This window comes from Camellia sinensis, chromosome 9 (assembly GCF_055761805.1).
Source record: "Camellia sinensis isolate YWXY chromosome 9, ASM5576180v1, whole genome shotgun sequence".
NCBI lineage: Eukaryota > Viridiplantae > Streptophyta > Magnoliopsida > Ericales > Theaceae > Camellia > Camellia sinensis.
In genome coordinates this window covers 151,185,371-151,329,549 of record NC_138969.1, presented here as the reverse complement: position 1 = coordinate 151,329,549, position 144,179 = coordinate 151,185,371, and the positions used below count along the sequence as shown (strand labels likewise).

The window sequence follows — 144,179 nt, the reverse complement described above, 5'->3', positions numbered from 1 at the left end:
ACTGACTGAAGTTGAAACTGAATTGACTGAGTATATGTTAGTTAATTGCATTCTATCTGTTTGATTGTCTGATTATCTGTTCATGTTTATATGTTTAAACTGCTATTTGAAGGCCTTATCGGCGGCCGAATCTGAAACCGATTGATGTTACGTGACCCTCATATTTAATGTGATTTTATGGTATAAGTATCTGAAAACTGATTAGGTGTGATTAAATTAGATTAAAATAAGCCAATTGAAGAGTTGGACTTAATTACCGTTTTGCCATTGAGTGGGCCACTATCTCACACACATACTTGAGCCAAGAACAACATTTCCTCAGCCATTTTCCTTCTCATTGCCGACCAAGAGGGAAGAGAGGAGAGAGAGTGAGAGGAATTGAATTCTACCTTGGGTTTTGCTTGGAGAATTGAAGGAATTGAAGTATAGATTGCATATTTGAGCTCCTAGTCTTCTAATTCAAGCTCTAGGTAAGGATCTTATCTTCTTATTGATGCTATTGAACTAGTTCTTGCATGGTTCATGCTTCATTGTAGAACTAAGTCATGATTTGGGTCATTAATGGTGAATTGAAGCTCATTTCTTGCATGCATGGTTGAATTAATGAGTTTTGAGTTGAATTCATGGTAAATGGTTACATGCATGTCCATGTTGTAAGAGTAGACCATGTTTTCATCTTGTTTTGAAAAGAATGAGCTCATTTGAACAAGCTTTGAAGCTTTGATTTGGTTTAAATCCTTGCATGTTTGCATGTTCTTCATATTCTTGAAAATGGGTTTGAATATGGTTCTAATTGACTCACCTTTGGGGCTTGAATTCATAAATTGAGCTTTGAAACTTGTTATACATTGAATTTAATGATGTTTTCCAGAATTTGGGCCCAAGAGGTCGAGTTTGGAGTGGTTGAATGCTTGGTTTGAGCTTGAGAGGCAAATCTGGAAATTCCAGATTTGGCTTCCTCGCTCGAGCGAAGGATTCCCCGCTCGAGCGAGCACCTTTGTCCAGGGCTCCGCTCGAGCGACCATCGAGCGACCATCGCGCGTAAAATTTCAGCATCCAGTACTTTTACTGTTTTGCAGACCGCTCGAGCGAAGGATTCCTCGCTCGAGCGAAGCCTTTGATTTTGGACTTACGCTCGAGCGTAGAAAGTCTCGCTCGAGCGAGGCTCCTATTTTCAGCAAACTTTGCGAAATGTTTTCTAAGTGTATTTTTGCATCCTCATCCCATCCTAGGCATTCTTAGGCCTAGTTTAAGGCACCTTGATGAGGATATCATTGTAGGACACACCAAGGCAAATTAGGGATTAAGTTATGAGATTTCCCAACTGTGTAGCTTAGTGTGTTCAACCTGTGAACTGTGTAGGGTTGGCGACTGGGGAGACACGCTCTAGCACACTGTAGCCCAGAACTCTGTGAGTAACAATTGTGTAAAGATATGTTCAACTGATTATCTTCTGAATACTGAACTGAACTGTTTACTGAACTGGTATTATTTACTGAATGAATGTATGTCCTTTATTTCTGAACTGTACTGTGGCATCCTTAGTATCTACGGTTTACTGTTACTGTTACTGTCACAGAGATCTCTGTCGGTTTCCTTGTGGAACCACTACTGTTTACTGACTGATGGCCATCATTACTGTTCGGTCTTTTAAGACCTACTGTTACTGTTATGCTAATGGATGTACCACATATGACTGTTTACTGTACTGAGCAACTGAATTACTGATTGAAATGAACTGTTTTCATTACTGTAAGGACATTCATTCTAAACCCCTTTACGCTTTATGTTATTCACTGGGCTTTAGCTCACTGCTCATATATATATGTAGGTGTACAGGCACCAGACCGCAGCTAGAGGCGTCAGGGTTACTCCAGTTTTGTCAAGCCAGCCCTTGTGCCTCACTGCGAGGTTCCGAGCCTACTGTTAAGGCTTAGGGGTGTTTTAGAATTTCCCCCTTTTTGTACTGTTTCACTGTTTTGTATAGACTGACTGTTTACTGTACTGTTATACAGGGATTAGGTCCCTGTACTGTGTGACTGTAAACTTTGTACAGACGGAATGTTTTCTGTACTGTTATGTAGGGTTGAGTCCCTAGTTTGAATGGATGTAAGTATTGTACATACTGTTCTGTACTGTTTATGTATGAATGCATGGAAAATCTTTTGCACACAGACTGTCACAGCTCATTGGACATTGTTTAATTACTGTATTGGCTTCCGCCAGGCCCTGTACTCTGTTTTACTGTATTACTGTTAAGCAGGCCTTCGGTAATCTTGGATTACTGGCCGGTTACGGTGCTAAACCCATAGGGCCGGGTTTGGGTCGTGACAGAGTGGTATCAGAGCGATACTTACCACGAGTTATACCGCACACACGTGTCCAAATGAGCTATAGGGGGTCCTAGAAAAAGTAATTAGGACATCTCATGAACTTGAAAAGTGTGTGGCTATGTTATGACTGAATATCTGTTAATGTGTTAAACTATGAAACAAATGATTGCTTATGTTTAAAACTGTTATAACTGCTTATAGTGAAATGGACAATGCAAATGAACCTGAGTCCTCATCTACTGAGGCAAGAATGGAAAGAATGGAAAGAATGATAGAACTGATAACTGCTAGACTGGAACAACAACAGAACCAACAGCCCCCACCTCCTCCTCCTCCGGTACAGCCGGAACCTAATGCGAATGCGGATGATGGGGATATTATTGCTCTTACCCAGAAGTTCAGCAAAATGAAACCGCCATCCTTTCAGGGAGGCCTTGAACCGTTAAAAGCTGAAGCTTGGGTTCTGGAAACAGAGAAATTATTTGAAGTGTTTCCGTGCTCTGAAGCGAATAAAGTACTGTTAGCTACCTTCACCTTACAAGAAGAAGCTAGAAGGTGGTGGATGTTAATCCGTGAAACAAACACTGTTATGACTTGGGCTCAGTTCAAGGAGTCCTTCTTTGAAAAGTACTTCCCTCAGTGTGTCAGGGATAGGAAAGTAACTGAGTTTGAACAGCTGAAGCAGGGCACAATGTCCGTTGCAGAATACGAGACGAAATTTACTGAACTTGCCCGTTATGCACCGCACATGGTGGATACTGAATATAAGAAGGCCAAAAAATTTGAAGGTGGCCTTAATGTGGCAATACTTGACCGGATAAATGTTTTGAAGTTACCGACTTTTGTGGGTGTTCTCGACCGGGCATTGATGGCCGAGTCGAACATTGCAGCGGTGAAACAATCTGAAACACCAACAACTGAATGGCATGGAAAAAGGCAGAGTTTCAAATTTAAGAAAGGCAAGCACAACCCAGCCAACAAGAAACAGAATACGGGGTTGACAACTAGCCCCAGCCAAGGGAGTGGTTTCATACCACCCTGTTCTGAATGTGGCAAGAAGCACAAAGGGGTTTGCTACAGAATATCTGGAGCCTGTTACAGGTGTGGCAAGGTGGGCCACATGGTTAAAGACTGCCCCTCTGCTCCACAAGCCAGTGGTAAAGCTGCACCAAGCGCAGCAGTATCAAATGCTCCACCAAAGCCTAACCCTAAAGCTACCGGGAAAGAGCCTATGAGGCAAGGCCGAGTGTTCGCACTAGTACCGGGAGATGTGCAGAATACCGAGACCGTTGTGTCAGGTATTCTCTCTATCTGTACTCAAAATGCATATGTACTGATTGATTCGGGGTCTACGCATTCTTATGTATCATATGCTTTTTCACGGAAATTGGATAGACCCTTAGAACCCATGAACTATCTGCTAGCCGTATCATCACCCGTAGGGGGATCCATGACATGTGCTTATATGTACCCCGCATGTGAAATTATTGTTGGGGATATGCATCTGTTTATTGATTTACTGCCATTGAACATTGATCATTTTGACGTAATATTGGGGATGGATTGGTTACAAAAATATCATGCCACTATTGACTGTGTGACCAAGCAAGTTGTTTTCCGTCCACCTGGTTTGCCTGAATTTGTGTTTAATGGGAGTGGAGTAGTACCTCCTCCGTATTTGATTTCGTCAGTGAAAGCTGTTAAATTAATTAGAAAGGGGTGTAAAGGATATCTGTGTTCTGTACTGACTGTGTCTACTGATGATAGTGTTAAAACTGATGTGAATTGTATTCCTATAGTCAGGGAATTTCCAGATGTTTTTCCAGATAATCTTCCAGGAGATTTGACTGATAGGGAGATTGAATTTACCGTTGATGTGATTCCCGGAACACAACCAGTTTCTAAAGCTCCTTACAGAATGGCTCCAACTGAACTGAAGGAACTGAAAGTGCAATTGCAAGAACTGTTAGATAAAAAGTTCATCAGACCTAGCACTTCGCCATGGGGTGCTCCTGTTTTGTTTGTCAAGAAGAAAGATGGCTCACTGAGACTGTGCATTGACTACCGTGAACTGAATAAGGTAACTGTAAAGAACAAATACCCTTTGCCACGCATTGATGATTTATTTGATCAGTTACAGGGTGCACAAGTGTTTTCTAAGATTGATCTCAGATCGGGGTATCATCAACTGAAGGTTAAACCGGAAGACATCGATAAAACTGCTTTTAGAACGAGGTATGGACATTATGAATTTTTGGTTATGCCTTTTGGAGTCACGAATGCACCAGCTGCTTTTATGGACCTCATGAACAGAGTTTTTAAACCGTACCTTGATGACTTTATTGTTGTATTTATCGATGACATATTGATTTACTCCAAAAGTATAGAACAGCATGAACATCATCTGAGACTTGCCCTACAAACCTTAAGGGAACAGAAACTGTATGCTAAACTGTCTAAATGTGAATTTTGGCTTGACCATGTTATGTTTTTGGGGCATGTTGTTAGCAAAGATGGAATTTCTGTTGATCCGCAGAAAATTGAAGCTGTGGTGAACTGGCCTAGACCAACAAATGTGACTGAAGTCCGAAGCTTTTTGGGATTGGCTGGATATTACAGAAGATTTGTCAAAGATTTCTCCAAAATTGCCCTACCATTGACTCAGTTAACTCAAAAGGGGACATCATTTGACTGGACTGACCAAAGAGAATCTGCTTTCCAGGAGTTGAAAACTCGACTTGTGACTGCACCAGTTTTGACTTTACCCTCAGGTACGGATGGTTATACTGTATTTAGTGATGCTTCTCATAAGGGTTTGGGATGTGTTTTAATGCAGAATGGGAAGGTTATAGCTTATGCTTCCCGACAACTGAGACCACATGAAAAGAATTACCCGACCCATGATCTGGAACTTGCTGCAGTAGTATTTGCACTGAAAATTTGGCGTCACTACCTGTACGGGGTAACATGTGAAGTATATACCGACCACAAGAGCTTGAAGTATTTCTTCACACAGAAAGAACTGAATATGAGACAGCGGAGATGGCTGGAACTGATTAAAGACTATGACCTACAGATATTGTACCATCCGGGAAAAGCCAATACCGTTGCCGATGCATTGAGCCGGAAATCGATTGGAAACTTAGCCTGTTTGCTTACAGGGCAGAAAGAGTTGCTTTGTGACCTGGAAAAATCTGAAATAGAAATTGTTTTGAGAGGACAAGGTAGAATCTTAGCTGCTATTTCTGCTCAACCGGCACTGATCGAGGAGATTAAAGAGAAACAGCAACTGGATGACTTCTTGAAAAAGATCATCGAAGAAAGAGAATCTAAACCGAGACCGGGATTCAAATGTGAGAATAATGTACTGAAATTTCAAGAAAGACTGTGTGTACCGAATGATACTGAACTGAAAAGAAGAGTCCTGCAAGAAGGCCACAATTCGAAATTGTCTATCCACCCGGGGAATACGAAAATGTACCAAGATCTGAAACAGAATTTCTGGTGGCCGGGAATGAAGAAAGAAATTGCTGATTTTGTATCCAAATGTCTTCATTGCCAACAGGTCAAAGCTGAACATCAACGACCTGTCGGATTACTGCAACCCTTACCCATACCGGAATGGAAATGGGAGCACATCACGATGGATTTTATCGTTGGGTTACCTCGCTCCAGAAAAGGTATGGATTCAATTTGGGTTATTGTTGATAGACTAACCAAATCTGCTCACTTCTTACCTGTCAAGACGATTTATAATGCGGACAAATTGGCTGTTATCTATATTGATGAAATCGTTAGACTGCATGGAGTGCCTGTGTCTATTGTTTCTGACAGGGATTCGAAGTTTACATCGAGGTTTTGGCAAAGCCTACAGACTGCATTGGGTACTGAATTGAGGCTGAGTAGTGCCTATCATCCTCAGACAGATGGCCAATCTGAAAGGACCATCCAAACTCTGGAGGATCTACTGAGAATGTGTGTCCTTGATTTTCAGGGAGACTGGGAAAGCCATTTGCCCTTAGCTGAATTCGCCTACAACAACAGCTACCATTCGAGTATTGGTATAGCGCCTTTTGAGGCATTGTATGGCAGAAAATGTAGATCTCCAATTTGCTGGGCAGAAGTTGGAGATGGGCCTTTGCTTGGGCCCGAGATTGTATATGAAACAACTGAAAAAGTGAAACTGATACAGCAAAGATTGAAAACTGCACAGAGTAGACAGAAAAGTTATGCAGATGTCAGAAGACGGGACAGAGAGTATGAAGTGGGTGATCACGTTTTTGTGAAAGTGACACCAATGAAAGGCCAGACTCGTTTTGGAGTCAAAGGCAAGTTAGCACCGAGATACGTCGGACCTTACGAGATTATTGAGAAAATTAATCCGGTGGCGTATCAAGTTGCGCTCCCTCCTGAAATGGAACACATGCATAACGTCTTCCACATTTCTATGTTGAGAGACTATCTCCGGGATCCCTTCCATGTAATAGAGCCTACCCACGTAGTGTTGAGTGATGACTACACTTACGAGGAACGGCCTATACAGATTGTAAACCGACGGATCAAGAAACTGAGGAACAAAGAGATCCCGTTAGTGAAAGTTGACTGGCAGAACCATGGTGGCGTGTATGCCACTTGGGAAAGGGAAGATGACATGGCTAAACGATATCCTGAACTGTTTCCACTGAATCCTGTTTTCTTCCAGAATGAAGGTAACTCGAGTTTAGAGGACTAAACTCTTTATAAGGAGGGGAGACTGTAACAACCCTCGTACTGTTTACTGATTTATGACCGATTGATTACCGTTAATCACCGATTACTGTTAAACGAAGCTGATAATGACTGATAACTAACTGATAATCGAACTGAATGAAATACTGAACCGACTGACTGAAGTTGAAACTGAATTGACTGAGTATATGTTAGTTAATTGCATTCTATCTGTTTGATTGTCTGATTATCTGTTCATGTTTATATGTTTAAACTGCTATTTGAAGGCCTTATCGGCGGCCGAATCTGAAACCGATTGATGTTACGTGACCCTCATATTTAATGTGATTTTATGGTATAAGTATCTGAAAACTGATTAGGTGTGATTAAATTAGATTAAAATAAGCCAATTGAAGAGTTGGACTTAATTACCGTTTTGCCATTGAGTGGGCCACTATCTCACACACATACTTGAGCCAAGAACAACATTTCCTCAGCCATTTTCCTTCTCATTGCCGACCAAGAGGGAAGAGAGGAGAGAGAGTGAGAGGAATTGAATTCTACCTTGGGTTTTGCTTGGAGAATTGAAGGAATTGAAGTATAGATTGCATATTTGAGCTCCTAGTCTTCTAATTCAAGCTCTAGGTAAGGATCTTATCTTCTTATTGATGCTATTGAACTAGTTCTTGCATGGTTCATGCTTCATTGTAGAACTAAGTCATGATTTGGGTCATTAATGGTGAATTGAAGCTCATTTCTTGCATGCATGGTTGAATTAATGAGTTTTGAGTTGAATTCATGGTAAATGGTTACATGCATGTCCATGTTGTAAGAGTAGACCATGTTTTCATCTTGTTTTGAAAAGAATGAGCTCATTTGAACAAGCTTTGAAGCTTTGATTTGGTTTAAATCCTTGCATGTTTGCATGTTCTTCATATTCTTGAAAATGGGTTTGAATATGGTTCTAATTGACTCACCTTTGGGGCTTGAATTCATAAATTGAGCTTTGAAACTTGTTATACATTGAATTTAATGATGTTTTCCAGAATTTGGGCCCAAGAGGTCGAGTTTGGAGTGGTTGAATGCTTGGTTTGAGCTTGAGAGGCAAATCTGGAAATTCCAGATTTGGCTTCCTCGCTCGAGCGAAGGATTCCCCGCTCGAGCGAGCACCTTTGTCCAGGGCTCCGCTCGAGCGACCATCGAGCGACCATCGCGCGTAAAATTTCAGCATCCAGTACTTTTACTGTTTTGCAGACCGCTCGAGCGAAGGATTCCTCGCTCGAGCGAAGCCTTTGATTTTGGACTTACGCTCGAGCGTAGAAAGTCTCGCTCGAGCGAGGCTCCTATTTTCAGCAAACTTTGCGAAATGTTTTCTAAGTGTATTTTTGCATCCTCATCCCATCCTAGGCATTCTTAGGCCTAGTTTAAGGCACCTTGATGAGGATATCATTGTAGGACACACCAAGGCAAATTAGGGATTAAGTTATGAGATTTCCCAACTGTGTAGCTTAGTGTGTTCAACCTGTGAACTGTGTAGGGTTGGCGACTGGGGAGACACGCTCTAGCACACTGTAGCCCAGAACTCTGTGAGTAACAATTGTGTAAAGATATGTTCAACTGATTATCTTCTGAATACTGAACTGAACTGTTTACTGAACTGGTATTATTTACTGAATGAATGTATGTCCTTTATTTCTGAACTGTACTGTGGCATCCTTAGTATCTACGGTTTACTGTTACTGTTACTGTCACAGAGATCTCTGTCGGTTTCCTTGTGGAACCACTACTGTTTACTGACTGATGGCCATCATTACTGTTCGGTCTTTTAAGACCTACTGTTACTGTTATGCTAATGGATGTACCACATATGACTGTTTACTGTACTGAGCAACTGAATTACTGATTGAAATGAACTGTTTTCATTACTGTAAGGACATTCATTCTAAACCCCTTTACGCTTTATGTTATTCACTGGGCTTTAGCTCACTGCTCATATATATATGTAGGTGTACAGGCACCAGACCGCAGCTAGAGGCGTCAGGGTTACTCCAGTTTTGTCAAGCCAGCCTTTGTGCCTCACTGCGAGGTTCCGAGCCTACTGTTAAGGCTTAGGGGTGTTTTAGAATTTCCCCCTTTTTGTACTGTTTCACTGTTTTGTATAGACTGACTGTTTACTGTACTGTTATACAGGGATTAGGTCCCTGTACTGTGTGACTGTAAACTTTGTACAGACGGAATGTTTTCTGTACTGTTATGTAGGGTTGAGTCCCTAGTTTGAATGGATGTAAGTATTGTACATACTGTTCTGTACTGTTTATGTATGAATGCATGGAAAATCTTTTGCACACAGACTGTCACAGCTCATTGGACATTGTTTAATTACTGTATTGGCTTCCGCCAGGCCCTGTACTCTGTTTTACTGTATTACTGTTAAGCAGGCCTTCGGTAATCTTGGATTACTGGCCGGTTACGGTGCTAAACCCATAGGGCCGGGTTTGGGTCGTGACAGCAACACCACCTCTAGGCCTCAACTTAGAGCCCTTGTTCATAGGGCGCTTCTTTCTTATCTCAGAAGATTTACCATGCTCAATGACATTGGCTTTTACTGAGAAGGTACTCCCTTCTTTCTTTCTATTATCCTCTTCAATTCGGAGTCGGACAACCAGCTCTTCAACTGACATTTCCTTGCGCATGTGCTTTAAATAGTTCTTGAAATCCTTCTAACCATTGGAAAGTTTCTCAATGATCACAGCAACTTGGAATGACTCGTTCAAAGGCATCCCCTCAGCATGAATTTCATGCAAGATCACTTGAAACTCCTAGACTTGGCTCATCACAGTTTTTGAATCTATCATTTTAAAATCAAGGAACTGGCCAACCACAAATTTCTTTGCCCCGGCATCCTCAGTCTTGTACTTTTTGTCCAGAGATTCTCGTAACTCTTTTGCTGAGCTCTTGGAACAAAACACACTATAGAGTGAGTCTGCCAAGCTATTAAACACATAGTTGCAGCAAAGATAGTCTGTCTGTTTCCATGTGTCAAGCGCCATGACTTTCTGCCTGTCAGGCTCATTCTCTGCCACGGCTGGAGGATCCTTGCTCAGAACATTTGCAAGGTTTAGCGTGGTCAAGTAAAACAGCATCTTCTGCTGCCATCTCTTAAAGTTTTCCCCAGTAAACTTTTCTGGGCGCTCATGGTGACTAAGCGGTCCTCCCGGAACAGCCGGAGTAACGCCAGGGTTGACCACAGAGGTCACAATAGTAGGGGTTGGCAACCTAGTTGCCCCGGGGTTTAGATCCTCACCAACATTAGCAGTAGCAGCAGCATCAGTGATAGTTGCCATTTCGAAAATTACACCAGAATATCACTTCTGTGTTCCAGAAATTAAACTTAATCCTTAGAAAATCCCTTGGATGAAAAGTTTATTCAAAATTAGTTTCACCACAAAAACCTAGAATCGAACATGGTCAAGAAAGTTCCCAGGAAGACTGGATGGGTCACATCGGTCTCACTTAAAACCCAGTTAACCTTGTGACAAAACTTTTAAGTGCATGTTGACTCCTAGTCCGTGATAAACAATTTTAAGAATTAAATTTTCTTAGGGATGAACTAGGTTAAAACAAACCAAGTTCCAAAACTCTTATAAGCAATGTAAAATAATTGCTACAACAATATAAGCAAATAAAACTTGATACTACAAATTGGTAAACAAACTAATTACATCTCAAGCAAACATGCTTCAAACATTTAAATAAAATAGCCAATCCATAAGGATTCTATTTAGTCCAAAAGCCTTTCCACGCTTAGGTATGCCTACAAAGAGAGTTAGTAGCAAACGACAACATAATATAAAGCAACTAATCTAAAGCAATTGTACATACAATCAAATATTATTTAACCTTCTAGCAAATCATAGAATAGCAAAATAACTAAGGAATTAAGATACTATACAAGTTACAAAACCTTATAACTTCTACATTAAATTAAAAATTAATTGCCATAAATTATATAAGAATTTAATTCACAATAACCAAGTAAATAAATATAGGCAAGTTACACAAATTTTATAACTTCAAAGAACTACATTTAATTCAAACTTTAATTCATCCAATTAAATCACACACTATTCATGGAAATAAAACCACACATTACAAATCTTAAAAATTATATAAGAATCATTAAATAATAAACATGGAAATAACTTATGTGTATAACTCTAGAAAACTAGAAACAATTTCACATGCAAATTAGATAGTAAAGCTAGAAGCATGCAAAACCAAAATATACATATGCAACATTAGTCAAATAGGATGAAACCAAATAAGTTGCATGCAGTTTATGTAAATAATTTGAATTGTTTATATGTAATAAACTAATAACCAAGCACTTCAAGTATATAACCATTTAATAATTAATATGCAAAAAATTCTAAAGATTAAATCATGTAATCTAGTCTAGAAAATAATAAGCATGTAACAAATTAAAACCTAAAATAGAATTAGCATGTCAAAATTGTAAAATCCATAAATTATATTTTATAACCTTAAAATTCATGCAAATCATAGAAGGGGAATGATGAACCATACGTATAAAATAAGATCAGATTAATACAATTAAGTATACAAATTATGATAGAGCATTCTAATTAAACTAAGCAATTAGAGAATCACATTTCATAATTTACAATCATTGAAATAGTGAGCAATTCTGCAACAGTTCCTAGTAACATTATACAAGTGTATATAAATCTATTCGATCAATTTCATAGAAACTATATAGAAATCTGTTTTAAGCTTGTTGTTAAAATTGTGAAATTAATTAAATAGATTTATGAAGAAATCAAAATTATATACCAAAAACATATACTGATAATTACAACTAAATTTCAACAGAAATACACAAACAATAAAATGATAAAGAAACCAAACCGAAGCTTGCACGGTAGCAGTTTCCTTAAAACAGATTTCGCCGCCTCATGGGTCGAGTGCTTGAGGAATCCTGGCGTCTGTCTCCCAGGATACGACAGTCAAAAACTAGCTACAGCAGAAGCACTCTCTGTCTAGCTTAGCGAACAAAAACGGTGGCAGCACTCTCTCACAGTAGGAACTTTCTGGCAAACTGACTAAAGAATGGAAGAAACAATTTCTGCGTTGGAGACTTGACAGGAGGGTCTCAATTCATACATGTATAGGGGAGAGAGGAGAAGCCTCTAGCCTTTATGGCTGGTCACTAATGCACCATTAACCTCTGCAATAAAGGCAGGAGTTACAAACCCCATTACTGCACTATTAAACTCTGCAATAAAGGCAGAAGTTACAAACCCCATTAACTCTTTCATGAAGCTAACTTCATGGGGCAATTTCTCATTCAATTTTCAATGGTTTTGGCTATACTATTTGTGGTGTAAAGATCTTATTGCAAAGTATTTAGACCCACTTGGACCCAACACAATAGATGGTTGGGACCTACTTTAATATTTAATTAAAATCACCAAAAAACCATTTTTTCCAACAAATTTCACATGTCAAACGAGGGCAAATTGAGGTTTTCATGAACAGTTTGAGTTGAGCTCTATGAAAGTTTATTTGAGCTTGATTGGCTTGTAAATTAGCTCGAGACAAAATGTAAGCTCATTTTGTAATTAAGCCAAATGTAGGTAGATCCAAACTCAGTTTGAATAAGCCTGTGAACATGATATATAAATTAATATTTACTTTTAATAACATATCAAATATATATTTTTTAAATTTATTTTATTTATGTCTAGTATTTGTACAAATTTACATATTTGTTTAGTAATAAAATTTATTAATAATATGAGCATTCTTTTCCATTTTTGTCATTTTTTTTTCTCCAAAAGTGCATATTTTTTGTTTTTATTTTTTACGTTCGAACGTGACTTATTACGTAATTAAATTGGCTCAAACTAAGCTCAAACTCCATTTTTTAAGCTTGATTTGAGCCTAGCTTGAGCCTAAGCTCGACTATTAACAATACAAGCTTAAGCACTCCAAAGCTCGGCTCGGCTTGGTTTGACTTGTTTGTAGACCTTAATTTGTTACATGACTGATAATTTTAAGGTAAATTAAGTGATGTGTAACTATTATTTATGATTATGGTATTTTGGAAAGATGGTTAAAACTTGACTTTTTGACTTTTTTTTTTTTTTGTGTAACTTTTTGACTTTTTTTGTATAAAAAAGTGAAGAGGTAATATAACCTAAAAATGTCAAAAAATCAAAAAGTTAACTTTTTACTGATTTGCCAAAACACCCCAAATGGACTTTACATTTCATATTTTGGGTGTGTTTAAAGTTATTAAAAAAGTCAAAAAGAAATTAAAAAGTCAAATATTTATTTCAATTCTCTGTACTTTTTTTTTTGTGTTATATATATATACACTAGTGTATGTTTGTGTCGGATGATGCGGTGTAAATAAAATAAGTGAATAAAGGAGGAAAAATTTTAAAAAAAATTAAAATTTAAAAAAGGAAAGACAGAGAAAAGTGGGCACTAGAGAGAGAGAGAGAGAGGGGGAGAGGGTAATTAAAATAAGTGAACAGAAGAGGAAAAATTAAAAAAAAATTAAAATTTAAAAAGGAAAGACGGAGAAAAGTGGACAGGAGAGAGAGAGAGAGAGAGAGAGAGAGAGAGAATAAAAAGGGGGAAAATGTAGGTAAGTGGATAGAAGAGAGAGAATGTATGAGTGAACAAAAATTAGAGAAACAGTACCGATTCGTAGCTCGAAATTCGGAGGCTCGAATTTGGCTCGACACCAAAACGACGTCGTTTTGGTGTCTTTTTAAAAAAAAAAAAAATTCCGTGTTTTTTCTGAAGAAGAAGAAGAAGAAGAAGAATGAGAAGGGGCTGGGTCTGGCTGGGTTCATCAACAAAATTTTTTTTCCTTCATCTTTAATCCAGATCAACATCAAAAAAAAAAAAAAAAAAAAAAAAATCTGGCTCGGTTCAACATTTTTTTTTTACACACAAACACACAAGATTTTGAACATTTTTTTTTACACACAAGATCTGGTTTTGCAACATCAACAACTAGTCTAATAAGTATTTTTATTTTGGTTCTGCAACATTAACAACATGAACAAGAAGAAGATTGGCTGTTGGGTTCATCAACATCAACAAAAAGGAAAAAAATTTGGTTTTGCAGATCAACAACAATATCTGGTTCTGCAGATCTAGATCACCATCATCAACATCTTCATCCACAATTTTTTTTTTCCTTTATCTTCAATCCAGATCAACATAAAAAATAAAAAAAAAAAAAAATCTGACTGCTGGGTTGACAAATAAGATGATGATGAAGTTGTAGAGAGAGAAATTGAAGGACCTGATCTATAGAGAGAGAAGTAAAATGAAGTTGTTGATAAGATGATGAAGTTGTTGATGTTGATGAAGTACCTGATCTGGATTGAAGGACCTGATCGCCGCTTCTCTCTTTCTCTTCTCTTCTCTCTTTCTCTCTCCTCTTCCATTCCCTTCCTTTCCCTCTGTGTTCGAAAAAAAAAAAAAAACCCAAAACAATGTTGTCGTTTTGGGTATTCGAGCCACTATTCGAGCCATCTATTTCGAGCTACGAGTCATTTTTGTTAGAGAAAAGAGGGTGGATGAATGAGAATTAAAAAAAAAATATTGATCCTATGATGAATTTGAGAATTAATCTCAACCTTTGAGACAAAATATATCTCTAAAGCATTTTGACATATTTTTAAAAACTCTCCTGTTTTATTATATAAATATATATTGTAAAAAATCAAAGAAAAAAAAAAACCATTCTTAAACACTTTGAGTTTTCTTTTTAACCTTATCTTTTAGTCAAAAAAAAATAAAAAATAAAAACTACTTTGCAAACCAACCCTATAACTATCACATAATAACAAAATTTGATATTTAAATTTAATCATCATAAAATTATTGTTGAATTAAAGAATCTATTCCATAAACAAATGATGTCGATGTATTCATTTCAAATCAATAAATTTAGATACTTACATTGACAGTGAGTAATTCTAGTGACTTGTAAAATAGAACAATACTAGATATGTATAACTCATTCATAAAAATATATCAAAAAATTATTGTGTGACTTAAATTCATTTTATATGTGAGCCCTACAATAAGCAAGTAAAATCTATACTATATAATATTTGATTTTGGATATTTTTCTATCTACATATTCTTATGTAAAATAGTCGTTCGGCATTGGGTTAGGGGTTGGTTGGTGTGGGGATATATTTTCTGAGTACCAACACGTGGCCAAGGTGACACCGACGTGTCAGCCGAGGTGCCACGTGTCCTTGTTGTTATGCTGAGGTCATCTCGGATAGGCCGAGGTTACCTCCGAAGATATCGGAATCCGAGATAAGCGGATGAAGAGCAAGATTCCTAAAATGAGAAAAGACTTCAGTTTGTATTAAGATAAGGCTCTTAGAGAGTTTATCCTAATCTTACTGGGAGTCCAAGATGAGCAGTAATCCTGAGTCCATAGAAGTTAGGCTTCTATTGGGACTAGGTTTATGTTGGCTATAAAAGAAAGGCACCCCCATGGGTCTAAGGTATGCTTTTGATTGATTTATCTTTGAGAGATATACTGACTTGATTGTCGGAGTGCCCCTGGGTGGACGAACTACCGCCAGAATCTTCTCTTTCTGTTGCAGGTCAGCCAGGTGCCATTTATTCTGCCGGTGCTCTCCAGCTGGTTACTAAGCGGGCAGTGTGGTCAGAAAATCACTCACACAATTTGGCGCCATCTGTGGGAAAGAAAGGAGAATAGATGGCCATCATCGTACAAGATCAATGTAGCGGAAACGACGAGTTTAGCAAAGATGGAGAATGTGTCGACATAAACAGAATGAAGACCCTTCTAGAAGGTACGCAAAGACAGGAGGCATGAGCGCTCCCAAGGAGATGACATTCGAGTATTGAAGAGCTCAGCCTAAATGAGCAAATTCCGGATTCCAGATCCCAGAAGACATGATCTCGGCCTAGATGAATAGGTCCGAGAAGAGAAGAGCTCAACCTGAGTGAGCAGATCTAAGATTCCAGAAGACAAGAGCTCGGCACTTAAATCCGAGAAGAGAAGAGTTCAGTGAGCAAAATCTCAGATCCTAGAAGATAAAAAAAAAAAATACACAATTAGGGGGCAGAGAGAAGACAAAGATGTTTAACACTTGTTGAAATTTGTGGACAATTTACAAGTTGAAGTTAAACCGAGATCATTGTTTAACACTTGTTGAAATTTATGGACAATTTACAAGTTGAAGTTAAACCGAGATCATTGTTTAACACTTGTTGAAATTTGTGGACAATTTACAAGTTGAAGTTAAACCGATGTGATATTTAACACTTGTTGAAATTCTGTGTAAATTTACAAGTTGAAGTTAAACTGAGGTCATATTTAACACTTGTTGAAATTCTGTGTGAATTTACAAGTTGAAATTAAACCGAGATGATGTTTAACACTTGTGGAAATTCTGTGTAAATTTATAAGTTGAAGTTAAACCGAGATGATATTTAACACTTGTTGAAATTCTGTGTGAATTTATAAGTTGAAGTTAAACCGAGATGATATTTAATACTTGTTCAAATTCTGTATGAATTTACAAGTTGAAGTTAAACCGATGTGATATTTAACACTTGTTGATATTTTGTGTGAATTTACAAGTTGAAGTTAAACCGAGGTCGTATTGGAAGAAGATGGTTTAACACTTGTTGAAATTTTGAGAAAAATTTACAAGCTGAAGTTAAGCCGATGTTATGATAAAGGATGATAGTTAAAACACTTGTTGAAAATTTTTGAGAAAAATTTACAAGTTAAAGTCAAGCTCAAGCAATATCTGCGTACTTACCGGGACTGCCAGGTTGTCAAAACTTGAAATATGGAAAACTGAAGTCTTGATAGAAGACATTGAGAAAGTGACAAGTCCTAAGCAACACTTGTGAAAATATTTGTTACAATATTTTCAAGTGTTAGGACAAAGCCGAGATGAGCAAGATTAGAAATTGTGACAGAAGTATTTTACCCGAAGAGATTGCACAGTCAAGGTGTACTTTGAAGACATGCAAATTATTCTAAGTATAGAATCATACAAGAGTAGAAAAAAGAAAACATTCATTCAAAGAAGAAATTAGATAAATGCATTTAAAGAAGAAAGAAGGCACTTCGGCCTGAATATTGAAAAATAAATTATTCAGACTACAAAAATGACACGTCGGCCGGATTAAAAGCTTACAAAGAAGGGCAAAGTACAAAGTACAAGGTACAAGGTACAAGGAGTAAAACATGGAAACAAACCTACTCGGCATCAATGGCAGGATATTGAAGACAGTTGGGAAGACTTCTCAGTAGCCTTCTCGGCCTTGAGCTCAGCATCGATCTCCCGAAAAATTTGATCAAAGCTCTTCTCGGCGATTGGCACCTCGGAGTTTGAAGGCAAGGATTGAAAGTAAGAATCTGGAAAAAGAAAGACACACAAAATATAAACAAGAATGTAATTCGTAATCAAGAATGGTGATGAAGCTATTAGGAAATCAAGACAAAAAGATTGCACAAGTGTGTCAAGCCAAGAACAATGGCAGAAATCAACAGATGTGTGAATAATGTGTATTCAAGAAGATGATTTGGAAACAATCGGTAAAACAGCAATGGTGATTAACAATGAAGCAGAGCTTCTTGGAAAGCAACAAGAAATAAAATCAGGAGGAACAGTGGCTTACCAGAAAGAGGGAAGCCAGAATGAGAATTGCTGAAGTCTGACGACAGATGCGAAAATGACAGAATGACATAAACTTCACCGGAGGAGAGGAACGAAAACAGTTACAGAGCTTGAAAGCTTGGAACAATGACGGATTTAAGCAAAAGAGCTAGAAAGAGAAAAAGCCAGAGGATTGAATGAAAAAAGAGAAAAATCAAAGTCAAGAAGACGACAAAGTTCAAGAATAAAGCCAAGTGCACAGGCACTAAGTAAGTATGTGAAGAACAAGAAAGTAATGACCCAGACACGATGCTAGCAACAAAAAGCGGATATGGCAAGAAGAGTGCTAGGCGTTCAAACAATTCAAAACTTGAAAACAGACGAAAATAAAAGACAATAGAGGGCAAGTAAACGGATTCAAAAGAGTTATGAAAGATTGAGCTTAATAAAAGAGTTTATGAACCTACCAAGAGAAATGAACGCCGATATGAAGATCGCCGGAGTCAAATAAATGGCTGGAAGTCGGGAACCCACCGAAGAATGTGAGTAGAGCAGTTGCAAAGCTCTTGGAGTTTACGAATTAATGAAACAAGAACCTCGGTTAGGAGGTGTGATCTCGAGCAGCTTGGAAAGCATGAAGCTTGATACTTGACAGAAATGGACAGTAAAAGTCCAGGGAACTTTGAGGTCGACGAGTTTGATCTCAGACAGAGGGGCACATATGAATGAACAGTGTAGGTTCCATCACCTCAGAATGCCGAGGTAATAGAACCTAGGGGGCAGTTGTGGGAATATATTTTATGAGTACCAACACGTGGCCAAGGTGATGCCGACGTGTCAGCCGAAGTGCCACGTGTCCTGGTTGTTATGCCGAGGTCATCTCGGATAGGCCGAGGTAACCTCTGAAGATATCGGAATTCGAGATAAACGGATGAAGGGTAAGAGTCCTAAAATGAGAAAAGACTTCAGTTTGTATTAAGATAAGACTCTTAGAGAGTTTATCCTAATCTTACTGGGAGTCCAAGATTAGCAGTAATCCTGAGTCCATAGAAGTTAGGCTTCTATTGGGACTAGGTTTATGTTGGCTATAAAAGAGAGGCACCCACATGGGTCTAAGGTATGCTTTTGATACTCAAGGTTGTGAGTTTAGCACTTGATTTATCTTTGAGAGATATACTGACTTGATCGTCGGAGTGCCCCCGGGTGGACGAACCACCGCCGGAATCTTCTCTTTCTGTTGCAGGTCAGCCAGGTCAGTCAAGTGCCATCTATTCTGCCGGTGCTCTCCAGCTAGTTACTAAGCGGGCAATGTGGTCAGAAAATCACTCACATAGTTGGGATAAATAGTCACAAAAAAATAAAATAGATTTTTTAGTCTCAGGTTAAAAGTTATCACATCCAAATCATAATTTTTTTTTCTCACAACAAATAGTCAAAAAGCTAAAATGTCAACACACATCCCAAATGAAACCAAAGTATTATTTTTAAATTTATCTATGTTGATGTGGTAGGAGGACAACAATCTATGTTATTACTAATAAAATTAAAAATAATGTTCCAATAAGTTTAATCATTTTGTTTGGCCCTGTTTGGTTTGTGATTTTTTGATTTAAAAAGTAAAAAAAAACTACCCAAAAAAAAAAAAAATCAAAAAGTTAAACAAGTTAAAATGTAACATTATACACATTAATTAATTACTTTTTCATTCGCAACTATTTATTCAACTAAAAAAATCATTCTAAATAATAATTTCTTTCACTTCAAAAAAATGTCAAAAAAAATAAAAAATAAAAACTACAAAATAAAATAAAATTACCAAACAGGCACTAAACTAGCTAACTTTTAAGCAAACATTGGTAAAATATTAGGAAAATTACAATTCAGTACAAATTTAGAAAAGTAAAATTACAAAATTTATAAATATTAATAATTAATATTATAAACATTTTATGCATTGTAAATATATTTTTTTAAAAGATTAGTGAATTGTAAATTCCCCTAATTAGCCAATAGGGTGTGCACGATCTGATTTGGACGTTTGAGAGTAAGATTATAAACCGAATGGCGGGTTAGTGGATTGACGAATTGACAAATTGTGGTTCGAGTGGTTTTGGACGGATTGACAGATTGAACAATATTTTAACCAATTGCCACGCTTTTGCATAATATATAACACTAATTTGCATAATATTTTTTTATATATAACATAAACTAATTTTATATAATAATTTTCATATATATAGCTATTAATTTATAATCAATTTCACATATTAAATCTCTTTCACACTTATTTTTATTTTGATATTATTATAAGTTAAAAAATATATATGTATTAATTATATCAGAACAAAATAATTTTGAAAATATATTATAAATTTTAAAATTTAAATTATGATTAATAGATAAGACAGTACAAATTAATTTAAATCGATGCGATTTTAACAAATTTAATGATATTTTGTGCAACTCCACTAGCCAAGATGCTCCAAAAATTCCGGCCTCATGTCCAAACAAACCCACCACCGGAGGAAACTAAGTTTGCTAACGTAAGCCGAGGAGGACAGGTTTTTTGGCCATCACACCATCAACAACATTCATTTGACTGCCTCGGTTGTACGATAATCACAACTCTTTGGCCCGACACGTGGCGAAGATAATGTTATGATACGTTAAAAGAGTCACGACCGTGTGGTCCCCACATACATAACCCTGTCACTGTCAGCCACGTGTAGAATGGATCAGCATACGATTACATTTCAAAAATTTTATAAATATTTTATTATATATGAATATGAAATTGAGATTCACATGAATTTCACATTTATATAAAATATTTTATTAAAAAAATTTATAAAACTTTTTAGGGTAAATTATAAAAGCTTTTTCGAAATTTAGTGAAAATACAGATTTTCCCTTAAAGTTTGAGAAATTACTTCCTGTCCTCTGAGGTTTATATTTTCATAATAAATTGCTTTTTAAAATTTTTATTTTCATAAAGATTCTCCCATAATTTTTTTTAATTTGTTATAAAAATTTGATCCTCAAAGAACAATTTATAGTTTCTCAAATTTCAGAAAAAAATTTATATTTTTACCAAATCTGGATGGGATGTTTGTAATTTGCCCAACTTTTTAGGGTATGTTTGGTAACGTTTACGTTTTCAGTTTATATTTACAAAAATTTTATAAACTATTTTTGTTTATTTTTTGTTTATTTTTAGAAAAATATAAACTATAAACACGTTTGGTAATTAACAAAATATTTAAAAAAATTTAAAAATATAAAAAAGAGTGAGAAATGGGAAGTGGTGGCAAGTGACGGCAGAAGACGGTGGTGGCAAGTGGTGACGGTGGGTGGTGGGTAGCTGGTGGTGGCGGGTAGCTGGTGGTGGCGGGTGGTGGCGGGTGGGTGGTGGTGGTGGTGGGTGGGTGACGGTGGCGAGTGGCGGGTGGTAGCGAGTGGGTGGTGGTGGTGGCGGATGGGTGAGTGACAGTGGCGGGTGGTGGGTGGTAGCGAGTGGGTGGTGGTGGTGGTAGTGGTGACGGGTGGTGGGTGGTGGTGGTGGGTGGCGGATGACGGGTGGTGGTGGGTGGTGGGTGGTGGCGGGTGGGTAGTGGGTGGTGGGTGGTGATGGTAGGTGGGTAGGTGACGGTGGCGGGTGGTGGGTGGTAGCGAGTGGATGGTGGTGGTGGTGGCGGGTGATGGGTGGTGGTGACAGGTGGGTGGCGGATGGCGGGTGGTAGCAGGTAGGTGGCGGGTGGTGGTGGTGGTGGTTGGTAGGTGGGTGGATGGTAGGTGGTAGCGAGTGGGTGGTGGTGGCGGTGGCAGGTGGGTGGCGGATGGCGGATGACGGGTGGTGGTGGGTGGTGGCGGGTAGATGGCGAGTGGTGGTGGTGGTGGATGGGTGAGTGACGGTAGTGGGTGGTAGATGGTAGCGAGTGGGTGGTGGTAGTGGTGGTGGTGGGTGGTGGTGGTAGGTGGGTGGTGGGTGATGATGGTGGTGGTGGTGGTGGTGGTAGTGGGTGGGTGGGTGACGATGGCGAGTGGTAGGTGGTAGCGAATGGGTGGTGGTGGTGGCGGCAGGTGGGTGGCGAGTAAGTGGTGGGTGATGATGGGTGGTGGGTGATGGGTAGTGGTGGCGGGTCGGTGGCAGGTGGCTGGTAGTGGATGGTGGTGGCTGGTGGGTGGTGAGTGGTGGTGGCAAGTAGATGGCAGGTGGTGGTGGCGGGCGATGGATGTTAGTGGCGGGTGGTGGCAGGTGGATGGCAGGTGGGTGGCGGGTGGTGGTGGCGGCGGCGGCGGCGAGGGGTGGGTGGTGGTGGCTAGTGGGTGGCAGGTGGGTAGTGTCTGGTGGGTGGCTGGTGGGTAGTGGTGGCAGGTGGTGGGAGGTAGGTGGTGAGTGGTGGTGGCAGGTGGTAGTGGGAGGTGGGTGGTGGCTAGTATTGGGTGGTAAAAAAAAAAAAACTGAAAACTCAAAATGAAAACACATTTTTTGTGTTTTCATTTTTTGGCCAAATTTATAAACTGAGACCACTGATTTATAAATCAAAAATTTTACCAAACAAGTTTTTATTTGAATTTTTTAAATTTTTGTAAATATAAACAGAAAACTGAAAACGTAAGGCTCCGTTTGGTAGAGTTTTGTAATTATGATTTGAGAATATGAGTTGTATTTTGAGTTTGTGTGTTTTAGAATTATGATTTGAGTGTAGAAAATTTGTTTGGTTATGGTTTTTAAATAAAGTGTTGAATTGAGTGTGGAATTGAGTGTAGAATTGAGTTTTGAAAGTTTGATTTGACATGTGAAGTAAGAAAATTTGTTTGGTTATGAGTTTTGAAAAGAGTTTTCAAAACTTAATTCAAATTGTTATAACTCATAACAAAACACATTACTTTCACATTATTGAAAATTTTGATCAACACTCATAACCAAACTCTTTTTAAAATTCAATTAAAAAAATTTATTATTAACAAAAAATAACATTAATCAATTTTTTAATTGAAAATACTACAAAGGAAATAATTTTTTTTCAAAATAAATATTCAAAAAATTTAAATCATAAATATTTAAATAATTTAAATAATCTAAAAAATTTAATAAGTAAAAAATTAAAATAAATATTCAAAAATTTTAAATCGTAAAAATTTAAATAATTTAAATATTTAAAAAATTAAAATAATTTAAAATTTTAAATTTAAAAACAACTCTACACTCAAATCGTAACCAAACACATAAAACAAAACTCAATTAAAAAATTATTTTTAAAACTCATAACCAAACACATAACTCGAAATTTCATAATACTTTCACAACTCTACACTCAAATCGTAACCAAATACATAACAAAAAAAATTAAAATATTTAAAAATATTTTTATAAAATAGAGTTTGAATTTATTTTTATAAAATATTTTAAAATTTAAAAAATTAAAATCGTAATATTTAAAAATATTCAAAAAATTAAAAAAATTAAAAAATTAAAAAAATCGTAACATATTTAAATATTAAAATATTTAAAATCTTAACAAAATTAAAATATTTTTAAAATATTGATTTGAATGAAGTTTTGAAAAAAGTTTTGAATTATGTGTTTGGTTATGAGTTTTGAAAAGTAATGATTATGTTTTGAATTGAGTTTTGAGAAATGAGTGTAGAATTATGATTTGAAAACCCTAAACAAACACCACACTCAAAAGTAAGTGTGGAACTAGATTTTGAAAACTCCACCAAACGGAGCCTAAGTGTTACCAAACAGAACCTTAGAGTCTCGTATTTTTCCACTGTAAAAACTGACACCAGACGACTCCTCTTTCACGCGCGTTGACGGCGCTACTTGTATACTACACATATTTATTTATTTGTCTTTTGGACAATTTAAGAAAAGTATATGTTTTAAAAAAAATTAATGAGTCGCACACTTATCACGTATACAATTTAAATACATAAAAATAAAATAAAAATAAATTATAAACATATTTTTTAAAATTTATTTAAAATATAAATTGTCTCATGTAATTTTAAAAATTATCTCATTCCTGAACTTTCTAATTTTATAATAAATGACTATTTTTATAATAAATAATCAAATTAATTAACAATTTTTAATAATGTTAAAATTTATTTCACTTAATAATTAAAATAATTTAATTATTATATGGAAGAGTAGTTAAAAATTTTATTTTTTCAGTTAATTGCGTCAAATAAAAAAGTCTGACAATGAAATATTTGTAATTTTTCAAATCAGAAGGAGCAATTCGTATTTTAAACAAATTTCAAAGAATGTATGTGTAATTGTTTCTAAAATAAAATATTAATTATATATTATATTATATATTACTTAAGTGATAAGAGTGTTCTTTATGACTCTAAGATCTAATATTCAAATCTCGCTCTCCCCTCTATCAAATTAAAATTTTATTTTGAATTGAGAAATCAATACTTGACATAAGGAGAGACAAATACTTCAAGACACTAATAAACCAGTTTACTTTATATTTAAAAAAATTACAAATAAGTGGTGAATTTTATACATATTAATAATTAAGATCATAAAACTTTACATGAATTTATGATAATTTTTTTTTATAGTACTACAGAGTGATAATTTTTTCTACAATTTATAACAATTTATTGGGTTGATATCATAAATGTTACAATTAAATTATTATTATTTTTTTTTGTCATAGTTAAAAAAAATACAATGAATCATAATCAAACATTATTCGAGATATAATTAAAAATTTCTTCTATTATAATTAAAATAATAATCCCAATAAATTATAACTAATACTACAATTAATCATAACCGAATCATAACAAAACACTACTAAAAATATAACCAAACACTTCTTTAGCCATAATGAAAAATAACCACTCAAATAGGTCATAGCTACCAACATGATGATGCTACAATTGGCCATTACCAAAGATAATAAAAGTCAAAACTAAGCACATAGTACACATTTTTTTAGTGTTATTATAGAATTTTCGATGTTGAGGGCTTTTATCTATAAGATTAATTAAAATGTTTTAATTTGTGGAAAAAAATTTAAGCAAAAAGGACGCAAATGTTGAAAATGGGCCAAAAATTTGGGATAGATAGAGGATGATTTTTTTTTTTTTGGGGGGGGGGGGGGTTAATTTACATGGTATTTTTTAAGTAAAAAATGTGGTTAGTTTTAACACGATAATACCATAATTAAGAAAATGATAAGGACACTTATAGTAATTATTATTTTTTCAATTGTTACAAAATTACAATGATATTTTTGATATGATAATATGGATAATTGTTATAAATGAAATATATAATTTTATAAAAAAACATATTAATATATTAAAAAGTTAGTTGTAGAATGATGTAATAAAAGGATATACATTGTGGAAATGGAAGCTTCCCCTACAATATAATGCTTGGGACCTCTTTTTGGGGTCACCCTCTCACCCCCCCTTTGTCACATGGCGGGTGATAATTGGAGGAGCAGGAAAAAAAAGAAAAAGAAAAAGAAAAAGAAAATGTAACCAATGAGAGAAAGAGAGGGTCAAAGAGGGTAGGGGAAAAGGGGATGAATCATTATTGTTATTTTAAAATGCGATTCGTGAAGCTTGTGGTTGAAAGAAATAAAAACGTGATTCACGAAAAGTTAGTAATGTGATCAATCTTGTGGGACCCAAAATCCCTTGACGTTGCAATGTAGGCCATCACTGAAAGGGGCTTGACACTAGAAATAACCTCAATGTTGTGTTTAATAATTATAAACTCATGTCATGTATTTTGTAATTTGGTGCTAATCATATTTCAAATTTTAAACTGAAATAGTCTTAAATTTAACTTAAATAGATCCATATTGCAAAGACCAATTAAGCAATTAAGACCAGTTTTTTTTTATTTTTTATTTTTATTTATTTATTTTTTTGTTAAAACCAAAATTGTCTTGAAGGGACACTCTTTTGAGTCAACCTAAGAGTTTAATAATTGCGAGAATCAAATGACATCTCCTAATAATCGTATGATCCGGACAAATTAAAATTTATTGAGTTGAATTGAATTAGATAAACTACAGGGTTTGTGGAATTTTTTTTGGACATATATAAGAATTTCTCCTAATTTAAGTAAATCATTTAGAATCACTATTCAATTTGACCAGAGAATGAATTTGTCTACACACTTTTTTAGTGTAAACAAAACACGAAATATAATTGGTTCAAATATGTGTACTCTATACCTAAAAAGTGAAATGATTCCATTGAAAATGGTACACCACATTATTTTAAACCAATCAATGTGTGTTATTCACACACTTAGAAAGTGTGTGAACAAAATCAAACTTATCTGATCACCGTTCAATCTGATCTTATTCATGTATATATACGTTTCGTTAATGAGTGTTATTAGAATATTTTTTAATACACTTAACTGGTTGTATATATTCTCCGTAAAAATATGTAGTTAAAAATTGTGCATAATCATTTAATACTTTGTTATTAGAGTATTTTTCATACTTACCCTATTTTAGTCTAAAAGAAATCTATTAATGTCCTGCAAAGTAATAATGCAGATCATTCAACAATGTGAATAACAAAGTCTTGCCTGGCCCTAAATAAGTTATGATTACCAGGGCTTTACTCTTTGCAATTTGCACACGTTGGTCTTATATGGCTGTGGTCATAAAGGTTTTGTCCTTTGGACTTCATCTTCAAATAGTAACTTTGGGATTTTGTTTTGATTTCTACAATTTGGTCTGTTTTAATTTCTTCAATTAAGTCGTGGATTGCAAATTAGTTTATAAAAAAATTATAGATCCATATAATTTAAGAAAGTTCTTGCTTATATAAGCTTATTAGCATATCAACCGTAGTATGCACGGGATAAAATAATATATTATTTATTAAAAATATGATAATTATATTTAATTTTTTTATATTTTGTCTCTCGTAAATAAAATTTTATATATAAATTTAAGGGTTTTATTTCAAATATTTCTTTACTATAATATATAGTATAGATAGATTAAAATTGTTGTATTGACAATTAATAATTAAAATTATGCTTTGTTATTAAAAAAAATGACATAGTTCTAATACTTCACTATTTTAGAATAAAAATATATGAATTTTAAAAAATTATCATTTTGGTTTTTGAAAGGGAAAAATAATTAAAGAAATTTTAAAACTTAATGAGTAAGAAAGAATCATCGTAACATGTAAAAGCACTAAAATCACGGTTAAACCAGCAAATCATTCAAACCAAAAATGGTTTAGCTTGATCAGTTAAGTCAAAAGACCAACCAACTTACACAAAAATTAATTAATTAAAATTTTTAAATTTTATTTTATTAAAATTTAAACTGTCATTAGATATGGGAAACAATCTATTAATTTAAACTTAAAATCGACACAATATAAATTTAAAATTATAATAATCTATCTCATAATTTATAAGTTTTAAATACAAATTTCAAATTATCATAATTACTTCATAATTTTTATATTAATGAGCAATAAGAGTGACATTGAAACATATTGAATTGAAAAAATGCAAAACACTACAATTATCATAATTATCTCATAATTAATTAATTAAAACTTTAGTAATTAATTATTTTAAAATTATCATAATTCATTAATTAAAAATTTTAAAATTTAAACTATATTGAATTCAAACATGTACAACACTACAATATTAAATAGGATAAGAGTATAAGATTCACTTTATATGAGTAAAAAACTCATTTTTTTCCTTATTCTTCTGATGTGGAATTATCAAATAAAAGTTAGCCTATGGAGATTTTCTTAATTGTTTAAAATTAAGAAAATCAAAAAAATTAATATGAGATATTGAAACTCTCACATGACTCCTCACTAAATGGGATGGGAATATAAGATTTAATTTATATGAATAAAACAACTCATTTTTTTCTTTCTTTTTCCGATGTAGGATTATTAAATAAAAATATAAAATCGCTAAAATTGCCGTTAAACCAACGAATCAATCAAATCAAAAATGATTTAGCTTAATCAGTTAGGTCATATTTAATTAATTAAAACTTTTAAAATTTAAACTATATTGAATTGAAACATGCACAATACTACAATATTAAATGGGATAGGTGTATAAGATTCACTTTATATCAGTAAAAAAACTCATTTTTCCCCTTATTTTCCCTATGTGGGATTATCAAATAAAACCTAGTCAATGGAGATTTTCTTAATTATTTAAAATTAAGAAAATCAAGAAAATTAATATGAGATATTGAAACTCTCACAAGCCTCTTTACTAAATGGGATGAGAGTACAAGATTTACTCATATAGATGTCAAATACTCAAAGTGGAACGGGAGTATAAGATTCACTTTATATGAGTAAACAGTTCATTTTTTTCCTGATGTGAGACTATCAAATAAAAGCTAACCAGTGGAGATTTTTTTAATTGTTTAAAATTAAGAAAATCTATATGAAATATTGAAACTCTCACAAGGTTCCCCACTAAACGGGACGAGAGTATAAGATTTACTTTATATGACTAAAACAACTCTTTTTTTTTTCTTTTTTTTTTCCCGACATGGGATTATCAAATAAAAGTTAGCAAATTGAGATTTTTTATATAATATATAGATGTTAAATACTAAAAAAAAAAAATTCAAAATTTCTACACAATAGTCATATGGTGTGTGAATCTCATATAGTATCAATTCTATTCATATGATTATTGCGTAAAATATTTGATAAATTTGTTTAGCCTTTTAAGAAGTTGTTTGAGAATTTTTTTTTGACTTTTTAATTACAATATGAGGTGAAAAAATTAATTAAAACTTTAGTAATTAATTATTTTAAAATTATCATTTTAATTAATGAATTAATTATAATTATCTCATAATTAATTACTTAAATTTTTTAAAATTTAAACTATATTAAATTGAAACATGCACAACACTAAAATATCAAATGAGATGGGAGTATACGATTCACTTTATACAAGTAAAGCAACTCATTTTTTTTTCTTATTTTCCCGATGTGGGATTATCAAATAAAAGCTAGCTAATGGAGATTTTCTTAATTGTTTTAAATTAAGAAAATCAAGAAAATTAATATGAGATATTGAAACTCTTACAAGATTCCTTACTAAATGAGATGAGAGTATAAGATTTAATTTATATGAGTAAAACAACTCATTTTTTTCCCCTTCTTTTTCCGATATGAGGTTATTAAATAAAAGTTAGCCAATGGAGATTTTCTTATATAATATATAAATGTTAAATATTCAAAGGAAAATGTTTGAGGGCCACAATTTTTGTGGCCACAATGGCTCAAAACTGTCAAAACGACGTCGTTTTGGCATGTTTTGCACCCAAAACGACATCGTTTTGGCAGTTTTGAGCCATTGTGGCCACAAAAATTGTGGCCCTCTAGCATTGTTGATATTCAAATTGGGATGGGAGTTTAAGATTCACTTTATAAGAGTAAAACAATTCATTTTTTCCCTTATTTTCTTGATGTGAGATTATCAAATAAAAGCTAACCAATGGAGATTTTCTTAATTGTTTAAAATTAAGAAAATCAAGAAAATTAATATGATATATTGAAACTCTTACAAGATTCCTCACTAAATAGGTTAGGAGTATAAGATTTACTTTACAAGAATAAAATAACTCATTTTTTTCCTTAATTTCTTGATGTGATATTATCAAATAAAAGTTAACCAATAGAGACTCTTTTATATAATATATAGATGTTAAATACTCAAAAAAAAAAAAAAAATCAAAATCAAAATCAAAATCAAAATTTCTACACAATAGTCATATGGCACGTGAATCTCATATAGTATTAATTCTATTCATATGATTATTGTGTAAAATATTTGATAAATTTGTTTAGACTTCCAAGATGTTATTTGAGAAGTAATTTTTTAATTTGATAAATTTGTTTTGACTTCCAAGAAGTTGTTTGAGAAGTAATTTTTTAATAATTTTTTGACTTTTTAATTACAATATGAGGTGAAAAAATTAATTAAAACTTTAGTAATTAATTATTTTTAAATTATCATTTTAATTAATTAATTAATTATAATTATCTCATAATTAATTAATTAAATTTTTTTAAAATTTAAACTATATTGAATTGAAACATGCACAACACTATAATATTAAATGAGATGAGAGTATAAGATTCACTTTATATGAGTAAAACAATTCATTTTTTCTTCTTGTTTTCCTGATGTGGGATTATCAAATAAAAGTTAGCCAATGAAGATTTTCTTAATTATTTAAAATTAAAAAAAATCAAGAAAATTAATATGAGATATTGAGTATAAGATTTACTTTATATGAATAAAATAACTCATTTTTTCCTTCTTTTTCCGATGTGAAATTATTAAATAAAAGTATAAAAATTCACTTTATATGAGTAAAACAACTCTTTTTTTTCTTTTTCTGGTGTGAGATTATCAAATAAAAGTAATTATTTAAAATTAAGAAGATCAAAAAAATTAGAATGAGAATTTAGAACTCCTAGAAGGCTTCTCACTAAAAAAATCATTTTCCTTATATATATAGACTAGTGGTAACCCGTACTCAGTACTTTATAAATTAAAAAACAAAATAATTATCTTGAAGTAATTTAATATTTTATCTTGTAGTGTACATGAAATTTATAAGTTAACTTTTATGTTTATAACTTCTTAAATTATTAGTTTAAAAAAATTAAATATATATATATATATATATAAATATATTTAGTGCAATTTTGATAATTTGTATTTAAAAAAAGTTAAACTTGATTAAATGAGATTAACTGAGTTATGACACCTCTTCTTGTTATGAAAATATAAAAATTTAAAAGTTATAATTAAAACAAATATATAATTTTATTATTAAATATGAAGTGAAGTGATATTTAATAATAATTAATATGATATTTCTATTATTAATTCAATAATTTAAATTACATTTCTTTTGATTTCAATTCATAACTAAAAATAAAATACGAATATAATACACACATGGATTTCTAGTCTTTATGAATAAGAAGGTTTCAAAATATTTTCAAACTTTCATAATTTTCTTTTAATTTTTTATCTAATTTGATTTTAAATTTGAATAAATTTTTTGATTTGATATGAATTACTTTAACTTTTTCATTACATTTTTATCAATTTTTAAAAGAACTTTCATTCTTATCCTAATTTTTTTTCTTTTCACCAATTTTGATTGAAAAAACAATATAATTTTCAACTTTTCATCTTTTTAAATTTTTATCAAATTATAATTTGATAAAAAAATATATTAAGGGTTGAAGATTCTCTTAATTGGAATTATAGTGAAGTAACATCTTCAAATTGTCAAAGTTTGAGTATGTGGTTGGTTAAAATGTATAATTTAATTAATTCTCTTATCATATTTGTATAAAAATTGACACTTATGACTACATCATTATAAGTTGGATTAAGGAAAAAAGTGTAGAGTGTCAAACATTTTCCATTTGTAAATATCCTACATATTAAAAAATGAAAAAAAAAAGAAAAAGAAAAAAAAATGTGTAGCTTTTTGATATGTGTTTATCAGTTTTGTTTTATGGATATAAACAAATGATGTTTCAATTTAAAAAATTAAAATATAAAAAAAATAGATTGAATTTTTCAGAGATAAAAAAAAACCATCTAACTCTTCTATATACTATTAAGATAAACTATTTCAATTTAAAAAATTAAAAAGTAAAAAAAAAATTAGATTTAAGTTTGTTAGAGATAAAAGAAATCATCTAACTCTTCTATATACTAATAAGATGAACTATTTTAATCACATAAAAAAATAAAAATTATATTTAGAGAATATCTCTATATATTATACTATTATATACAACTATAGTTGTAACAAATTAACTATAATATATATGAAAAGTTATATTAAGCTTTCATTTTCAATTAATTGAATCATAATTAACAAACTAACAAATAGCAATAATGTTCTAATATGATAAAAAGAGAATAAAAATAAAGAACACAATGATATTTAAAAGTTTTAAATTTACCTAGTTATACAAAAATCTTATGTTATAGTAAAATCTTGAATTCTCAATAAATTTTTACATTTTTTTATAAAATAAAATGACAAAAAACATTAAAAATTTGATACTCATTTTTTTTTTTTTACTTTAATTTTATGGTCTTTACTGAAAAAAACAAAATCCAATCAAAATCTTTGGCATGGAATGGATATAAATATTTCGATTGCAACCATAATCACCAATAATTTTTCTCTACCATGTAAACCTGTAAACAAATACATAAACCGCACTAAAACCGAAACCAAAACAAAACCAACAGTAGAGAAAGAGAATCATATAGGGAAAAATAAAATTAAAAAATAAATAAATTTATAGAGTGAAAAAATGTTACCTCCAACAACTTAAACCTCTCCTAACCCAATCCGTTAGCTCATTTTCCAGTGACCGCGAAGTTTAGGAGTTGGAATGACTAATCTGATTATTCTTTAAATAAGATTTGAAAATTGATTAATTTGTCTCATTAAGTGATTTAAAATTTTGATATATATACATCAGAAAAATGAATAATTATATTACTAAATCATAATTCAAATTTAGATATTGTTATATTTTTTTTAGATCCATATCTAAATTCTTATCTTTTTTATTTTTGTGCAGTTTTTATTCAGTTTTTTTTTTCAATTTATTTAAAATGGAGTTGTGGGTATCTATTTTTTTTTAAATTTAATTTATCTGTGATTTCTATTTATTTTTAATTATTATTATTTAAGTAAGTGATGATGTGAGTTAGATTTGTGATAGATATGTGAGTTTTATTGATTTAAAGTATAATGGTGGGAGATATTTTCAAATTAGATGTGAGTTAGATTTGTGATATACATGTGGGTTTTATTAATTTAAAGTATAATGGTGGGAGATATTTTTAAATTAGATTTATTTAGATAAACTGTAAAGATTTTTAAAATTTAAAATTAGATATTGAGATGCAAAAGAAAGATTTTAACTGAATAAATAAAAATCAAATTTATTAATTTTATTTGTTTGTATATCTATTTTTTTTAATTATGTTATAATATAATATATAAGATATAAATAAATATCTACAACTTTTATGAAAAATATTATCTAATTTTTTGAAAAAAAAGAAGGAAGACAAGTTTTAATATTTGTTTTTTTTTAGAAATAGGTGAGAGAGATTAGAATGGAGTGATTATGAAATATTTTTGTTATTAAATAAATAAATTTGTCAATAATTTTTTTAATCTATTTTATAAATTAAAAAAGCAATAATTTTAGAAAATTGATTAATTTGTCACATTAAGTTATTTAAAATTTTGATAGATATACATAAAAAAAAATAGATAATTATATTACTAAATCATAATTCAAATTTAGATGTTATATCTTTTTGAGATTCATAGCTAAATTCTTATCTTCTTTATTTTTGTGTGTAACCATAGTGTATGGGAGAAATTGAAAAGGGTACTGCAGTAATTATGAGAGAAGTCAAAAGGATTTGTGAGTTGAGAGAAGTCAATAAATATTGAATTTTTTTTTTAAATCAAAAAATTAAAAAATATTAGGACGAGGATATTAGAGCTCCTACAAAACTTGTAAATTAAAAATCCTTTTTCTCCTTATATAATACTAGCCTATTGTAGACGTCCTCGAATGCCCCGGGAGGACGAGTCCCGTTCTGTTCGTATTGGGCTCGCTACAATTCGGACTCTCAAATCGTCACGGTTCTAAATCTGAACCAAAGAGTCCAAATCCGGCAAATTGTTTTAAGAAAAACAGATTTTGAAAGAAGTGCAAAATATGGACTGCTTTGCCAGATACAGAGTCGCCACCTAAATATTTTTTATAGGGGAATTTAGGAAACCCTGACTCGGTACCAAAGGCCACGTGTCTGTCATCACCAAAGTTGCCTCGGCTTTGGAGCTTGGGTACGATTGGGAAAGGTCAGCTATGAGCACCCCCTCTCGCCCGATCCGAAGATCGGCCTCTACTAACCGTGATATCTATTTTTGAAAACGTTATGTGTTCTTATTCCGGTTATTAGCCTAGAATTACTATGTTATGTGCACAGCAAACAAGTATAGACCAAATCGCCTAAATTGGAACAAAGCACTGCATATCCGTTTGTTTGAAAAACAGGATGAAATTTGCTACTCGCAAGTAGGCTAAAGCACGGATTTCAACGAGTTGTTCCAACTCAAACAACCCAACCTTCACCCACAGGCATTCAAGCAGTTTATATCACATAAGCATCTAGCCACATGGTAAGCATGCTGTCATGTTGACATTCACACTCATGCGAGATGCCAAAGCATAAAAATACTTACAATGTACTCCGAGCCAAGACAAGAACATGTTAGCAATCAATGCATGATCCAAGTCCATGTTAAGTGGCTAATTCAACGCATACAGAATGCAATCTAGAATAGGCTCGGCTAATCTAAGGATGACATTTGAAAATGCACAGATAGCGTGTATTCAAGTTAGATTTGAAATACTTTATGCAGTTAGCATGATGCGCCGAGCCTGGTGCATGCAAGGCTAATGAATGATGCACGCATGCATAGCATAAGGTATGCTAAAGTAAACATGTCCTAATACTAACCATCAACAGCAAGTAAGTAAAAGGGAGAAAGAAGTGGGGGTTGGAAGACATGCACACACGCACCCACACTTATTACAAATTCGCCCTCGCTCGGAGGGACCAAAAGAATAATACAAGTTAATTAACCTACAAGCTAATTAAATATTACAGACCAATTAATTAATTAACGAATTAACTAATCTAATGAAAGCAGTAAACGGCCTCGGGAAGAGGGCCCAATACAATGCGCGCTCGGCTCCGCTCGGAAAGTCACTGCCATGCACAAGTTGCCTCTGCTTTGACTGTTCTGCTTCTCTGAAAATTGCACAACTTCCAAGATTGCTTCTCTGAGTGCTGTGGAGCACCACCGACCAAGTGGGAACACCACCGGCCATGTCCGGATGTTCATCGGCCATTTGTTGAGCTCTCGGCCATCAATAATTGGTCGATCGGCACTTAAGATGGCCGGCCGGCCAAATCTTCCTGCAAAAACTGGTTTGACAGCAGCAGATGACAGAACTTGGCATGGCAATGCATTTCAAGCAATGTATGCACTAACCACACTCTTTATCATATTTATGACTCAAAGGAGGATAGGCTTCGATTCTCGGGCCACCAATCACGCATTTCCATGCATGATGGCCCAAAGAATCAAGTGTGCATGTTGATATGGAATGCAATGCACATAATCAAGTAAATTGAACTCAACCTCTATCACAAGCAATTCAAGAGGCGAAGTATGCATGCCAATGCAATGTAATCCTAAGCATGTCGACTAGTATGCAACATGGACAATGCTAAGAAGCATACAAGGCATACAATGGTCATGCAAGACGTAGGGCATGAGACAATGCAACTAACAAGTATGCAAGGCACAATGTGGGTGTTCGAGCATGCAAGCAAGCATGTGGCTTCATTCAATTATGCAACAACACACAAGGTGAGCATGCAACAACATGCAAAGGGGTGGACTTAAACTAATTTAGGCAGCCCTCAAACAAGCCTAAAACAGTGGCCAAAATGATGCAACAAAGGCATGAAAACACACACACAAATATGCATCAACAAGGGCCTAAACATGGAGCATAAGCCATCAACTCTTCAAAGCATGAAAGGAATGGAAAATGCAAGCATATAAGCACATCACGAGGTTTGAAATAACATACCAAGTGATTCCAAACCACTGAAACAAAGCAAGGATGGCATGCTAGAGAGGCCAAAGCTTAAGGCATTCAAGAGGGATTGCATGGTAGCTATACAAAGCAAGACATGAATGACTCAAATGACCTAAAACAGTCCCTTAGCACATCAAAATATGCATATAAGTCTCACAAAGCTTAGCCAAAACACATGAGCATGGTAGTCTAAATGCTATGCATGTATTGAGGCAAATCATGGCATTACAAGGCATGTATGCTAAGCAAGCATGGTGTACCAAAACCAACTAAAAACAGAGCTATATCATGACATAATAAGCATAAATATCAGTCAAGGCATGGCCAACATGAACCTAAACATGATGCTCACTAAAGAGGCAAAAATGGCCCTTTTCAAGGACAACAATGAGAGGGGGTGGCCCTCTCCTTCTTAGGACCTCAAGGCACCATCCTCACCTCTGAAATACCTCAAGATTTCAGTGGTGAGGAGGCCCAAACGCAATGGTCCCGGAGCTCAACCAAAATGGCACAAAACAAAGGCCAAACAAGCCTTAAGAGGGGTCAAACAACCCCAAAGCTTGAAACACCCTTAAGAAACTATTTAAAGCAAGTAAAAACACAACTTTTATATGTTATACACTAAAAATGGTGGACCAGCTGGTTCTTTGAGCTCAAAACTAGTTCCAAGACTTCAAAACAACCCTCAAGGGCCTCAGCTCCAAGAGAAGGTGTGATGGTGAGTGTTTGTGTGTAAAACTAAGGCTAAATACACACACAAGACACAAAAGGAAGAGAGATATAGATATAGGATAGATACAAATCCTAACCTAAAACCAGAGCTCTCTAACAATGTTGTCTAAGTTGTCTAACCTCTAAAAGAGGGAGAGGAGGCCTCCTCTTATAGAGCTTCAATCTTGTAAGCTTACAAGACAAGCTAGCTAAGAGGGAAATCCCTCTATACACGTGTATGGAGGGGAGCCAAGTGCATGCCAGCTGCATGAAAATATCTGCAAAAGCAGATGCACAGTAGTCGGCCGGCCAAAAATGCAATTGACCAAAAAAAGATAGTCGGCCAGCCGGCCATCTATAGTGCCGACCGGCCAAGCATTTGGCCGGTGGCAACAAAACACAGCCGGTGGCCTCAAGCCATGGCCGGTGGAGTGTGGGGATGGCCCACAAGCCATTCCCTACCCCTCCAAGGCAAAGCATAAGTGTTTGGTGCAAAATCAGACGCAAAACAGTCGAGTCGAGAGATCTTGAGGCAAGGCGCGTAGCCAAGACCTCCGCGAACTCAAGACGAACACAAACATGGATGATTACCGAGTGTTCAAGCGGTGACGTCCAAGTCTTGAGGACGGTCAAAAATGGGATGTCTACACTTACCACCCGTGCTATGCACGGAATAATTATAAATATTTATATTTATTTTAGATTTTTTTTAATATATAAATTATGTTTTTTAAGATTTTTTATAAAAATAATTTAACAATCTTATCATTAACCATAGTGTATGAGAGAAATTGAAAAGGGTACTGCAGTAACTATACACGGATTGTATCTATAATTATTTGTATGAGGGGATTTTAAATGCTGATAAGGGGATTGTACCAATAAATGCAGGCATATGGAAAGACATGTGGATTGAAAAAAGTTAATAAATGCTGATCAGGGATTTTGACCAAATCAATAAATGCTGAGGTTTTTTTTTTTAATAAAAAATTTAAAAAATTCAATTTAGAATATTGAAACTAGGGGTGTGCGCGGTGCGGGTCGGTGCGGTTTGAGAGAAAAATATAAACGGTATGGCGAGTGGCGGATTGATAAAAGTGTCACTAGAATTTGCTATTTTCCTTATCAAAAATCGGCGGTTTGGTTGGCAAATAATGGCGGATTTTCCTTGGCGGTTCGGGCGGATTGGCGATTTATAAAAAATATAATTCAAATTACAAAACTTAAATCAAAGAGTAAAAAAATGACGAGAGATACCGTGATATTAAGCATCTTGCGAAAGTTTCTTCTGATGCAGCAAGTGTAGCAACAACATGATAATATCAACGACTATACCATCAGTTCATTACAAGCATCTGTGGAAGCTACAATGATCAAATACAATACATAAAATTAATATTATTCAGGGCTTACAATATATTGAAAATGTTTACTGTTGAAAAGTATTTAGATTGAAAAGTGAGCTGATGCAAGTTTGCAACATGACTAGAAAAAAAAAAAGATTGAAAAGTGAATTGGAATCCAACTTTATTTTGGATTACTAACATCTTGAATTCCCCTCGAATAGTAATGTAATACTATATTCTAAGGTATAGAACAACAAGCAAATTTAAGTGAAAAGGAATTTTTAGAATCTTACAAAACATGATTTAATAGCGGTGCGGGTCGGTGCGGTTTGGAAGAAAAATAGAAACCGGCGGATTGATAAAAGTGTCACTAGAATTTGTCATTTTTCTTACCAAAAACTGGCGGTTCGATTGGCAAATAATAACGAATTTGCCTTGGCAGTGCGGTTCGGTGCGATTTTGGCAGTTTCGGCGGTATTATGCACACCCCTAATTGAAACTGTCACAGGCCGTGGGGGTCAAAAATCTCATTTTGCTTAATATATATAGTAGATATATATATATATATATATATATATATATATATATATAATTTGTTTCTGCACTCTCATGCACAAGTCTTTATGATATTTTATTACATTTAATAGAGTATTGGAATTTGACTTTTTTGACTTTTTGATTTTTTCTGGCTATTTTAGCCTGGGCAGCCTCCGTTTGGAAAGTGGATTGACTTTTTGATTTTTTAACTTTTTTAGCTATTTTAGCTTGGGCTAAAAAGCTTTGTTTGGGAAGGGCTTTTTGGCTTTTTAGTTTTTTTGACTTTTTTTTTGTGAGAGAAGAGTGTAATGATTATGGATTGGATGCGATATTTTGTTTGTTGTAAATAAAATAACATATTTTATCTTTTGTAACTAAAATAGCTCCAAACCTCGTTGCCAAACAGAGTCTAATTATTTTTATACATGAAAATATAAAATATTAATTACAAAATAGTTGTATTCAAATTGAAACATGCGTAATAAATACATTTGGTCATATAACTTACAAGTAAACTTATCAATTTAATGAGGCATTAAAATTGGAAATTTATCAAAATGAAGTCAATTTAATACCACATTAAATGCAATTGAACTGTGCCATAGAGGCACATGTTCCATAGAATAATATTAAATGTACTAATTGATATATTAATTAGTATATTAATAAATGATATAACATAATTTTAGAGATTTTAAATATGTGTAATTTGTATAATAGGTGAAGTCAATAATAATATCATAATATATATTAGTACAATAATTAATATACCAATTGATACATGTAATACCACCGGTTACAATTAGCCAATTTAAAATGCATGCTGTGAATGTAGAAAGAAACTTAAGAGTAAATAGTGAGATATAAGGATTGTTATCGCTAAAAAAAATAGTAGGAAAAATTATAAAAAAAGCCTCCAGAGTTTGATTTTTATAACAGAATAAACTTAAAGTTCTAAATTTTGTATCTTAATCTTTTGACTTATTTTTAATCTAAACTATTAACATATTTCTGTTAAGTAAAATTGAAGAAAAATATGGTATTTTAATCACTAAACTTAATGTAAATGTATATAAAATGTCTAAAATATATTTTTTATTGAGTTTAATGACTAAAATACTATTTTTTTCGTCATTCAGTTAACGAAAATAGACAAATAGTTTAGATTGAACATAAATTAAAAGTTTTGAATTTAAATTGATAAAATTAAAAATTTAGAATTTATTTTATTATAAATGTCAAACTTTGAAGTATATTTTTTGTAATTTTCCCTAAATAGTATGAAGTTCATCTTTTTTTTTCTTTTTTCTTTTTTCTTTTTTCCACTCCAATGGGTAGCCAAGAGGCTTGCCCTATAGCTAAATTTTCCAATTCAACAACATTTGTCCTGAAACACTACTTATCTTCACAATTGTATTTCAGAAACGTTGTTTATCTCCTCTTAAAAATAGAAAAAATCAACAAAAACATTTTACCCACTTTAATAAAAAATTAAGTTTGATATTTTCCAAAATTAAAGGGATGATGTTGTGAAAGAATATGGTTTCAACCACACATTAAATAATAACAAGACGAACATGCACACACAAAAACACAAAATATACGTGGTTCAATGAAAAGTTTACGTCCATGGTGAAGAAACGATCAAAATCAATTAACGCAATAAAAATTACAAAGCACTCCACAACTCTCTCTTTGTTTTGCTCTCAACCTAGAACCTATAAATTAATTCAATATATAAGGTAAAGTCTGATGGGTCCAAACTAACATTACAGGCGGGGGCTTGTTCCCTGCCCTCTCGAGCTGAGAGTCTAGTATCTAAGACAGCCCCAACACATGAAAATCAAGCATAAAAATACAAACTTTAGAATTTCACGTATAGAGCATAGAAATCATTAAAAAAATGAACAATAGCAAAAAAATGTTGGCACGATCAACAACTTATAATGTTCCGCCTCCTCCTCCATAATTTTGTCTTTTGTTATTTTATTTCGTAGTACGTAATTTTAAATTAAATTAATAAAGTCTGATTATGAAATATGTACAATTTTTATTTGAAATGATAGTTGAAAATGGACAACAAATGGAGGAAAAGTTTACGCTTATAGCAATGTTACTCCACTAATCAATTAACTATTTTTTGGCTCGATCAACTTTCCCTCTATTTAATTTCAGCATTTCAACACTATTGTTCCAATTTAACAAAAGAGCCATTTCCTTTATTTATCAAGAGGGCATTGATACCAATATGGGGTTGATTCAGCGGTAAGACTTTTGAATTGCTTGTTCAAAGTCTGGGTTTGACTTTCCATAATCTATCGTTGGGTTAAACATACTCTTTAACACTCAAAGCACACGGGGCAAGGGGGTTCAACTTCGGCCCCGACATAGATACGGTGGGGTTCATTGCAGATATGTTGTGGGTGTTAAGAAATAATACTCTCTTACGAGTATGTGAAGTAGCCTATCTATATATCTATTTTTGTGAATCTAAAAAAATCAAGAGGGCATTGATGTTGAGCAGTCAATTGTATATGCAAATTTTTATTTTTTTTATTTTTTTTGTTGGAATTTTTATGTTTGGCTTTTTCTCATGAAATTTGTTGATTCGTTGAAATATTTTATTTCTAGAATTTTTTGTAACTTATGTTGATGGGAGGGAACCGAGATGAACAATGCGAACATTGGGTGCTTGGGAAGTTACTATTTTAGTTTTTAGCTATTTTAGTATGCTAAAATTTTTATATTTGGGAAGATAATTGAATTTTTTTGTAGTTAGATGTAATATTTATGAAAAAAAAAGTAAACTGATTATGGATTTGATGTGACATTTTATCTTATTAACTATTTTAGCCTATTATATTTTTTTATAAATTTTAACTAAAAAAAACTAAAATCCAACTTGCCTAACACCGCACAATATAGCTAAATTTTGTGCCAAATTTAGCATAATGTATAGATAGCAGAGCTGAAATTTAGCAACCCCGCTAGCACAATTGATCTCTAACATTATTCAATTGAAAATTGATTATATTTTGGAACTAGTCATTGTTTTCGTTTTACAGAATATTTAAAAAATAATAAGTTTGAAAATTAGACTTATAAGTTCAGATTTTTTTGGATGGAGAGTTTTATTGTAGAGATTAATTTTGTAATGTAGATTCGATATGTAGAATAAATTTAAATTATAAAATGATAATTCTAAATAATTTCTGAATAATTAAATTTGAATTTATAGTTGTTAACACCATAAATCTGTAATTTTTATTATTATTTATTATTTATATAATTGCAGGACACGTGGCATCCTCTTATTCATTTGGAAGTTAAAAGAAGTTATAGAGATAATGGAGAATATGAAGGACAAAGTGGATGAGTGGAAGGACACATGGCAAGACAAGAATAAAGATGGAAGAAATGGGTAGTTACTAAGTAGTTATTGCTGTATTTTTTCTTCTATAAATAGCCATTAATGGCTACATTGTAAAGGATCCAGAACTTAAATCAAAGACAATTGATTTCAATATTTCTTGTTATTTTCCTTATCTTAGGAGTAGTTTAACATAGATTTATATTTCGAAGCATTTATTTTCAGCATTTCCATTTCGAAGCATTTTATGCACTTTCTTTTCGAAGCATAGGAGTAGAGGTAAGTGATTATTACTTTGATTGTTCACTCAATCATCTTTCTCCGTCCCTTTTTCTTCTTTTACTTTTTTTTTCGCTACACTTGGCAAATTTGAAGTCCTCTTCGTTGAGGCAAAAGAACCGTCAACACAATCGCTTGATAATTGGCTTGAATTTAATCTGTAAGGATTTTTCAATCCTTGCTGGCGCGCTCGCATTTATGATATTTTCCTTCGTAGGAAAAATAAGCCAACATTTTTTGGCACGCCCAGTGGGACAGCCAAGTGTAAGAAATGACAAACTATTTGGATTTCGCCATTCGAACTTGTCAATATGAAATATATTGGCGTGAAAGAGAAATTTTGGATCTTCAAGAAGAGATCCATTTTCTTGATGAAATAAACTTTCATCCATTACAATATTATTTGGTGGAAGAAAAAAGACACCATTTAATTAGAGAAATTCATCAACTTGATATGGAAATTCGCCAATGGAATGATGAGTTGTCAACTCTCACTACCAAGTCTTTAACTGAGGCTTTAATGGCCGGAATTGATGAATTTTTTCAGAATTTTTCCATGGTTGAAAATAGTAAAAGTAAAGAGTTGATTTCATCAATGGCTCGGGGGGTTCAAGAGTTCGTTTTAAAAGAGCCAAATTATGAAATTAACACAACGAAAGAGCATGTTCTTGAGCCAAATTTGGCTAAGAATGATGTTCCATGTATGACTCGAGGGGTCCAAAAACCAAATTTTAGAGAGTCAAGTCATGAAAATAATATATCTATGGGTGATTTCATAAGCCATTAATGGCTAACATGGAAAAACAACCCACTTTGCCAAATAATTATGAAAACCTATTCGGCAAAAGTCATGTTTTTAAAACAAACATGGTCAAGAATAATGAACAAGCCACTGTTCATGAATTCAAAATTTTTGACATTTTTCAAAATGTCAAAAAGTATAAATTTTCATGGTCACACTATACCATGACTTTTGGTGTTCAAAATCCTTTTTGGATTTGTGGTTCACATCAAAATATAATTATGATGATGTGGCTAATAAAATTAACAAATTGTTCTTATGAGTTCGAAGCACTAAGAACAAGGGATGACCATTTAAAATGCATGAACTTGGCTAGAAAAAGCCTGTGCATTTAAATAAATGGCTGAGAATGGCTTATCTTTTCAAATTGATGGCCAATTGTTTGTATGTACACAATCAAAGCATCGAAGATAAATTCGAAGCATCAAGAGTTGTTTCGAAGGTTGATTACTTCACATTCGAAGCTGTATAAAGCTTTGAAGATACATTCGAAACATCAAGAGTTGTTTCGAAGGTTGATTACTTCACCTTCGAAACTGTATAAAACTTTGAAAACTTTCGAAATGTGTACATCTCTTCAAATATATGTAAAATGACAATTAATTAGTTGTCGAATAATGCCTGTTTTTGGCATCATAAGTTGGCTCGAAGAACAACAGTTTTGGTGTCTTCGAAGAATTAATAATTGGTTCGAAGCACAAAATTAATATTTTCATTAATTATGTGTGAACCAGAACATATAAGTTTTGAATAACCACAATGTTGGCCAAAAACAGCTTCGAAAGCCGTTTTGCCATAAGTTGCTTCGAAAGCCGTTTTGCCATAATTTTGTAAGCTTCGAAGTACTCTATTTTGCATCAACAACAGCTTCGAAGAAATAATAATGGTGGTTGTGAACCTTCGAAGCTTTGTCGAGTATTTTTGAGGATGTAATTCGTCTTTTGTCGGTTCCATCGACCTTCGAAGAATGATTTTGGTCCTTTATATCACTTTCGAAGCTTGTTACTAGTAATAATTCAAGTCATCTAGTCATAATTTCATACTCATTCGAAGCGCTTTATTGGTGTTGTTACATCATTCGAAGCACTTTGCTGCTTAGGTTAGTCATGTGCTTGGTTCGGCCCTTCAAAAATTCAAATAAACATCATTTTTAAGGGCCGCGGGGGGTAATGTTAACACCATAAATCTGCAATTTTTATTATTATTTATTATTTATATAATTGCAGGACACGTGGCATCCTCTTATTCATTTGGAAGTTAAAAGAAGTTATAGAGATAATGGAGAATATGAAGGACAAAGTGGATGAGTGGAAGGACAAAGTGGATGAGTGGAAGGACAAAGTGGATGAGTGGAAGGACACATGGCAAGACAAGAATGAAGATGGAAGAAATGGGTAGTTACTAAGTAGTTATTGCTGTATTTTTTCTTCTATAAATAGCCATTAATGGCTACATTGTAAAGGATCCAGAACTTAAATCAAAGACAATTGATTTCAATATTTCTTGTTATTTTCCTTATCTTAGGAGTAGTTTAACATAGATTTATATTTCGAAGCATTTATTTTCAGCATTTCCATTTCGAAGCATTTTATGCACTTTCTTTTCGAAGCATAGGAGTAGAGGTAAGTGATTATTACTTTGATTGTTCACTCAATCATCTTTCTCCGTCCCTTTTTCTTCTTTTACTTTTTTTTTCGCTACACTTGGCAAATTTGAAGTCCTCTTCGTTGAGGCAAAAGAACCGTCAACACAATCGCTTGATAATTGGCTTGAATTTAATCTGTAAGGATTTTTCAATCCTTGCTGGCGCGCTCGCATTTATGATATTTTCCTTCGTAGGAAAAATAAGCCAACAATAGTATTACTATTTAAAAAATAAAAACAAAAAATTGAGAGCATTTGCCAATGTGAATTTATAGTATCACATGATGTAGTACATTTTCACTATTCCTAATGTGAAAGCTTACTCCTCCACCCAATTTGCCAACCCCTAGTAATAATGCCCATTGTCCGTTAGATGTTCTGTACCACACCAACCTGGTGGAAAAAATGGGGCAAGATGTAAAAATAAAAAATAAAACAAATTCAAATAACATAAATAGCGTAAAGAGAAATAGGGGAATATTCTTTTCTTTGCCAATTTCTAATCTTTACTATTTTTTTTCAAAATACTTATTAACAACTTTTCTACTTTGTAAATAGTTATGTGCAATGCAATTAATTTTTATCTTCTCTCCAAACCTTTTTGAGGCTTTTTACAAAGTTTTGAGTAGCGTATAGGCTTTTATTCACGTCAAAAAGAAAGATGGAATGACAAAAGAAAACAAAATGAGAGACAAAATACATATTAAGTTAATCAAATTACCTGAAAAAGAAGTCTAAAGATTAGCAGTTGGTGCTTTTGAAATTTGAATGAATAAAGGTTCTAGCTATAAACAAGAGAGAATTAGTTATCTTAAATAATCTTAGCCTCCATTTGGAAAGTGGATTATTTTTTTAACTTTTTGACTTTTTTGGCTATTTGAGCCTGGGTTCAAAAGCTTGGTTTGGGAAGGGATTTTTGGTTTTTTGGCTTTTTTGACTTTTTTTGTGAGAGAAGAGTGTAATGATTATGGGTTGGATGTGATGTTTTGTCTGTTGTGGCTGAAATAGCCTATTCTGTCTTTTATGGCTCAAAAAGCCAAAAGAGCCCAAATGAACTCTTTCCAAACAATACCTTAAGAAGCTTGACATGACATGTATGCTGCTTAGCCACATAAGTATCGGCTATTAACTTTGTGTAAAGTGATTAAATACGAAATACATATCAAGTTAATCAAATTACCTAAAAAAGAAATTTAAAAATTACAAGTTGGTGCTTTTGAAATTTTAATGAATAAAGGTTCTATGTATAAACAAGTAAGAATTAGTTATTTTAAATAATTTTAAGTAAGATTCTATGTACCGGCTATTAACTTTGCGTAAGGTGGGTGATAACAAAATAAAATAAAATAAAAAACACTTGGGACAGAGTCTAAAGTTTGTCGGCGTTTCATGTCGAGTTACACGATTTTTGAGCTTTATTAGGCCCACCTAAATATCTTCTAAAGTTGTATCAACATTGTTTAATAAAGCTTAGGCCTTAAGTCAAAAGGTTATACACTGCTAATTCTTCCTTTCTCACCTAGAGAGAGAGAGATTAAAAAAAAAAGAGAGCATATAGTTCATAATTAAACAATGATTACAATAGGCATTATTATATTTACCAAAGAGATGAAGACTTGGACTTGTTAAAATTTATTCTTAAAAATGAACTTAATAAAAAATTAAACATGATAAACCGACAGTGTTTTCTTTTTTTGCAATCAAAAGAATATTTGCTAGGTTGTTGTAAAATATTTAGCGGATATTGTAAGTACACATGCATAAAAAAATGCATCTTGTATTTTTTTTTTCTTCTTCTTGAATTACTCGCATTGAAATGGATGGGATGTTTTGAACAAATGTTTGATTTAACTTTGATTGATGATTTGTGTGAAACAAGAAAAAAAAAATCATAAAATAATTAAATATATATGAATTTTTCATTTTTTTTAGTAACAACAAGAATCACTTACTTCTCGAAGTGTACAAGGAATTATTATGCAACTTGCAACTTATGCATCATTCCAGCTAGAAACTCATAATTTATATTTTCAAATTTGCTTACAATTACGTGGTAAGATTAGGGTATTGTATAATTAAGTGACAATTCAAAACTTGATCGATTTATTGTGGAACAAATTATAGAGGATTTTAGGAGTCTCAAACAATTTTCAGTAGAGTTAAAAAACATTTATAGAGACGGTTTGTTACAGCTTTTGAGGGATGGTTATAACTTATTTTGATTTGGGAGTCTATGTCAAACTGTTTGGTGCAACTTCTACTTAAGGCTTACTAGGCAGAAATAGTTTAAATAAGCTATATAAAAAAAAAAACTAATTATTTAAAAACTAGGATAGGGGTGCTTTTAACTTTTGCTTTCTGATTATTAGTTTTTAACTTAATAAAAAACTCCACCAAACAGGGCCACAGTATTGAAATCACTTGTGTTAACCTATTCTTCCATTTTTTCTTTTAATTTTTTAAGTATTTCCCAAGAGAATAAGTAATGACAATTTTATTTTAATTTATGATTAATTTTACAATGACCATGTGTGTGTATATATATATATATCATAATATCACATTAGATTTACCATATCATTCATCATAATTTATTAGTTAAATCAGTCCCACCACTAATATTTGTTACTAGTATAATAATGAGTAAATTATATCGATAGTCCATATATTTTACCTCTTATATCATTTTGGTTCCACTATCAGAAAATATACTTTTGGCGACAAAAGTTTTAGTCGCCAAAAGTAAGGTTTTTAGTCTCCGAAACCTTTTCCTGACTAAATATTTTGGTCGCTAGATTTGTCGCGGAAAAACAGTCAGGGAAGGTTTTGGCGACTAAAAAAAATTTAGTCGTCAAAAGTCCTATAAATGGCTACTAATGTTTTAGTAGGGAAAAGTACGAGGTATTGGCGACTAAATATTTTTTAGTAGCCAAAAGTCATAAATTGGCGACTAAATATTTAGTCGCCAAAAATTTTCAAATAAAATTAAATTTCATTTTCAGCGACTAAAACTTTTAGTCGCCCAAAGTATCATTTATTATTAGCTACTAAATAGCAAAAAAAAATTAATTTTCATATTTTTTTTAGCTACTAAACTATTTAGTCGCCTAAAGTCTCATATATTTTTTACTACTAAATTTTTAGTTGCTAAAAAATCTTTGGTTTGTTTTTGGTTACTAAATTTTTAGTAGCCAACAAGTTTTATTTTGTTTTTTTGGCTACTAAACATTTAGTCACCAAAAACTTTATAGTGTTATTTTTTTTATTTATTATTATTAATTTCTGCACAATCTGTATTTATTTCGTGCAACCTGCACCCTGTATATAAACAAAACAATACATATGTCTATTTCTATTTCACTTTCAACCATTCAAAAATTTGGTCTTATAACATCAAATTCTATACAAACCAAATATAGTCCAACCCAAAATAATAATTCCATACAAACAGATAATCATACAAAAATGATGTCTTCCGTATACAAAAAAGAAATATCCACTAGTAATCTATACCACCGAAAAATAACTTCATCTCTGTTGGATCAACAACTATTGCAGTAATTGATAGTGGAAAAGCTCGAGTTTGTAAAAGTCTTTCAGTAACAAGGTCCCATACCTACAATACGAAAATAAGTCATTTCGAGAAACAAAAATACTCATGCTAGGAAGATATTATTATGAAACATTTAACATAATTAAGTAACATTGTATGTGCCATCGAGGGAGCTTGATAAAAAAGGACTAGTCTTCAATTCTCAAGAAATTCTAGTGAAAAATAAATAAACAAACAAAATACAAGTAACTTAGCCCTCATGCCGCAACCATGTTTCATTACCAAAAAAAAAATCAACATTTCCATTCTAACTATGTTAGGGTTGTTTGAACTTTTGCTGTTGCATTCAGTGCCATGGCTGCCATGGGTGATCTAACCAATTAAAATTCATGTTGGGTCGAAATTTAGGTAAAACTGAATCCCATAAGCCAAAATCTGAAAATATGGTTTTTAAGGTGTGGAGCCATTTTTTCTCCCCACACAAGGGAGTTTCCTCCGGACTAATCCCCTTTCTCTGTAACCACACATAAAACATGTAATTTTCGAGCAAGTTGAAGCCATTTTGAATCCACAAAAGGTTTTCTTAACCACCTACTACTATGAACAATAAAAGCTATGAGCTGAAACTGATACGCTGAAATTGATACCTCATAATGCCTAAACCTATACCTATCACTAGGCATTGGTAATGTAAATGTGTTTTTAGGCAAAAGTCCAATGATTAGTAATCACAAACAAGCAACCCAGTAAATATTTGAGACTACACAAATAGTTCACATCAGGTCCAAACCATTCTGCTTGTTAGAATATAATATGTAAAGTGTATGCTTTCCCCTTTCGGTGGCCCTTTCCCCTTTCGGTGACTACTTTTCCTTTAGGCCATGATGTTGTTTTGTATAGTGTGTATACCACTTAGGCCATTTTCTCCTATATAAAGGAGACCATGTATAACATTCAATAAATATCAATAACATCAATCATAATACATACAATTTCTCTCTATATAAATTTATCTTACATGGTATCAGAGCAGGTTTAGAATCTAATAATTTCGCTTCACTGGCGGGCGGCAACCTCGTCTTGGCCGCCCGCCGGACCTCTACACGTACCTGCACTCCGCTGCCAGAAAGTCATAGCTGAACTCTTCTCTGCCTCACACATATTTGTTCATCAATGGCGACATCGAGCCACCATCGTCTCCTCCAATTGTCAATCCTCCTTGCCTTCTACGCCGGCGCCACCGCCGCCTGGGAACAACAAGTCCGCCACTCCGCCACCCCCCGCCGCCCCCGCGGCTTCTCCATCCTCGTCACAGGCGCCGCCGGCTTCGTCGGCACCCACTCCTTCCTCGCGTTGCCAGAACGCAGCGACGGTGTCCTTGGCTTCGACAACTTCAATTCCTACTACGACCCATCTCTCAAACGAGCTCGCCAAGAGCTCTTGTCTCCGCACCCGATCTTCATCGTCGCAGGAGACCTAAACGACGCCCAATTGCTCTCTAAGCTCTTCGACATCGTCCCCTTCACCCACATCCTCCGATTCGCATGCGTCATTCGCAGCCGTAAAAGGAAGCAAACTGAGGTTCAAGCCCAACCCTCACCGCCGATCAAATCCACCGGCGAGCCATTCCCAAATCACCCTCATCCAACTCCCGAGGATTGTCGCGCCGTTCGAGACGACCTGTTGGCTCTCCACGGCTTCCCCAAAGAATTCGCCAAGTATCGCTCGCAAAGACTCAACGGCTCGGCTCTCATTCCGGCGAAGCCTGAGCCATTCGACGGTGAAGACGATCAGTCCTCCTCTGGTTCCCATGAAAGTGTTCTGGATGGTTTAGTGAGTACCGTTCTCTCGCAGCACACCACAGATGTTAACTCTCACAGGCCTTTTGCTTCTCTCACATCTGCTTTTCCTACTTGGGAAGTGGACTCACGTGGGTGGTAATTTGACCCACGGTTTTGATCAAACCCAGCATATAGTTTCAAAGAGGCACAGAGATGCTCCACTTTTTCTACCCAGACACCAATCTTCTTTTCTTTTTTTTATTTTATTTATTTATTTATTATTATTATTTTTTTTATCTTCTTTTTTGAAATCATAATCATCTCTTCCACCCAAACATCTTTCACATACATATCCATCACATTTTTTTTTAATATTTCCACCGGATGCTTCTCTTCTTTTCATTCTTTTCTTTTCTTTTTATTTCTATATATTTGACTGCCAAAACACCAACAAAAAAAAAAAAAAACAACAACAACAACCATCTCGGTTTTCATTCCACAACCTTGTTCTTTTTTTTTTTCATGACGGGATCAACCCCGATCACACTTTTACACATCAACCACAAAAAAAAAAAAAGAACCACACAACAAAAAAAAAACAAACGAACAACCACATCCACAGGCGGGATTTTTCTTCTCTACTCTGCCGCCGGTCTCTTCTTCTTGCCTCCGTCCTGGGCGGCCCTTGACGGTGTTGCCTCCGTGTTTCCCACTCCACTGGGCACGATCACTACTCCCTGCTCCTCAACTGCAGCATATGGCGGACCTCCAAATCGGAACATCACGGTGGCCTTCCGCTTCAGCTCCTTATTTTCCGCCTTTAGCACACTTATCTCTGCTCGCGCATCCTTATACATGCGCTGGAGCAGAGCCAGTTGGGCGTTTAACTGTTGCACCTCATTTGTCCTACTTTGAAGCCGGTGCGACAAGTTCGTGACTGCAGTCATCGTCTCCACGCATGACTTCAATGTATACTGATTGGCTTCAATATCCGTTTGCACTGCCATTTTTTGCTCCACCGACCGCAGAGTTTTTCAGAGGTTTTTTTTAGCAGGTTTAGCCTCTGCCTCGGCCTCAGCCTCCGTCTTGGTTAAATAGCCGAGGCAGCCACGCGCATCGCGCGCCACTTGACGCTTGACGACAACATGGGCGCACCTTTTGATGGCACGCCTTTTGATGGCACGCTTTTTTATGGATTGGGCACGCCTTTTGAAAATTGGGCGCGCCTTTTGAGGGCGCGACTTTTGAGGGCTCGATATATCTATCTATATGTATATCTTTTGGGCAGCCTATCTACACACTCATACAGTGTCTTTTACAACGGTCCGCTTTCTCGCTCCCTTTGTTTCAACCTCAAATAGGTTTCTATCTTTACACCTATTTGAGTTTGAGGGGGGGTTATACATATATCATGTATCATGGTGAGTATGGTTACACACCATGGGAACCACCCAAGCCACCCCATGGCGCACTCCCTAAGTCGCCCCCTTGGTGCACCACCACAAGCTTCTACATCGGTCCGGCATGACCTCGTAAACTGTCCCGACATTGATTCCGGTTAGCTGCTACAACGGTCCAACACGACCATACAGTGTCTTCACCAACGGTCTGACACGACCATACAGTGTCTCTTATCCTATTTTATTTTATGTATTAGTTTATTTTACTCTTTCCAAACTCAAGTTGGTTAGTTCCTATCCTCCTTGAGTTTGAGGGGGGCTATTAGAATATAATATGTAAAGTGTATGCTTTCCCCTTTCGGTGACCACTTTCCCTTTACGCCATGATGTTGTTTTGTATAGTGTGTATACCACTTAGGCCATTTTCTCCTATATAAAGGAGACCGTGTATAACATTCAATAAATATCAATAACATCAATCATAATACATACAATTTCTCTCTATATCAATTTATCTTACACTGCTAGAAGATCTCACACATGTTTCGCACCTCATGTCCTAATCAGAACTGAAACTACAACAAAGCCAGCCAAATGATACAAAGCCCCCTAATCATCATCCTCCGGATCAAAATCCTTAACCTTCACATCTGTATCTTCTCCATACTGAATGCAGTTGTCAATTTGTGATAAGACGTATTGTATACTGTCAATGGAAAAGAAGAGAAAAAACTATTGTTAGTCAAATGACACAAGCACGCAGGAAACCAACAGATGTATTGCATTCATCTATTGTTACTCGGGTGGCTGCACCCTTGGCAAAGTCTTTAAAATTCAATTCTCACTTAGCTAGAAAAATCTATTGCAACTCATACAAAGAACCTAGAGGGCCTTCAAGTGTGTCTAAGGAGTTCATAAATGTCTAAACAATGAACACGTGTGTCTCCAAGTGTCCGAAGCATGTCTGTCTCTAGAAAATAACAAGACACATTTGGCCATGTATACGATGTGTGGGGAAGTGTCTGTGTCTGACACAAACACACCTTAAAAGTTTCTGTGCTTCTTAGCACATCCATGCACAACTGGATGTACAGACTGGTTCGTGTAACACCCCCCCTCCCCCCCATCCCCCCCAGACACACACACATACAGTGTACCTGCTCTCTTTCCTCAAGTCCAGAGGCACGAAGCTTACTAAGCTATACTGATCCACCTATTACAACAAAAATTGAGACTAATGAACAGTCACAAAATATTCAAACATTCCTTCCTATAATTAATAAATGCTTCCAAGAAAGATGTACAGAGCCATGACTACCAGGAGGTGGCCATCAAGGCCAAAATTAAAAACAATCATACAATAGCAGAAATAAGAACACTTATTCATAGGGATAAAATGGCAGCAAATTATTGTATTTTACAGGGTAAAACTAAAATGTATCCATTATGGTGTCTGAGTCAAGAACCTGCACTCCAATGAGAAGCAAATAAATAGACAGTTAATACACATAATCATATGAATATAATCACATGCATATTCATATGATTCCACCATATATATGCCAATACACAAGCAGGTAAACATAGACAACCGATCATTTAACCAAAAGGTTGACTGATGGGTCGATGAACACAGCAAAATTAAATACTAAACTACACCAAATTTTTTCAGAATAATGGCAAGTCTAGATATCGATCCACAGGGACAATTGTGAAATTAAACTAATTTAATTGTTAAATTCCTAAATTAATTTTGATAAAAAGATTGATTGTTCATAACCTAAATTAATAACAAATGAATTAAACTAAGGAATTAAATTATCAATAATAAATGAAATTGGGTTTACTGAATTGGGGAAAAAACTAGGGCAAAGAGTCCACCACTAGCCACGTAATTAGGGTTTCCAATTGAAATCAATTATGCTATGGTTTAAACGGATTAATACTTCGTAACTACAAGCTCAAAGCATTTAACAAGAAGATCATCATATTCAATGTACAAGCACGAACCATCTCAAGTAATGCAAATCGTTCACTCTAAACTAAGGTAGTGATACGACTCGTTCCTCGTAGCATGGTTCGTCTCACACCTTGAATGCGAAGGAATAGAAAACTCATATATGGATAACATTTAACAATCACAGAAAGTCAAATATTTGAAGAGATAATGAAAAATATATATAAGAAACTTCTAAATCACCATACAAATGTTCAAACCTTTACATAATTAAAAATCAAAAAGAAAACTAAATAATTACATGGCTAGGGTTTCATCAAAACCCTAGAAAAGGAGACTAGCCACTCATGGAGGACTGGAAGGAGGTAGATGGAGAAGAAACCACCATGGTAGACATCTTTGAAGCTTTTTGTTTCTCTTCCCTTCCAAACCCTAGCCTCTCTCTTTTGGTCCAAACAAGTCCAGAACCCTCTTCCAGCCTTTTCCTTGCCTTTCTATCCTTCTACTCACTTCCAAACAGGTTTAAAACGTCGGTTTGACTTTCCCATAAAAAGTCAACGCACGTGCGGGAAAGTCAACTTTGTCCAAATTCTGTCTTTTTGTCCATTTTATGCTCCGACGATGTACAACTTGATTGACATTCAACACACATAAAGTATACAGTTTGATCAGCAAATGAAGTTAAGAGATTCTAATTAACGGCCTCAATGATGTACATTTCGGCCTTAATCATTGACTCACCCATTCATTATGCCATTCATAAGGGAGAATCTCAGCATGAAGATTTCAGCTAGGCTATTCTCCAGCAAGATAAATTATTTATAAAAAATCAAAAATCAAAAAGTTTACTTAAGCAACTTCATAAGGGGATGCAACACAGGTCAACACAAAGTGTGAGGGAACATGGGTTCTTACACAATCCACCTGTAGATTTAAACAACAGTAATGCACATTCTGATCTGCTTAATGACTTACTAATTCAATCAAAGCTTTGTTAAGCTTTTCAAATTGAGGAGCCATTCGTTGATTCAACTCTGACAGCAAAACATGAGACTCTGGATTCAAATAACTGAGAGCAACAACGATACAAAAGGATTAAAAGTGAAGTAAGATGAACATGAACAAGTAGAAAATAGTAGCAAGATGAGCAGGTTTGTGTATAGTAATTAGATAGAAGGAAGCAAGGCAGAGGTTCCACACCACATCATGTGTGTGTGTATTCATTGAGTCCTCTATATGGTGTTTAACAGCCTCACCTGTTCAACATAAGTAGACTAATAAAAAATGAGTCTAGGTTTAGGCTTTGACTTTTTCATGTAATAAGGAAAACTCCTTATGCCAATTTTCCATTCCCACTGTTACCAATTTTAACATTTTTACAGCAGAAAAACAAAACATAGAAATGAGTATAAATACCTGGGCAATCAAAAACTAAATAATCATCATCAGAGAAGTTATCCAATTCCTCTGTTAGCCACTCATCCAAATTTTCTTCAAGGTGCCTAGTGTCAAGATTTAAGGCCATACAAACTTGGAATCCAATATCAAATTAACAAAAAAAACAGAAGGTTCTTTACACAATAAAATAAATTTATCCCTCACAAGGTTGTCAATCAATGCCTTTATGCTCCTTGACATAACCGGCTCTAGCCTTACTAGAAATAATTAAGTGACAACACAATCTAAGATGAGAGAAGAAAATGATTTACAAAAACATTAAAACCCAAATGCAAAGGATACTCCATGCAATATAAAAGGCCACCATTTGGACCCAATCCAAGCTCCTCCATAACATCATCCAAAGATATGAGTTCCCTGATATCTGTAAGGAAAGCAACACTTCATTGCTCTAAAACCAAAGGAAATGAATCTGTGTGAGTGATTTTTCGATCACACTGCCCAACACAGTATTCAGCTGGAGAACACTGGCAGAATAGATGACACCTGGCTAACCTGTAACAGAAAGAGAAGATTCCGGCGGTGGTTCGTCCACTCGGGGGTACTCCGACGATCAAGTCAGTATATCTCTCAAAGATAATCAATAGTGCTTAACTCACTAGACAGAATATAAATTGCGTACCTTAGACCCATGGGGGTGCCTCTCTTTTATAGTTACCTCAATCCTAATCCCAATAGAAGCCTGACTTCTATGGATTCCTGTTCAATACTTACTTTGGACTCCTCAAGAGATAAAGATAAACTCTCTAAGAGCTTTATCCTTATCTTGGCTAAGTCTCTTCTTTATTCTAGGACTCTTGTCCCTTATCTCTTATCCGCTTATCTCAGATTCCGATATCTTCGGAGATAACCTTGGCCTAACCGAGATGACCTCGACATATCAACCAGGATACGTGGCACCTCGGTTGACATGTCGGCGTCACCTTGCCACGTGTTGGTACTAAAAAATATATCTCCATAACTGCCCCCTAGGTTCTATTACCTCGACATTCTGAGGTGATGGAACCTATATCATTCCTTCCTTCCAGTACGTCCGTTTACAGTATCTCAGCCGAGATCATTATGTTGGCCGACATGTCTTTGTTAAAGAACAAGAACTTCAAGAACCCTTGCACGCGTATGAGCTGTCATACACCACAATTCAGCCGTTTCAGCTACGTGTCCCTTTCTTATTGGATTGTACTTGGTACGTGCTTCATAATCGTCTCGCACATACGTGCGCCGTCTGATGCTCACGTTGTCCCAAGCGCATTAATTGCCCTCTTTTGCCGCCGTTTTAAGTTTTTAACAAAACTTGTTTCCTTCTTCTTTCATTTTCTTCACTTTTCATTCGATTCCTTTTGCTTTTTCTCTCTCTAGCTTTTGAATACGCCATTGTTCCAGACCTCAAGCTCTTCAACTGCCTTCATTCCTACTTCTGGTGACCAGTGTCTGACTTCGGCAATCCTTTCACTGGCTTTTTTTCTTCGGTGAGTTTACTGTTCTTTTCGTTTTCAATTCTTTGACGCTTTCTATTACTTGCTACCATTACTGCATTTGTTCAAACTTTTAATTTGTGAATCATACATCTGAATGTATTTTTTTCACGATTTTGCCCTTGCCCATATCTTGAACACACGCACTGTTTCACCACTTCTCTGTATTTTTGCCATTGTTCTTGGCCATATACTTCTTGTATTCTTTATGCTCTTGATAGACCATCTCTGTTCTTGATTCTGAAACTCTGTTCTTGTTTTCTGTTTTTTTGTGCCTTTTCCAGATTCGTGCCTTCAGTCTTTGTTTCCATAGACTTAGGTTTGGGATTTGTCTGTAGAACCCACAATTTAGGAAAAAACTGAAACATCCCTTACAAATTTCTGCACCAGCTCAAACCTAGGGTTTTTTTTTTTTTTTTTGCTGAGGTCCCAATAACCCTTTTTGAAACAGCTTCTTTCTGAAATCCAATATCTTTAGTTATCCCGATATTATGGGTATGTGGAAACATCGGGTAGACACCCTCTCCAAGCTTGAATTTTTTAGGCGCAAGAGTTTGAAATCCCAGCCGATGTCAATCTGAGGTTGGCTGGGGATGATGACTCCATCATGCCTACAGATAACTCTATGCTCTCCCCTGTGGAAGCCTTTACTGAGTGTGGACTCCGGTTTCCACTTGACCCTTTTTTCTGTCAAATTCTTCACTTCTATAAGTTGAACCCAATGCAACTCACCATCAATTCTTACTGAGTTATTACTGGTACCATAGCTTTAGTCAAACAAGAGAATGTCAGGATTACGCTTGCCGATTTCCAATACTGTTATACCATGTGTCGCCTTAGAAAAGACACGGACTATGTCTATTACCTCAAGCCGAGATCCACTAAATATAAAATCGTAGCCGACCTCCCAGACTCCAACAAGGGCGCTGGAGACGATTACTTCATTGTCTCGGGCAATTGGGAGTTTCAGCCAAACGATGACCTTCATCTTTATCCCGTAAGCCGAACAGTTCTTGGGGAAAGAGCTGGTAAGGTCCACCCTTCATAAGTTCTCTTTTCTTCTTGTATAAAGTTTTCAATATTCTGTTCTAATGTCTGTGCTGTTCTATCTTTGCAGTTCTTCCTCAACCTCCAAAGAACTTTCGCCAATCCTTCTTCCCTAGCAGGGATTTGAAGAAGCTACCGAACCTTCCAGTCCATAAACGAAAGGCACCTTTGCTTCTCAACTTTATCCCAACCTATAAATCAGATCTGCTCGACGTCCCTAAGAAGAAGAAGAAAAGCCTCTCTCCACCTTTTGCCACAACTCCACAGACTGCGTCCACATCTCGGACAGATCAAAGGTCAACTTCCGATCCAGCTGATCAGCCATCAACCTCGGCTCCATACTTGATTCCAATACCACAACGCCACCGTCGACGCCGAACAGTTTCTACTGCCGAGCTGGGTAGCCCAAAACCAATTGCAAAAGATCTCTTGGCCAGCATCCCTTCTGATGTTGATGCATAACTAACACAAACCCTGCCTCCTCCAAAGCCAAAACGAATCAAGAAGGCTCAACCAAAGGCTAAGGTAACTCAGACTGAATCTGTGGATACTTTGCCGATCTCCAAGTTGGCTGAGAGTGACAAATCTCAACCCTCTGCTGAGAAGAGGCGCTCTGAAGCCCAACCATCAGAATCCCCAAAATCTAAAAAGCCGAGGTCATCTTCTACGACCACCTCGGGGTCTAAAAAGAATGATGCCCCCTGGGCTTCAAAAATTACTCTGGAAGATAAGCCAGTTATGGCTAACGAAAGTCCTGATGACATTAGCATCGGCATAGCCCTCAGTACTGCTCTATTCCTTCCCAGTGATCGTAATCGAAACGTCGAGATGAGCGAGTACGAAAACTATGCTTTGATGCTTCAACGTTCTGTTCAAGTAAGTGTCTTTTATCTGACACTTTTTCCTTCTTTCTTATACTTAGAAATTTTCTAATAACTTCTGTTTTATTCAATTTCAGGCCATCCAACATGCCTATTCTTTCTCTGTTTTGGATTTGAAAGAACTGGAGCTGTGGTCAAGTACTTCTTTAGGTCAGCCAAAGCGACTTCGCATTCTTCTGTCCACAGGAAGTCCGTGGCTTTCTTCACTAAGTTGAAGAAAGGTCTGCACTTATTTGAGCTTCTGCTGATGAATCTATTCAGGGCTGCGGCCCTTCCAGTTAGCATCTGTACCTGTTTTGCCGACGTCGGGCTCTTCAACTCTAGGATGGCCTTGATTTGATTTGGGCTGGCCTCGATGCCCCTTCTAGTCACCAGGTATCCTAAAAACTTACCAGGTCCCACTCCAAATGCACACTTCGATGCATTGAGTCGGAGCCGATATGTTTTAAGGATTTCAAAGACTACTTTTAGATTGGCGAGATGACCTTCGGGCTCCTTGGTCTTAACGACGATGTCATCGATGTAGACTTTTACTGTTCGACCGATCAAGTGTTTGAACATTTTGGTTACCAACCTTTGATAAGTTGCTCCTGTGTTTTTCAACCCCAAAGGCATTACTCTGTAACAGTACAGGCCTTTTGGGGTGATGAACGCTGCTTTCTCTTCGTCTGGGGGGTACATGGCAATCTGGTGGTACCCTTTGTAGGCATCTAGGAAGCTCATTCTTCCATGCCCTGAAGTGGCATCTACTAGCTGGTCAATCTTGGGTAGAGGAAAGCTGTCTTTGGGACAGGCTTTGTTGAGGCTAGTAAAGTCTACGCAGACCCTCCATTTACCGTTCTTCTTCTTTACCACCACTATATTGGATAGCCATGTCGGGTAGTGTACTTTTCTAATGGCCCTGGCCTCCAGAAGTCTGTCTACTTCTTCTTCTACTGCTTCGACGTGCATCAACGTCGGTCTTCTGGCTCTCTGAATTACAGGTTTGGCCGACCTATCAACATTCAATTTGTTGCAAGTGACCTCGAGGTCAATGCCAGGCATTTCGTAAGGTGTCCAAGCAAACACCTTAATATTTGCTCTCAAAAAAGTTTCCAACTCTTTTTTCTCTTCTTCAGCTAAACTCGAGCCGAGAAGAAAGAAGTTTTCTTCATCCCCATCCTGGACGAGGATTTTTTTCAGTGCCTCTTCGCTCTTCTCGGCTGGCTCCTTGCCGACGTCTTCTAGGACTTCCATGTCCTCATCTTCAATTTCTGCCTTCTCTGGCTCTCGTATGCTGTAGGTAGATTTCATTGCTGCCATGGAGCAATTCTTCACCTGCAGCTGATTGCCTCTGACTTCCTCTATCCCATGCTCTGTTGGGGATCGCAATAGTTGATGCAATGTTGAGGGAACTGCCCCCATTGTATGCAACCATGGCCTTCCCACGATGATGTTGTAAGGGGAGGGTGTATCGATGATGGTGAATTCTGTCTTGATCTTCCTGGTGCCAGCCTGCACCTCCAAGCTTACTATTTCCAGTGGTCATGTCGGCGTTCCATTGAACCCAACCATTGGGCCATTGGATTGTTCCATATTATCTGGGTGAAGGCCGAGCTCCTTGTAACATCGGAAGTACATGATGTCACAGGAGCTGTCTTGGTCAATCAGGATGCGTTTCACTTGCCACTTCCCAACCTGGAGGGATACTACCAAGGCATCATTATGCAGATGCTGGACCATCTCTAGGTCGGCTTCAGTAAAGGTTATCATTGGTCCCTGGCACTCTTCTGCCCGATGTCTTTTCTCCCTAACTTGGTAGACATGTTGTAGGTGTTTTACCTTCTGGGTCTCTCCTTGGGTTTCGTTTTCGTTGACGTTCGAGTGGATTACGTTGATTACCCGAGGTCCTCTTGCCTGCGGTTGCTGTGCTGGGGGAGGTGGGGCTGCTGGTGCCTGAGGCAATCTTGCCCGTTCTTCCCTTGTCCTGGTCTCATCGACAAGGTCTCTCAGATGTCCTTGTCTCACCAGGTCTTCCAAATGTGTTTTCAGGGTTCTACAACCCTGAGTTGTATGCCCATCTTCATTGTGGTAGTCACAATGCCTGCTAATGTTTCTTCCCATGAACTCTCCTAGAGTCCTCTCTGGTGTTCTGAAATAGGGTTGGTTTCGAATTTGATCCAGGACTTTGTAAATCGGGATTCGGAATATAGTTGTTACTGCTTGTGTGGTCCTCAGTTCTGCTTCTTGTTTGTTCGATCCATTGTTACCTTGCCCTCGCTTCAGCGAGCCGTTTCGTTTCTCTTGTTTTATCTCTTTAGCCCCCGATGTGTCTTCTTCGGCTCTGGCATACTTTTCGATTCTTGCCATGAGCTTTTCCATACTTTTTGGCAATGTCTTTTCCAAAGACTTTCGTAGTGGACAGTTGTCTTTCAGGCCGTTCTTGAAAGATACGACTGCCACCTCTTGATTACATTCGGGTATGCGATTGAACACCTCATAGTATCTTTTTGTATAGGCCCTAAGGCCTTCATCCTTGCTGATCTTCAGAGCCATCAATGCGTCCACCCTTAATGGCTGCAACTTGTTTGTCATGAACCTGGCCACAAACATCTCGGCCAGGCCTTCCCAAGTCTTCACGCTTCCCTTCGGTAGTTTGTGGAACCAATCTGATGCAATTTCCCCAAAAGATGAAGGGAACACTTTGCAGAGCAACGGCTCGTTCCCACTATACAATGCCATTAAATTCAAATATAGTCCAACGTGGAAGTTGGGGTCTGACTTACCGTCATATATTTAAAACCTCGGCACACTGAATCGCTTCGGTGCCTCAAATCTGTCTAATTCCACCGAGAATGGTGTCCTCGGCTTATCTAGGGAGGTTACCTCGGCTTCGGCATTCTGTTGGTTCCTCTTGAGGTAATCTCTTAACTCTTCTTTGCTCCGCCTAGGAGCTCGGCTATCTTTCAACTTTAGTCTTTTCGGTATACTACTCTCGGCCTCGTGGCGAGCCCTTTTCGACCCTTCTCCATGAGTTGTGTCGAAGCACAGTGCCTGCCCCTGAACATGCCGATGTCTTTTGGGGCCTGTTTCTTTTGTGCGATGCGTCCTCCGTGATTCTTCTCTTCTTGATTCTCTTCGTCCGACTTCCCTAGAAGGTCGGTGAGAGTATCTTTCGCTCCCGTTGTGTTGAGAGGCTACGGGGATTGTTTTCTGCCCTCCCTTCTGGGCATTGGCCACTGGAATCGGCGTGTCCTACAGCGGGTATGGTGGCTACATGACGTTATTTTGTATCATGAAATTGACGACCGACTGCAGGTCTACCAATTTGTTTGCCATCTCTTTTACCTCTTCGTCCCTCCGTAGGCACCTATCCTTCCAAACCTGGAGGTCGTCCTCGTTGTAGTACCTGCTTTGATCAGGTTTCTTTGGTGCGTCGCCAGTCTGGCCGACGTCTTTCGCTCCGTGATTCTGGTCACGAGTTTCTACATTGCATTCGTCTCCTGTGATATCAAGGTTAATAGGTCTCCTACTCCCAGCAGGAGTGTCGTCCCCAATCTTTTCCTTATGTCCGTTACTGGTAGAAATAGCAATGGGCCGGGGCGGGGCCAGGGACCACCCTCCCCGTCCCTAATCCCCAAAGATTACAAAATCCCCGCCCCCGCCCCCGATCCTCGGCGGGAGAGCCCATCACCCTCCCGTCCCCGTCCCCTAACGGGGATCGGGTTTCCCCGACCCCGAAATATCCCCGGGCTTTTTTTTTTCGAATTTTGTTCAACAAAACACTGACTAATCAATATAATATCACAAATCAACAAACCAGATCTGAGTACAGATCAATTTTGTGAACAATACAGATCAATTTTGAACAATACAGATAATTAAACAAATTAAAAAAAATTATTTTGAACAACACAGATCTGACTACAGATCAACAACAACAACATCAGATCAGAGAGAGAAAGAGAGGACAGATCTAACAGATCGACGGTGTTGGCGAGATCGACAGTGACGGTGGTGATGTCCCCGTGACTGTGAGAGAGTTGAGAGAGAGAGAGAGAAGAACGAGAGAGTTGAGAGAGAGTGAGAGGTGAGAACGAGAGAGTGAAGACAGTGAGAGAGTCGAGAGAGAAGATACAAGTTAGAGAGTTGAGGAGGGCGGTGGAGGAGCGGTGCTATCAGATCGGTGGAGGACGGCGGCGAAGGAGATCAGTGCGTGAGGAAGCTGTGACTTTCTTCTCTCTCTCTCTCTCACGCGAATGAAGCTGTATGTTTGTGTGATTGTGTGAGGAAGGGAACGGGGATTATAGTAATATATATAGACAGGGGTATTATAGTAATTTTATTTCGGGGAGAAAACCAGGGACGGGGACAGGGACGAGGACGGGCCGGGTCCAGTGCTGTGAAAGCTATCCCCGTCCCCGACCCGAAACTAATCGGGGATTTAATTTCAAATACCATCCCCGTCCCCACGGGGATATTTTTCGGGGAAAAACCATTGTGATCGGGGTCGGGGGGTCGGGTCCCTTTCGGGCCGGTTTCAAATTGCCATCCCTAGTTACTGGCCATCTATTCTACTTTCTTTTCCACAGACGGCGCCAAATTGTGTGAGTGATTTTCCGATCACACTGCCCAACTCAGTATTCAGCTGGAGAACACTGGCAGAATAGATGACACCTGGCTAACCTGTAACAGAAAGAGAATATTCCAGCAGTGGTTCGTCCACCCGGGGGTACTCTGACGGTCAAGTCAGTATATCTCTCAAAGATAATCAATAGTGCTTAACTCACTAGACAGAATATAAATTGCGTACCTTAGACCCATGGGAGTGCCTCTCTTTTATAGTTACCTCAATCCTAATCCCAATAGAAGCCTGACTTCTATGGATTCCTGTTCAATACTTACTTTGGACTCCTCAAGAGATAAAGATAAACTCTCTAAGAGCTTTATTCTTATCTTGGCTAAGTCTCTTCTTTATTCTAGGACTCTTGTCCCTTATCTCTTATCTGCTTATCTCGGATTCCGATATCTTCGGAGATAACCTCGGCCTAACCAAGATGACCTCGGCATATCGATCAGGACACGTGGCACCTCGGTTGACACGTCGGCGTCACCTTGCCACGTGTTGGTACTCAAAAATGTATCCCCACAGAATCAATATAACTTGCTATGGAATTGAGGGGAGAGAAGGTGAACTCTAATTACCCATGGCAACAGGATAATTAAAATTTTCAGCGACAGGATCTAAGTTCACAATATGAATTGTACGCCTCATTGTTTGACATTATTCATATAGTTCCTAAATTTGGGATTTCCCAAACCAGCACAATGAATATAGTTCCGGAATTTGGGATTTCCCAATCCCCAATCATGTCCCAAATTCTTGCTTAATCCGGCTTGAATTTGGGATTTCTGTGTAAAAATCAACACAAACCCTATACCAAGTGTGGGAAATCAACGCAACATTAACTCAAATTCAACACAAACTTAAACAACAAAAATCATATAAAACCCTAGGGCAAGTGTGAAATGGGGAAATAGAGGAAGGAAGACAGAGAGAGAGAGAGAGAGGGAGACCAAGATGCACAGAGAGAGAGAGCTCCATCGACAGATAGAGATAGAGACTGAGAGCGACAGAGAGGGAGAGAGACCGAGAGCGATAGAGCGAGAGAAACATACCTGTGATTAAGTGGCGCTGGTGCTTTGCAGGTGGCGGTGGTGATGTGCGACGGTCTCTCTCGCCAGTGGCCAACGACGGTGGTGAGCAGGGTGAGGCATGGTCGTGTCGAAAGAGAGGGAAATTTGTTTGAGACAGTGTATACCACGTGTGTGTGGGAGACAGACATATCGGGCACCAAATTATATTGGGTTCTCTTTAAAAAAAAAAATAGAACTTTTAGCGACTATTTCAGATTTTAGTCACCAAATCAGCTTGTTCAGCGACTAAACTGTGAATTAGTAGCGTAAAATATTAACTTTTGGTGACTAATTATTTTTTAGTCGCCTATAACTATATGTTTTGCGACTAATTTTTTTTAGTCGCCTATAACTATATGTTTCGCGACTAATTTTTTTTTTAGTCGCCAAAAAACAATGTATGTCGACTAAATGAAAATGGTAGCCAAAATTTGAACCTTTGGTGACTAAAAAAAAAATTAGTCGCCAAAAGGACCATTTTTGGCGACTAATTTTGGTCGCCAAATATGTAAATTCTTGTAATGTTCCTACACTCTCAATTAATTCAATTTTAACCATTAATTTTAGATTTTGTATCAATTGGGTCTAATTGATAATAATGTCATTAGTGTTTTTGACAAAAAATAATCACTGAATTAGTTGAAATTAATTCACTGAGTTGAGAAAGTTTATAATTTTGCCTCTAAAGTATGATATACGTCACTTCTATGCATAATTTTTGATGAAAAATACTAATAATTGTAAGTAATTAGACTGAATTGATATAAAATTATAAATTTAGAGTCAAAATCAAAATTATTGAGACTACATGGATCAAAATAATATAAAGACCAAAATATAAGAATTATTAGCATAATTTACCCTATAATAATAACACATTACATAGCAAACTAATTATTATGATATATAACGGCCCTGCTGGGCACCCCCAGCAAGGAAGGACCCCCAGCACCCCCACCTCCACGTGGGGGGCTGGCAATGAATGAAAAATAAAAAAAAATAATTTGAATCAATCAGGAGAGACCCCCAGTACCCACTGGGGGTTTCATGCATTTTCCGATATATAAACAAACGTAATCATTATTTTTCAACTACTCTTTTAAATTCACTATTCAATCCTTGAAAAGCATTATTCATGGTGCGAATTTATAGCCGACGATATAGAAAAATTCTGTAGTGATTTTGAGGCAAATTCACTTGGTACTCGAATTTGATATTTACTAGTTAAAATTGTGAGACTTGAATTGTATTTAGTTGAGAGATTTGATAAGATGTTTGGAAAAAGAAAGAGAAAATATATATATGAAACTAAATAAAATATGTGTATATTTTATTCACATTTCACCTATTTTTTATTTTTTCCTTTCAAAATCTCCAATTAAACACAATATTAAAATTTTTTGTTATGATTTGGAAAGATAATTTAATAAATATCACGTGATAAATGATATAAAATAATCCCTTAAGACCACTAAATAATCACACGGTGATATGAGTTGTTGTACCCCTACATGCTTAGGTTACCAATCCCAAAATGCATATTAAAAAATAATAATATTAGATGGTTCGAAAAATCATGATTTGAATGGCTCGAAACACCTAAAACGATACTGTTTTGAGTATAAAACGACGTCATTTTGACATATTCGAATCATTCAAGCCACGAAACATTTCCCATTAAAAAATCCGTTCATATGTGCTAAAATGTAGAAAGCTAAAAGAAAAAGGGTACTTACGTGTAGATCCTCATAAATGGATTTATTGTCTAATAGCTCCTATGGGAAAAATTTGTTATAAAAAAAATTACTAATTATAAGTTTTAGCGACAATTTATAAAAATTGTGATAAAAAAAGTCACTAATTATCGATTTTTAGAGACATATATAAAAAAATTGTCACAAAAAATTATTTTTAATGATAATTTTATCAAGACTAATGTTTAATAGGACTTGATGGAATTAAGTCCAATTAATAGGACCTATCTATCTATATTATATATTAAGTAAAAGGGGACCCCCAAGGCATGTGCGAGCTCCAATATGTCAATCCTAATTTTCTAATTTTTTGTTTTTTTATTAAAATTAACCTCAGCATTTATTAACTTCTCTTAATCCATAAGACTGTTTTACTTCTCTCATAATTATTGTAGTACATTTTTTAAAACAAATAATTTGTATATTAAAAAAATTTAAAACAAATATAAATATATATATATATATATATATATATATCTATATCTATCTATTTATTTATATCTATCTCTAACACACAAGTTTTGTGGGAGTTCCAATATCTGAACCTTATTTTCTTAATTTTTTTGATTTTTTTTTGAAAAAAAAAAACTTAGCACTTATTAAATTCTTCCAAATCTTTTTAACTTCTCCAATACATACACTCTATTTAACTTTTTACATACCTATTGTAAATAGTGAGTCCCCTTTTTGTTTTCTCCTTCTTGACTTCTCACTTCTACACTTTCAACTTCAGTGACCACGTATACAAACAGTAAGTCTTCTTTTTGTTTTCTCCTTCTTGACTTTTCATTTTGTTTACTGTTTTAATATTGTAGTTAGATAGCGCATAAAAATATTTGTGATTTGTCTAACGAATAAAAAATTATAATTTGATTTTTTAATATGATTGAAGTTAGATAAATATAAACCCTCACAAAGAGAAAAGTGTGATTATAATTAGTTGAATGATTTTTTTTTTTTTTAATGTGATTGTAGTTAGTTTAATAGTTTTTTTTTATTTATTTATTTTATTATGGGAAAAATGTGATGTGATTGTAGTTTGTTTAATGACTCTTTTTTTATTATAATTGTTGTAGTTAGTTCAATGATTTTTTTTTAATGTTATTTAATCTTTTTATTTACTATTTTAATTTTATTTTTAAAATGATTGAAATTAGATAAACATAAACACTCACAAACAAAAAAATGTAATTATAGTTCGTTCAATGGTTCTTTTTTTTTAATGTTATTGTAGTAAGTCAATGGTTCTTTTTTTCATTTATTTATTTTTTTTATTATGGGAAAAATGTGATGTGATTGTAATTTGTTCAATGATTCTTTTTTTTTAATGTGATTTAATCTTTTATTTACTGTTTTAATAGTTTTTCTTTACAATTATTCATGAAAAAAATATGATTGTAGTTAGATAGCATAAAAATATTTGTGATTTGATTTGATTTTTTTCTGATTTGATTTTTAAAGTACCAATTATTGATAATGATTAGATTGTATTTTGAAAAAAAAAATTGTAATTGATTTTTTTAACTCATTGTGTTTTTTGAAAAAAAAAATTATTGTGTTTTTTAACTATCAATTCACTTAATTTGTGATTTGATTTTTAACTCACTGTGTTTTTTGAAAAATAAAATAGATTGTACTCATTAGGGTCACATAATGTACCAATTATTGATGATGATTAGATTGTATTTTGTCAAAAAAAAATTGTAATTGATCTTTTTAACTCCCTATATTTTTTGAAAAATATATTATTGTATTTTTTAATTATCAATTGACTTAATTTCTGATTGTTTTTTTTTTAATTATTAATGATGATTAGATAGCATTAAAAAAATTGTGATTTATATGATTGAAGTTATCTCCTTTTGTTTATAATTTTATTTTTTTATATGATTGAACTTATGTAACGCCCTGAAAATAATAACATTAAACCCATCAAATAAGACATGCATTGACATATAAACTAACCACATTCCTTTATTCCTTAGAGTTCCATTACATAAGTATTACATGTTAACATCATAACAAAATGCCCTACGGGCTTACAGCTTTCCAAGTTAACACTTGGTTACAACAAAAGAGTACTAACTCGTTTACACATTAAGCCCTAGGCTTGAAGTTACATGTAATACATCAAAAGTTAAGCAACAAAGTATGCCCGCCACCAGCCTCCCAGCTATGTCCTTGGAGGTGGCATGCTACCTGCACCTGAAAATGATATTCCCATATAGGGTGAGCCACAGCCCCGTAGAAATACACTAAACCAACCATGGACAATGACTAAAATATTAGCAATTGATAGATAGTCAACACTGATACAATCACATAAATCACATATTTATGTCAAACGACTTACAAGTCCAAGTTTCCTTTCATTTTCCCTTTTTCAACGGATAGGCATATAAGCACTAACCATATTCTCGACAGATATGTATATCAACAATATCCACATTCTCAGATAAGCAAATAGGCTATATCCACATTCTACAACAGATATGTATAACAACAATATCCACAGATAAGCATAAAAGCTATATCCACACTTCACAAAGATAAGCATATGAGCTCTATCTTCACTTCTCTAGACAAGCATATGAGCTGTGTCTACGGAGTTCATCCCCTATCTTCTCCCAATACTTATCCGGTTTAGAGGTACATCCCCTATCTTCCCCTAAACCGCGGAGTACATCCCCTATCTCCTCCTCTACACATAACGTATACAAACACAATGGTTCTATATACAATCACCCAATACATACAGTTAATGTATTCTATCAACCGTCAAGTTCCATGGCACATTTCATTGATTAGTTTCAGTTTACCTAATCATCATGCATTGTCTACAACAATCACGACTATCCTCCACCGATAGCCCAAAGCAGTTATTTCTAAACAGAAAATAAATGCACAATGGATATTCAATCAACATTTCATTCCTTCATTCTTCTCAATTAATTATCCCAATTAATTAAACAATGTAATTAGGTCATTTCCCATAATTAACATTTCAACCCTTAGGTCCCATTTTCATCAATGATTCAACAATCATTCCATTTTTCTATGCCAAACATGCATCTAGGTTTATTATGAATAAAACCCCAACTTCTGTAAAATTACACAAAAGCCCCAAACTTTCACAAAATTACCAAACCAAGCCCAACATCTCAAAATACCAAAATTTAAAGACAAAACCCATAGAGAGGAGTAGGATATCCCTACCTCAAATTCGGAGTCCCAAAGGAGAAGACGACAAAACCCAACGTGCTCCAAAACCCGAGATTTTCAGATTAAAATGAAGCCCTCGACGATCAACAACTTTTTTGTAAAGGCCAAAGGTGAGTAAATCACTCCTACTAGATCAAAACCTAGAGAGAATGTAGAGTCTAGAGTGAGAGGCTCAACAATGGTGATTTTGGAAAAGTAAGAGAGAGAAGAGAAAGTAAAAAGTGATTTGAAAAGTCACAATTTCGGGACTTAAACCCAGTCTCCCGCTCGAGCGTAAAACACCCCGCTCGAGCGTCACTCACAGACTCCCGCTCGAGCGTCCAAACTTCCGCTCGAGCGCCGGATGCACTCTCCCAGCATTTATACAGAACCAGGCCTCCGCTCGAGCTTCCAACTCTACGCTCGAGCGGCACTCAGACAACCCCGCTCGAGCGGCCAATACCACGCTCGAGCGTACAACGCTGCACAGGAAAATACTGAATGGGTGTAATCTCCGCTCGAGTGCCAAAACTCCCGCTCGAGCGTACAGGCCAAAACCTGGGCAACTAGTTTTGGTTTCCAAACTCAACCAACCTGTAACAAACCTGCCCAACACATCCTATAACTCAAATACAAAGTAAAAAGGATGTAAACAAAATAATAAACAACTACCAACATCCACGGACACATGTCCGGATCACTGTACAACAAGGGTAAACCCGGGATCGCTATAACCTCCCCCCCTTAAAGAATTTCGCCCCCGAAATTAAACACAAGTTTTCAAAAACAAGTTTTCCTCCATTTTAAACAATGTTACACTTTAACATTCAACAATTCGACCCATTACCGGTCATTCCATCCCTTTAACAAGAGACATATCACAATATGTAAACAACATATGTATTTTCAACATGCATCAACATTATGCACTAACTTTCCAATTTCAACAATACAATCAACATATATAATGTTACATTCAACTTCCATATGAGGCAAGTTCCCAAACATACTCCCAATAACCAAACATCTTCAATGTTTCACAACTTAAGACATATATAAAAGCTCTTAAGTTCAACAAAATGTAAAATTTAAATACAAGATTACATATTAACAAACAAGTCCGGATATTTCTCTCGGACTTCCAACTCACGTTCCCAAGTGGCTTCCCCCACTCCGTGATGTTTCCACAAGACTTTCACCAAAGGAATGGTCTTGCCACGCAGGACCTGATCCCGCCTATCCAAGACCCGAACCGGTCTCTCCTCATACGAGGCATCCTCATCTACCTCTAAATCAGTCCAATCCAACACATGTGATGGATCTGGCTCATACTCCCGAATCATACTCACATGAAACACGTCATGCACTCCGGACAACTGCGGCGGTAAGGCTAACCGATAAGCAACCTCACCAATCCTCTCAAGGATCTCAAAAGGACCAATAAACCGAGGGGATAACTTCCCACTCTTCCCAAACCTCATCAGACCTCGCCTAGGTGATATCTTCAGAAAGACATGATCACCTACCTCAAACGCCAAAGGCCTCCTCCTACGGTCAGCATAAGATTTCTGCCGACTCTGGGCTGTAACAAGCCTCCTACGGATAAGCTCAACTTTCTCCGTCGTCTCCCTAACCAACTCCGGACCCAACAAAGGTGCATCACCCACCTCGGCCCAACAAACTGGAGACCTACACGGTCGACCATACAAGGCCTCAAATGGTGCCATACCGATGCTAGACTGAAAACTGTTGTTGTAGGCAAACTCTACCAATGGCAAGTGCCTCTCCCACGTCCCACTGAAATCCAGGACACAACCCCGAAGCATATCCTCGAGGATCTGAATAGTACGCTCGGACTGCCCGTCAGTCTGAGGATTATAAGTCGTACTAAAGGTCAACTTAGTGCCCAAGGCACTCTGCAAACTCTGCCACAACCTAGCAGTAAAACGAGGATCTCTATCTGAGACGATCGTCACTGGGACCCCGTGCAACCTCACTATGTCCCGAATATACAAGTCGGCAAGATGATCTACCGAATCTCTCACACGCATAGGAATAAAGTGTGCCGACTTAGTCAACCGGTCTACAACCACCCAAATAGCATCACTACCCCGCTGAGTCCTCGGAAGACCTACAACGAAGTCCATAGTGACATGCTCCCACTTCCATTCGGCAATAGGCAAGGGTTGCAACAAACCCGCTGGCCTCTGATGCTCGGCCTTCACTTGCTGGCAAGTAAGGCATTTCGATACGAAAACAGCCACATCTCTCTTCATACCCCGCCACCAAAACTGGCGACCCAAATCCTGATACATCTTAGTACCTCCTGGATGCACCGCAAGACGCGAATGATGAAACTCTCGGAGTATTTCCTCACGGCAAGACTCCGGTACAAACAAACGGTCTCGGTATCTCACACTCAGGTCGGGATACACCGTCAAGCCCTTCTCAACTTTCCCACTGGAGATCTTCTCTCGAAGAGATTCTACCTCAAGGTCACCTCTCTGTGCCTCTAACACTCTAATCACAAGTGTAGGCTGCGCAACAACAGAAAACAAGGCCGCAGCCTCAACAGATTCGCCTAGTAGCAAATCAAACTCGCCAAGTGCTCTCAACATCTCCCATTCCCGGATGGCTACACTAGCAACATCACTAATGGATTTCCTACTAAGGGCATCGGCCACAACGTTGGCCTTTCCAGGATGATAATGCAACTCAAAATCATAATCCTCGATGAACTCCATCCATCTCCTCTGCCTCAAATTCAAGTCTCTCTGTGTAAATAGATACTTCAAACTCTTATGATCCGAGAATACCTCGAACCTCTCACCATAAAGGTAATGCCTCCAGATTTTCAAGGCAAAGGTCACTGCTGTTAACTCTAGGTCGTGAGTAGGGTAATTCTTCTCGTGTATTTTTAACTGACGTGAGCCATAAGCTACCACTTTCCCCTCTTGCATCAACACACAACCCAAACCCTCTCGTGAGGCATCACAATAAACAGCATAACCCAACCCTCTCTCCGGAATAATCAACACCGGAGCGGTGGTCAATCTAGCTTTCAACTCTTGGAACGACTTTTCACAAGTCTCACTCCACACAAACTTGACTCCCTTCCGAGTCAGTCTAGTCAACGGTGACGCTAACCTGGAGAAATCCTTCACAAACCGACGGTAATACCCAGCTAATCCCAGAAAACTGCGGATCTCAAACACACTCTTAGGCTGTGCCCAATCTTGCACTGCCTCAACCTTGGATGTATCAACAGACACCCCTTCCCCGGATACCACGTGGCCTAAGAATTTGACTTCCCTCAGCCAGAACTCACACTTCCCAAACTTGGCATACAGCCTATGGGCTCTAAGTAATTCAAGCACCACTCTCAAGTGTGCCTTGTGCTCCTCCTCAGAAGACGAATAGATAAGGATGTCGTCCACGAAGACAACCACAAATCGGTCTAAGAACTCCCGGAAAATCCGGTTCATCAAGTCCATAAAGACTGCCGGTGCGTTGGTAAGCTCGAATGGCATCACCAGAAACTCATAATGGCCATACCGCGTACGGAATGCCGTTTTCGGAATATCCTCTTCCCTGACCCTCAACTGGTGGTAACCCGATCTCAAGTCTATCTTAGAGAAACAACGGGAACCCTTCAACTGGTCAAACAAATCATCTATACGGGGCATAGGGTACTTATTCTTAACCGTAGCCCGATTCAACTTCCGGTAGTCAATACACAATCTCAAGGCACCATCTTTCTTTTTAACAAAGAGGGCCGGTGCTCCCCACGGTGAAACACTAGGGCGAACAAAGCCCTTATCTAGCAATTCCTGGAGCTGAACTTTCAACTCAACCAACTCTGCTGGAGCAAAACGGTAAGGTGCCATAGAAATCGGCGCCGTGCCGGGCACTAAATCAATAGAAAACTCTATCTCTCGGTGAGGTGGCAAACTAACAAGATCTTCGGGAAAGACATCCGAATACTCACAAACCACCCTCGGCAATACAACCTGGGTCTCACCACTCTCACCACTCTCAAAGCTGGCAAGTAGACTACTAAGCTCACTTCGCCCTCGCGAATCATACCCCGGTGGCAAAACACTACCAACCCGGTCTCCCAAGAAATAGAACCACTCCCCGCTCAAGGTACATAACGTGACCCTCTGGCGGTAGCAATCAATAACAGCCCGGTATGACGATAACCAGTCCATACCCAAAATAACATCAAAACCCTTCATGGGCATGACAACAAACGGAAAAGGAAGCCTATAGTCGGCGACCTCTATATCACATCCTCTAACACCCTGTTTCAGGATCAACTCACCACCCAAAGGCGATACCACACAAATAGGAGATGCTAACTGTGCTAACTCCAATTCCAAAACAGATGCAAATGCAGCAGATACAAAAGAATGAGATGCACCCGTGTCTATCAACACATTAGCAACTGAGTTGCAAAACAGAAAAGTACCTCTCACTACTGATGGAGCCGGTACTAAATCCTGCGCGGTAACAGCATACACGCGCCCCGTAGGCCCCTAGTCTACCTGCTCACCTCTCGGAGCAAAAGACTGCTGCACAGACTGGGATGACGAAACTCCCGGATTGGCCCTCGAGGCCTGCACAGACTGAGCTGGCTGAAAACCCTGCGTCTGCCTAGAACCAGACGCTCCCGAAGTGACACACAACTGTGGGCAAAACCTCTTCAGGTGCCCAGGCTGTCCACACTGATAACAAGTCAAGAGCTGCCCCCTGCCCAAACTCTGACTCTGCGGTCTAGCTGAAGAAGAAGTAGCTTTCTGACCCCCACCCTTCTGCGGGCAAACAGAAACCTTGTGACCCAGCTGGCCACACTTGTAACAAGTGAATTCCCCCTGACTGCCTCTCCCCGAGCCTACACTCGGCACTGGAAAGGTCGATCTAGCAACACCACCCTGCAACTGCTGAGGGTTAGAACCCCTCTGCCTCCTGCCATCGCCCTGGCCATCTTGGCTCCTCTTGGAGCCTCTCAGCCCCTCATCCTCCTCCTGCATCATAAGCTCCATATGAGCTGCAGCGTCCACTAGGTGTCTGTACTCCCGGATGTAAGACCCTCCAATCCTCAATTTGAGGCCCCGCCTCAACTTCCGCTCAAACTCATAGCAACGGCGTTCCTCAGACGCCACCAGTTCAGGTGCAAACCTGGACAGACTGGTAAATGTGGCCTCAAACTCTGCCACTGACAAGCCCTGCTGAATAAGCCGGCTGAACTGATCCCTCAGCTTCTCCCTAGCTGCTGCAGACAAAAACCTCTCCTGAAAAGCATTTATAAACGCCTCCCAAGTACCACCAACACGAGCCTTCTCGTACTTCCACCATTGACCCGCATCTCCCTTCAGCTGGAAGGATGCCAAGGTCACTTTCAGTGCTCCGTCCTCGATGCCAAGCATCTCGAACGTCTTACTCATCTGTTCTAACCACTCATCAGCCTTCAGTGGCTCCTTCGGATCCCTGACAAACTCATCCGAATTAGACCGGAAGAACTCCCTCTTCAAGAAAGAAGGTCCTGTCTTACCTGATTCCCAGCTCTAAGAATACCCAAGGCTCCTGCTATCTCTCTGGCCAAGGCACCCATAGCCTGCTGACCTACTGGCTCGGCCACAGTGGCCTGCCCAACTCCCTCCTGCACTGCCGGAATCTCACCAGGTAACGGTACTTCCTGCCTCGCAGGTCTACCACGCCTAGCACCTCTTCCTCGTCCTGACATCCTAATAAAGGCAACACAGAACGTTAGCACATTCATAAATGTGCCGAAACTAAACACTCACGTCCTAATACATGGACAACTGTAATTCACTCCACATAAGCACATAAACACATAAGCACTTACGAATTTCATTTCCGGATAATGATAGTCCCGAGACGTTACTAGAGTTCCGGTTAGAAACAGCATTGATCAAGTGCTTTTCCAACAAGACTCCCAGAAACTCAAGGATCCAATCAACATCCCAGAAATTAAATCCCATACCCACATAGTCACATAAGCATGTTATCAAATAAGCACATAGCATATGGCACTACATCTAAGTCTCTATCAAGCGAGACAAACCCATTGTGATCCTAATCACTTCCCACGTACCCAAAGTATTCGAACCCGGTACGCTCTGATACCAAGTTGTAACGCCCTGAAAATAATAACATTAAACCCATCAAATAAGACATGCATTGACATATAAACTAACCACATTCCTTTATTCCTTAGAGTTCCATTACATAAGTATTACATGTTAACATCATAACAAAATGCCCTACGGGCTTACAGCTTTCCAAGTTAACACTTGGTTACAACAAAAGAGTACTAACCCGTTTACACATTAAGCCCTAGGCTTGAAGTTACATGTAATACATCAAAAGTTAAGCAACAAAGTATGCCCGCCACTAGCCTCTCAGCTATGTCCTTGGAGGTGGCATGCTACCTGCACCTGAAAATGATATTCCCATATAGGGTGAGCCACAGCCCAGTAGAAATATACTAAACCAACCATGGACAATGACTAAAATATTAGCAATTGATAGATGGTCAACACTGATACAATCACATAAATCACATATTTATGTCAAACGACTTACAAGTCCAAGTTTCCTTTCATTTTCTCTTTTTCAACGGATAGGCATATAAGCACTAACCATATTCTCGACAGATATGTATATCAACAATATCCACATTCTCAGATAAGCAAATAGGCTATATCCACATTCTACAACAGATATGTATAACAACAATATCCACAGATAAGCATAAAAGCTATATCCACACTTCACAAAGATAAGCATATGAGCTCTATCTTCACTTCTCTAAACAAGCATATGAGCTGTGTCTACGGAGTTCATCCCCTATCTTCTCCCAATACTTATCCGGTTTAGAGGTACATCTCCTATCTTCCCCTAAACCGCGGAGTACATCCCCTATCTCCTCCTCTACACATAACGTATACAAACACAATGGTTCTATATACAATCACCCAATACATACAGTTAATGTATTCTATCAACCGTCAAGTTCCATGACACATTTCATTGATTAGTTTCAGTTTACCTAATCATCATGCATTGTCTACAACAATCACGACTATCCTCCACCGATAGCCCAAAGCAGTTATTTCTAAACAGAAAATAAATGCACAATGGATATTCAATCAACATTTCATTCCTTCATTCTTCTCAATTAATTATCCCAATTAATTAAACAATGTAATTAGGTCATTTCCCATAATTAACATTTCAACCCTTAGGTCCCATTTTCATCAATGATTCAACAATCATTCCATTTTTCTATGCCAAACATGCATCTAGGTTTATTATGAATAAAACCCCAACTTCTGTAAAATTACACAAAAGCCCCAAACTTTCACAAAATTACCAAACCAAGCCCAACATCTCAAAATACCAAAATTTAAAGACAAAACCCATAGAGAGGAGTAGGATATCCCTACCTCAAATTCGGAGTCCCAAAGGAGAAGACGACAAAACCCAACGTGCTCCAAAACCCGAGATTTTCAGATTAAAATGAAGCCCTCGACGATCAACAACTTTTTTGTAAAGGCCAAAGGTGAGTAAATCACTCCTACTAGATCAAAACCTAGAGAGAAGGTAGAGTCTAGAGTGAGAGGCTCAACAATGGTGATTTTGAAAAAGTAAGAGAGAGAAGAGAAAGTAAAAAGTGATTTGAAAAGTCACAATTTCGGGACTTAAACCCAGTCTCCCGCTCGAGCGTAAAACACCCCGCTCGAGCGTCACTCACAGACTCCCGCTCGAGCGTCTAAACTTCCGCTCGAGCGCCGGATGCACTCTCCCAGCATTTATACAGAACCAGGCCTCCGCTCGAGCTTCCAACTCTACGCTCGAGCGGCACTCAGACAACCCCGCTCGAGCGGCCAATACCACGCTCGAGCGTACAACGCTGCACAGGAAAATACTGAATGGGTGTAATCTCCGCTCGAGCGCCAAAACCCCCGCTCGAGCGTACAGGCCAAAACCTGGGCAACTAGTTTTGGTTTCCAAACTCAACCAACCTGTAACAAACCTGCCCAACACATCCTATAACTCAAATACAAAGTAAAAAGGATGTAAACAAAATAATAAACAACTACCAACATCCACGGACACATGTCCGGATCACTGTACAACAAGGGTAAACCCGGGATCGCTATAACTTAGATAAACATAAACACTTACAAAAAAAAATGTGATTGTAGTTTGTTGGTTCTAAATAATCTTTTTTATTTACTATTTTAATGGTTATTTTTTTCAATTATTTTTTTTTATAATGAGAAAAATGTCATTGTAGTTAGATAGCATTAAAAAAATTGTGATTTGTATTATTGAAGTTATCTCCTTTTGTTTATAATTTGATTTTTTAATATGATTGAAGTTAACTCACAAAAAGAAAAATGTGATTGTAGTTTGTTCAATGACTCTAAATAATATTTTTATTTACTATTTTAATGGTTCTTTTTTTCAATTAATATTTTTTATTATGAGAAAAATATGATTGTAATTAGATAGCATTAAAAAAATTATGATTTGTATGATTGAAGTTATCTCCTTTTGTTTATAATTTGATTTTTTTAATATGATTGAAATTAAATAAACATAAACATTACAAAAAGAAAAATGTGATTGTAGTTTTTTCAATACTTCTAAATAATATTTTTATTTACTATTTTAATGGTTCTTTTTTTTAATTATTTTTTTTTATCATGAGAAAAATGTGATTGTAGTTAGACAACATTAAAAAAAATGTGATTTGTATGATTGAAGCTATCTTCTTTTGTTTATAATTTGATTTTTAATATAATTGAAGTTAGATAAATATAAACACTCAAGGGGGGTTTTTAAGCAAAATGGAGTTTTTAACCCCAAAGCCTGTGGGAGTTTCAATATCTCAATCTGAATTTTCTAAATTTTTTATTAAAAAAAAACTCAACATATATTGATTTGATCAAAATCAGCATTTATTAACTTTTTTCAATCCACATGCCTGTATTTGTTGTTTTGGTCAAAATTTGTTGATCAGCATTTAAAATCCCCTCATGCAAATAACTATAGATACAATCTGTGTATAGTTACTGTAGTACCCTTTTCAACTTCTCTCATACACTATGGTTAGTGATAAGATTGTTAAATTATTTTTATAAAAAATCTTAAAAAACATAATTTATATATAATTTATATATTAACAAAAATCTAAAACAAATCTAAATATTTATAATTATCTCGTGCATAGCACGGGTGATAGGCTAGTACTATATATTAAGCAAAAGGAGATTTTTTACCCCAAGCCTTGTGGGAGTTCCAATCTCCCAATCTAAATTTCCTGATTTAAAAAAAAATTCTTAGCATTTATTAACTTCTCCAAACTCTCAAGTTTTACAATCATAATAACACTTTAATGCAAAAAAATATTCTCTGAAATCCAACACATATGAATTCCTTGAAAAATCTCAACACATATGATTCTTATCACTCATAATAACACTTTAATGCATTAAGAACAAGCATAAAAAAAATTCTTGAAAAGTGCAACATATATAATTATTATTAAAATATTAAATTTTAATATAATATAATATAAAAAAAAGACATTTATTTCTTGAAAAGTCCAATACATATGATTAGAGCTGTGCAAAATACCACTTAATTCGCTAAAATCGCACCTATCTGCATCAATCTGTACCACTTTAATCGCTAACCGCGGTTTAAACTTTAAAATTTATAATCCGTCAACCGAACCGCTCCGCTCCGCTCCGCTCCGCTATAGTTAATACATATATATTTTTTAACCTCCAATAAAATATCAATGTAAAAATGAGTGTGCGAGATATTTAAAATATGAAATTTATTACAAATTAATAGTTATATATATAAAACATATTATGTAAAATTACTTTGTGTTATATATCTAAAAAATATTATACAAATTAGTGTTATATATTATGCAAATGTATGATAATTAGTTAGAATATTCTTCAATCCGCCAATCCGCCAAAAACCGTCCAAACCGCATTTTGTCAATCCGTTAATCCGCCAACCCGCTATTCGGTTTGTAATTTTACTCTCAAACTGTCCAAACCGCACTGCGCACATCCCTACATATGATTATTATCAAAATATTAAACTTTAATATAATATAAAAAAAGGGGAAAAAAAAAAGACATTTAAAAAAAAAAAGAAAACATTTAAAAATCACAATTCACATATATAGATAATTGTAAACACAATCCGTGTATAGCACGGGTGATATGCTAGTCTATACTATATATTAAGCAAAATGGGGTTTCTAACCCCCAAGGCATGTAGGAGCTCCAATACATCAATCCTAATTTTCTAATTTTTTATTTTTTTTTAAAAAAAATTAACCTCAGCATTTATTAACTTCTCTCAACCCATAAGACTTTTTGACTTCTCTCATAATTATTGTAGTACCTTTTTTAAAACAAATAATTTGTATATTAAAAAAAAATTTAAAACAAATATAAATATCAATATCTATATCTATATCTATCTATTTATTTATATCTATTTCTAATTCACAAGTTTTGTAGGAGGTCCAATATCTAAACCTTAATTTCTTAATTTTTTTGATTTTTTTTGAAAATTTTTTTTTGCACTTATTAAATTCTTTCAAGTCTTTTTAACTTCTCCAATACACACAATCTATTTAATTTTTTACATACCTATTGCAAACAGTGAGTCTCATTTTTGTTTTCTCTTTCTTGACTTCTCACTTCTACACTTTCAATTTCAGTGACCACGTATACAAACAGTAAGTCTTCTTTTTTGTTTTCTCCTTCTTGACTTTTCATTTTGTTTACTGTTTTAATATTGTAGTTAAATAACGCATAAAAATATTTGTGATTTGTCTGGCGAATAAAAAATTATAATTTGATTTTTTAATATGATTGACGTTAGATAAATATAAACCCTCACAAAGAGAAAAATGTGATTATAATTAGTTGAATGATTTTTTTTTAATGTGATTGTAGTTAGTTTAATTGCTCTTTTTTTTCATTTATTTATTTTATTATGGGAAAATGTGATGTGATTGTAGTTTGTTTAATGGCTCTTTTTTTTAATATGATTGTTGTAGTTAGTTCAATGATTTTTTTTAATGTTATTTAATCTGTTTATTTACTATTTTAATTTTATTTTTAATATGATTGAAATTAGATAAACATAAATACTCACAAAGAAAAAAATGTGATTGTAGTTAGTTCAATAGTTCTTTTTTTTAATGTGATTGTAGTTAGTCAATAGTTCTTTTTTTAGTTATTTAATCTGTTTATTTACTATTTTAATTTTATTTTTAATATGATTGAAATTAGATAAACATAAATACTCACAAAGAAAAAAATGTGATTGTAGTTAGTTCAATGGTTCTTTTTTTTTAATGTGATTTTAGTTAGTCAATGGTTCTTTTTTTTATTTATTTATTTTTTTATTATGAGAAAAATTTGATGTGATTGTAGTTTGTTCAATGGTTCTTTTTTTTAATGTAATTTAATTTTTTATTTACTGTTTTAATGGTTTTTCCTTATAATTATTTATGAAAAAAATATGATTGTAGTTAGATAGTATAAAAATATTTGTGATTTGATTTGATTTTTAAAGTACCAATTATTGATAATGATTAGATTGTATTTTAAAAAAAATTATAATTGATTTTTTTAACTGACTGTGTTTTTTGAAATTTTGTTTTTGTGTTTTTTTAATTGTCAATTCACTTAATTTGTGATTTGATTTTTAACTCACTGTGTTTTTTGAAAAATAAAATGGATTGTATTCATTAGGGTCACATAATGTACCAATTATTGATGATGATTAGATTGTATTTTGACCCAAAAAAATTGTAATTGATTCTTTTAACTCACTATGTTTTTTGAAAAATAAATTATTGTGTTTTTTAATTATCAATTGACTTAATTTCTGATTGATTTTTTTAATTATTGATGATGATTAGATAGCATTAAAAAAATTGTGATTTGTATGATTGAAGTTATCTCCTTTTGTTATAATTTTATTTTTTAATATGATTGAAGTTAGATAAACATAAACACTTACAAAAGGAAAAATGTGATTGTAGTTTGTTCAATAGTTCTAAATAATTTTTTTTATTTACTATTTTAATAGTTATTTTTTTCAATTATTTTTTTTATTATGAGAAAAATGTCATTGTAGTTAGATAGCATTAAAAAAATTGTGATTTGTATGATTGAAGTTATCTCCTTTTGTTTATAATTTAATTTTTTAATATGATTGAAGTTAACTCACAAAAAGAAAAATGTTATTGTACTTTGTTCAATGGCTTTAAATAATATTTCTATTTACTATTTTAATGGTTCTTTTTTTCAATTAATATTTTTTATTATGAGAAAAATATGATTGTAATTAGATAGTATTAAAAAAATTGTGATTTGTATTATTGAAGTTATCTTCTTTTGTTTATAATTTGATTTTTCTAATATGATTGAAGTTAGATAAATATAAACATTTATAAAAAGAAAAATGTGATTGTAGTTTGTTCAATTCTTCTAAATAATCTTTTTATTTACTATTTTAATGGTTCTTTTTTTCAATTATTTTTTTTATTATGAGAAAAATGTGATTGTAGTTAGATAGCATTAAAAAAAATGTGATTTGTATGATTGAAGTTATCTCCTTTTGTTTATAATTTGATTTTTTAATATAATTGAAATTAGATAAATATAAACACTCAAGGGAATTTTAAAGCAAAAGGGGATTTTTAACCCCAAGACCTGTGACAGTTTCAATATCTCAATCTGAATTTATTAATTTGGTCAAAATTTCCTGATCAGCATTTATTAACTTTTTTCAATCCACATGCCTGCATTTATTGATTTGGTCAAAATCTCCTGATCAACATTTAAAATCTCCTCATATAAATAACTATAGATACAATCTGTGTATAATTACTGTAGTATCTTTTTCAACTTCTTTCATACACTATGATTAGTGATAAGATTATTAAATTATTTTTATAAAAAATCTTAAAAAATATAATTCATATATTAAAAAAAATCTAAAATAAATATAAATATTTATAATTATCCTATGCATAGCACGGGTCATAGGCTAATCTATACTATATATTAAGCAAAATGGGGTTTTTAACCCCCAAGGCTTGTGGGAGCTCCAATATGCTAATCCTAATTTTTTAATTTTTTGTTTAAAAAAAAAATAATCTCAACATTTATTAACTTCTCTCAACCCACAAGACTTTTTGACTTCTCTCATAATTGCGGCAGTATCTTTTCCAAAATAAATAATTTGTATATTAAAAACAATTTAAAACAAATATAAATATCTATATCTATATCTATATCTATCTATTTATTTATATCTATCTTTAACCTACAAGTTTTCTGGGAGTTCTAATATTTGATCCTTAATTTCTTAATTTTTTTGATTTTTTTTGAAAGAAAAAACTTAGCAATTATTAAATTTTTTCAAATCTTTTTAACTTCTCCAACACGCACACTCTTTTTAACTTTTCACATACCTATTGTAAACAGTGAGTCTCCTTTTTGTTTTCTCCTTCTTGACTTCTCACTTCTACACTTTCAACTTCAGTGACCACGTATGCAAACAATAAGTCTTCTTTTTATTTTCTCCTTCTTGACTTTTCCTTTTGTTTACTCTTTTAATATTGTAATTAGATAGCGCATAAAAATATTTTTGATTTTTCTAGAGAATAAAAAAATTATAATTTGATTTTTTAATATGATTGAAGTTAGATAAATATAAACCTTTACAAAGAGAAAAATGTGATTATTATTAGTTAAATGATTCTTTTTTTTTTAAATGTGATTGTAGTTAGTTTAATAGTTCCTTTATTTATTTATTTATTTATTTATTTTATTATTGGAAAAATGTAATGTGATTGTAGTTTGTTCAATGACTTTTTTTTTTAATATGATTGTTGTAGTTAGTTCAATCGTTTTTTTTTAATGTTATTTAATCTTTTTATTTATTATTTTATTTTTATTTTTAATATGATTAAAGTTAAATAAACATAAATACTCACAAAGAAAAAAATGTGATTGTAATGTGATGTGATTGTAGTTTGTTCAATGGCTCTTTTTTTTAATATGATTGTTGTAGTTAATTCAATGATTTTTTTAATGTTATTTAATCTTTTTATTTACTATTTTAATTTTATTTTTAATATGATTGAAATTAGATAAACATAAAAACTCACGAAGAAAAAAAATGATTGTAGCTAGTTCAATGGTTCTATTTTTTTAATGTGATTGTAGTTAGTCAATGGTTCTTTATTTATTTATTTATTTTTTATTATGGAAAAAATGTGATGTGATTGTAGTTTGTTCAATGGTTCTTTTTTTTAATGTGATTTAATCTTTTATTTACTGTTTTAATGGTTTTTCTTTACAATTATTTATGTACAAAAATATTTGTGATTTGATTTGATTTTTTTCTGATATGATTTTTAAAGTACCAATTATTGATAATGATTAGATTGTATTTTTAAAAAAAAAATTATAATTGATTTTTTTAACTCACTGTGTTTTTTGAAAAAAAATTATTGTGTTTTTTTAACTATCAATTCACTTAATTTGTGATTTGATTTTTAACTCACTGTGTTTTTTGAAAAACAAAATGGATTGTACTCATTAGGGTCACATAATATACCAATTATTGATGATGATTAGATTATATTTTGACTCAAAAAAAAATTGTAATTGTTCCTTTTAACTCACTATGTTTTTTGAAAATAAATTATTGTATTTTTTAATTATCAGTTGACTTAATTCGTAATTGATTTTTTTAATTATTGATGATAATTAGATAGCATTAAAAAAATTGTGATTTGTATGATTGAAGTTATCTCATTTTGTTTATAATTTTATTTTTTAATATGATTGAAGTTAACTTACAAAAAGAAAAATGTGATTGTAGTTTGTTCAATGGCTATAAATAATATTTTTATTTACTATTTTAATGGTTCTTTTTTTCAATTATTATTTTTTTTATTATGAAAAAAATATGATTGTAGTTAGATAATATTAAAAAAATTGTGATTTGTATAATTGAAGTTATCTCCTTTTGTTTATAATTTGATTTTTTTAATATGATTGAAGTTAGATAAATATAAATACTTACAAAAAGAAAAATGTGATTGTACTTTGTTCAATGCTTCTAAATAATCTTTTTATTTACTATTTTAATGGTCCTTTTTTTGAATTATTTTTTTTATTATGAAAAAATTGTGATTGTAGTTAGATAGTATTAAAAAAAATGTGATTTGTATTATTGAAGTTATCTCCTTTTGTTTATAATTTAATTTTTTAATATGATTGAAGTTAGATAAACATAAACACTCAATGGGGTTTTTAAGGAAAATGGGATTTTTAACCCCAAGGCCTGTGGGAGCTTCAATATCTCAATTTGAATTTTCTAAATTTTTTATTAAAAAAAAAACTCAGCATTTATTGATTTGGTCAAAATCTCCTGATCAGCATTTATTAACTTTTTTCAATCCACATGTCCGCATTTATTGATTTGGTCAAAATCTCCTAATCAACATTTAAAATCCCCTCATACAAATAATTATAGATACAATCTGTGTATAGTTACTGCAGTACCCTTTTCACCTTTTCTCATATACTATGGTTAGTGATAAAATTATTAAATTATTTTTATAAAAAATCTTAAAAAATATAATTTATTTATTAAAAAAAATATAAAATAAATATAAATATTTATAATTATCCTGTACATAGCACGAATGATAGTCTAGTTGATAGTTTAACCAAAAGGTCGAAAAGCAGGTGCCCCATCCTAAAAATAAATAAATAAATAAATATGAGATGAGTATCTTCTCTTGCCATTGATGTCATGTCATTTACATCTCCACCTTAGTATTAGTGCACACCATAAACGTTTTTATGTTTTTTAAACATTAATCGAATCTCCCGTTCAATTTGTTTGTATCTTAATTAATTTTAGAATTCTGAAATTAATGATGGGAAAAATTTTGAGCGATCTTTTGGATAATTTAAACTCAGAACTTTAAAATTTTCATTACTTAATAAAATTAAAATTAATAATAAATTATATTTTACACTATTTTATTTATTATATATCAAACCTTATTTTGATCTTTTATTTTTGAGTAAATTATATTTTATCCCCTTTATATTTAGTCATTTTTTGTTTTGATTTTTAAATTTTTTTTTTTCACTTTGACCCTTCATATTTCAAGATTTTCTAGTTTACTTTAAAGTTAATTTTTGTTCAAAATTAGATAGAAAATGTTATAATAATTGTTACATAACATAAAAAAATATATGATTATATAGGAGTTTGAGTTTGTGTCAAAGGTGTGAGTATATATAATAAAATATTTTTATATCACGTGATTTTCAATGTATAATTTGCTATCTAATTTTGATCAGAAGTTAACTTTAAGAGTAAATTAAAAAAAACTTAAAACATGCAGGGTTAAGTGAATAAATAAAAATAAACTTTAACGGTCAAAGTAGAAATCAAATATTAAAGGGGCAAATTGTAAGTTACCCTTTAGTTTTTAATTATAACAGTTTATTCTTTATATATATATATATATATATATATTCAAATTGCAATGTGATCTTTATATATATATATATATATTCAAGGAAAATTGTCGCATGCCATTTTTTATAGAGAGATTGGTCAATAAATTCTATATTTTGGTCTTATAATTTATATAATTTTTTATTTTTTTTGTGATTCATTTAGTCATTTTGGATGTGTAATGATTTACTTGCCCGATACATTAGAGTGTCACATTTAGAAAAAAAATATACTAATTTTTTTTTTAATGTTACATTATACCCTTTACGTTAGAGTGTCATATTTAGAAAAAGTACATTAAAGAGTTTTTAATTTTTTTAGCCTCCGTTTGGGAAGTGGGTTGGCTTTTTAACTTTTTGATTTTTTTGGCTATTTGAGTCTGGGCTCAAAAGCTTGGTTTGGGAAGGGTTTTTTTGACTTTTTTGACTTTTTTTGTGAGAGAATAGTGTAATGATTATGGGTTGGATATGATATTTTGTCTGTTGTGGCTCAAATAACCTATTCTGTCTTTTGTGGCTCAAAGAGCCAAAAGAGCCCAAATGAGCTCTTCCCAAACGACACCTTAGAGTGTCACATCATACTCGTTACGCTGTCACATTTCAAAAAAGTACACTAAGGAGTTTTTAATTTTTTTAGAGTATCACATCTTACCCGCTACATTGTCACATTTAGAAAAAATACACTACAGAGTTTTTCATTTTTTTAGAGTAAAAGTTTTGGAGTGTCACATCATATCCGTTACATTGTCACATTTAAAAAAAGTATACTAAGGAATTTTTAATTTTTTTAGAGTGTCACATCGTTAGAGTGTCACATTAATACCTGCCACATTAGGGTATCACATCAAACCTGCCACATTAATAAAAGGGTATAGTAGTCCACCAAAACACTACCAAAATAAAAAAAATAGGGTCAGACGGAAAGAAACTCTCCACTAATAGGACTTAATAAATCAATAGAAAAAATTTAGGACTAATTAGAGTATTTATTTGTGAGATGAGATTTATTGATAAATATTTATTTTTTTATAACAACTATTGTAATTTTCTTTTATTTTATATTTTCCACAGTTGAAATTCACCCCTTCTCTAATATGGTAGAAAATGCACTACAAAGAGAAAATATGGTGAAAATATGGTGAAAAATTATAGAAGAAATAGAAAAGAAAAAGAAAATTATATATTTTTTTTCTTCCAAAAAATGACTCATGTGAAGGTCACATTACAATTTGACAATTTAGCCTCCGTTTAGGAAGTTGATTTGGAGGCTTTTTTGGTTAAAATAGTCACAAAAAATCAAATAGGCATTTTAACCTAATAAGACAAAACATCACATTCAACCCATAATTATTACATTCTTTCTTTCACAAAAAAGTTAAAAAAATCAAAAAAGTCAAAAGCCCTTTACAAACTAAGTTTTTTTTAGTTCTAGGCTAAAATAGTCAAAAAAAAAGTCAAAAAACTAAAAAATCAACCAACTTCCCAAAACTGTGAATTTGGCTGAAACTGTGAACGATTAACTCCTAGAATTGAAAAGAAAAAAAAAAAAAAATTATCAAAGTTGAATTTGAAATAAAGTGTAAGACAAACTATAATTTATCTAAGTTGAAATCTAATATTATCAAATTATGACAATGTGATTGATGATCACACGTAATCATATTGTACCCCTTCTCTCGATATATATATATACAGATAGATAGATATAAATATAGATAACCAATACTTTATCTAAGTTGTGGTTTTTTTTTTCTTATTTTTCTTATGAATATTTAAAAAATTAAACTGTTTACGTAAATAACTAACTTTTTAAATTATTTATCAAACTAATTCATTTTTTTAAATCGCAGGTTCAGAATATAATTTCGTGGTGAAATCGCATTTTAAACATGCAATTTCATATTAACATAACCCACATCTATACATCAATAAATCGAAGTGAATATGAAATCGCATATTCAAGATTCGATTTCACCATAAAATTAAATTTTAAACTTACGTTTTTTAAAAAATATGTTAGCTTGATAAATAATTTAAAAATACTTTGACAAATAGTTTCATTTTTTACAACATTGACAAAAAAAAAAAAAAAAAAACTCATTGTCTACCATGAATAAAGTTGAGAATGGGCCGAGGCGGCCTAAGTTTTTTTAAAATAATAATAATAATAATAATTACCACTCCAATTTATGTTTAGTTTTATAATGTATATGGAATGGTGTTCTAAGTTTTTAAATATTATTTTTGGACAAATTATAAATACACCTTTTGAGATTTGTTTAAAACACGAATTGTCCTCTGTGGTTTAGAAAATTACAAATACTTTCTTGTCAGAATTTTTTATTTAATAGAATTAAATGAAAAAGTAAAATTTCTAATTGCTCGCCTATACAATAATAAAATTATCTGAATTATTAATTGAAATAAAATTTTAACATTATTAAAAACTATTAATTAACTTGATGATTTATTAATAAAATGACCTATTTGTTATGAAATTATAAACCTTAGGAGGCATAACATAATTTTTAAAACTACGAGAGTAATTTGTAATTTAAGTAAATCTCAAGATATGTGATTACAAATACATTCTTGTCAGAATTTTTTATTTAATAGAATTAAGTGAAAAAGTAAAATTTCTAGACCATCTCTGTTCTTGATTCAAGTAACCTTAACCTTAGGGGACAAATTATAAATACACGTACCAAGAACCCCTGCACGCATATGAGCTCTCATACACCACAATTCAACCGTTTCAGCTACGTGTCCCTTTCTTATTGGACTGTACTTGGTACGTGCTTCATAATCGTCTCGCACATACGTGCGTTGTCTGATGCTCACATTGTCCCAGCCGCATTAATTGCCCTCTTTTGTCGCCGTTTCAAGTTTTTGACAAAACTTGTTTCCTTCTTCTTTCATTTTCTTCACTTTTCATTCGATTCCTTTTGATTTTTCTCTCTCTAGCTTTTGAATACGCCATTGTTCCAAACCTCAAGCTCTGCAACTGCCTTCATTCTTCCTTCTGGTGACCAGTGTCTGACTTCGGCAATCCTTTCGCCGGCTTTTTTTCTTCAGTGAGTTTACTGTTCTTTTCGTTTTCAATTCTTTGACGCTTTCCATTACTTGCTGCCATTACTGCATTTGTTCAAGCTTTTAATTTGTGAATCATACATCTAAATGTGTTTTTTCCACGATTTTGCCCTTGCCCATATCTTGAACACACGCACTGTTTCACCACTTTCCTGTATTTTTGCCACTGTTCTTGGCCCTATACTTCTTGTATTCTTTATGCTCTTGATAGACCATCTCTGTTCTTGATTCTGAAACTTCGTTCTTGTTTTCTGTTTTTTTGTGTCTTTTCCAGATTCGTGCCTTCAGTCTTTGTTTCCATAGACTTAGGTTTGGGATTTGTTTGTAGAACCCACAATTTAGGGAAAAACTGAAACATCCCTTATAAATTTCTACACTAGCTCAAACCTAGGGGTTTTTTTTTTTGCCAAGGTCACAATAACCTTTTTTGAAACAGCTTCTTTTTGAAATCCAATACCTTTAGTTATCCCGATATTATGGGTATGTGGAAACATCGGGTAGACACCCCCTCCAAGCTAGAATTTTTTAGGCAAGAGTTTGAAATCCCAGCCGATGTCAATCTGAGATTGGTTGGGGACGATGACTCCATCATGCCTACAGATAACTCCATGCTCTTCCCTGTGGTTGCCTTTATTGAGTGTGGACTCCGGTTTCTACTTGACCCTTTTTTCCGTCAAATTCTTCACTTCTATAAGTTGAACCCAATGTAACTCGCCATCAATTCTTACTGAGTTATTACTGGTACCATAACTGTAGTCAAACAAGAGAATGCCAGGATTACGCTTGCCGATTTCCAATATTGTTATACCATGTGTCGCCTTAGAAAAGACACGGACTATGTCTATTACCTCAAGCCGAGATCCACTGAATACAAAATTGTAACCGACCTCCCAGACTCCAACAAGGGCGCTGGAGACGATTACTTCATTGTCTCGGGCAATTGGGAGTTTCAGCCAAACGATGACCTTCATCTTTATTCCTTAAACTGAATAGTTCTTGGGGATGGAGCTGGTAAGGTCCACCCTTCATAAGTTTTCTTATCTTCTTGCATAAAGTTTTCAATATTCTGTTCTAATGTCTGTGCTGTTCTATCTTTGCAGTTCTTCCTCAGCCTCCAAAGAACTTTCGCCAATCCTTCTTCCCTAGCAGGGATTTGAAGAAGCTACTGAACCTTCCAGTCCATAAACGGAAGGCGCCTTTGCTTCTCAACTTTATCCCAACCTATAAATCAGCTCTGCCCGATGTCCCTAAGAGGAAGAAGAAAAGCCTCTCTCCACCTTCTGCCACAACTCCACAGACTGCGTCCACATCTCGGACAGATCAAAGGTTAACTTCCGATCCAGCTGATCAGCCATCAACCTCGGCTCCATACTTGATTCCAATATCACAACGCCGCCGTCGATGCCGAACAGTTTCTACTGCCGAGATGGGTCGCCCAAAACCAATTGCAAAAGATCTCTTGGCCAGCATCCCTTCTGATGTTGATGCACAACCAACACAAACCGTGCCTCCTCCAAAGCCAAAACGAATCAAGAAGGCTCAACCAAAGGCTAAGGTAACTCAGACTGAATCTGTGGATACTTTGCCGATCTCCAAGTTGGCTGAGAGTGACAAATCTCAACCCTTTGCTGGGAAGAGGCGCTCTGAAGCCCAGCCATCAGAATCTCCAAAATCCAAAAAGTCGAGGTCATCTTCTGCGACCACCTTGGGGTCTAAAAAGAATGATGCCCCCTGGGCTTCAAAAATTTCTCTGGAAGATAAGCCAGTCATGGCTAACGACAGTGCTGATGACATCAACATCGGCGTAGCCCTTAGTACTGCTCTGCTCCTCCTCGGTGATCTTAATCGAAACGCCGAGATGAGCGAGTACGAAAACTACGCTTTGATGCTTCAACATTCTGTTCAAGTAAGTGTCTTTTATCTGGAACTTTTTCCTTCTTTCTTATACTTAGAAATTTTCTAATAACTTCTGTTTTATTCAATTTCAGGCCATCCAGCATGCCCATTCTTTCTTTGTTCAATATTTCGAAAATCGAGAGAAGTTGGCCGAGATGAAGAAAGAGTTCTTGGCTCTTCAAAAAACCAACAAGAGTTTACAATCAAAGATGAAAAAGTTGGAGGACCAAGCCGAGACTGCAATCAAAGCCCAAACTGACGTCGAAGAGAAGGCTGAATCTGCCAAAGCCATCAAAAAGGTTTCTGAGTCCCAAAGAAAAGAGGCCAAGGAGAAAATGGCCCAAGCCGAAAAAGAGCTTTAAGAAGCCTTGGCCACCAAAGAGGCTGAAATCAAAGACGCTGATGAGAAGGCATATGCTCAAGGTATGGCCGACGTCACGGAGGCGTATGAAATTCAAGTGAAGCAGGCGTGCAACAAGGGTTTCACCCTTGGTTGGATGTCTTTTCTAAAGAAGCTTAATGTCCCCGAGGACTCGCCCTTTAGAAATGCCGACCTCATTCCTCTTCCATTCCCACCAGCCCCAACTCCAACTCCAGCTCAATCTGGCAGTGACTCTGACTCTGAATTTGAGGAGGAGATTTTGGTAAGAAAGCCAAAAGATGCTGCTGGGGTCAAGTCCCCTCCTCAGAATGAGCAAGTCCTAGACTTGAGTCAAGATGAGGAAGGTGATGAGGTTCCCAGAGACGCTGCTTCTGAGAAGGCATCAGCCGACGTCATCATTGCCGATAAGAGCCTTGACGAAACTTTGCAAGAAATTGATGCTGAGCTTGCGGCAGAAAAGGCGGCCGAGGTGGCTTCTCAACAGCCTTTCGAGGTCCAAACCCAGCCTGCTGCTGATGCTAAGGAATCTTAATTTCAATGCCTTTTCTTTTGTACTTTTGTTTTTCTTTGTTTTTGAAACAATGTAAGCTCTTTGTATGGCCGATGTGCTTTCTTTTTGTTGAATGCTAATACAACTTTCCTTTACTGAGTGCTTGTACCTTTGTCTTATCTTGACTGCTTTTGCAAGATTCTATACTTAGAATATTTTGCATGTCTTTCATATACTCTTCTTTCTTTGTACAATCTTCTCGGGGTGACACACCTCGGATAGACAAACTTCTTCTTTTAACTTGTAAACTTTTAACAAGTGTTGAACATCATACTGGTTTAACTCAACTTGTAAATTGTTACAAATTTCAACAAGTGTTTAAATAATAATTTGGGTTTAACTTCAACTTGTAAATTGTCCACAAATTTCAATAAGTGTTAAACAATGATTTCGGTTTAACTTTACTTGTAAATTGTCCACAAATTTCAACAAGTGTTAAACAATGATTTCGGTTTAACTTAACTTGTAAATTATCCACAAATTTCAACAAGTGTTAAACAATGATTTCGGCTTAACTTCAACTTGTAAATTGTCCACAAATTTCAACAAGTGTTAAGCAATGATTTCGGTTTAACTTAACTTGTAAATTATCCACAAATTTTAATAAGGGTTAAACAATGATTTCGGCTTAACTTCAAGTTTTAAATTGTCCACAAATTTCAACAAGTATTAAGCAATGATTTCGGTTTAACTTAACTTGTAAATTGTCCACAAATTTCTACAAGTGTTAAATAATGATTTCGGTTTAACTTAACTTGTAAATTGTCCACAAATTTCAACAAGTGTTAAACAATGATTTCGGCTTAACTTCAACTTGTAAATTGTCCACAAGTTTCAACTAGTGTTAAGCATATTCTTCTTCTCTCTGCCCCCTAATATGAACCTAAGTTCCACTTGGGTTCTCATTATGCATGTATTCTAGAGACAATGTCAAGTATCTTGAAAAGAGAACTGAATCTTTGTTTATTTACTTTGGCAAATGGCAAAGGAACAAAGAAATTCTAATGATAGAAAAATATCAAATTACAAGTGTTCCAAGGTCTTGGCAACTCTTTGCAGTCAGTATCTTCAAGCCGATATGCCCCATTACCCAGTACTGACGAATTTTCTTAGGACGAGGTCACCAGTCTGAAATTCTCTTGGATTGACCTTTTTGTTATAAGCTTTTGCAAATTGCTGCTGGTATGCTGCGAGCTGGATTGCAGCTTTCTCTCTTATTTCTTCTAAAAGATCCAGATCTCGGGCTAAGAGTACATCATTAGTCCCGTTCTCTACTCCCTGGGTTCTGATTCCTGGGATGTCGATTTCCAGCGGAATGACTGCTTCTGTGCCATAAGTCATAGTGAAGGGGGATTCCCATGTTGATCTTCTCGGCGTAGTCCGATATGCCCAGAGTACATTGGGCAATTCGTCTACCCACTTGCCTTTTGCTGCCTACAACCTCTTCTTTATCCCATCCAAAATTACTTTGTTGGATGCTTCTGCTTGTCCATTGCTTTGTGGAAAGCTTGGGGTTGAAAAGTAGTTCTTGATCTTGAACTTTGCACAGAAGTTCTTGATTAGTTTACTATCAAATTGAGTTCTATTGTCCGTAAAAATTGCTCTTGGAATCCCAAATCTGGTGATAATGTTTTTCCAAATGAAGTTCTTCACGTCCACATCTCGGATCTTGGCAAGAGGTTCAGCTTCTATCCATTTTGTGAAGTAGTCCGTTGCTACCAGCAAGTACTTTCTTTGTCCAGTTGCTTGGGGTAATTGCCCAACGAGATCCATGCCCCATTGGGCAAATGGCCAAGGACTGGATACAGGGTTCAGGTCAGCAGCTGGCTGGTGTATCAAAGGTGCAAACCTTTGGCATTGTTCACACTTCTTCACGTAGGCTTTTACATCTTTTTGCATGTAAGGCCACTAATACTCCTGGGTAATGGCCCTGTGAGCTAGTGATCTGCCCCCAGTGTGGCTTCCACAAATTCTTTCATGGATTTCATTTAAAAAATCTTCAACCTGCAAAAGGTGTACGCACCTTAAAAGGGGTCCAGTGAAGGATCTTCTGTAGAGGTGTCCCTTTGCTCTTAGACTGAATCTTACCGACTTTAATCTGATCTTGTGTGCCTCTTTGCGGTCATCTGGCAGCTTTCCTTCTTTTAGGAACATAACAATTGTGTCCATCCAGCTTGGTCCCATGTCTATGCACATTGCTTCATGCTCTGTGGTTTCGGGTTCAATGCTCGGGCCCGACAAGTAGTCAATCATTATTGTCCTTGCTTTTCCAGGTTGTACTGCACTACCTAAGTTGGCTAACGCATCGGCGTGGCTGTTATCATCTCGGCTTACCTGAAGTAGTCGGCAGTTCTGAAACAAGGCTGACAGTCTGATTACTTCCTTTGCATAGGCAGACATTCGTTCATCTCGGGCTGCAAACTCGCCTGTTGTCTGGTTAACTATCAGTTGTGAATCACAAAAAACTATTACCTCATCTGCTTGCACGGCTGCTTCCAACTTCAGTCCTGCAATGAGTGCTTCATATTCTGCTTCATTGTTTGAGGCCTTGAATCCCAAACGAATTGACTGTTCTAGTATCTGCCCATCTAGGGATATCAATACTACTCCTACCCCCGCTCCCTATCGGTTTGAACTCCCATCAACGAACAGTCGAAAGGAGTCGCCGATGTAAATGCTGCAGGGTTTGAGTTTTTCTTCTTTCTTTTGTTCTTTTGCCTTTGCTTGGGCTTTTCCTTGCTTGTCTGGACATCGTTCATCTTGGCTCGACGGAGCCCAATGTTCGATGGAACTTGGCATGAACTCGGCCACAAAGTCGGCGAGAACTTGGCCTTTAATTGCTGTCCTTGGCCTGTACTCCAGGTCATACTAGCCTAGGGTGATTGCCCACCTAGCTATTCTTCCTGTCAGGTCTCCTTGCTGCAGTAAGGACTTCAAGAGGTGCTCTGTTAGCACCACAATTTTATGGGCCTGGAAGTAATAGTTCAACTTCTTTGAAGTCATAACTAAAGCTAGTGCCAATTTCTCTAAGGGTAGATATTTCGTTTCTGCATCGGCTAGGGTTTTGCTTACATAATAAACAACCTTTTGCTCCCCTTTTTCTTCTTGGATTAGCACTGCACTTATTGCATGTTCTGAAACAGCTAAGTACAGGAACAGCTTCTCCCCAAGTTCTGGATTTGAAAGAACTGGAGCTGTGGCCAAGTACTTCTTTAGGTCGACCAAAGCGGCTTCGCATTCTTCTGTCCACAAGAAGTCCGTGGCTTTCTTCACTAAGTTGAAGAAAGGTCTGCACTTATCTGAGCTTCTACTGATGAATCTGTTCAGGGCTGCGGCCCTTCCAGTTAGCATCTGCACCTGTTTTGCCGACGTCGGGCTCTTCTACTCTAGGATGGCCTTGATTTGATCTGGGCTGGCCTCGATGCCCCTTCTAGTCACCAGGTATCCTAAAAACTTACCAGATCCCACTCCAAATGCACACTTCGATGCATTGAGTCGGCAGCCGATATGTTTTAAGGATTTCAAAGACTACTTTTAGATTGGCGAGATGACCTTCGGGCTCCTTGGTCTTAACGACCATGTTGTCGATGTAGACTTCTACTGTTCGGCTGATCAGGTGTTTGAACATTTTGGTTACCAGCCTTTGGTAAGTTGCTCCTGTGTTTTTCAATCCGAAAGGCATTACTCTGTAACAGTACAGGCCTTTTGGGGTGATGAACGCTGTCTTCTCTTCGTCTGGGGGGTACATGGCTATCTGGTGGTACCCCCTGTAGGCATCTAGGAAGCTCATTCTTCCATGCCCTGAAGTGGTATCTACTAGCTGGTCAATCTTGGGTAGAGGAAAGTTGTCTTTGGGACAGGCTTTGTTGAGGCTTGTAAAGTCTACGCAGACCCTCCATTTACTGTTCTTCTTCTTTACCACCACTATATTGGATAGCCATGTTGGGTAGTATACTTCTCTAATGGCCCTGGCCTCCAGAAGTCTGTCTACTTCTTCCTCTACTGCTTTGACGTGCATCAACGTCGGTCTTCTAGCTCGCTGAATTACAGGTTTGGCCGACCTATCAACATTCAGTTTGTGGCAAGTGACCTCGGGGTCAATGCCAAGCATTTCGTAAGGTGTCCAAGCAAACACCTTAATATTTGCTCTCAAAAAAATTTCCAACTCTTTTTCCTCTTCTTCGGCTAAGCCCGAGCCAAGAAAAAAGAAGTGTTCTTCATCCCCATCCTGGATGAGGATTTTCTTCAGTGCCTCTTCGCTCTTCTCGGCTGGCTCCTTGCCAACGTCTTCTAGGACTTCCATGTCCTTATCTTCAATTTATGCCTTCTCTGGCTCTCGTATGCTGTAGGTAGATTTCATTGCTGCCATGGAGCAATTCTTCGCCTGCAACTGATTGCCTCTGACTTCCTCTATCCCATGCTCTGTTGGGGATCACAATAGTTGATGCAATGTTGAGGGAACTGCCATCATTGCATGCAACCACAGCCTTCCCAAGATGATGTTGTAAGGGGAGGGTGTGTCGATGATGGTGAATTTTGTCTTGATCTTCCTCGTGCCAGCCTGCACCTCTAAGCTTACTATTCCCAGTGGCCATGTTGGCGTTCCATTGAACCCAACCATTGGGCCATTGTATTGTTCCATATCATCTGGGTGAAGGCCGAGCTCTTTGTAACATCGGATGTACATGATGTCACAGGAGCTGCCTTGGTCAATCAGGATGCGTTTCACTTGGCACTCCCCAACCTGGAGGGATACTACCAAGGCATCATTATGCGGATGCTGGACCATCTCTAGGTCGGCTTCAGTAAAGGTTATCATTGGTCCCTGGCACTCTTCTGCCCGATGTCTTTTCTCCTTGACTTGGTAGACATGTTGTAGGTGTTTTACCTTTTGGGTCTCTCATCGGATTTCATTTTCGTTAACCTTCGAGTGGATTACGTTGATTACCCGAGGTCCTCTTGCTTGCGGTTGCTGTACTGGGGGAGGTGGGGCTGCTGGTCCCTGAGGCAATCTTGCCCGTTCTTCCCTTGTCCTGGTCTCATCAACAAGGTCTCTCAGATGTCCTTGTCTCACTAGGTCTTCCAAATGTGTTTTCAGGGCTCTACAACCCTGAGTTGTATGCCCATCTTCATTGTGGCAGGCACAATGCTTGCTAATGTTTCTTCCCATGAACTCTCCTGGAGTCCTCTTTGGTGTTCTGAAATAGGGTTGGTTCCGAATTTGATCCAGGACTTTGTAAATCGGGATTCGGAACACAGTTGTTACTGCTTGTGTGGTCCTTAGTTCTGCTTCTTGTTTGTTCGATCCATTGTTACCTCGGCCTCGCTTCGGCGAGCCGTTTCCTTTCTCTTGTTTTATCTCCTTAGCCCCCAACGTGTCCTCTTTGGCTTTGGCATACTTTTCAATTTTTGCCATGAGCTCTTCCATACTTTTTGGCAATGTCTTTGCCAAAGACTTTCGTAGTGGATAGTTGTCTTTCAGGCCGTTCTTGAAAGATACGACCACCACCTCTTGATTACATTCGGGTATGCGATTGAACACCTTATAGTATCTTTTTGCATAGGCCCTAAGGCCTTCATCCTTGCTGATCTTCAGAGCCATCAATGCGTCCACCCTTAATGGTTGCTGCTTGTTTGTCATGAACCTGGCCACAAACATCTCGGCCAGGCCTTCCCAAGTCTTCACGCTTCCCTTCGGTAGTTTGTGGAACCAATCTGATGCAATTTCCCCGAAGGATGAAGGGAACACTTTGCAGAGCAACGGCTCGTTCCCACTATACAATGCCATTGAATTCAAATATAGTCCAACGTGGAAGTTGGGGTTTGACTTACCGTCGTATATTTAAAACCTCAACATACTGAATCGCTTCGGTGCCTCAAATCTGTCTAATTCCACCGAGAATGGTGTCCTCGGCTTATTTGGGGAGGTTACCTCGGCTTCGGCATTCTGTTGCTTCCTCTTGAGGTAATCTCTTAAGTCTTTTTTGCTCCGCCCAAGAGCTCAGCTATCTTTTGACTTCAGTCTTTTCGGTATACTACTCTCGGCCTCGTGGTGAGCCCTTTTCGACCCTTTTCCATGAGTTGTGTCGAAGCACAGTGCCTGCCCCTGAACATGCCAATGTCCTTTAGGGTCTGTCTCTTTTGTGCGATACGTCCTCCGTGATTCTTCTCTTCTTGATTCTCTTCGTCCGACTTCCCTAGAAAGTCGGTGAGAGTATCTCTCGCTCCCGTTGTGCTAAGGGCTACGGGGATTGTTTTCTGCCCTCCCTTCTGGGCATTGGCCACTGGAATCGACGTGTTCTGCAGCGGGTATGGTGGCTACATGACGTTATTTTGTGTCATGAAATTGACGACCGACTGCAGGTCTACCAACTTGTTTGCCATCTCTTTTACCTCTTTGTCCCTCCGTAGGCACCTATCCTTCCAAACTTGGAGGTCGTCCTCGTTGTACTACCTGCTTTGATCAGGTTTCTTTGGTGCGTCGCCAGTCTGGCTGACATCTTTCGCTCCGTGATTCTGGTCACGAGTTTCTGCATTGCATTCGTTTCCTGTGATATCAAGGTTAATAGGTCTCCCACTCCTAGCAGGAGTGTCGTCCCCAATCTTTTCCTTCTGTCCGTTACTGGCCATCTATTCTACTTTCTTTCCCACAGACGGTGCCAAATTGTGTGAGTGATTTTCTGATCACATTGCCTAACTCAGTATTCAGCTGGAGAACACTGGCAGAATAGATAACACCTGGCTAACCTGTAATAGAAAGAGAAGATTCCGGCGGTGGTTTGTCCACCCGGGGGTACTCCGACGATTAAGTCAGTATATCTCTCAAAGATAATCAATAGTGCTTAACTCACTAGACAGAATATAAATTGCGTACCTTAGACCCATGGGGTGCCTCTCTTTTATTGTTACCTCAATCCTAATCCAATAGAAGCCTGACTTCTATGGATTCCTGTTCAGTACTTACTTTGGACTCCTCAAGAGATAAAGATAAATTCTCTAAAAGCTTTATCATTTTCTTGGCTAAGTCTCTTCTTTATTCTAGGACTCTTGTCCCTTATCTCTTATCCGCTTATCTTGGATTCCGATATCTTCGGAGATAACCTCGGCCTAACCGAGATGACCTCGGCATATCGACTAGGACACGTGGCACCTCGGTTGACACGTCGGCGTCACCTTGCCACGTGTTGGTACTAAAAAATATATCCCCACAGAATCAATATAACTTGCTATGGAATTGAGAGGAGAGAAGGTGAACTCTAATTACCCATGGCGATAGGATAATTAAAATTTTCAGCGGCAGGATCTAAGTTCACAATATGAATTGTGCGCCTCATTGTTTGACACTGCTCATATAGTTCCTGAATTTGGGATTTCGCAAACCAGCACAATGAATATAGTTCCTGAATTTGGGATTTCCCAATCCCCAATCATGTCCTAAATTCTTGCTTAATCCAGCTTGAATTTGGGATTTCTGTGTAAAAATCAACACAAACCCTATATCAAGTGTGGGAAATCAGCACAACATTAACTCAAATTCAACACAAAATTAAACAACAAAAATCATATAAAACCCTAGGGCAAGTGTGAAATGGGGAAATAGAGGAAGGAAGACACAGAGAGAGAGAGAAAGGAAGACCGAGATGCACAGAGAGAGAGCTCCATCGACAGATAGAGATAGAGACTGAGAGCAACAGAGAGGGAGAGAGACCGAGAGCGATAGAGCAAGAGAAACATACCTGTGATTAAGTGGCGCTGGTGCTTTGCAGGTGGCGGTGGCGATGGCGATGTGCGACGGTGTCTCTCGCCAGTGGCCAACGACGGTGGTGAGCGGGGTGAGGCTTGGTCGTGTCGAAAGAGAGGGAAATTTGTTTGAGACAATGTATACCGCGTGTGTATGAGAGACAGACATATCGGGTGCCAAATTATATTGGGTTCTCTCTAAAAAAAAAAAAAATTGAACTTTTAGCGACTATTTCAGATTTTAGTCGCCAAATCAGCTTGTTCAGCGACTAAACTGTGAATTAGTAGCGTAAAATATTAACTTTTGGTGACTAATTATTTTTTAGTCGCCTATAACTATATGTTTCGCGACTAATTTTTTTTAGTCCCCTATAACTATATGTTTCGCAATTAATTTTTTTTTTAGTCGCCAAAAAACAATGTATGTCGACTAAATGAAAATGGTAGCCAAAATTTGAACCTTTGGCGACTCAAAAAAAATTAGTCGCCAAAAGGACCATTTTTGGCGACTAAAATTGTTTTAGTTGCTAATTTTGGTCGCCAAATATGTAAATTCTTGTAGTGTTCCTACACTCTCAATTAATTCAATTTTAACCATTAATTTTAGATTTTGTATCAATTGGGTCTAATTGATAATAATGTCATTAGTGTTTTTGACAAAAAATAATCACTGAATTAGTTGAAATTAATTCACTGAGTTGAGAAAGTTTATAATTTTGCCTCTAAAGTATGATATACGTCACTTCTATGCATAATTTTTTATAAAAAAATACTAATAATTGTAAGTAATTAGACTGAATTGATATAAAATTATAAATTTAGAGTCAAAATCAAAATTATTGAGACTACATGGATCAAAATAATATAAAGACTAAAATATAAGAACTATTAACATAATTTACCCTATAATAATAACACATTACATAGCAAACTAATTATTATGATATACAAACAAACGTAGGCCTTGTTTGGTAGAGCTGTGGGAAAGTACTTATAGCTTATGCCTAAACAGTTTATAGCTTATAACTATGAATATAAACTGATTTTTGACTTATAAATTAAGCATCTCTAGCCCCACTCAAAGAATAAGTTGATTTCTGACTTCCAAAAAGCTATAAGCTATAAGCTAAACCAAACACATCAAAATAGCTTAAATTAAGCTGAAAGCTGAAATAAGCTGCTTTTAAGTTCTGCGAAACAGACACGTAATCATTATTTTTCAACTACTCTTTTAACTTCACTATTTAATCCTTGAAAAGCATTATTCATGGTGCGAATTTATAGCCGACGATATAGAAAAATTTTGTATTGATTTTGAGGCAAATTCACTTGGTACTCGAATTTGATTTTTACTAGTTAAAATTGTGAGACTTGAATTGTATTTAGTTGAGAGATTTGATAAGATGTTTGGAAAAAGAAAGAGAAAATATATATAAAATTAAGTGAAATGTATGTATATTTTATTCACATTTTACCAATTTTTTATTTTTCCCTCTCAAAATCTCCAATTAATCCCTTAAGATCACTAAATAATCACATGGTGATATGAGTTGTTGTACCTCTACATGCTTAGGTTACCAAGCCCAAAATGCAAATTAAAAAATAATAATGTTAGATGGTCCGAAAAATCATGATTCGAATGGCTCGAAACACCTAAAACGACACTGTTTTGAGTATAAAACGACGTTGTTTTGACATATTCGAGTCATTCAAGCCACTAAACATTTCCCATTGAAAAATCCGTTCATATGTGCTAAATTGTAGAAAGCTAAAAGAAAAGGGGTACTTACGTGTTGATCCTCATAAATGGGTTTATTGTCTAGTAGCTCCTATGGGAAAAATTTGTTATAAAAAAAATTACTAATTATAAGTTTTAGCGACAATTTATAAAAATTATGATAAAAAAAGTTACTAATTGTCGATTTTTAGAGACATATATAAAAAATTGTCACAAAAAATTATTTTTAATGATAATTTTATCAAGACTTATTTTTAATAAGACTTGATGAAATTAAGTCCAATTAATAGGACCTATCTATCTATACTATATATTAAGCAAAAGGGAGTTTCTAACCTCCAAGGCATGTGGGAGCTCCAATATGTCAATCCTAATTTTCTAATTTTTTGTTTTTTTTAAAAAAATTAACCTCGGCATTTATTAACTTCACTCAACACATAAGACTTTTTGACTTCTCTCATAATTATTGTAGTACATTTTTTAAAACAAATAATTTGTATATTAAAAAAAATTTAAAACAAATATAAATATCTATATCTATATCTATCTATTTATTTATATCTATCTCTAACCCACAAGTTTTGCGAGAGTTTCAATATCTGAACCTTAATTTCTTAATTTTTTTGATTTTTTTTTGAAAAAAAAAAACTTAGCACTTATTAAATTCTTCCAAGTCTTTTTAACTTCTCCAATACACACACTCTATTTAACTTTTTACATACCTATTGCAAACAGTGAGTCTCCTTTTTGTTTTCTCCTTCTTGACTTCTCACTTCTACACTTTCAACTTCAGTGACCACGTATACAAACAGTAAGTCTTCTTTTTGTTTTTTCCTTCTTGACTTTTCATTTTGTTTACTGGTTTAATATTGTAGTTAGATAGCACATAAAAATATTTGTGATTTGTCTAACGAATAAAAAATTATAATTTGATTTTTTAATCTGATTGAAGTTAGATAAAAATAAACCCTCACAAAGAGAAAAATGTGATTATAATTAGTTGAATGATTCTTTTTTTTAATGTGATTGTAATTAGTTTAATAGCTCTTTTTTTTATTTATTTCTTTTATTATGGGAATAATGTGATGTGACTGTAATTTGTTCAATGACTTTTTTTTATTATGATTGTTGTAGTTAGTTCAATGATTTTTTTTAATGTTATTTAATCTTTTTATTTACTATTTTAATTTTATTTTTAATATGATTGAAGTTAGATAAACACAAACACTCACAAAGAAGAAAATGTAATTGTAGTTAGTTCAATGGTTCTTTTTTTTTAATGTTATTGTAGTAAGTTAATGGTTCTTTTTTTCATTCATTTATTTTTTTATTATGGGAAAATGTGATGTGATTGTAATTTGTTCAATGGTTCTTTTTTTTTTAATGTGATTTAATATTTTATTTACTGTTTTAATGGTTTTTCTTTACAATTATTCATGAAAAAAATATGATTGTAGTTAGATAGCATAAAAATATTTGTGATTTGATTTGATTTTTTTCTGATTTGATTTTTAAAGTACCAATTATTGATAATGATTAGATTGTATTTTGAAAAAAAAATTGTAATTGATTTTTTTAACTCACTGTGTTTTTTTTAAAATTTTTTTTTATGTTTTTTTAACTATCAATTCACTTAATTTGTGATTTGATTTTTAACTCACAGTGTTTTTTGAAAAATAAAATGGATTGTACTCATTAGGGTCACATAATGTACCAATTATTGATGATGATTAGATTGTATTTTGACCAAAAAAATTGTAATTGATCTTTTTAACTCCCTATGTTTTTTGAAAAATAAATTATTGTGTTTTTTAATTATCAATTGACTTAATTTCTGATTGTTTTTTTAATTATTGATGATGATTAGATAGCATTAAAAAAATTGTGATTTGTATGATTGAAGTTATCTCCTTTTGTTTATAATTTTATTTTTTTTATATGATTGAAGTTAGATAAATATAAACACTTACAAAAAAAAAATGTGATTTTAGTTTGTTGGTTCTAAATAATCTTTTTTATTTAATATTTTAATGGTTATTTTTTTCAATTATTTTTTTTATTATGAGAAAAATGTCATTGTAGTTAGATAGCATTAAAAAAATTGTTATTTGTATGATTGAAGTTATCTTCTTTTGTTTATAATTTGATTTTTAATATGATTGAAGTTAACTCACAAAAAGAAAAATATGATTGTAGTTTGTTCAATGACTCTAAATAATATTTTTATTTACTATTTTAATGGTTCTTTTTTCAATTAATATTTTTTATTATGAGAAAAATATGATTGTAATTAGATAGCATTAAAAAAATTGTGATTTGTATGATTAAAGTTATCTCCTTTTGTTTATAATTTAATTTTTTTAATATGATTGAAGTTAAATAAACATAAACACTTATAAAAAGAAAAATGTGATTGTAGTTTTGTCAATACTTCTAAATAATCTTTTTATTTACTATTTTAATGGTTCTTTTTTTCAATTATTTTTTTATTATGAGAAAAATGTGATTGTAGTTAGATAGCATTAAAAAAAATATGATTTGTATGATTGAAGTTATCTCATTTTGTTTATAATTTGATTTTTAATATAATTGAAATTAGATAAATATAAACACTCAACGGGATTTTTTAAGCAAAGGGGGGTTTTTAACCCCAAGGCCTGTGGGAGTTTCAATATCTCAATCTGAATTTTTTAAATTTTTTATTAAAAAAAAAAATTCAACATTTATTGATTTGATCAAAATCTCCTGATCAGCATTTATTAACTTTTTTCAATCCACATGCCTGTATTTATTGATTTGGTCAAAATCTCCTGATCAGCATTTAAAATCCCCTCATACAAATAACTATAGATACAATCTGTGTATAGTTACTGCAGTACCCTTTTCAATTTCTCTCATACATTATGGTTAGTGATAAGATTGTTAAATTATTTTTATAAAAAATCTTAAAAAACATAATTTATATATTAAAAAAAATCTAAAACAAATATAAATATTTATAATTATCCTGTGCATAGACTAGTACTACATATTAAGCAAAAGGGAGTTTTTTACCCCAAGACTGGTGGGAGTTCCAATCTCCCAATCTAAATTTCCTAATTTTTTGATTTTAAAAAAAAAATTCTTAGAATTTATTAACTTCTCCTAACTCCCAAGTCCTACAATCATAATAACACTTTAATGCAAAAAAAATTCTTTGAAGTCCAATACATATAATTTTTTTGAAAAATCTCAACACATATGATTATTGTCACTCATAATAACACTTTAATGCATTAAGAACAAGCAAAAAAAAAAAAAAATTCTTGAAAAGTGCAACATATATAATTATTATTAAAATATTAAACTTTAATATAATATAATATATAAAAAAAAGACATTTATTTCTTGAAAAGTCTAATACATATGATTAGGGCTGTGCAAAATACCGCTCAATCCGCTAAAATCGCACCGATCTGCATCAATCTGCACCGCTCTAATCACTAACCGCGGTTTAAACTTTAAAATTTATAATCCGTCAACCGAACCGCTCCGCTCCGCTATAGTTAATACATATATATTTTTTAACCTCCAATGAAATATCAATGTAAAAATGAGTGTGCAAGATATTTAAAATATGAAATTTATTACAAATTAGTAGTTATATATATGAAACATATTATGTAAAATTACTTTGTGTTATATATCTAAAAAATATTATATAAATTAGTGTCATATATTATGCAAATGTATGATAATTAGTTAGAGTATTCTTCAATCCGCCAATCCGCCAAAAACCGCCCAAACCACATTTTGTCAATCCGCTAATCCGCCAACCCACCATTCGGTTTGTAATTTCACTCTCAAACTGCCTAAACCGTACCGCGCACACCCCTACATATGATTATTATCAAAATATTAAACTTTAATATAATATAAAAAAGGAAAAAAAAAGACATTTAAAAAAAAAAGTAGAAAACATTTAAAAATCACAATTCACATATATAGATAATTGTAAACACAATTCGTACATAGCACGGGTGATACGCGAGTCTATACTATATATTAAGCAAAATAGAGTTTCTAACCCCCAAGGCATGTGGGAGCTCCAATATATCAATCCTAATTTTTTAATTTTTTTTTAAAAAAAAAAAAAAATTAACCTCAGCATTTATTAACTTCTCTCAACCCATAAGACTTTTTAACTTCTCTCATAATTATTGTAGTACTTTTTTTAAAACAAATAATTTGTATATTAAAAAAAATTTAAAACAAATATAAATATCTATATCTATATCTATATCTATCTATTTATTTATATCTATCTCTAATTCACAAGTTTTATGGAAGTTCCAATATCTGAACCTTAATTTCTTAATTTTTTTGATTTTTTTTGAAAAAAAAAACTTCGCACTTATTGAATTCTTTCAAGTCTTTTTAACTTCTCCAATACACACACTTTATTTAATTTTTTACATACCTATTACAAACAGTGAGTCTCATTTTTGTTTTCTCCTTCTTGACTTCTCACTTCTACACTTTCAACTTCAGTGACCATGTATACAAACAGTAAGTCTTCTTTTTGTTTTCTCGTTCTTGACTTTGCCTTTTGTTTACTGTTTTAATATTGTAGTTAGATAGCGCATAAAAATATTTGTGATTTGTCTGGCGAATAAAAAATTATAATTTGATTTTTTAATATGATTGAAGTTAGATAAATATAAACTCTCACAAAGAGAAAAATGTGATTATAATTAGTTGAATGATTCTTTTTTTTTAATGTGATTGTAGCTAGTTTAATTGCTCTTTTTTTCATTTATTTATTTTATTATGGGAAAAATGTGATGTGATTGTAGTTTGTTTAATGACTCTTTTTTTAAATATGATTGTTGTAGTTAGTTCAATGATTTTTTTTAATGTTATTTAATCTTTTATTTACTATTTTAATTTTATTTTTAATATGATTAAAATTAGATAAACATAAACACTCACAAAGAAAAAAATGTGATTGTAGCTAGTTCAATGGTTCTTTTTTTTAATGTGATTGTAGTTAGTCAATGGTTCTTTTTTTCATTTATTTATTTATTTTTATTATGAGAAAAATGTAATGTGATTGTAGTTTGTTCAATGGTTCTTTTTTTTTTTAATGTGATTTAATCTTTTATTTATTATTTTAATGATTTTTCTTTACAATTCTTTATGAAAAAAATATGATTGTAGTTAGATAGCATAAAAATATTTGTGATTTGATTTGATTTTTAAAGTTCCAATTATTGATAATGATTAGATAGTATTTTAAAAAAAAAATTGTAATTGATTTTTTTGACTCACTGTGTTTTTTAAATTTTTTTTTTTTGTGTTTTTTTAATTATCAATTCACTTAATTTGTGATTTGATTTTTAACTCACTGTATTTTTTGAAAAACAAAATGGATTGTACTCATTAGGATCACATAATGTACCAATTATTGATGATGATTAGATTGTATTTTGACAAAAAAAAATTGTAATTGATCTTTTTAACTCACTATGTTTTTTGAAAAATAAATTATTGTATTTTTTAATTATTAATTGACTTAATTTCTGATTGATTTTTTTAATTATTGATGATGATTAGATATCATTAAAAAACTTGTGATTTGTATGATTGAAGTTATCTCATTTTGTTTATAATTTTATTTTTTAATATGATTGAAGTTAGATAGACATAAACACTTACAAAAAGAAAAATGTGATTGTAGTTTGTTCAATAGTTCTAAATAATTTTTTTTTATTTACTATTTTAATGGTTATTTTTTTCAATTATTATTTTTATTATGAGAAAAATGTCATTGTAGTTAGATAGCATTAAAAAAATTGTGATTTGTATGATTGAAATTATCTCCTTTTGTTTATAATTTGATTTTTTAATATGATTGAAATTAACTCACAAAAAGAAAAATGTGATCATAGTTTGTTCAATGGCTCTAAATAATATTTTTATTTACTATTTTAATGGTTCTTTTTTTCAATTATTATTTTTTATTATGAGAAAAATATGATTGTAATTAGATAAAATTAAAAAAATTGTGATTTATATGATTGAAGTTATCTCCTTTTGTTTATAATTTGATTTTTTTAATATGATTGAAGTTAGATAAACATAAACACTAACAAAAAGAACAATGTGATTGTAATTTGTTCAATACTTCTAAATAATCTTTTTATTTACTATTTTAATGGTTCTTGTTTTCAATTATTTTTTTTATTATGAGAAAAATGTGATTGTAGTTAGATAACATTAAAAAAAATGTGATTTGTATAATTGAAGTTATCTCCTTTTGTTTATAATTTGATTTTTTAATATAATTGAAATTAGATAAATATAAACACTCAAGGGGATTTTTAAGCAAAAGGGGGTTTTTAACCCCAAAACCTGTGGCAGTTTCAATATCTCAATCTGAATTTATTGATTTGGTCAAAATTTTTTGATAAGCATTTATTAACTTTTTTCAATCCACATGCCTGCATTTATTGATTTGGTCAAAATCTTCTGATCAGCATTTAAAATCCCCTCATACAAATAACTATAGATACAATCTGTGTATAGTTACTGCAGTTCCCTTTTCAACTTCTTTTATATATTATGGTTAGTGATAAGATTGTTAAATTATTTTTATAAAAAATCTTAAAAATTATAATTTATATATTAAAAAAAATTTAAAATAAATATAAATATTTATAATTATTCTGTGCATAATACGGGGCATAAACTAGTTGATAGTTTAACCGAAAGGTGGAAAATCAGGTGCCCCATCCTAAAAATAAATAAATAAATAAATATGAGATGAGTATCTTCTCTTGCCATTGATGTCATGTCATTTACATCTCCACCTTAGTATTAGTGCACACCATAAACGTTTTTATGTTTTTTAAATATTAATCGGATCTCCCGTTCAATTTGTTTGTATCTTAATTAATTTTAGCGATCTTTTAGATAATTTAAACTCAGAACTTTAAAATTTTCATTACTTAATAAAATTAAAATTAATAATTAATTATATTTTACACTATTTTATTTATTATATATCAAACCTTATTTTGATCTTTTATTTTTGAGTAAATTATATTTTATCCTCTTTATATTTAGTCATTTTTCGTTTTGGTTTTTAAATTTTTTTTTTTTTACTTTGACCCTTTATATTTCAAGATTTTCTAGTTTACTTTAAAGTTAATTTTTGTTCAAAATTAGATAGAAAATGTTATGATAATTGTTACATAACATAAAAGAATATATGATTATATAGGGATTTGAGTTTGTGTCAAAGGTGTGAGTATATATAATAAAATATTTTTATATCACGTGATTTTCAATGTATAATTTGCTATCTAATTTTGATCAGAAGTTAACTTTAAGAGTAAATTAAAAAAAAAACTTAAAACATGCAGGGTTAAATGAAAAAATAAAAATAAACTTTAACGGTCAAAGTAGAAATCAAATATAAAAGGGGCAAATTGTAAGTTACCCTTTAGTTTTTAATTATAACAGTTTATTCTGTATATATATATTCAAATTGCAATGTGATCTTTATATATATATATATATATATTCAAGGAAAATTGTCGCATGCCATTTTTTATAGAGATATTGGTCAATAAATTCTATATTTTGGTCTTATAATTTATATAGTTTCTTATTTTTTTTAGTGATCCATTTAGTCATTTTGGATGTATAATGATTTACTTGCGTGTTACATTAGAGTGTCACATTTAAAAAAAAAATATACTAAATTTTTTTTTAATGTTACATTATACCCTCTACGTTAGAGTGTCATATTTAGAAAAAGTACATTGAAGAGTTTTTAATTTTTTTAGAGTGTCACATCATACTCGTCACGTTGTCACATTTGGAAAAAGTACACTAAGGAGTTTTTAATTTTTTTAGAGTGTCACATCATACCCGCTACATTGTTACATTTAGAAAAAATACACTACGGAGTTTTTCATTTTTTTGGAGTAAAAGTTTTGGAGTGTCACATCATATCCGTTACATTGTCACATTTAAAAAAAGTACACTAAGGAATTTTTAATTTTTTTAAAGTGTCACATTAATATCTGCCACATTAGAGTATCACATCAAACCTGCCACATTAATAAAAGGGTATAGTTGTCCACCAAAACACTACCAAAATTAAAAAAAAATAGGGCCAGACGGAAAGAAACTCTCCACTAATAGGACTTAATAAATCAATAGAAAAAATTTAGGACTAATTAGAATATTTATTTGTGAGATGAGATTTATTGATAAATATCCATTTTTTTATAACAAGTATTGTAATTTTCTTTTATTTTATATTTTCCACAGTTGAAATTCACCCCTTCTCTAATATGGTAGAAAATGCACTACAAAGAGAAAATACGGTGAAAATATGGTGAAAAATTATAGAAGAAATAGAAAAGAAAAAGAAAATTATAAATATATATTTTTTCCCTCCAAAAAATGACTCATGTGAAGGTCACATTACAATTTTGTCAAACAATTTAGCCTCCGTTTGGGAAGTTGATTTGGAGGCTTTTTTGATTAAAATAGTCACAAAAAATCAAATAGGCATTTTAACCCAATAAGGCAAAACATCACATCCAACTCATAATTATTACATTCTTTTTCTCACAAAAAAGTTAAAAATATCAAAAAAGTCAAAAACCCTTCCCAAACCAAGTTTTTTTAGCTCCAGGCTAAAATAGTAAAAAAAAGTCAAAAAGTTAAAAAACTGTGAATTTGGCCGAAACTATGAACGATTAGGCCGAAACTGTGAACGATTAACTCCTAGAATTAAAAAGAAAAAATTTTTTTATCAAAGTTGAATTTGAAATAAAGTGTAAGACAAACTATAATTTATCTAGGACTTTTCTTAAGTGTGCAACTTACACCTTACACTTACGCCTTTCTGTTTGCTGTCCTGTTTTATGTTTACACTTTCCACTTACACCTTTTGTGTTGGTTGCATATGGTGTGCAGGGGTTGCACACCATAACAGCACCCATTTATCTAAGTTGAAATCTAATATTATCAAATTATGACAATGGCCCTGTTTGGTACAGCTTAATTTCAGCTTATTTCAGCTTTCAGCTTAATTTAAGCTATTTTGATGTGTTTGGTTTAGCTTATAGCTTATAGCTTATAACTTTGTGGAAGTCAGAAAACAGCTTATTCTTTAAGTGGGGCAGGAGATGCTTTAAGAATAAGCTGGAAATCAGCTTAAGCTGAAAGTTATAAGCTATAAGCTGTTTAGGCATAAGCTATAAGCACTTTCCCACAGCTCTACCAAACAGGGCCAATGTGATTGATGATCACACGTAATCATATTGTACCCCTTCTCTCAATATATATATATATATAGATAGATAGATAGATAGATAAAGATATAGATATAGATAACCAATACTTTATCCAAGTTGTGGCTTTTTTTCTCTTATTTTTCTTATGAATATTTAAAAAATTAAACTGTTTATGTAAATAACTAACTTTTTAAACTATTTATCAAACTAATTCATTTTTTTAAATTGCAAGTTCAAAATATGATTTCGTGGTGAAATCGCATTTTAAACATGCAATTTCATATTAACATAACCCACATCTATACATCAATAAATCGAAGTGAATATGAAATCGCATATTCAAGATTCGATTTCACCATAAAATTACATTTTAAACTTACGTTTTCAAAAAAATATGTTAGTTTGATAAATAATTTAAAAATACTTTGATAAATGGTTTCATTTTTTACAACATTGACAAAAAAAAAAAAAAAAAAAAAAACTCATTGTCTACCATGAATAAAGTTGAGAATGGACCGAGGCCGCCTAAGTTTTTTTAAAATAATAATAATAATAATAATAATAATAATTACCACTCCAATTTATGTTTATTTTTATAATGTATATGGAATGGTGTTTTAATTTTTGGGTAAATTATAAATACACCTTTTGAGATTTGTTTAAAATACGAATTGCCCCCTGTGGTTTAGAAAATTACAAATACCTTATTGTCAGAATTATTTATTTAATAGAATTAAGTGAAAAAGTAAAATTTCTAATTGCTCACCTATACAATAATAAAATTATCTGAATTATTAATTGAAATAAAATTTTAACATTATTAAAAACTATTAATTAACTTGATGATTTATTAATAAAATGACCTATTTGTTATGAAATTATAAACCTTAGGGGGCATAATATAATTTTTAGAACTACGAGAGTAATTTGTAATTTAAGTAAATCTCAAGAGGTGTGTTTGTAATTTATCCATTATTTTTCATATGATTCCTCAACTACTCTATACATTATATAACAATATGTGATTTATATTTTTTTTTCAATTATAAAATCATAGGGGATGGATATTTTTTTTATTTATAAAAAGTGTGAATTCTACTAAACTCCCTTGAGATTCAAAGAAAAATACAAAAAAAATTCACAAGTTTATAATTAGATTGGCCTCCAATAAGGTTTTTAGTTCGTAGAATATTTATTTTATTTTTTATCAGTAATTCGCTAGTCAATCGGATGAAAAAAGATATTATCATTTATTTTGTTTATTTTTGTTTCTTCACACTATCTGCATTAATTTCAATGTCTTTAAAATAATTATAAATGATACCAATACAATTATATCAAAGCGGTAGAGTTTAACCTCAAGAGAATTCATGTAATTTACCTTTATATAAATTATGTTAACCAATAAAATATCATAAAATAATAGTCTAATAAATTATACGCTAAGGTCCTAATTATATATATAATTCAAAAACTCCATTAAATAATTGACATAAATATTAATAAATAACTTGTACATATTTGTTGATTTTTCTCCAAAAGTAGTCATTTAGTGTCGTTTGACAATTATTTTTTTAGTTGATTTTTTGACTTTTTTAATTTTTTTAGCCTGAGACTTTTTTAGTCATTTGGTATTTTTGTTTGGCTTTTTTTACTTTTTGGCTTTGGAATAGTGTATTTTTTTTTTTAATCTTTTTGCTGATTTTGTCATTTTGGTCCTGTTTGGTAGGGTTTATTTACAGCTTATTTCAGCTTTTAGCTTAATTTAAGCTATTTTGATATGTTTGGTTCAGCTTAACAATACAGCTTATAACTTTTTGTAAGTAAAAAATCAACTTATTCTTTGAGTGGGGAGGATAAGCTTAATTTATAAGTAAAAAATCAGCTTATGTTCATAACTATAAATTATAAACTATTAGACTATAAGTTATAATCACTTTTTCACAACTCTACTAAACGAGAAATTTGTGATTTTTTGATTTTTTTTTAGTCATTTTATAATTTTTTTAATCCAAAACGTTTAGCAAATGATATGTCTAATATATATGTCATTTCAAAGTTATCTAACAATCAACTAATAATAATATTTTTTTTTGGAGGGGGGGGGGGTTGGTGGTTCCACCCATTGCCTTATTATGGATTTTGCTACAGACCTCTACTGGGGTCGACCCCAGTGAGGTGGCAGCGTGCCATTCGTTCAAATCACAAAAAAAAAAAAAAAAGAGTAATTTTTTTTTTTATCAATGGGAAGCCTCCGTACATGACCCCCAGTGACCCCCACTGGGGGTCTTAGGCATTTTTGCCTTATTATTGACCATAAGTATGTCTATTCTACTGAGTAAGGTCAAGTTTGGAAAGTCTCAAATAATTCATCTTTTTATCTTTTTTTCATCACATCACCTCTTTACTTTTCTGTACATCTTTTCGTAAAAAGGCAAAAAATACACTTATTTAGAATATCCCAAACAATTCCTAAGTATATAGGTCATCGATTCAATATTGAATTAAAAAAAAAAGTTAAATATTAAAAAATAGTTTATATAGATATACTATTTTTTATTAATTTTTTGTAACATTTACATAAACTATTATTACTTTTCAAAAAGTAACTTATTATTTTATTATCTTAAATAAATAAAAAAATAAAAACTTCTAAAAATTTCTCTTTTTCATTTTTGTTTATTTATTTATTTTTTACAATGATATGACAAGTAAAACTTCTTTGATAATCTCTCACCCTAGCAAAATGCTAAACTAAAAAGTTGGAGCTCTCTTACTTCTATGCCTAGTTTTGGCTCAATCACATTGGCAAGAGACAAAAAAATACGTCATCCGTGATTTCATTACATATGAAAATATGGAAAATGGGAGAGACCAGGGGAGACCCCAGCATGCCAGTGGGTTTTGATTAGTCTAATAAAAAATATATATATATATGTTTTTTTTTTTTTTTTTTTTCACTCCTTGCCCCCCACGTGTACGTGGAGTTGTGGGGGGTTACCTCTATCTGGGAGTCTCCATCAGTGTTGATGTAAATATAGTTATTTTTTTATTAAAATAAATATTTAGTACCTAGTGTGGTGCAATTTCAATCATGCTTTTCATTTTTTATTAGTTAAAATAAATTCTTATTATTTATTTATTTATTTATGTACTCTAGCTTCACTCTTTATTTTATTTATTTATATCCACAAATTATTTAAAGAGTCTCACAATACTTTTTAAATGTAGTTAATTTTGAAAAATTTTGTTAAAATAACTATTGCGACAATGCTACGTAGCTCAAATTGTGTGGCTCAAAAGTGACTCAAATGGCCAAAACGACGTCGTTTTGAGTACAGAACAACATAAAAATGGCCAAAACGACGTCGTTTTGGCCATTTGAACCACTTTTGAGTCACAAAATTTGAGTTATGAGATATTTTCTTAACTATTGTGACAGTTACTTTATTGGAGTAACTATAATATGATAATATTAATTTTTTTTTTAGCTAACAAGCCTTGTTTAGAGAGTTCATTGTAGATGCTCACACAATATTAAAATATTAATGCTTTTTATTAATATTCATCAATATTTAAAAAGTGTATTGAAATATATAAAAAAATATATATATAAATATATAAAATTAAATATGTTGACATATGTAAAAGTTATTTAGAGATTTTATATATTTGGAAAAATTAAACTAATTTTTAAAATTTATCAATAAAAAAAATACACTAAGGCTTCGTTTAGGAACCGACTATTTTGATAATTTTTTGACCTTTTATGAAAAAATATACAGAAAAGTAGAGAGAGTGATGTGACAATTTATAGTGACTTTTGGCTAAAATATATAGTTGACAGACGAGACTTAAATCTTATAGTTTTCGCATAATTATATTATTTTTTTTTAAAATTTTAATTTACATAACACAACTCTTTTTTTTTTATCAATAATTCTTTAGTCATACAAATGAAAAAATGATGATATTATCTCTTTTATAATAAAAATATATAATTTACTTTGTTTATCTTTATATTTTCTCACATTTTACATTAATTATGATATGTTTAACCTTACTCAAAGATATCCTTGTGTCAAAATTGTAATACTTATTGTATTTTTGAAATACTTAAGAAAAGTCAGTATAATTTACCCTATATATTTTTATGAGTTTGGGTCTATAGACTATGATAATATGACCTATATATTTTTAGAGTTATGTTACTATACACATCTCATTTGAGAAGTGTATTACATACAAATTATGATATTTATGATATTTATGATATTGATTATTTTATCATATTAAGGGAGAGAATAAAACAAATATATATATATATATATATATTTTGCATTTCACGAGATTAGACATTTGTGCTTAAAACAACTAACAATGTCTACCAAATTGAAAACAATAATTTGATTTCTATCTGGTCCCTGAAAGATCCTTCCATAATTTAATGGGGGAAAAAAGGACAAGAAAAAAAAAATTATTGTCCACTTTCACATGAATTACTAAAAATAAATAAATAAATATATATATATATATATATATATATATATATATATATATATTGTGATTAAAACAACTAACAAGGTCTACCAAATTGAAAACAATAATTTGATTTCTATATGGTCCCTGGAAGATCTTTCCTTAATTTAATGGGGAAAAAAAGGACAAGAAAAAAAAAATTATTTATTGTCCACTTTCACATGAATTACTACGGAAAGTCCTATTTCTTTTAATTTAAAAAATTTTGGTCTCATCAGGATGCCCCTTCACAATGTTTTTATTTATTTATTTATTCTTTTTAATTCTTATGATGACCTATATACTAGATTTTATAGTAAAGAGGAGAGAAGAGAGTATACAAACTTGTTAAGATAAGAGAGAGATGAAAATAAGATATTTTAATCAAATTAAGTATCTGAAGAGTGATGACTGTAAGGTATTATTGGTGGAAGATCAAGAGATTAAGGAGAGGTGAAAGAGCTATTTTGAGAAATTGTTAAATAAGGAACATGGAAGAAGGTCAAAATGGGAGGAAGTAGCCAGTAATAAAAAAAACCAAGACTATATATTTTATTGCATTATTAGAATCTTTAAAGTGGAGATTGCACTTAAGAATATGAAATTGAATAAGACTTTCGGATCCAATAATATCCCTATTGAAGTTTGAAAATATTTGTGTAAGAACGGGGTTACATGGTTGACTAAGTTATTTAGCAAAATTTTGTTGATTAGGAAAATGTCAAAAGAGTGGAGGAAAAATATTTTAGTATCAATCTATAAAGGAGAAGTCTAGAATTGCAACAACTATTGAGGAATCAAGATGATGTGTCATATAATTAAAGCATAGCAGAGAGTGATGAAACGTCGTTTGTGAGATATAACAGAGGTGTCAGATAATCAATTTAGATTTATGCCCGGTAGGTAAACAATGGAAATGATTTATCTTTTGAGAAAAGTAATAAAAAAGTATAGAGAGAAGAAAGAGACATTCATATGGTTTTTATCGATTTTGAGAAAGTATATGATAGAGTGCCTTAGGATATAATTTAGTAGGTGTTAGAAAAGGAAAGGTGACAAAAGGCTACATTGATATGATTAGGAGCATGTATGAAGGTATGGTGACCACTATTAAATCGTCAATTGGAGAGACAAGTAAATTTTTAATTACTATGGAGTTACACCAAGGATTAACCTTAATTCTTATCTTTTTGCTTTACTTATAGATCAATTGACGAAAAATATTCAAGATGATGTGCCATAGTGTATGTTTTTTGCAAATGATATCGTGTTAATGGATGGAGATTAGAGAAAAAGATAATACTAAGTGGTTGTTTGGGATGTGCTATAAAGTGTATTTTTTAACTTTTTAACAAAAAAGGTAGAGATAAAAAAGATGTATGTTAGGGATAACTTTTTGACTTTTTACAAAAAGACGTGTAATAAAATATTGTAGTAAAATCAAAATGACAATTTTACCCTTTTGACTTTTGGATAGTTGAATTCAAAGGCCCTAGTGACTTCCCCCACAAGCTACCCTTGAATAATAACTTTTTGACTTTTCTAGTTTATCCCAAACAACTCCTAAGTTAGAGACTTTTGAGAGAAGCACTTGAATCTAAAGAATTTATGATATGTAGAACTAAGATAGAGTACATGGAGTGTAATTTTAGTAATAGTAACAATGGAAACAAAAGAGAAGTAAAGATTGATAACCAAGAACTACCTGAGAGTGAATTTTTTCGTTATTTAGTATCAATTATTACAACGAATGAGGAGATTAGAGCAAATGTGGTCTATAGAATTAAGGCAGGGTAGCTTAAATAAAGGAGTGCATCTGGAGTACTGTGTCAGAAATGAGTACCTACTAGATTAAAATGAAAGTTCTATAAGATTAGTAATGTTGTATGGGACAGAATATTGGGCAACTAAAAAACAACATGTAAATAAGATGAGTATTGTTGAGATGAGAATGCTAAGATGGATGTATGGCAAGACTAGAAAAGACAGAGTTAGGAATACTTATATTCGTGAATGGATAGGAGTAACACTGATAGAAGATAAATTGAGAAAGGATAGATTGAGATAGTTTGATCATATACAACAAAGACCAACAGTGGTAGTAGTGAGAAGATGCGATACAGTAACGGTAGAGGGAAATGTTAAAGGAAGGGGTAGACTCAATCTGTGGGTTAGTGCAGTAAATAAAGATATCTATCTCCTTAAGTTGACTAACCAAATAGCCTTTGATAAAGTCTAGTGAAAACAAATGATTCATGTAACCGATCTCATTTGATGGGACTTAGGCTTAGTTTGGTTTAGTTTGATTTGGTTTGCTATTATTGGAGCATTTCTAGTGGTTTTTACCAATTTAGTAAGTTCAAATACATATTTTAATGTTACGATATCTAAAATCACTATAACAAAAAAGGTCTATGGTGACAAAAACGCGTGACGAAAAAATAGTTCGTCTCCAAATATACATGTTTTAGTGATGAAAATAAGATTTCGCCTCCAATTGTATTATTTTTAGAGACGAAAACCAAATTTCGTCACCAAATGCTTAAAATCAAATAAAATAATAGGTGACGAAAATTTTATTCGTCTCTAAATTTTATTTTTCGTCACAAAACAATTTCCCGTCCTTGGAAAATTTGGTGGAAGATTTGGCGCCATTTTGGAGATGAAATTTGTCGTCACCATTGTAAAAAAATTTAGAGAGGAAATAATTTCGTCTCCAAATGTATTATTTTTAGAGAGGAAAATCAAATTTCGTCACCAAATGCTTAAAATCAATAAAAAATACAAGAAATCTAGGCTATTGTGACAAAATTTGGTGACGAATTTTTTTTTGTCTTAAAATTTAAGCCAAAGATGACGAAATATTAATTTTGTCGTTTGTTTTAATTTTTCTCAAAAGTATAGGTGACGAAAACAAATTTTTGTGTGCAAAAATGAGGCGCCAATTTCATTTTATTTTAGCTCATTGGAGACGAACATTTTTTGTCACAAAATATAATTTTTTTTGTGACGAACGTAATTCGTCGCCAATAAATTCCATACCTATTAAACGATGTCGTTGCATATTTCCATTTATTAGGCGACAAATATATTTTTGTCTGTGAAGGATAAGTTATGGAAGACGAAAATATTTCGTCATCAATAAACACTCCATCATGCTGACAATGTCATTTCATCTTTCTATTAAATAGGCGACAAATATATTTTTGTTTTAGAAGAATAAGTTGTGAGAGACGAAAATATTTCGTCACTAATAAATTCTAATTGATTGCGTGACGAATACATTTTTCATCTCATAAAGTTAAGTTGTGGAAGACAAAAATATTTCATCACCAATAATAAATTCTTTGTTCTGGTATTGAAGGATACAAAAATATTTTATCACTAATTATTTCTCTTTATTAAAATGCCATGGTTTTGTGTTTCGAAGCATTGAAACTGTGACCCCAAGAGATACACTCTAACGCTTATCACCCATTTTCATGTACACGGACCTTGAAGTCGTGACCCAAGAAGACACTTTCTACAAACCCTCATTTCTCTCTCGCACTTGAGTCTACTCCTCTCTCACAAGTATTGAAGTCGTGACTCAAGAAGACACTCTATAAACCATTTCTTCTATTTCGCGCAAAAGCCCCTCTCTTCTGTCTCACACTTAAGCCCTTTGTGCATGCCAACATTGAAGCTATTATCCAATAAGGCACCCTATGTACGCAAGCACTTTTTCTCATTGTCTGAACCAACTCTACCCTTTCCGTCTAGAACACCTATTTCAGAAAAATCAAAGGTCAAAACCTCTCTCCACAAAAAAAAAAAAGAAAAAAAAAAGATAATTAATGTAGCTATTTTTTTGTGAGAAAAAATATAGAGAAACAAATAATAAAAAATTTGTAATTTTCAAAATTAATAGAAAACATTATCTTGTTTAGTATGGAGTTTTCAATAATTAATTTTTATAATTTGGTGATAAAATTTATTTTCGTTTTAGAATGTAACCCAAACATGACCAAATATTACTTTTGTCGTTTCTTTTAATTCTTCTCAAAACTGTAGGAGACGAAAAAATAAATTCATCAGAAAAAAAAAGAGGCTCCAATTTTTTTTCTTGTTGGCGCCAATTATTTTAGCTCATTGGAGACGAACATTTTTGTCACAAATTTTAAAGTTTTTTGCGACAAAAGGAATTCGTCACCAATAAATTCGAAACTTATTAGACGATGTAGTTTCATTTTCTTATTTATTTGGTGACAAATATATTTTTTGGCTGGGAAGGATAAGTTATGAGAGACAAAAATATTTCGTCACCAATAAACTCTTCATGCTCATTTTATCTTTCTGTTAATTAGGTGACAAATATATTTTTGTCTCGGAAGGATATGTTTTGAGAGACGAAAATATTTCGTCGTTAATAAATTCTCCATGTGTCGTGTTGCATTTTGAGTGATTGTACGACGAATATATTTTCGTCTCATAAGGTTAAGTTGAAGGAGTCGAAAATATTTCATCACCAATAAATTCTCCATCCCCACACAATGTTGTTTTTGTATTTTTGTTGATTAGGCAACGAACATATGAGTTTGAGACGAAAATATTTTATCCCTAATTATTTCTCTTTATTAAAATGTCGTCAGAAACTAAGAGATCACTTTCACCTTAATCACTTACTTTCACACACACACAAATACTAAAGTCGTGACCCGAAAAGACACCCTCTACAAACCCTCGTTTCTATCTCGCACTTGAGTCTCCTCTCTCACAAGTATTGAAGCTGTGACTCAAGAAAATAATCTCTATAAATCATCTCTTCTATTTCGCACTAAAGCTCCTCTATTCTCGCCGTTTGTCCATGCAAACATTATTATCCAAGAAGACATTTTGTGCAAAGCTATTATTCTTTCTCATAGTAAACCCCTCACCACAATATGAAAAAAATAATAATAATAATTAAACAAGGAAACAAAATACAAGAAATCTAGGCTATTGTGACAAAATTTGGTGACGAAATTTTTTTTGTCTTAAAATTTAACCAAAAGATGATAAAATATTAATTTTGTCGTTTGCTTTATTTTTTCTCAAACGTATAGGAGACGAAAAAAAATTTCATCTGCAAAATTTAGGCGCCAATTTTATTTTCTTTGGCGCGAATTATTTTAGCTCATTGGAGACGAACATTTTTGTCACAAAATATATATATTTTTTGTGACGAATGTAATTTGTCACCAATAAATTCCCTATCTATTAAACGATGTCGTTGCATATTTCCATTTATTAGGCGACAAATATATTTTTGTCTAGGAATGAGAAGTTATGGAAGACGAATATGTTTCGTCACCAATAAACACTCCATCATGCAAATGATGCCGTTTCATCTTTCTATTAAATGAGTGACAAATATATTTTTGTCTTGGAAGAATAAGTTGTGGGAGATGAAAATATTTAGTCATTAATAAATTCTGATTGATTGCACAATGAATATATTTTTCGTCTCATAGGGTTATGTTGTGGAAGACAAAAATATTTCATCACCAATAATAAATTCTCTGTTCTTGTATTTAAGAAGACAAAAACATTTTTTCACTAATTATTTCTCTTTATTAATATGCTATGGTTTTGTGTTTCGGAGCACTAAAACCGTGACCCCAAGAGACACACTCTGACCCTTATCACTCATTTTCATGTGCACGGACACTCAAGTCGTGACCCAAGAAGACACTTCCTACAAACCCTCATTTCTCTCTCGCACTTGAGCCTACTCCTCTCTCATAAGTATTGAAGTCGTGAAGTAAGAAGACACTCTGTAAACCATTTCTTCTATTTTCGCACTAAAGCCCCTCTTATACGTCTCACACTTAAGCCCTTCATGCATACCAGTATTGAAGCTATTATACAAGAAGGCACCCTATGCAAAACTGACTATTCTTGCTCATAGTGAAGGCGCCTCTTGCATAAGCACTTTTTCTTATTGTCTGAACCAACTCTACCCTTTCCGTCTAGAACACCCATTTTAGAAAAATCGCAGGTCAAAACCCCTTTCCACAAAAAAAAGAAAAAAAAAAAAAGAAAATAATTAATGTAGCTATTTTTTTTTTGTGAGAAAAAAAAAACAGAGGAAAAATTAATAATAATTTTTTAATTTTCAAATTAATAGAAAACATTACCTTATTTAGTATGGAGTTTACAATAATTAATTTTTAATTTTTAATCTATATGTTTTTAGTGAACATTTTTTAATATTATAATTTTTTGTTCTTTTTTTTTTTTAACTTTTTAAATCCCTTTAATTTAGATGAGAGCAAATTGCAGCAGTTGTCCTGGTACTTTTGTCCTTGTGTCATATAAATGGTATGTGCCATATCTATATCTATCTATCTATCTATCTATCTATCTATCGATCTATATCTATCTATCTATCTATATCTATATCTATTTATTTATCTATATCTATATATATATATATATATCTATACTATATATTAAGCAAAAGGGGGTTTTTAACCTCAAGGCGTGTGGGAGCTTCAATCTCCTAATCCTAATTTTCTAATTTTTTGATTTAAAAAAAAAAACCTCAACATTTATTGACTTCTCCCAACCCAACCTCAGCATTTATTGACTTCTCCCAACCCACAATCCCTTTTGACTTCTCTCATAATTATTGCAACACCCTTTTCAATTTCTCCTATATACTATGGTTACACACAAAAATAAAAAATAAAAAGATAAGAATTTAGCTATAGATCTAAAAAAGATATAACATCTAAATTTGAATTATGATTTAATAATATAATTATGTATTTTTTTTATGTATATCTATCAAAATTTTAAATCACTTAATAGGACAAATTAATCAATTTTCCAAAATTATTGATTTTTAATTTACAAAATAGATTAAAAAAAACTATTGACTAATTTATTTATTTAATAACAAAAATATTTCATAATCTCTCCCTCCTAATCTCTCTCACAAATTTTCAAAAAAAAAATATTAAAACTTGCATTCATTTTCTCGTCCCCAAAAAATCAGATAATATTTTCTTTTAAAGTTGTAGATATCTACCTATATTTTATATATTACATTATAACATAACCAAAAAAACAAAAAAACTAAAAAAAAAAATCTTTAAAGTTTATCTAAATAAACTTTAAATCAATAAAACTTACATGTCTATCACATGTCTAACTCACATCATAACTTACCTAAATAATAATAATTAAAAACAAATGAAAATCACAGATAAATTAAATTTTAAAAAAAAGATACCCACAACTCCATCTTAAATAAATTGAAAAAAAAATACCCGAATAGAAACCACACAAAAAAAAAAGAAAAAAAGAAGAAGATATATCTATCTATAAAAAAAAAAAGAACATATACAATTCCCAAGTTATTTTTTTTTTTTAAAAAAAGCCCCAACACCAAAACACAAATTATAAAATTAAAAAAAATTCAAAATACATTTAGGTGTCCTTTGGTAATACTTTTACGTTTTCAGTTTTCTGTTTATATTTACAAAAATTTAAAAAACTCAAATAAAAACTTGTTTGGTAAAATTTTTGATTTATAAATCAGTGGTTTCAGTTTATAAATTTGGCCAAAAAATGAAAACACAAAAAATGTGTTTCCGTTTTGAGTTTTGAGTTTTGAGTTTTTTTTTTTTTACCACTCAACACTAGTCACCACCTGCCACCATTTTCCACCGTCGTCTTCCGCCACCACCACCCACCCCCCACCACCGCCACCACCACTACTCACCACCTATCTGCCACTACCACCCACCACCCACCTGCCACACACTCGCCATCACCACCCACCCATCGCCACCACCACTACTACCACTCACCACCCACCTGCTATCCGCTTGCCACCACCCACCACCCGCCACCTACTTGCCACCACCACTCACCAGCCACATGCCTCCACCATCCACCACCTATCACCACCACCTGCCCACCCACCACCACCACCACCACCACCACCACCACCACCAGCCATCTGCCACCCACCCGCCACCACCACCTACCAACACCAGTACCAGCACCACTACCACCATCACCCACCACCCACCCGCCACCCACCTGCCACCACCACCAACCACCCATCTCCACCAGCACCAGCACCAGCACCACCACCACCACCCACTCGCTACCACCTACCACCTACCATCGTCACCCACCCACCCACCACCACCACCACCCGCCACCTACCCCCACCACCCACCACCACCTGCCACCTACTTTCCACCACCCACCACCCGCCACCCGCCACCACAACCACCACCACCCACTCGCTACCACCCACCACCCACTGCCGTCACCCACCCACCCACCATCACCACCCACACCCACCCGCCACCACCCGCCATTCGCCACCCACCTGCCACTGCTACCCACCACCCGCCATCGCCACCGCCACCGCCACCACTACCACCCACTCGCTACCACCCACCACTCGCCACTATCACCCACCCACTCACCACCACCACCCGCCACCTATCCGCCACCACCACCCTCCCGCCATCACCCATCACCACCTGCCACCCACTTGCCACTACCACCCACTAACCACTCGCTACCACCCACCACCCGCCACCGTCAGCCACCCACCCACCACCACCACCCACCGTTACCACTTTCCACCACCGTCTTCTGTCGCCACTTGCCATTTCTCACTCCTTTTTATATTTTTAAATTTTTTAAAACATTTTGTCAATTACCAAACGTGTTTGTAGTTTATGTTTTTCTAAAAATAAACAAAAAATAAACAAAAACCAGTTTATAAAATTTTTATAAATATAAACTGAAAACGTAAACGTTACCAAACACACCCTTAACTCTTTGGCTGCTTCTAATTAAAAGGAAAGTAGAAGGCTAGGGTTCATCAAAAGGCACATAGAGAGAAAGAGAGACAGAGGGAGAAGGAGATGGCACTAAAACAAAACAGAGTTTTTACGGCTCCACATTAACGACATACAGTAAATGCAAGCCGTGATTTCTCACTTTTACGACTTACTTTTTTTGCATGTCGTAAATAATTTCTCAACTACGGCGTGTCTATTGAGTAGGTCGTAAATGCTAATAATGATGATTTTTTTACAGCTTGCGATGTTAGCCGTAAATAATAAAACTTTCTATGACGTGCATATGGCATGCCGTTAATACATCAACTATACACGACACACATACACTAGCTGTTAAAAATATTGAATATTTCACAGCGCAGAAAAAGTCAGCCATTAAAAATATTGCACTTTTTACGACGCACAAAAAATCAACTGTTAGAAAGTACACTTTCCATGACGCACATATGCTAACTGTTAAAAATATTTTATTTTTCATGAAACGCAATTTATGTCTAAATAATATGACCAAAATAAATCAATAATGACTTGGACCCTATTTTTTTCCCACCCCCTTGACCTTCTTTTCACCTAATTGATTACTTTTTTTTTTTTCCTTCTCCTCCAATCACCACCCTACACATATAGGCGCCGAAATGAAATACTTTGGCGCCAAATGGTAAAATGAAACAATTACACTCTTCGAATTGGGCGTAGCTATCTTTCTAAACACTTGTATGTCACACACACACTCTCTCTCTCCAAACCGTCTCAGCCTCGCAGATCATTGTCTCAGTCTTACAGATTTTCATCTCAACCTGAGCCTTCATGGAAACCCTAACCTTGAGCTCCTCTACCACTCTCCAAAGCCTCATCACTGTGTCTCACTACCCTAACCTCATCGGCGATGCCTGAGAGGGAAGAGTAGGGTGAGACGGTGGTGTTCGTCTGCCTCGGAAGCGTAGGGTGCTTCGATCCACCTCGACTGGCGGAGATCGTGGCAACGCTGGAGAAGAGCGGCCACCAATTCTTGGGTTCCATGGAGCCTTCACCGATGACGATTCCGTCTCCATCCTCTCTCGTCTCCCCTCCGTCGCTTCTCTCAACCTAATTTTTGATTCCTGGGACTTCTACACCGATCGCATCCTTCTCGTAATCTCTCTCTCTCTCTCTCTCTCTCTCTCTCTCAACTCATCTGAATGTATAGAGACTGGCTAGGTTACTTCATAGACTAATAGTTCTTTTTCCAATTCTAGAGTTTTATGTTTCTGTAAAAATCTGAGAAATTTGAGATTGATTATAGTTTTTGACGGATAATACTGATTTCACGGTGATTGGGGTGATCGGACTGCCTAGGGTAGGGAAGTCGACGATAATGAATGAGCTCTATGGCTTTGATGGAACTTCACTTGGTAACATATACATATATGCTCTTACTCTTCTATATATGTATATGATTTTCTATTTAGTTCATAAGAAAGAATGATATAAAATAATACTAGAAATATGAAGGTGGTTTTGATAGAAAGCTTCTTCAAAAGAACAAATCTGTTGTGTTTTTCCCAAAAGGAACTGTAAATTTTGCATTTTTTTTTTGATTTTTTTCTGATTAAATCATTGAAAAGTTTGATGGGTTTGTTCTAATTTGCTACCCTTTTTTTTTTCTGATTAAAACACTGAAAAGTTTGATGGGTATGTTCTAATTTGCTATGGAGATCAGAAGGATTTTTGACTTATTTATTTATTTATTTATTTATATCTCAGATGTATTATCCATTTCCCTTCTTAGTACCATCTAGATGCTAATGTAGCTTCCACTACAAGAAATGTGGGTTTAGACGATGTTTATTTAACGGCGTTTTATTAAAAGTCGTGTTTTATAATATTTAACGACGTTTTTTAAACGTTGCTTTTGTTTAATATCAAAACGGCACCGTTTTAGAAACCAAAGGCGTTTGAAAACGCCTTCGAAATTCCTATCTCTCTCTCTCTCTTAAATGAGTGAGCGGGTGAATATCAAATATAATACATTCTAGCCCTAATCTCTCACTCACTCACTCTGTCTCTCGCTAGCGCTCTATCTCTCTCTCTAACCGTCTCAACGGATCAAGTCATCTCTCGCTATAGCCCTAATCGAAGTTCTCTCTCTTAATTTCGATTTCGAAATCTATGTTTCAGTGATTCTCTCTCAATTTCGAAGCTTATTTTGAATCTGAGAATAATTGTTAAAGGCTTTGTAATTATTTTGAATCCTCACGCCTTCAAATCTGGCGTCTCTCTCAACCCTCTCTAAACCCTTATCATTCTCACAGATTCATCTTTGAGATTCAGAGCGATTTTGATTTTGATTTCTGTTTCGAAGCTCCACCGCCACCACGATCTGCACCAGCTCGATTTCTCTGATTTTGATTTCATCTGAATGTCTAATTTCGATTTCGATTTCGAAGCTCCACCGCCACCGCCATCGCCATCGCCATCGCCATCGCCATCGCTATCTGCACCAGCGAGGTATCGATTTCTCTCTCTCTCTCTCTCTCTCTCTCAAGCTCTTCCTTCCCGTCTCTCCGTCTCTCTCGATTTGGTTATTGAAATTGAAATTGTAAGCAAGAAACTACAAGTTGATTTGTGTCTAAACACATCCTTTTCTTCTTTTCTTCACTCTCTACTTCGTTGAACTAGACTTAAGTCTTTGCTTCAAGTCTGGATGTGTGTGTGTGAGAGAGAGAAAGAGAGGAGGAGGAGGAGGAGGAGATCTCCAATCTCTTCACTTTCCCTACCTTCATCTTGTGTGTATGTATATTTGGATTTATTTGTGTATATTACATGTTTGTTTATATGCCAAGCTCAAGTCGATTGAAACTCATATTGGAATGAAAATTTTAGTCGTGCCCTAATTTCTTTTTGTCGAAGCCATGATGAAGATCCCATATTTTTTTTTATTATGACTTTTTATATACATATAGTATATGTGACTGTGCTCCTGTGTTGAAGAAAAAAATAAAATGGTCTTCCTTGAACTTATAGTTTTTTGTCCTCTTGATGCTCTAAAATAATTAGATGTGTGTTTGATTGTTTTCATGATTCATTGAAATAGTGACATATTTCTTGCTAGGTTTTGAGAAAGCTTGTGGATGATGCCTCCAAATTTTTGAATGATAAAGTTACTAAAGCAGTAATTACAGTGCTAGCATATTTCAATGATTCCCAGAGAACAGCAACAAAAGATGCTGGCCGTATTGCTGGTTTAGAAGTTCTGTGTATCATCAATAAACCTACTGCTGCTTCATTAGCTTATGGATTTGAGAAGAAGAATAATGAAACCATTCTTGAAATTCAGTCAGCACTGTTGTTCATGTCGTGTAACTGCGTTGTTAGTCCTGATTTGAAACCAAAAAAAAAAAAAAAAGAGAAAAAAAAGAAAGAAATTTGAACTCTTTTGTTGGCTCTATCAATGGAAGTATCCGATCGCAAAATGTTCTCAATTTCTCTTTTTGATATTAGTTGATTTGTGCACGAGTTCTGTGGTACTTGATGTTTTTGTTGGCTTATCTTTTGTTGTGCAGTTCTTGAGGTTGGAGATGGGGTGTTTGAGGTTCTTTCTACCTTTGGTGATACGCATTTAGGAGGAGATGACTTTGACAAGGTCTGAACAAGGATTATAGTTAATTTATAGCATTTGTTCCTACTTTATATTGTTTGATTAGTTCTGGTTTAACAATTATTGATCAGTCGCTTGTAATAAGCCTGATGCACTCAAAAGTGTTGCCTTATGAGAATAGTTTCTAACTCTGTGTTTTCTTTTGTTAATGCTGCTTATTCTTATTGGCTCAGGTGCCATTCCTAGCCACTGCTGGGTCAAGAACCCGTGGCGATCTATAATCATGGGTACCGGTAATACTTCTATAATTTTTCCTCTCTGCTTATCTTTTTCTATTAATCCATTCATATTTTCATCTTTTTTAGTAGTTAACAATATTCTTGATAATTTTTTTTTTTTTTACAGCAATGTTATGTATCCAGAAAAGTGATTTGGTGTTTGTTTTCCATTTAAATCTGTGGACAAATTCATCTTGACAAAAGGGTTCCCACTGATGCTGGTCTTGGCGGTGGAAGCAGCTATGCTGCAACTGCTCTATGGGCAGCGAATCAGTTCAGTGGTTTTCTTGCTACAGAAAAGGAACTCCAAGAATGGTCAAGTGAGATTGGCTCAGATGTTCTGTTCTTTTTCTCTCAGGGAGCAGCCTATTGTACCGGTAGAGGTGAGGTATGTCTTCAAGTAAACTGATGCAGCTCAAGATTGTCAGGTCTTGGCTTTTCAGTTTCCATGTTCATTGTTCACTATCCAATTAAAGTCCGAACCAGTATATCCACCTAAATGTCTTTAAGATCTTTCTTAAGTACTTCTTTCTTTTCCTGTCCTTCAAAACCCAGTATTTCAGAGTTGAATTGCTTTGATTTGATTTATAGCATTGCTGTTGACAATATTTTGAAGTTACAACCAAGATGATGTATTCAGGTCGAGTAAAGCTAGTGTGAGCGGGTTATAATGGGTGGTTAGCAAAACAAGTATGGAGAAATATTGGGAGACTGTCTGCACCATATCTACCTCAGTGATGAGAACTAAAGAGAGATTTTCTGTGGGAAGGGCAGTGGTAAGAGAGATTTGGTGAACCAAAAAAGCCTTTGATCACTTATGTTAGCAGGGTGTTTGGATAGTAGGAGGCTTGATATGCTTATCCAGGCCACTTTTATGTCATGTGCTTCCACATGCATAGATACATATGTTTGAGTTTTATATACATGCAACTTTTAGTTGCAAGAACATTCATATAATTAACCCTTTAAGGTTGACTTCACTGTTTATCGTAGCTATTTTCCTCTGATATTCTTGGAAGTGTATTTGTCATATAGCTATTTTCCTCTGATATTCTTGGAAGTGTATTTGTCATATAGTTACATCTATGAAAATATTCATGCTTCTGTTTTCATGAAATCGGATGTAGTTAGTTAATTATTGGAATTCAAATCAGGTTAGAAGAGAAACTCACCAATATAGAATCAGAGAATAAGGTCCTTCGTCAAAATCAATTAAATATAAGTATGCTTGTTTTTGGCTTCCACTTTTGATTAGTCACATAATTTAATAGACCCACTTTGTGTTACTATTTTCGACCTAGTTAGTGTGTGTGTGTTTTTTTCTAATTGAATCCTTTACACATATTGAAACATCTTGTTTGTGTGATTGTCATTTAAGTTGGTGAAAATAAAATATCTAACATGCAAGTAATGAATAAACCTCAATGCGAAGGATGATTATGTCTACATGATTCTTTATTTCATATTGAGTGGCTTTGTTCATACAACTCTCTTCTTTAATTTCATAACTGCTATGCAACTCTCAACTTACTTTTGCAGGTATATCCACTTTGTTAAACGAAATTTCAAACCAATCCTCACCAAGGAGGCTGAAAAGGTCATTTCGAGCTATTATCAATTACAAAGAAGATCTGCGACGCAAAATGCAGGTTTTAGTGAGACAACAATCTTTTTTATGATTCCTAAACATTATCATTTTGGTTGCTGAAGTCGTGCCTTGTACTGCAGCAAGGACAACTGTGCGTATGCTGGAAAGTTTAATAAGACTAGCTCAAGGTACATTTTCTTCCATTTTTAGCATCCATCCAGGATTCACTTCCTGCTTTCACTCCCCGAATGATTATATGACTTGCTGTTGCAGCACATGCAAGATTTATGTTCAGAAATGAGGTCACAAGATCAGATGCCATCACTGCCATTTTATGCATCGAATCATCAATGACTGCGTCAGCAATAGTGGACAGCGTTGGGAATGCCCTGCACTCAAATTTGACTGACAACCCTGACCAAGAATGTATCCTTGCCACAATTTTGCACGTACAAACACATATATCAACACACATGCATTTGAAAAAGAGATGGCATGTAAACATACATTACATGCATAGATGAGAAATTATGTAATGGATTGAGAGTGATCAATAATTATATTCATAATGTTAATGGATTTACCTGGCTAAGTATTCCATATATATATTATCTTGTTTTCCCTGAAAATGTGACTACTTGACTGTGTTTCGTAGCTATTAAACAGGAAAAGCTGATCCTTGGAATGCTGAGCCCTATCGATGAATTCTCCAACATAAATAGCAGGATCAACCAGTGAATGATACTAAACAGAAAGTAAAGGTGTGATGTCAAAAAGTTGATTGCTTGAAGAGGTAATATGTTAGTAACTTGAGATCCTTTGTGATTGTTAATGTTAATTGGATGGTTATAGGCAATGTATAAAGAAGTTTATGACAAGCTCACATGTGATTGATCCATGTTACATCTAGTGATTCTTTAAGGATGTATGGCCTGCAACCTATCGTTTTGGCCCGGGTCCAGTCTCGCCCTCCTATCTCAGGTAAGGCTAGATATATGGAACATTGCTTGGTCTGAAAACCCAACCCGATTTCATGAAAACAGAAGCATAACTAAGTATTATTATTTGGATTAAAGACCCAGGATAACAATGACATCTTAGCCTATTGGTTGTCCAATTCCTCGACTCTTCTGCTGCTACTCCAGCGTACATTGAAAACAAGTGGTGCTGCTGGAATGGCTCCTCAGCGCCGTCGATCATCCTCGGCTACTCTGTTTGGAAGGATGACACAGGTAATTTAAAATTCCCATTTGAATTTCCATGTTCTGTCATCAAACGAAGTTTTGGCCCTCAGACAGGTATACTGTGTGACCAGGTATTTCGTTGATATTTTTGTCTTTGCTTTGTCATGTTTGAATTTCCATGTTCTTTTTTTGGTTCTTAAATACTTTCGATGAAGCTGTCAGGTACCTCAAGTCTCCCAAGGTTGAAGTGCAGAAAATTGGAGTTGGAAACCTGTAGAATTAAGCTTGAATCTTTGCTGCGGTAACAATGATTGAACCTCCTAGTTTTACCATTAGTATAAGTTCATCCTCTCTCTCTCTCTCTGAGCAGGTTGGATGTACAAAAGGTGATTCCAAATGCTTCAGAAGCGGTGGTATATGTGCGTGACTTGGGGTGAAAAAATAAATTTCTAGTAGTATGGTAATTTCATGATGGGGTAATACGATAGTATTAATAATACACATCAAATAAACGAATAAAATAAATTATTCGCATAATGATGAATTCAAACATAATTTCATGATGGGGTAACTGTTTATGCTATGGAGATTCACAAGTACATAAAAGAAAATTATCTTATTTTGAAGTAAAATATGGCTTGATTCCATTAGTTCTAAAATTTCATGTTTATGTGCATTGGCAGAACATATTTTGCAAGGCTCTTGGAAATTTGATGTTGTTAGTTAGAATATATATTCCAATAATGTTGTCATACATTACAACACAAGTTCATCATAGAACTTTGGCAACATCACTCTCCTCAAAACAATTTTTGCATCCCAGGGATTGAGTGTTAAAGACCTTGTTGTTCTTTTAGTTGTAGTAATTTGTCTACTTGGATGATTGTTAACTTGTTGTGCTTGCTGGTATGGCTCATTTGAGAGTTGTGTTGTGTGTTTGGGAGACTTACCACTCACTTACGATGGTTGTTTTATGCTTCAAATGGTTTCATATATTTTTTTTACTAACTTGGTAATACAAAGGCAAAGCAGTGAAACATTTCAGATATTGAAATTGAACTTTTATTAGACTTTATGCAACTAGGATTAGATTGAGAAGATTTGTCAGTGAGAGTCCTAACTGTTGATTGGCTTTGATTTTGCTGTTTCTGCAATGTTAACCTGGTGCTTCTCTTTTCTCTTTTTTCTTTTTTGCCCCTTGCAAATAGCGTGAAGATGTAGCTTATAATTCTGACTACGGAACCCCCATCCACACTCATTGATCTTCTTCCTTTCTCCAGTGGTGATGATAACTCAGCTTTAGCACCTGAGCGGTAAGCTATTACACATTAATGGGATGCACCTTGGGAGGGACCAATATAAGTTGTATGAACTTATGACATATTAATGGGATGCACCATTTGTGAATTAGCCTTAAAATTAATTTTTTGTTCTCATAATCTCAAAAAAAGTCTGTTACAGGGATAAATTGTATAATTGATCTAATTGTAAATTGATGAGTTACTAATGTTTTTAATCTTTTGTATAATTGATTAATTACTAAAACTTTTAATTTATTTTTTTGCAGATTGGATTAGAGTGGCATTTTTGACGTGCAACAATGATGTAATTTGTTTGAATGTTCATTTTTGTTTGATAAGGATACACATACTTTTTGGAGTTGCACTAGTTATTGTTGGATTTTTGGTGGAATTGAACAAGTTATAACTTTTGGATATTTTGTGGATATTTCACTATTTTATTGTATTAGGATGAAATTATTTGTAATGATGAATGGATATCTTCATTTTGTTAATTCGTAAATGTGTTGATAACAGGTTAAGTTAAGTTGTGATGGAATTGTTATATTCAATAGGTTTCAACATGAACAAAGTCATATTTGTTGAACTAAAATTTAGATTTTGATAAAATGGGTATATAATGTGGAAAAAAATATTATGGAATTATTGACAAAATTTTTCATCCCTAAAAAAGGTTTTTTTTTCTCTTATTTAGCTTAGGTGGAGGATTAATTTTGTCATGAATTCTTTATTTCGTTGCTAAATGAATTTGTCATGACAAAAAATATTGTCACATTTTGTCACTATTACCCTCAATGTGTGACGAATTTTTTTTGACATTATTTCATTATTTTTAATGACGAATTTATTTTTGTCTCTATTGGTAGCTTCTTTGACAAAAAATTTTCATCTTCGTTTATATTAAACGTGACAAAATTATTTTGTCTCCATTTCTTATTTTTATGACAAAATACTTTTGTCTCTAATTTCTCTTTAAATGACAAAATATTTTGTCGCTAATTACTTCCAAGTATGTTCCCAACAGAATGTATTGGAGACAAAAAAATTCGTCACAAATTTATCATTTTTAATGATGAATTTGTTTTTGTCTCTATTGGTAGCTTCTTTGACAAATTTTTTTTTGTCTTCGTTTATATTAAACGTGACAAAATTATTTCATCTCTATTTCTTATATTTATGACAAAATACTTTTGTCTCTAATTTATTCCTTTAATGACAAAATATTTTGTCGCTAATTACTTACAAGTATGTTCCCAACAGAGTGTATTGGAGACAAAAAAATTCGTCACAAAATTTTCATTTTTAATGATGAATTTGTTTTTGTCTCTATTGGTAGCTTCTTTGACAAAAAATTTTCGTCTTCATTTATATTAAACGTGACAAAATTATTTCGTCTCTATTTCTTATATTTATGACGAAATACTTTTGTCTCTAATTTCTCCTTTAATGACAAAATATTTTGTTGCTAATTACTTACAAGTATGTTCCCAACAAAGTGTATTGGAGACAAAAAAATTCGTCATAAATTTATCATTTTCAATGACGAATTTTTTTTTTCGTCTCTAAGACCCTTTAGCGACGACCCTTTGGCGACAAAACGGGTGACGAAAAATGTTCGTCGTAATTACTTTGGGTGACGAAATATATACATTTTGGGACAAATTTGTTTCGTCTTTAAATCCCAAATTTGTTGTAGTGAATATCAATTTTGTAATTTATTTTAAAAGTAAAAATGCTTGATAAACTGAAGAGAGAATAAACTGTATATTGAATGGAATAAATAATTACATGTTACACAAGTCTCCACTATATAGAAGTAGAAGGAACCAAAGAATATGAAATATTAATGGCCTAATTATAGACAGCTAATCATGTTATATACGAATATACAATCAAGCTGTATATATAAACATTACTATATAAACATCCCCCCTCAAGCTCAAGGTAGAAGGGCAAAAATCAGCTGGTGCTTGGAAACTAGGTTAGAGAAACAGGCAAAAAGATATGCCTTGGTGAAGATATTAGCGACCTGAGTGGCAAAAGTGATGATTAGAACACGAACACTGCCATGAGTCACATGTTGACCAATGAAATGACAATCAACCTCAATATGCTTGGTGTGATCATAGAAGACATCATTGTGCGCAATTTGAATGGCACTCTAATTTTCACAATGGAAAACAGTAACATTAGAATGAGAATACCCATATCGATAAGAAGCCAATGAAGCCAGAGAAGTTCCTAAGTAGTGTCAACAAAAGCATAATACTCAGTCTCAGTACTTGAATGGGCAATACATGTCTATTTCTTACTACGCTAGGAAATGAGAGAATCACTCAACAAGAAACAGAGCCCAATAGTGGAGCGTTTATCAATAGGATCTCCAGCCCAATCTGCATTAGAGAAGGCATGTAACTCCAGAGAGGAATATGTGGAGTAGTGAAGACCATGAAACGTAATGCCTTTGACATAACGAAGAATATGAACCAGGGCATCATAATGTAGGGAACGAGGAGTTGCCATAAATTAACTAACAATATACACCGCATAGGTAATGTCATGCCGAGTAATAGTAAGATAAATGAGACTACCAACAAGCTGACGATACAAAGTGGCATCAGACAAGAGCACTCCATCAAGAGGTGTAAGACGAATTTGGAGATCAGTAGGAGTACAAGCAGTCTTGCAATCAGTAAGGCTAGCACGGGCCAGTAAATCAGAAGTATACTTAGCCTATGAGAGAAAGTAGCCAGAAGAATCCCGAGAAATCTCAAGGCCCAAGAAGTAGTTGAGCAAACCCAAATCTTTCATTCCAAATTGCCAACTATGAAACTCATTGAGACTAGAAATACCAGCAATATCATCACCAGTGATGGTCATGTCATCCACATAGAGAAGTAGGAAAATAAAGCCATACTCTGTCTTACGAATAAATAGGGCAAGGTCATATGAGCTAGAGATGAAACCAAAATCTGATATCGTAGAGCTGAACTTGGCAAACCCGGCACGAGAGGCTTGGGTCAAACCATATAAAAAACAACAAAGCTTGTATAGAGAAGGGCAACTGAATAGAAGAACCTGGTAGAGGTTGTATATAGACTTCCTCAAGAAGATTCCCATTAAGAAAAGCATTCTTGACGTTCATTTAACTGAGAGTCCAATGACGAGCAATAATAACAGTAAAAGGAATTAAGTTACGAACAGAAGTGAGACAAACAACAGCTAATTGGAGCTTTGCCAGGGAAAAGATCAATGATATCCTATGTATGAGTTTTATGAAGAGCCTGCAGTTCATCAGTTATAACTTGCTATCAAAAAGGATTAAAGCTGGCTTCACAAAACGAGGTAGGTTCATGAGTAAAACAAGCAATAGGCCTAACAATAAAATCACGAAAAAGAACAAAATGTTGAGTTACTCATTGATCGGAGAGAGGAACAGATAAGGGCTTAGGAGAAGCAGACAAGGGCTTAGAAGGAGTAGATAAGGGCTCAGGAGGAGCAGTAGGAGAGCAGGATCATTAGGCAGGGGGCATGATTAGTAGACAAGAGCTCAGAATGAGTAGTGGTAATAGGCAAAGTAATAGAATCCTCCAGCTAAAACAAGACCCTCAGGAGGTAACGATCCACTGTCAAACTCATTAAAGAAGATATCAACAGAAGTATTAGTAAATATGGGACAGATAGAGGTGAGTGATAAGTGAAAGGGTGTGTGTGAGAGAGAGAGAGAGAGAGAGAGAGAGGAGAGCATTTTATGTTCCCAAAAGATGACATGATGAGAGATGCGAAGACGTTTGGAAAGTGGATCCCAACACCGATATCCCTTATGTTCTATACCATACCCCAAAAAATAGCATAACCGAGTTCAAGGCTTCAATATGGAATGCTCATGAAATAGAAGAAGAACAAAACAAGCACAACAAAAAATACGGAGATGATTATAGAGAGGAGGTTAACCATAGATTTTTTCATGAGGTGACTGATGATTAATGACATGAGGGAATGTGATTAATAGTACAAATCGCAGTAAGAGCTGCCTTTCAAAAAAAAAAAAAATGCTCAGGACAAGAAGCAAAAATAAAAAGAGCACGCACATTGTCAAGGATATGGCGATGTTTGCATTCAACACAATCATTTTGTTGAGATGTATAAGGACATGAGCGATGAAGGAAAGTACCATTTTGATAAAGAAATTCAAGGAAGACATTTTCTCTATACTCTATAGCATTATCAGACCAAAAAACTTTAATCGAACAACCAAATTGAGTTTGCACCATTTTGAAAAAATTATAGTATGTTTGTTGCAACTCAGAGTGAGATTTTAAAAGATAAATCCAAGTGAAACGAGAAAAATCATTCACATACACAGCAAAATACTTAAATCCTCACATAGTAGTGTTTGGAGAGGAGCCCCATATATCAGAATGAACTAAATCAAAAATAGAAGTAGAAATAAAAGAATTGTTATTAAAAGATGAAGGAGGTTACTTGGCAAGTTGACAAGACATGTTGTCAACATCTGTAGTTTTGACAGAACCTAACTGATCACTAAACACAAAAGACTATAAACAACTAAAAAACACATGACCTAAACGTGAATGCTAGAGTCCCAAAGATGATGAGGCGGAGGTGGAAGCAGTGGCAGAGTGTGACGGAAGAGAAGTAGGAAACTGAAGATTGATGAGTTCAAACAATTGACCATGTCTACAGCCGATCCCAAGGGTCTATCCGATCTATAGATCCTGTACCTGACAACTAAAGTTAGAAAAAGTAATAGTGAGACCAAGTTCGCAAAGCTTACCAACAGAGATAAGATTTAAAGTAACCTCATGTATATGATATGCATCAAAAAGTGACAGAGTAGAGGTGAACATGACCTGTGTGACTAACCAACATATGAGACCCATCAACAGTGCGGATGGAAGGAATATGAGAGGCATGGACAAATGAAGAAAATATAGAAGGGTCAGATATCATATGATTGTAACATGCAAAATCAAAGTACCAAGAAGAATTACCTAAGGTAACAGAGAGAGTAGTAGAAGGAGTACCGGAATGGAAGAGTACTTGTCTCACAATAGCTTTGAGATCATCCATAGAGAAATGAAGGTACAGAAGAGTTACGAGGGAGATCAGTAGAAGGTGGCCCATCTATTGAGGTAATGGCTGCAGACTAAGAAACATTGGACTAGGATGAACCAATAGATTTATAGGAGCCTTGTGAGGAGGTATGGCGGGTCTATTTATTAGGACTTTGATAACAATCCTGCTAAAAATGAGTAAGACCAATTTTGTGGCAATGATGAAAAACTCGAGTTGGACAATTAAAAACCATGTGACCTAGATTGTGACAATAGTTGCAGAGAACCATGCTTTGAACTTAAGAGCTATGAGAAGAGAAGTCTAGAGATGGAGAACTAGGAGTAGCAAGAACTGTGTTCAAACAGTGAGTAGAGAGAGTCCCAAGTTGAGTTTCTTCTGACAAAAGTTCATTGATAGCTTGCTCCAAAGTAAGAAGTGGAGTGCGATGAAGGAAAGAGGCATGAACAGGCTCAAATACAGGAGTGAATGCCATAAGAAATTGAATTAACCTTTGTTGATCACAGTAAGTGCAGAATAATGTGGCATTTACAATATCAATCCATGAAGGCTCTGAAATAGAAATCTGATCCCAAATAACATACATCTGAGAGAGAAAATCATTGATGGATTGGCCAGAGTCCTGTTGAAGGCCATGAAGCTGAGTAATGAGTTGATACTGATGTGCCAGTCCAATAGTCTGATAACAGTCCTTGAGAAAATCCCAGATGGCTTTGGCTAGTGATGGAATAGTGGGAGTTTGAAAATGACCAAATAGAAGACTAATAGGAGTAACAGACATATTACGAAACCATGTAATGATTTGGTAATTCCAGCTGTCCCAATCCTCAAGTCGAGTCTCAAACTAGTTTTGAGTTTCCATAGCGTCCTTAATAGGTTTGACAGAATCTCCAGTAATAATTTTCCAGTACTTTTTGCCAATAAAAAAACCAGACATAGCTTGGGCCCATAGAACATAATTGGACCCATCAAATATCATAGAAATAGGTTGAGCAAGATCGTATTTCTCCATTTAGAAGAAAATATGAGCAAAATATAAATTGAAAAAGAAAACAGAGATTCTTTTTTTAATAACTAGAAAGTATTGAAATTAAAATAATACAAAAAGTGTCTCGAGTACCAGAAACCAAGTTGATGTCAGCAGGAGGGAAAATGCGCGTCTGACGCAAGCGTGGAGGGAAGAAGCATGGTTGATGGAAGCGTGAGGTGTGGCTGATGCAAGCGTAAGGCACATAATGGAGGCAGACATGCCTTTGTGTAGATGGCACGAGAGGACGCATTAGGACCTATTTGGGTTTGATTTTGGTGGTTACAGCTTTGGTAAGAGACGACGAAACCAATGAGGGTAAATTAATTGAGATTGGACAGTGCAGATGAAGATGACAAAACAGACAGACAGACAGAAACCAAATAGGATTTGAAGAAGAAATAGAACACAGTTTAGAACAATAGAGAAAATAGGTTTAGAACATAACTTAACTCTGATAGCATGATAAACCGAAGAGAGAATAAATTGTAAATTGAATGAAATGAATAATTACATGTTACAAAAGTCTTCAGTGTATAGGAGTATAAGGAACCAAATAAATAGGAAATATCTAACAATAGTAATGGCCTAATTATAGACACATAGCTAATCATACTATATATGAAGATACAATCAAGCTATATATATAAACATTACTATATTAACAATGTTATTCCTTTATTTCTTATATATATATATACATACATAATATCAAATAAAAATGCCATTTATTAGTCACATTGTCAGTAAGAAGAGAGGAAGTCTTACTAAAATTTGATAATTTTTAAATTTTGTGCAAAGTAATGATAGATTATTAGAAAGTTTAAAAGTTTAGGGATTTTTTTTTTTTTTTTTTTTTCCTGGGGGTGAGGAGTGGGGGTTGATTTTTGACAATGATGATTCAAATAAAAGCATCTCTAATAATTTTGTTAGAAAATCTCCAATGAACAAACTCTTGTTGTTGTCATATTTTTACTTATAAAATGAAGTTAGCATAACAATTTTATGCTGGGGTCTCTTCCAACAGATTTTCCTCGAAAATAATTAATATTTGCACATTTTAATTACGCTATTAGGCAGTGTTTAGATCATAAAATTATGTAATATTTTACTTACTTTTTTCTTTTTCCTTTTTATATTTCTATCCAAATCCATAATTTAAACACAACTTTAAAGTGATTCACTAACTACATTAATAAAATACTCTAATAAAAAATTTATTGAATGATGATCCTCTCTATTACAAGATTAGATTATACTTTGATCACTTGTTTTTTTTTTCTTTTGTATTTTCCCCTGATGGGTCATTGAACACACCAAAAATAAATCACTAAACTATACCAAATTATTTTAGAATAATGGCAAGTCTAGGTATCGATCCACAGGGACAAATGTGAAATTAGATTAATTCAATCGCAAAATTCCTAAATTAATTTTGATTAAAAAGATAAGATTGATTTTGTAACTAAACAGTAATTAAATAAAATTGAAGAATTATATTGACAATTAAAATTAGGGTTGGAGATATTAATTTTCGAAAAAAATCCTAGGGTAGAGAATTCACCACTAACCACATGAATGAGACTTAACATCAGCTATCAATCGCAATCTGGTTTGAACTACCCAATATTTCACAACTACAAGTTTGAAATATTAATCAAGAGAGTTGTCGTATTTAACGTACAAGCATGAATCATCTCGAGTAGTACGAGTCGTTTGCTCTAAACTATGTTAGCAAAACGACCCGTCTCTCATAGCATGACTCGTCTCGTACTTTGAATACAAACACAAAGAATACTAATGTATGGAAAGCATTAAACAATCATAGAGAGTAAAATGCTTGAAGAGATGAAAGAAACAATTATTAAAAACTTCTAAATCATCCATACATTCATTCAAACCAATTTACAATTAAAGCTCATGAAGAATTCCATTACATGGCTAGGGTTTCATCAAAACCCTAGAAAAGACGACTAGCCACTCATGGAGGAGTGGGAAGAGGAAGAAGATGATGAAGAAACCCCCATGGAAGTGTCCTTCAAGCTTTAGGAGAATAATCACCTCTTTAGAACCCTAGCCGCCCTTTTTCTTTGAAATAATTTTTGAACCCTCATTTTGGCTACTTTTCTGTCTTTTATTCGGAGCAAAACAAACAAAAAATTATGTGTACACGTCCCTAGATGGGCCACACGAGCAGTGGTGGGCCGCACGTGTGGTTAAGCTTGGCCGCACGTGCGGTGGTCTGGCTGGCTCGGATTCTTCACTTCTCACTCAGAGGATCTGCTTTCGCGCCCTTTTCAATTGAATTTATATATTTCTTGCCAAATCTGTACAAGTGCACAAAACACATCATCTCTACCAAATAAATAAAATCAAAAGACTAAAAATGTAACTTAAGTGGCCTCAATGTGGTACCTTTCGGCCTACATCATAGCCCCCAACTTATATTTTGCTAGTCCTCAAGCAAAACAAAAGAAATAAAAAAAGTAAAATACTCTCAGTCACTTTCGTAGGGATCACGATTGCATTTAGCATATGCAACAAGCCTTTAAACCACAAGGTTACCCCAAGTGGACGAGTATAGTCTCGTGAGGGTTTTCAGATATGATACCCACAAACATCAACATATTCATATCCGTTCAACAACAATTAACCACATTACTCCACACAACAATCAACTTATGTGCCACTACAGTATAATATTAAGACATGATGAGTCATTTGAGACACAGTGGACAAGTATGAAGGAATCTATTGAGCCAAAACCACACTTCAGTTTATACAAAAGTAAAGTCCCCTGTACTTGTGAATGCTAGTAGACACATCATTAGTACCCTCGGTGTAAAGTGCAATCTCCATATTAGTTAACTGTCCACTATAATAGCCAGTGTAACTCATAATAACACTCAACATATACAGAAAAACTAAACTGTTGCAACTAAGATTCTCAAATTATTATTATTATTATTTTTTTTTTTGAAAGACTATGCAATATCCTAATCCATTAAGCTTTCTAGTCAACCCTTGTCACAAGCATTGGGCCAATGACTCCCAAACCAGACGGTTTTAGGGCACTAGGTGTAGAGACACCCCTACGGGCTTAATAACTCGAGCTGAAAAGGCTACGAATCCGAACAAGTCATTCTTATGTTTCCTTAACTGTGCAATGTCTAGGTCCCTCAAGCTTTCTAATTAACCCATGTAGCAAGTATTGGGCCAATGACTCCCAAACCAAACAGTTTTAGTGCACTAGGTGTAGAGACACCCCTACGGGCTTAGTAACTCGAGTTAAAGAGGTTACGAACCCAAACAAGTCAACTTTTTTTTATTTTTTTTTTAACAAGAATCTTGGCTACTCATTTATTCTTTTCTGCAACCTCAACCATTATTGATGATGTACACCAGGGATTATAATAAAGAGATCACTGCTATGATGGTGTGTTCATGTGAATTAAAGCATACTCATGACAAGTGTACTAATACCACAAACACAAACAACTATCCTAGTGCAAACATCACATATAAGTATTTACCCAATAAACCCTTTTCATACAAGCCCACTATGTTTCCCAATTAACATATGTTCATATCATTACCATACTAGCACAAAGTAAACATTAAGTGAAGTGGTGCAATCAAGTGCAACAAGTACAAATATGAATAGTTATTACAAATACCCTCACCCCCCAACTGGAATATAACATTATCCTCAATGTAAGCAAGTAGACATTAGATAGTAAAATGAGAGAGAGGATCTTACCAGACAGCATGGGCGCACATCCAGCGAGGCAAGGACACCCAAACACACTTTTGGAATTTTATTTATTTATTTATTTATTTATTCGATACAGTATAAAAGAGAAAGGAAAAGAAAATAAAACAAAACAAAATGAATAAGGAAAGAAAATAAAGGAAATATACAGAAATCACTGATGTGGATCTGGCGGTGGTGGTGGGAAATGCTGCTCAAATAGGGCATGCATTAGTGTTCGAGTCTAGAACGCCTCATCATGAACCCTAGTGCCATGTTGATCAAACTGCCGATCAAATTGATCAAATCGCTGATCAAACTTATCAAATCGCTGCCCACTCGAATCCCGGTATGCATAGAAGTCAGTTTGCAGAGAGGCAACTAACTGCTGATACCGATCAAATGCCGCCTGTGAATAATCCCGGTAAGGCTGGTAGTTGGTTCGGAGATCAACCATAGATTGCTGAAGGGCGGCTTGATTATCCAAAAGAGCTTGATATTGCGCCCTCGTCATACGGAATGGTGGTGGTGTTGGCGCTGGTGTGGTGGCGGGCTCGACTAGGGCATCATTAGGATTGCCCGGGGCCTCGGGAAGAAGTAGTGCAGGCGACAGGCGAGCAGTGGTTTGACGCCAGTGGGTTTTACCATAAAATGTGGGCAGCGGAAGCTGAACTTCATTGGCCTGTAGTGGGTATGTCTCTTGGGCTTTTATGAGCGTTGTAATGAGGTTAGCAAAAGGGAGGGCCCATGTAGAACTACCCCGAGTATTGCGTATTTTGACTTCATTAAAGACTCGGTGCATCTGGTTGTAGATCAAAGTAGGGATGTCAACCCAAAATCTGAAGTCAAAACGATGTAAGGCACGGAGGAAGTCCCCTCGCTGCTCTTCCTTGTGGCCAAGAGAAATAACATTCTTTTTCAATACCACATCGAGGAAGAGAAGGCGACGTGGTAGATTAGCCTACCGGATGCTAGTACGGTTGTCATCATCCTGACGCCCCTCATAAAACTCAGTGACCAGTGCCGGGATGAGTTCTTGAGTGAATACCGGGAACTGTTCTGCAGTGATAGGGTCCATGAAACAATAGAGGACCTCGGCAATTGAAGCTGGAGTGACCACTAACTTCACTCCGTCAACAATGGAGCAAAGAGCTCCCGGGGCCTCGTCGCTGACGTACATATGCTGATAGAAGAGTCGCACAAAGTGCGGGTATGCTGGTTAAGTGATGGTGCAGATGCCTAGGAGGCCCCGGTCTTCAAGTTGTTGAATACTCCACGCAGTGGTTTGATGGCGACGAAAGAAGTCTACATCAAAGGATGTATTACATGAAATTGGTTTGGTGGCCCAAGCATCGGTTGGCACATCCCTAAATGCAATGTTGGCATTGCGAGGCCGTTTGGGTGCTCGGCGGGAAGATGAAGACATATCTGCATAACATAATTCAACCAACACAACCAAAAATGTAGAACCATTATATCAACACTTATAAAAAAAAAGCATGTATGCATACATCACTCAAAATCGCATCATCCTCACACCACCGAATTGATTGGTATTTATTTATTTACAAACTCATAGTGGAACTAAAAATATGAAATAAATAAGAAAATAAAATAAAATTGAACAATCTACGTTAGTAGAAGAAAAGAAAAGAAAACAAACTAAAGTAAAAATTCAGAAAATTAAATAAAATAAAAACTAAACTACTTAACAATTAAAATAAAAATAAAAATAAAATCACTAACTAAACAAGCAAAATAAAAATAAAAATAAAAACAATCCACTAACTAATTAAACTAAGCAGAATCATTAACGAAACAATTTAAACTAAGCAAATATAGGAAATAAAAATAAACTAAATTATTATTAGTATTTGCCCCTTTATTTCTGAGGTTTTTTTTTTTAGCTTGGACAGCACGTGCGCCGGAGAGGGCCGCACGTGCGGCGATTGTCTTCTTGCCCCATTCTTTTTTTTAAGATGAACATTGGATCTATGGTACACTAACCCTATTATCTACTATAATGCAAGATTGACAGAATAAATGAAAAGTTTGAAATAAAAAGGGAAGATTTACCTTGAAGTAGAGCAGAAAGAGGAAGGAAAAAAAAAATGATTCGCCGGAAAAAATGGTGGTCGCCAGAGATTCGACAGACGGAAAGGAAATAGGGCACCAGTGGTGAGATGGTGGTGAGGAAGAATGAGGGTAAAGGTTGGTGATGGTGGGGTTGGTGGACTTTGTGTGTGTGGGGGGGGGGGGAGGGGGGGTTTAGAGAGAGAGAGAAAGAGAAAGAAGAAGAAGAATGATGAAGATGATAGGAAGATAGAGAGAGTTGGAAAAGCGAGGGTCAGCAAAGTGGGTTAGGGTTTTGTTAATTATTTATTTATTTATTTTATTTTATTATTATTATATTTTTTTTTTACAAAATAAAGAAGAATATATAAATATATATATACATGAATTTTTTTTATTTTATTATTATTATTATTATTATTATTATTATTATTTTTAAAATAAAAATAATAAAAATAAAATAAAATGAAATCAGATTAAAATAAATCTGTAATTTTTTTTTTTTTGGGATCGCTCGTGCGCCCATTTGGGCCGCACGAGCTCCTATTTATGGCCACTCTAGCGGCTGGATTGGGCAACTCCTGCGACATAAAGCAGTATGCCTTTTGGATTGGGCCGCTCGTGCGCCCAGCTCAACCGCTCATGCGGTCTGGTTTTTTTTTTTTAACTGGGTCGCTCGAGCTGGGCCGCTCGTACACCAAGTGGGCCGCACGAGCGTTGATTTTGGACCGCTCCTGCGGCGTGAAGCAGTATGCCTTTTGGGTTGGATCACTCGTGCGCCCAGCCTAACCGCTCGTGCGGTCTGTTTATTTTTAACTTGACCAAGAACAACATTTATATATATATATATATATATATATTTATTTTTATTTTTTAAAAATTAACTAAGTACAACATGCAATTTTTTTTTTTTGTAAAAATGTGTATATATATATATGTTTTAAAAGATTAAAGAAAAGAAATTAAAAAAACGAAGTACAACCTAAATCATGCTAAACCATTTCTACTTTCCTTTGACATCCGGAATAAATATAGCACTTAAGAAAATATCGGAATGCCGAACAAAGGTATAATCTTCACGCAAAAAACACGGGTACTACTTTTCTCTCTAACTGTGTTTGTAACTTTCCCTATTCTCCAACAGGGTGACAGACTATGTTGATTCGGTATCCAGAATCGAGGCACATAAAGCTACCTCAGCCTAT

The 144,179-nt window shown here is 34.3% G+C and overlaps 2 long non-coding RNA genes and 1 pseudogene across 3 annotated transcripts; 1 reads left to right on the top strand and 2 right to left on the bottom strand.

Moving 5' to 3' along the window:
- Window positions 1-51,501: 51,501 nt before the first annotated feature.
- LOC145799820 (GPN-loop GTPase 3 pseudogene) lies at window positions 51,502-53,993 on the bottom strand (annotated as a pseudogene). The gene is made up of 3 exons (XR_014341332.1): window positions 53,883-53,993; window positions 52,108-52,163; window positions 51,502-51,656 (listed from the first exon to the last, which is right to left on the bottom strand). The product of XR_014341332.1 is annotated as a GPN-loop GTPase 3 pseudogene (transcript).
- Window positions 53,994-54,058: 65 nt separating this feature from the next.
- On the bottom strand, window positions 54,059-98,845 carry LOC145798798 (uncharacterized). The gene is made up of 3 exons (XR_014340436.1): window positions 98,688-98,845; window positions 54,648-54,729; window positions 54,059-54,409 (listed from the first exon to the last, which is right to left on the bottom strand). It is a non-coding gene; the product is annotated as an uncharacterized LOC145798798 (long non-coding RNA).
- A 32,054-nt stretch (window positions 98,846-130,899) lies between these two features.
- Window positions 130,900-131,528, top strand: LOC114306710 (uncharacterized). The gene is made up of 2 exons (XR_003644801.2): window positions 130,900-131,038; window positions 131,293-131,528. It is a non-coding gene; the product is annotated as an uncharacterized LOC114306710 (long non-coding RNA).
- Window positions 131,529-144,179: the final 12,651 nt, after the last annotated feature.